The sequence below is a fragment of the Pinus tabuliformis genome, chromosome 9 (genome assembly GCF_031772625.1).
Source record: "Pinus tabuliformis cultivar Carrire ecotype Pingquan chromosome 9, CPIR1, whole genome shotgun sequence".
Taxonomy (NCBI): Eukaryota; Viridiplantae; Streptophyta; class Pinopsida; order Pinales; family Pinaceae; genus Pinus; species Pinus tabuliformis.
Window position 1 is genome coordinate 425,736,550 of NC_142307.1, and position 144,179 is coordinate 425,880,728.

General features: G+C 35.8%; 1 protein-coding gene across 6 annotated transcripts; it reads right to left on the minus strand.

Moving 5' to 3' along the window:
• Positions 1-13,075: 13,075 nt before the first annotated feature.
• LOC149148967 (protein NRT1/ PTR FAMILY 8.1-like) lies at positions 13,076-101,862 on the minus strand. Of its 6 annotated transcripts, none has more exons than XM_089438233.1 (6): positions 62,560-62,807; positions 60,740-60,927; positions 16,566-16,707; positions 16,141-16,358; positions 15,429-15,985; positions 13,076-14,262 (listed from the first exon to the last, which is right to left on the minus strand). In XM_089438233.1, exons 2-6 carry the CDS (start codon positions 60,818-60,820, stop codon positions 13,419-13,421), a joined length of 1,842 nt encoding a protein of 613 aa, XP_089294359.1. In that variant the 5' UTR covers positions 60,821-60,927; positions 62,560-62,807; the 3' UTR covers positions 13,076-13,418. The 6 variants fall into 6 exon arrangements, with proteins under 6 accessions (XP_089294359.1, XP_089294364.1, XP_089294363.1 ...); XM_089438238.1 differs by lacking the exon at positions 60,740-60,927 and adding an exon at positions 62,268-62,312; XM_089438237.1 differs by lacking the exon at positions 60,740-60,927 and adding an exon at positions 62,268-62,376.
• Between the last annotated feature and the right edge of the window lie 42,317 nt (positions 101,863-144,179).

Below are 144,179 nucleotides of genomic sequence, written 5' to 3' on the forward strand. Positions count from 1 at the left end.
CATTTGGAGCACTCTTCAACTTCAACTTCATCTTCAGGAATAGCACTTTTTGCATGTGGTTGTCAAGCATCTCGGCCTGGCTATGCACTTAATGTATCTTCTTCTTCTCATTCTCATGAGTGGCTCATTGATTCTGGAGCTTCTTATCACATGGCCAAAAACAAAGCCATGTTTTCTTCTTTAAATGATTGTAACACCAAAAATATATATGTCGGTGATGATAGATCTCTTAGTGTTGTAGGGACTGGAACTATTCATATAGACAATGGTCAATTTAATGATGTATTATGTGTTCCAACCTTATCCTACAACCTTCTATCTGTATATCAGATAACTCATTCAGGTGAAGGTAAAATCGTTGAATTTTCACCTCACGATGTTGTAATTAAGGACCTAAGAGATCCTTGACAGATTTTAGCTACTGGAATTGCTGATGATTCTACCAGGTTGTATAAGTTTCACAACTTTGGGTCATCAAATCTTCCCTCGGTATTTGTTGCTCATAACGATGAAGTGAGCAAACTTTGGCATGAGCGATTTGGTCACTTAAACTATCGCTCCCTTCAGAATCTATATAAAGAAAATATGGTGACAGGTCTTCCAATGGTATCTTGTAGAGATGGTGTTTGTTCTGGATGTGTACTCGGAAAACATCATCGGGATAGTTTTGAAAAACGTGCCTCTTGGCACGCCTCAGCCCCTTTACAGCTTGTGCATATTGATTTATGTGGTCCACTTCCAGTTGTTTCATTCTCTGGCTACAAATATTTCTTAACTTTCATTGATGATTTCTCCAAACGCACTTGGGTATACTTCTTAAAACTCAAGAGTGAAGTATTTAACATGTTCTTGGCCTTTAAGGCCTTTGTTGAAAAACAATCTGGACATCAAATTCTTAAGCTAAGATCTGATAATGGGGGAGAATATGTTAACAACAAATTCATCAACTTTTGCACTGAGAATGGAATTCGAATGCAACATACTGTTCCATATACTCCACAACAAAATGGTGTAGCTAAAAGGAAGAATCGCACCTTAAAGGAAATGGCTAATTGTATGCTTCAATCTAAAGGACTTAGTCTTAATTTTTGGGCAGAAGCAATTAACTGTGCAAATTACATAATAAATCGCACTCCTACTAAGGTTTTAAATAATATCACTCCAGAAGAAGCATGGAGCTCAATTAAACCAGATGTAAGTCACATTCGTGTTTTTGGAAGTGAAGCATGGGCCCATATTCCAGATGAGAAACATAAAGCTTTAGAACCTAAGAGTGAAAAATGTATTTTTGTTGGATATTTTGAAGATGTCAAAGGATATAGACTTATTCCACTTAAGTCCAAAATTGTTATCATTAGAAGAGATGTAAAGTTTGCTGAAAATATATCGGCCTGCGAGCCTAGTTCGGCAGATGTGTCACCTCTCTCTATCTCTTCTACTGTTGAAAATATTTCTTCTTCAGATGATGAAACCGAGGATGACAATCCTCCCCCACCTTCTCAGGATCCTTCTTTAGCTCCTCATCTTCCAAAATGGGTCCGAGCTACTCGGGATGCAGTAAGTGATCTTGCCGATGATCCTACAGATCAGCGATGTACACGTTCTCAGTTCGATAGAGCCTCTTCTTTACTGGCTCAAGCTTCAGCGAATTATGACCCTGACACCTTTGCAGAAGCTTCAGGCGATCCAGATTGGGACGCAACTATGAATGAAGAATACCGTTCATTATTGGCAAATGATACATGGGATCTTGTTCCTCTACCAAAGGGACGAAAACTTGTTAGATGCAAATGGGTTTACAGAACCAAGTATAGACCAGATGGGAAAGTTGATAAACATAAAGCTCGTCTTGTTGGTAAGGGTTTTTCAGAAGTTGAAGGCATTAATTATACTGAAACCTTCTCCCCTGTTTCCAAAATGAACTCTATCCGCCTTGTTCTTTCCCTTGCCGCCTCTTTCAAATGGGAAGTCCATCAGATGGATGTTAAATCTTCCTTCTTGCATGGGGACTTGCATGAAGAAATCTATATGGAACAACCTATTGGCTTTATACAAATAGACTCCAGCCTTGTATGTCGGCTTAAGAAATCCCTTTATGGTCTCAAGCAAGCTCTTCGGGCTTGGTATGCCAAAATGGATAGCTTTCTTTTAGAATCTGGCTTTTCTAAGTGTCATTCTGACAATACTATCTACACCAAGAAAGTGGGCAAGTCTCTTATCATTCTTGTTATTTATGTTGATGATCTTATCCTCACTAGTAGTGATCCCAACCTTATAAACCATGTGAAGTCCAGCCTTAAAAAGAATTTTGAAATGACAGACTTAGGACACTTGCATTATTTTCTTGGTCTTCAAGTCTTGCAATCCAAGGAAGGTATTTCCCTTTCCCAGTCCAAGTATGCCTGTGATCTTCTACGCCATTTTCACATGGAAGACTGTAAGCCAGCCCCTTCTCCCTTTCAGTCTGGAGCCAAACTTTCAGTCATTTGTACTTCCCCTGAAATTGATGCTACCTTATACCGTCAACTTGTAGGAAAACTTTTCTGTCTAACCCATACTCGTCCTGACATTTCCTTTGTTGTTGGCCTTGTTGCTTGGTTTATGCAAAACCCACATGAAAGTCATTGGAAAGCAGCTAAAAGAATACTTCGTTATGTTCGAGGTACAGTTCAGTTTGGGATTCATTATAGTGCCGAAGCATCTCCTCTATTGGTTGGTTTCATTGATTCCGATTGGGCTGGTGACCCTGATGATCGGAAGTCTACTGCAGGTTATGTGTTCACTCTTGGTTCAGGACCTATTACATGGGCTTGCAAGAAACAAGGTGCCATTTCTTTCTTCAGCAGAAGCAGAGTATCGTGGTGCCGTAGAAGCTAGTAAGAAATCCTTGTGGCTTCGTCAAATCCTATCAGAGTTTGGCTTTCAGCAGCAGCATCCGACTACACTTTGGTGTGATAATCAAAGTGCCATTCAACTATGCAAAGATCCAGTCCAACATCAGCGCAGCAAACACATTGAACATCACATGCACTTCATCAGAAAGCTCATTCACGACCATGTTCTTGAAGTGCAATATTTTTCAACAGATATTCAAGTTGCAGACATCTTTACAAAGGCTTTCACAGAGGCGAAGTTTACTAAACTTCGATTTATGGTTGGAGTTCAGGAAGGTGTCACTAAGGGGGGATAGGCTCCAGTGCCTCATTCCTTCTCCTATTGTGTCATATTTGTAAATCCTTCAATCCTATCACAAGTTGTTCTTAAGGGGGGATGTTAGGATATTCCGACACATAGGAAATAGTTAAGTATAACTTGGTCTATAGTGTAGAGTTAGGTAAAGTGTGTTTCTTTACTATGTACTTTTTGTAACTTACAATCCGACGGTCACGATATGTAGTGATCCACGGTTCATTCTGTCCTCAGTATTACCGACACTTGATCCGTGGCTTAACACCCGATTGGTCCATGATCTCTATTTAAAGAGCATGGAGGGTCATTTGTAGGGTAACCGTTCATGAGAGAAGCTTATGTAAATTTTCATTCTTTTATTAATAAATTGTCTGAAGTGGCCACTTTGGCTCAAGCCGTGGACTGTTTCCCTCTTTAAGGGTTTTAACCACGTCAACAATACTGGTATATTGATTTTTGATCTGTTTGTGAACAGTATCCTTTCGTGTTCTATCTGAAAAACTTACCCTGTAAATTCCTACAAAATTAAACATAATAATTAAAATATAAAACATAAATTATAAATTAAATAAACAAAATATAGTGTTAAATGAATTAAAACACATTTGGAGACTCATCCTCACTCCACAACATAACCTATCTCATGAACGTATTTTTAAAAAGGGAACATCATCTTAAGTTCATGTATTAAAATATTAAAATACACGTTAAGGCCATATCCTCCACCAATGTTAAAACCAAGTTATCATCCATACCTTATTACTCGCACAAGCCTTTTCGGACACAACAAGCAAATTAACTAACTATTAAGTTCATACTTAATCTTATTTAAAATTAGATCACGCGATATATGGGACCAAGTTTCTCTACCTAATTATTAGATCGCATCGTTAAAATTAAATTATATATTATTTATATTATAATTTCAGAAATAAATTATTTTAATTAAATAAAACTTATTTAAAAATTTATATAATTAAAATCTGCACTTTATAATTAAATTTTAAATTAAATTTAAAAGTCATATTTATTTTTATTTAAATTTAAAACTGATTTTTAAAATCAAATTTTTATTGTGAATGATTAAATAAACATTATTTTTACATATAAAATTTAATTTACGAGAAAGAGGAGAACTGAAGCGGATTTGACCTCAAATCATAATGGTCTAGATAGATACAGAATTGAGTCCAACACATTTACAAAGCTAATTTCAGATTTAATACAATTCTAAAATTCTGGCAAATGAGTTTTTAGAGCTTAAAATATTTATGTAATTGGAGTAATTCATTTTATGAAAGTATGAGAAATGATTTTCTGGGGAAAATTTCACAAAAGGGTGAGTACATATATATCAAAACTAAATTTTTATATTTCTTTTATTTCGCAGGAAATTTATGAGGGTATTTTGATAATTTGTTAATTAAATACTTGAGCGGGAATTAATGGAATGGATGGATTACATATTTTATTTAGAAAGAAATAAAATATTAATGTAATTTTATTTTATAAAAGTTATGAAAACTAAATGGAAAACTAACTCTTGGTCATATAAACGAAGATGTAAGTGCTCATTTTAGGAGCTTTTGGAGACAGATTAGAGGATGGCAGGTTGGAGATAAAGACTTATTATTTTTTACAATGATAATGTATTTGTTGTAGCGGTTCTTCTCATTGTGATTGTGAAACTTTCATTAATAATATCATGATTCATTTCTTTTTGTGATTGTGAAACTTTCATTAATAATATCATGATTCATTTCTTTTTTTTTTCTTCCTGTGCGTTCTTCTTAACTTCGGATTTATATTTTCTGGGTTAACTTAGGATTTATATTTTCTAGGTTATTATGCAAGATTGTTGGTTTAACTTGATTATACAACAATCTTGCATGCGGAAATTGATTTAAACTTTTGGATACATGATATTTAAGATTTTTAAATTAGATTTGAGTTTATTTGTTGCAGGTTGAATTCCAAATGATACATGTTATCTAGTGTTTACTTGTATATTAAACTTGAATACCATAAAAACGGGATTTCTATTTCATTTCTCTTTTAATTTTATTGTTTTTCTTCATTGTATTTATTTCACTAGCACATATGCATGATTGAGAATAATTTGATTTCATCACGTTCTTTAATCTCACACATAATATGATTTATTTCTTCTCCAATATTTATTATTTAGAAATTGTTAAATTAAATATTCTAATTGTTTTTGCAGCATAAATTAATAATGATGCTTGATGGTCAATTATTTTAACTACACATTTCAATTAAAAGCATTTAAGCTAGTTTTTGTTCTAACTTCCTTTTTATTTTAAAATTTAATTTTAATTCTTACTAAGAAATGTGATATATTAGTTAACCGCATTTTGTCATAAATTTATTTTAATAAGTTTCATATGCTATGTGCTTACCATCTTTCTTTCCTTAAAGCCTTATTTTATTTGAAAATCTTTTATCATAAATTTAGCCTTATTATTTTGCTTTTAAAGAATATTTATTTAGCTAACATTAGAATAGGGAATACCCCCGAGGTGGAGGGAGGCCGGCCCTTATCCCCTGAAGTGGGAGGATTCTTAGAATCCTCAGTGAATGTCTTCTCGGATTGCACTTAGTTACCGGGGACAATCTGGGAACCAACAAGAGGATAACTTATTAGACTTATTTATGGGAACTTTAAAGAAAAACATCCAACATGAGGTGTGTCTCTTTGAACATAAATCTTTAAAGCATGTTTTTAGTCTAGCAAGGAATATTAAAAGTAAAAATATGGCCACAAGAAAATTGGTCACTAATAACTATAGAGAAAAAAGAGTTTCTTTTCTTAAACCAACAAGGTTGAATCGTTAGAAAATAGATGAAAGAAGAACGAAGGGACTATGTTTCAACTATGACAACAAGTATAGTAAAGGGCATAAATGCAGTGAAAAAAAATTATTCTATATAGACTATGAAGATGAAGAATATCAAGAAGTGGAAACTTTTTGAGACCTAGAACTAAAAGAAAGTACTCCAACAATCTTTTGCCATTTATTAGATGGCATCAATATTCCATAGAACCTCAAGATAGAAGGATATATCAAAAAGAAAAGGGTAACATTATTAATTGATTTAGGTAGTACACATAATTTTATCAATTACAAATTGGAAAAGCTTCTTAATTTCTTTGTGTATCTAGCACCAAAGTTGCAAGTGGTGATTGCAGATAGAGGTACCATAAATTGTTCAGGGAAATGTAATAATATTAAGTTGAATATGGGGGAATATTTATTGGTTAGCCCCATTATTGCAATCCAAAAGGGAGGTACGGTGTTGTATTAGGGATCCAATGGTTACAGTCATAAGGAAATTGATCTTGGACGTATCCAAGGGAAATCCAGTAAAGTGATAACTTCTAATAGCATGACAAAATTGATAAAATAGGGACACCAAGGTGTATATGTATAATTGTGTTCACTAGATGTTCAAACATCTATATCTTCTGCTCTCGTGGATCTTCAAAAAGTTATCAACAATCATGCTAAGGTATTTAGAGAAATGCCTAAGGGTCTTCCACCTATCTGAGATCATGACCATGTTATTCATTACAGCTTGGAAGTGTACCACCTAACATTAGGCCTTACAAATATCCACATGCGCAAAAGAGTGAAATTGAGCATATAGTTCAAGAAATACTAGAGGCGGGAATCATTCATCCTAGCTATAGTGTTTTATCTTCACCATTGGTGATGGTTATAAAAAAGGATCGTTTGAGGCATATGTGTCCAGACTATAGACAGCTCAAAAAAAGGTCAATCAAAGTTAAGTTTCATATTCCTATCATTGATGAATTGTTAGATGAATTGCATGGAGCAATTTTCTTTACTAAGTTGGATATTCATTCTAGATATCATCAAATTATAATGAGGCAAGAAAAACATTCCAAAAACAACCTTTAGAACACATGAAGGTCATTATGAGTTTTTGGTTATTCCAATTGGACTTCTAAATGCACCTTCAACATTTTAAAGGTTGATGAATTTCATTTTCAAACCCTTCCTTAGAAAATTTGTGCTAATATTTTTTTATGACATGCTAATTTACAACAAATATTGGGAAGAACATGTATATGTTGGCAAGGTCTTGCCACTATTGACAGAGCTATATGCAAAGTCTTTCAAGTGTGCCTTTGGTGTTCAAAAAGTGGAATATTTGGGTCATATTGTATCACTTCATGGTATCAAGGTGGATCCTAACAAATCAAAGTTATGAGGGAATGGCCAATCCCTAATACCTTAAAGAAACTCAGAGGATTCTTAGATTGACAGGAACAAATTTGTCAAGAATTATGACCAAATAGCAACACCTCTAACAAAATTATTGAAAAAGGAAGCAATTTATTGGACTAAAGAAGTAACCAAAGCATTTGAAGAACTTAAAGAGGCTATGTGTACAACTCATGTCTTGGCGACACCTAACTTCAAAAAAATATTCATTGTGGAGTGAGATACCTCAAACCATGGCATTGGTGTAGTTTTGATGCAAGAAGGAAGGTCCCTTGCCTTTGCAAGTAGTGAACTTGAAGGAAAAAACCTACTCAAACCCATCTATGAAAAATAAATGTTGGCCATATTACATGCAGTTAAGAAATGATGTCCATACCTAATAGGAAGACACTTCAAAGTAAGAACAGGGCATGATAGTCTGAAGTACTTTTTCGAGCAAAGGTTATCTTCATAATAGAAACAAAAATTGGTCGCAAAGATGTTGGATTATGACTTTGAAATTATCTCAAAAAGGGAAAACAAAATATTGTGGGCAGATGCACTCTCAAGGAAAGAGGAAGACACAAATGGTTTACTATGTTCTATTTCCATTCCACAATTTGACTGTGTGGAAGAAGCAAGGAGAAAATGGAAGCAGCATGAGAAGATATGCAAGATCATTCAACGACTACAGGAAGACCCTGATGCAGTAGAAAAAATTACATAGAAAAATGATTTGTTATTGTATCAAGATCGTTTATACTTATGTAAGAATTCTCAACTCAAACAGAAAGTCCTATTGGAATTACACACTTCTCCTGTAGGAGGAAATTCATGGTTCTTGAATACATACCATACGATTAAGGAAGATTTTTTTGGTGAAGGTCTTAAAGCAAATGTGAAAAAAATTGTGGCGATATGTGTAATATGCCAACAAAATAAAGGAGAGACTATCATAATCCCAGGGTTCCTTCAGCGATTAGCCATACCAAGCCATCATTGGGAAGAAGCTTCAATGGATTTTATTATAGGTTTACCTAATTCTAAAGGAAAAAGTGTCATTATGGTAGTGATAGATCGAATGGCCAAGTATGCCCAATTTTGCTCTCTTTCTCATCCTATTAAAGCAAGTATTGTGGCATAAGAATTCATGGAAATAATCCAAAAGCTACATGGAATACCAAAGATTATTATAAGTGATAGAGATCCAATTTTCACTAGAATTTTTGGACTGAATTATTTTCTAGTTTGGCTACTCAATTGGCTCACAGCACATCTTACCATCCTAAATGTGATGGGCAAACTCAGAATGTGAATAAATGTTTAGAAGGATATCTATGTTTATTTGCATATGATAAACAAACAAAATGGGCCAAATTGTTGCCCTTGGAAAAATGGTGGTACAACACATCCTTCCATACTTCATCAAAAATGTCACCATTTATGACACATTATGGATATCATCTTTCATCCATCACATCACCCTTGAAAGGGTGATGTGATGGATGAAAGATGATATCCACAAGAGGTTCTCAAACTATTGAAGGGCAACTTGGCTATGGCACAAAATATGATGAAACAACAGGCAGATCAGCATGACAATGAAAGAGAATTTGAAGTGGGGGATTGCGTATTTGTAAGACTACAACCATATAAACAAATGTCCCTCAAGCAACAAAAGAAAGACAATAAATTAGCTCCAAGGTATTATGGCCCTTATAAAGTGTTAAAAAGGATTAGACGTATGGCTACAAATTGGAGTTGTCTCCATCTTCATGTGTACATCCAGTCTTCCATGTTTCTTGCTTAAAGAAGCTCATCGGTGACAAGATCCCAGTCCAAACTATTTTACCAAAGATTAATGAAGAAGGGGAAATAATATTAGAATTAGAAACGATTTTGGAAACAAAAACTAAGTCGTTGAGAAATCAAGCAATTACCAAGTACCTCATCAAATGGGAGAACCTACTAGTGGAAGATGCAACATGGGAAGATGAGTGTTTCATGCACACCCATGAGGGAATGCTAAGCCCCATGTTAGCCCAAAAACCCCTTATTAAGCCCTAGATACTGAGTGATTACAAGTATATTGTAATATTGTTATGTAGAATAGAACCCCTCATGGTCCCATTTTATTATAATTGTATCATTTGTCTCATATATATATATATATATATATATATATAGGGAGACCTAGTCTTAGAATCATCAAATATTGTCTAGTTCATTGTATTATTTTTAAAGGAGGTTTCCCCCTCGAAGTGCACTATAATTATTGGTTTCTTATTATTTTTAAGTCACAAAGATCATAACACAGAGTGACCATGAAAATCCACTGGGATGACCAAACCACAAACCCGCGGTTGAGAAAAGGCCACACACCTATGGCTCATAAACCAATTTAATTTCTAAGAAGGCCACACAATCATGGCTCAAACTTGAGCACGCAGGAATACACATGCTCTGACCTCATGTTAAACACACAAAAGTAATTGGAAAATTTAGAGAAGTTTTGTGATTCATTCTATTCACAAGATATACATATTGAAACAATTTTTTTGACCCTTGGTTTTCATCTTCCAATAGGTCTCTTGGATTTCCCATAACTGTTGGCATTCTCTTGAGGCTTTTTTCCTTTCATTCAAGTGAATAAGCCAAGTTTGAATAACCCAAGAATATTATGCTTTCAACACATTTTATGTCAAACTCCATTGTAATAGATGCACCAATTATTCATTGATAATATCATATTGTATTATTGTGAGTATCATTTTTTGAGCTCAATTATGTGACTCAGCCTTATCTAAGATTTCTTTGTTTAGTGGTTTAGCTCATTTTGTAATAAATGTAGTGTCAATTTTGCATTCTTTTATTATTCCCAAAAATTTAATTAAATTCGTTACAACATGCTCTTGCTCATTCTCTTGTTATCTTTTCTTTTGTTTTTGAACTATTGACTTCTAGTTCTTCACCGTGTTGTCTTGTTCCCAGTGCTTAAATTATTCTTCTCAACTCATGTATCTTTCAATTTCACTGGTTCCTTTGCCTCTTATCACTATTGTTACAATCCTTACCCTCCTAGTTTTCACAATTTTGGGGAATTCCACCTTTGGAGTTTCTTTCAATCACCCAAAGCTTGTCTAGTGCCAAATTTGCCAATTACTAATCCTCCTAACTTCTCCAATACGAAAAGTCTTAACTCTTTCAAGTCAGATTCTTCTTGGATACCAAAATTGGTACAATGGTAGGAAATGGTCCCAACTTGGGCCTAGCACTCCTAGATTAACCTTGGAAAACCGGCCTATAACCCCCTACAAAGTTTGTGTCATGAATGCATCAATCCCTTGCACACCATCTACTACTTTAGGCCCTCTCTTTCACCTATACAGTCCACGACTTCCTCAAATACTCAGCTTCCTCCATGATACTTTACCTTGGACATCGAATCACTCAAGTGCCAATCTTTTGTTTACAATAACCAATCTATCTTGTCCTCTTTGCAACCTATTTGTGCCATACTTCTCTTGCCAACATTGTTAGCAGTCCATTTTGCATTTTCACGTGAATCAATCCTGTTCTCCTTGAGATTGTAGCTTGGCTTTAACCTCTTAGCCTTTGTCCATGGGGAAACAACCACTTGAGTGATTGGATGCCCAAGGAGTTGCATTATTGTGCTTGACTTTTCACCTTCCTCTGCATGTACAATTTTATGTTTTGTGTTCACACTATCCAACTCTAGTCTCATCTACACTCCAACACTCTCTATGCACCTCTAAATCTCCTTGCTCACACCTCAATTCTTTTCTCAATTGCTTCAAAGAGGCATTCAACTAGATATTTCTGCATTTAAGATTTGTTCAAGGCCAACACGATTTCCTTGTAATTTGGCTTTAACTTCTAGTTCTTAGCCTTTGTGTCCATGGGGTTTTCAACCACTGCAACATCCTTCAAGTAACACTACACACTTAACCCTTGTTGTTTGTTTGCATTATTGTGCTTGACTTTTCATCTTCCTCTGCATGTACAATGTTTTGTTTTGTGCGCATGCTATCCAACACCTTTAGTTTCATCTACACTCCAACACTCTCTATGCATCTCTATATCTCCTTGCTGACACCTCAATTGTTTTCTCACTTGCTTCAAAGAGGCATTCAACTAAATATTTCTGCATCGTCTTCAATAACTAATTGAGTGCATTGATGAAGCTCCACGGACCATGTAATTTGTTGTATTATATCTATTGCATGAACACCATCATAGGTTACCAAATGAATTGTGGATCTTGGAAAAATGTATTGCTGACTTGAACCTAGCTATGTTTTTCTTATGTCCAATGGTTTTTTAATAAGAGCAAAAGCAATGGTCAAGATGACACAAAAGAGCATCCTTCTCCTTATATAAGGTGTTAATAATTAAACAGGGCTCGTTGGACTCGCAAGGAGGATAAGGCCAGCATAGCCAAAGAATTCAATAGGTTATTTAGGTCTGGCAAGTGAAAGGCCATTAATGACTAAGAGGGAGAATTTTATCTTCTCATATTATTTCATTATCATTTCATTCACTGAATCACTTCTGTTTCACAAGTGTGACATTTTCTGTGGCATATGTTATCTCAGGCCATAGTGACTTAACAATAGATAGTCACAAGCTGGAAGAGGCTATTTTCAAAAGAGATTGAAGAGGGTGAATCTTAAGGAGTTACGCAAGAGAAGAATATAAGAACTAAATGAAGGTGCATCTTATATAGTTCTTCATTACATCCAATATATACATTAAGCATCTCAACCTTATCTTGGCTATCATATAAATGAACAAAAAGAAATGTGTATTCCAAAAGATCACGTTTATTTATTATGAAAGGCTTAAACGTTGTCATAATTTCAATGCAAAAGTTTCTTTCAAATGATGAAGTTTAAACAGAAACAAGGAAAACTCCCTTCCTGGTGAAAGCCCATAGTTTTTAGATGGCTCACTCTGACAGAATCCTATGTCAGTTCATTAGGTTGATAGTTGATAGGAAAAATATTATGTGAGTTCAGAAGAGAATAATAGTAACTCAGGAAATGTAGTTTTCTAGTCTATAAACTAAAACTTTCAAGAAAACTGGTCTTTTCAGGCTGTTGGCTTGTAGTGGAGACAGCGTGCCACCATGCAAATAACCCAGATTGAAAACCCAGCAGGTGTATAGCCTAGGACATGGATGTATTGAACGAGCGTGAGGGCTCAAAATGCAGATACGGGGTTCATAGCTTGAATGAACAGTAACAAGTAGAACAGTAGTTGACATTGGTACCAAGGTGACCATAGAAGTAAATAGTTCTTTGTAAGCTATTGAAGCACTGGATATAGATGAGCTGTTTGTTGAATGTTCTCATGGAAGGTGACATATCAATGTTATCGGTTAAATTTTAGTTTTAGGAAACACGTATGTTTTTCTCACTGAACACTGGCTCTAAATAATTATGCTACATGTTTAAAATTTGCATTCACTGAAAACATCAATCAATACTGCGATGATAGAATTCCTGCTGTAAACCCTGGTACTTAACATGGATTATTGATTTGTAAAGACTAGACAACATGTTGAGAATTTCCAAGAAAACAATTATTTCTACATTAAAGTGTGCACACTAAACTAAAATAAGACAATCACCATATATTAATACAGATGATTGTGGCCATCAATCATATTTATATACAAAAATCAAAGTTGGCAGCTTGTCATCCAAAGAGAATTATGTCCTAGTTTTGTTAAGCTAGGCAACAAGTCTCTCCTCAAGAAACAGTAAAACAGAAGATCTTTTGCACATCTTATACAGTTTGTTGCCAGTGCAGACCACTACGATAGCTGCATTTGCATAGTTATAATAACAAAAAAAGGTCTCAATTTGAATTTACTTCTTTTAGCAACATCACATCTGCAGAAAATATTTGTACGAATATAGAGGGGCTGCTAGTGCACCTTCTGAATGAATAGGCTTACTTGCTTACATGGAACACTCCTGTGGCTCTCTTGTATGTGTACCAACGTGAAATTAAAAGGTAGACCAGAAAGTTCAGAGTGCTCAGGATGGCCAGAAGCCAAAAGAAGTAATCAATATGTCCGTAGTTCAAGTTATCGGGAATCCATCCTTTCTTTCCATGCCTTCTTGTAATGTCAGTTACAATGGTAACCAGCAGAGTACTCAGGTAATTGCCTAAAGCAACTGTAGTAAGTGAAAGTGCACTCATTAAGCTTCGCATAGCGTCAGGTGCTTGATCATAAAAGAACTCTAGTTGCCCTATGAAGGTGAAAATTTCAGCAGCACCTATTAAGAAATACTGGGGAACCTGCCAAAAAATACTCATGGGTATGTGTACTTTTTCATAGTAGTTATGCTCCTTGACCATGTTGAGTCTCTTGATCTCAACAATGCCTGCAATCACCATGGAAAAAATAGAAATGACCAAGCCAATCCCCATACGCTGTAGTTGGGTAAAGCCCCTTTGATGACCAGTATATTTGCGTGCAAGTGGAACAATTAGACGGTCATAAACTGGAACCCAGAATATGACACTGAGAGTATCAAATATAGATAATGATGCTGGTGGAATTTCAAAATGGGGACCAAGACTGATATTCATAGTGTCTCCTTGTTCCACAAACAATGTACTCATTTGACTATAGACAGTAGCAAAAATAATCCCGCTGGCCCAAATTGGAAGAAGACGGACAACTGCTTTTAACTCCTCCACTTGAGTCACAGTGCAAAGTCTCCATCGGTTATTGTAGCCATCTGTATTTTTATCATTTACTGTCTCTACTGCAGCTTTGTCTAGAAAGCTGCATGAAGACAGGTTCTGTTAGTTGACATCATCTTTGAAATAAAAGGTTTACACTCATGGAAAATTTACTCTGCAAGTGCATTAAGCATAAATTACTAAGAATTGTAAGATATGTATTACGAAGGAGATGAGTTACAAACATTTAGACGAGAAATTTTCAAATAGGACAAGCGGAATTTCAGAGCTTTTGGGAAATTAATTTGCTTAAAGCTAAGATTGACTTTGTAAATGAGAGGAAAACAGAAGCATCATAATTCTACTAAAATCTAGATCATCTGCCTATATAAAGAGTAAACATCATAATCAATTTTAATTGATATAGTAAACATTGAAAAACTAATGAAAAGGTCAATAGAATATGATGACTCCATCATCATGGTTCTGTGACTTCCTCTGCATGAGTTCCTTTGGTTGCTCATATGTTAAAATTATGCACTGGCATCTTGCAGGTTTTCTAAACAAATTCAGTGGCTGCTCTGATGATTTTTAACTTTTTAGTGTCTGGTTCAGTCAACAAACTTTGCATACACTGAATTTTACAGTATTTGAATATTTCAGGACAATAGTTTTCAATCATCCCCCATGCTGAAATAGTTTTTCCCCAGTTGACCTAAACGTACTTATATACGTGGTCTCATCTAAGCAGTTCTACATTATAAGAAGACAACAACAAAGACTACTTTCTCCCAAGTGGTTTGAATGTTGAAGCTGGAAAAACCTTTTAAGATAGTGCTGCATTGAATACAAGAACCGTCATCAACAGAAGGCAACATCAGCTTTCCATGGAAAAAAATTGTGATTAATCTGCAAGGTTTCTTTAATGGTGATTCATTCAATCCTGAAGATGAACCCAGTCAGGTTTGAAACGTCCATATTAAGAAATCAAACACACTACTATCAAATACTTCTTATGACGGAAGTTGGAAATCAGAAAGGTTTCTTTAATTTATGCACACTTTAACGGTACCTAATCTAGTCAAGATGTAGGCCTAGTCAGTTGAAAAGGCAGGTAAACTAGTATTAAAAGACACTAAAAGCACTTAATTAGGTTAACCATTTTTAAGCAGATGCTTGAAGTCAAACCATTCTCAATGATTCTATAAATAGGCAAATTCAGAAAGAAGTATGAAAAAAGAAAATCAGAAAGTTTGGTAGTAATCTTACTGAAATCCATCTGTATGCTCAAGCTTTCGACTTCCTTCAATGACAGACTCCTTATCTTGAACTTCATAAAGACCAGACTTATCACGTGGAATAGGGGTGTTCCATTTTCGAAATGATGCAACTAACACCTGGGCTATCCGGGTCAAGGGACTGCCCCCTGGCTTTTGATGTCGGTATAGACGGGTACCTGAAAAGAAGCTACACACAGCTATTCCCATGGCTACAGTAGGAATTCCAAAACCCCACTCCCAACCAACATTCTCTTGGACCCAAACAAGAACACTACTAGCAATAAGAGCACCAATGTTAATTGAAAAATAAAACCAATTGAAAAACGAACTTTTCTTCTTTTTTTCTATGACATCTGTCTCATCAAACTGATCTGCTCCAAACGATGATACGCATGGCTTGATACCACCAGTCCCTAGCGCAATAATGTAAAGTGACAAGAAGAAAACACCAGTTTGAGCCGTTGTTGGATGGCAATTAACATCTGAATCTTTGCAGGGAGGCTTAAGTTTAGGCACAGATGCAGATATAGTCAACAAGGTCATTCCCTGAAAATGGACAAAAATATTCTTCAACCAAAATGTGTTGCATACGATGTCAAAACATGATGACAGAAGGGTGTTGACAGAAATTGCTTCTACATATGTTACTATTCATTTTTCAATTAACAGAAAAACTTGACAGAACAGCAAATGGAACTTACAAAAAAATACACAATAGAAAACACAGCAATTGTTTTATAGCGTCCCCAGTATGCATCAGCTATAAAAGCTCCAATCAAAGGAGTTATGTAACAAGTTCCAGACCAATTTGTGACATTATTGGCTGCAGTTGCATTGCCTTCCATGAATTTTTTTCTCAAATACATCACCATATTTGTATTGATTCCATAGTATGCCAATCTTTCGCAGCACTCATTCCCTGTAAAGAAATCAGTTATGGAGACCATAATCCAATTGTGGGTATATAAAATAATAATGTTACCTTCCCCAAATTTCAAAATCAGCTCTGAAATTACTAGTTATTTTCTAGTTAGTTTGTAAATAAATATGTGAGCTAACTACTCGTTGAGAAAGATATTAGTTTGCTGAAAAGAACATTTTGATGTTGAAAGGTCATCACAGATACCCAAAATAAATGGACAAGCCTTCCAGTTCCCTGTTTTGTTCTTGACTGAAGGTTTTCCATGAATATCTACAGACCCATCTTGAGTATATTCATCATCAAGATTCACTGAAGAGTTCATATTTTTAATTGGTCGAGTGTTGACCTATAACATAGAAACAAATAAAATGTCAGCAAAGAATGAAAGAAACGGAATTATATTTATTTATAATTACTGTATAAGCAGTTTCATAAAAAACCATGACAAGTCTGTATTATACATTTCACGTAGTTACACCAGGCATACAGATTTGGCAAGCACACGCAATAGCTTAAGTCATTGTGAAAAAAACATTTCAATGAAAGGGGCTCAGCATTATGCTTCAGCTCAAGATTTGTTTACTAACTACATCTCCAATTTATAATTTAATTATTTGTGAAGAGATTACAATGAGTTAAATAGGGAACTAAATGTGGTGATGATTCGAATAAGCTCCCTAGGAATGTTCCTGGGCATAAAAAGTATCGCATGGAATTTAACACATTACATAAATTGAATACACTCTTGATCTCACAACCATATGAATGTGGATAAGCATTTGCATGAAAAAGTATAGGATGACATTAAAAAGGGTCATAGTAAAAATAATGGGAAACAACTTTGTCTAAGACCACAAAGATAATCCATTGCTAGCTCAGTGTTACCAGAATTCAGATGCAACAACATTGATGATTGATCCCTCAATAAATGACCATAGAGTGGCATTAATACAATATTTCATTCTGGCAGTTTCAACAGCAACAGCAGTCCAAGGGAAAACGTAATCCATCTATACCAGACATGTTTAGTGAGAACTTAGAAGGCAGTGTATGAAAATTTCTACCTCAGCCAAACAAAAAAGACTCAAGAATTTGTTGCTTTAGATTTTAAATTTAGAGGTAAAACATGTTTGAACAGAGGAGGATAAGTGCAGTTTTCAGCTTTGTTTGGTTAATGATGATGTCTAGACTCTTTATACTATTAGTGTCTGTGAAGCGAGGTTGCATATTCAATGGTTCATGTATAGATTTATAGAGATCATATATTCATTTGAATTAATATTAACGAACTCTTAACCCAATATTGGACCTTATACTACGACTTGTATTAGATAGGCAATATCTCTATGCTGAATGATTTCTGTGCTAAGACTTCCACCTAAGCATGATTTTTTGAGAGTAATATGTTTTATGCATTATCTGTTTATGAGGTGATAATAGGGGTTGTTACCCCTCATACTGTATGAGATCACATCCTTGACTCTTATTATGGCCAGTTGCACAGGATATACTTTGATGACATGATTGATCAGATGCAAGGAATATTTTATGGTTAAACACACCTTCCTGACTAACTACCTCAACTGTTAGGTGTGATGTTTAGAGGAAAGTGGATAGTGCAGAGTGACTTATTTATGCCCCCTAGAGGCCAGCAGGATAACCCTTGAGTAGCCAGTGGTACATTATTTGCAGAGCACCAGTAATACCTTGATGTGTTCCAGTGATATGATGATATGACTAACCTCCTTCAGCAGATGGTTCAAAGATGGTTAGTGTGGTTCAGCGTGATGCATATGATGTCTTACAAATTTCCTTCAGGGTGATTTCTCTTAGCACATAGGGTTTTATTTTCACTTGATGATAGCAGACTTTACGGTCATATAACTTTATAAGTTTATTGGAGCGTGTCTAGTTTATTGACCTCTTATATTGCTCTGCAGGTGACTTCAGGTTAATTTGATATATTTTATGTGGTCACACACTTCTAATGGGGGCAGCCTAGTCCATGGTGGTGCATTTGTTGATTATTGCATATTATTATGATGTATACCATATGTCCGGGCGAGCACTACCTTTGTGCACACATGTTTATGGTGATTTGATTATATGGGTACAGATTGACCCCACTTTCACCACATGGAGGGCTCTTTGCTTGAGCACTTGGATGTTTGAGGTGAGGTATTTGAACATGAATTTAGCTACTTTGGCAGAGTGCTCACTTGGCACACATGTTGAGGCACTCATCCAAATATTATTATTCTATGCTAGACATGGGAGCGTCCCCATCTCCTTTTCTGGGAGGTGATTGAAGTTTTGTTGACTTGGAAGTTGGCACACAGATCATGGCACTATTATATCGATGTTTGACTCTTTACTTTTTGGATTCATCCAATTGCACACATGTTAATGAGTGTGTTACACATGAGGAGGATGTCACCTTGGGATGCCACCACGTGGAGAACCTTGTTTCCACACATATTCTATCAATTGATTGAGGTGTTTCTCTTGGAAGGTACATGTGCCACCTTACCGCATCTTTGGCACAATTTTGGAAGCTTATTTGTAGTGATGTGACTTGGCCTTGGTGAAGATTGAGGGGACAGCCCTCACAATATGTGGTTTCCATACATGTGGAGACTAGGATGCTCAAACCCTAGCCATTGCACCTATTCTTGGCATGCCTATCCTCTCATCTTGCAGACCACTCCTTTCTTGGAGTATTTTATTCATATGTTCGAGTGTGTTGACTTGTCAATCACTCATTTAGAAAGACATCCCGCTACTTGAGTTCTCTCATTGCTTAAAGGTTGTACATGTGGTGCATTAGTCCACCATATTTTATCTATTGTTTGACTAGTCCTCTCTAGTTAGTTGGAGGATAATATTAATTTATGTTTTCATAGGATAGATCTACATAGACATATTATTATTTTATTGTGGAGATTGTTGAGCCCAAAACTCTTTGTATTGAAGTCTCCTCCACTTGTAATTGTTGTTAGGTGCTAGTAACTTTGGAGATCATTTTGCTCTATATTTTTGTCAAAGCTTTATGGAATGAATGGTGCTATTTTGCTAATGTGAGACTTGTTCGTGGAGCTATATTGTTGAAGATTGTAGTGGATGTTTGTTTGATGATGTTTGTCTTTGCGGCCAAAGGAGGACACATTTGCCACATTCGAAGTAAAACAAGTGTGAATGTCCCATTTTCTCCTTGTAATATCCCTTAGGGTAAAATTTCCTAGGAATTGTATTTTGCTAGTATCATAGTACTATTTTCAATTCTTGCAGATAGAAATAATATTGATTTCAGTAAATAGTGTAACCAATGATTTAATTCCACCAACAGTTCATGCATATGCTACCATTTCACAAAATACATATTGGGTCTCTAAGATGTAGATCCACAACAATTGTTAACAACCCTACTGCCCTAGTGCTATTGGTCTAACCTTAAATTATCCCTAGTATCAACCAAACTTTGCTACCTCTTGCTCCCTTTCGTCTATCGCAATTGAATCTGTCAGGCTTGTTTGCCACGGATCATGCCACAAAGACGCCTCACAAATGTCCTACTATCACAGACTCACCCTAGAATCAAAGCATTTCCACATAATTGCCTTAGAAAAGGTTACTGCTGCTTCAACCAACCCCCCAAGGATAGCCAATGTCACATTAGGGTTTATTGCAACCCTTCGTCGTCGCAATGGGGATCATCAAGGTGACTTCTTGTCCAATTGAGCCTTCAAGGTTTTCTTGCTACCACAGATCTAGTTTAGGGGGGCTTTCTATCAAGGGTTTAGCCCAAAACTAAAGTGTTGCCACCAAAATTAACCCTTCAAATGTTTTCATTGTCTCATAAATGTCTCACACTTGTATGCTGCCACAAAATACTATTTCTTTGGTATGCGCAGTTATAAGGAGATGCCTTTTAAATGGGTCGAAACCTCAAATTAAAGGCACATGACCCTCATTGTCCCAAATAATATTTTTTGCCTCAAATGAAGTATGGTTGATATTCCTTGCTCCACAGAAAATGTCGCAAGCCCACGGAACTTTAGCCTTTTAGAACCCTTGACTTCCACAAATAAGCTAGATGTTTCCTCATAAGGTATGTTAAATAGATTGAGAGAAGGGATTGGCTAGAGTGGGATCTTTCACCACTGAAACCAATCAGAAATAAAGGGGACTTAAAATCCTCAAGAGCCTCGGCTCACAAAACAAAAGTATCATACAACCATGATAAGAAAAATGATTCTCCTCTCTCTTATTTGTAGATTCCCTTTGGGGTCTTCTTTCCTAAATTAATTTGAGGGGCAACAAGTTTCCCTCCACTTAGCCTAATTTTAGCTTCTTCCACAAGTTTCCCCCCTGTTGCACACATTTTTTCAAAGTTTCAAGGAAGCAGAAGTACCAAATTTTTTCGACAAAATCGGATCATCTATCAGCAGTCCACATGTCATTGTAAACCCATTCTACAAGTTATGTAATGTAAATGATGCTAGTAAGGTCGTGAATGTATGTAACAACCTAGGTAAACCTATTATTTTGGCAAGAGTTTCATCCTAGGAGGTTTTTCGTCTCACTAATTCATTTGTGTTTCTAAACATGGATGGTCGGCAGAGTTTTTCCCTCCAGCCTCACCCCAAAGCTAGGGTGTAATTCTTCGTCAAAGTCTTAGGTGAGTCCTAGTGTTTTAGTCAAGTCTTATGTAAAAGTGATTTGGGAATAATTTAAGCTAATTGGCTAAATTATTTTATTACAAATCACTTGGTCTACTAGCTCATATTGTGTCGCAGATTGGGTATGTTTTTTGGGGGTCTAAGCCGAACAGGGATCCCCCTACGAGGGTTGAAATTGTAAATCTAATATAAAAATATTTTAATGCATGGTCCCTCATACTTAGACACCATAGTTAAAATTTTAGAGGGTGGAAAAAATAATTAATCCCCTCGTGTGTCAATTAATTAAATTTTCTGGAAAAATTTAATTAAAATCCCAAGCTAGAAATTTAATTAATTAGAGTCAAAATTAAAATGTCTTAGGAAAATTAAATTCTCCAAGCGAAAATTTCGTGGGTCTTAAAAGAATTAATTTTTGGAAGTCCTCCACCAAGGGAATATTGGATATTTCAAGAAAAATTGGACTCTTGGTGGTTAAGTCAAAGTCAAATTTTTGAGGAAATTAGCTCAAAATAGTTAATTTTGAGCTAATTAAAATGGAATTAAATGATAAATTTGAAAATTCCTCAAAAATAAAATTTCAATAGCTAGGATTAAAAGATGATCAAGTATTTTTCGACGGCCAAGATTATTTTAACAAGGATCAAGGAAACTAGCCGTTATTTTTCACTTGGAAAATTTATCTATAAATTAGAGAGTCATTTGAGTCTCTAGCAATCTGATTTCTGGCTAAGAAATTGCTACTGAAGCATTTGTGTAAACTATTGTCCTGTTGGGAAATATTTTTTCTATCATAATAAATACTTTGGAGTACAACTCGAGGTGTACTTGTTCGTTGATTTGTGGTATGTATTAACTACGAGATTCCTATATATGATTATTTTGAGATAAATACATAGTGTATGCAGGTACTTTAGTCATTGGCCTCCAAGTTCACAAATTGTGGGCAAGGATCATTTTGCTTGGATCCTAAATATTTATATGGTGGATTAAATATTCACCAAGGCTATGCTGTGCATGGGGTTTTTGAAGCGTTTTTAGCCATTTATCAAAGAAAAATGCCATAAATTATTTTTCTCAAAAAAATATAATTTTCAAAACCCTTGTATATTTTGTAATTTTGTGAATAATTTTGTAAATATAATTTGTAAATTATTTTTGCTAACTTGGGCTTTGTGGTTTTAAATCATTTTGTATATATCTAGGGTGTGGGTGTTTTATTTTCATTTTTACAGGTTGAATCAAGAGATCAAGCTGAAGTAGAGCTAGATCTAGGCCCTTGAGGGTAAGATCTAGTCTCTAGAAAATTTTGCAGGGCTACCCACTGAAGATTTTGCAATAAAATTTAGATCTGGAACGAAAATATTTTTCTAAAGCAGGGGTTTCACTTTTCAACCCTCCTAGCCCGGATCCAGCGCTCCTAAAGCAAGTGTTGTCCTCTCTCCTCCCTGCATCAGGCCACAAAAAGCCAATGTCACCCTTTTCGGCCCTTTAGGGTAGGTCGTGAACCCTAGAAGCCTCAACCTCCCTTCCTAGCCCTTGCGCAGAGGGTTTAAGCCTTAAGGCCTTAAGTGGGTTGATCTTGGGCCATGGGCTTGAGGAGCCTCGGCCTCCCTTTGAGACCCTAGATGGCTGCTGCCCTAGGGCTAGTCGTGGGCTCTTTAGCCCCTAAACCCTAGACGATTGCCTCGTTTGCCCCAGCGTCAAGCCTTCTAAGCCTCTCTCCCTCTAACGTTGCCTCTTTTTGGCCTCCACTTGCCGCTTTGACCCCCGATCTACCCTCCTAGCCTCCTCGACCCTCAACGCTAGCCTTGGTAGGCCTAGTGTTGGCCTTCCTTTGCCTTTTTTTTGTCTTAGCTTACCCTTGTTCCATCTCTGAAATTTTCAATATTGATTCTTTGGTGGTTTTACAAGAGAAATTTGCTCAAAAACTTGTATTTTCAGGTGCAAGATCATTGGAGAAATTTTGGGCTACTTGGGCAAGTTGATCTTCAAGGCCTTGGGCCTAGGGTTGCTCTCTAAACCCTTATTTTGTCTCTAATTTATTACAGCAGTGATAGCAGTGATAATTAGGCCCTAAAATCACATATAACTTGGTCAAAATAACTCTAAATTGCAAAATCTAAATTTTCATGAATTTTGGCCACTTCGGCATCTTAGATCTAGCCTAGATCTGATTTTCTGTTTGCTGGAATTTACTGCATAAATTACTGAATCAAATCTGCAATTTCTGTATCACACATCTAAAGAAAGCTCAAAAAAATGATTTTTTCAGGTTTGGTTAATTTTTCCTATTTTTGGGCATTTAGGGCATTGATTGTAACATCATTAGCTTGTTGATTTGTTAGTTTATTTATTGCTCTAATAAATTCTTTCAGATTTGATATATCACTGAATACATCATCATAAAGTGGGTTAAACACATAAATTTACATTTGCTGGCCATTGGAAAATTTCATGCTTCATATGTTGGGCAAATTTCATGGTTTAAATTGATTTTCTTACTGTTGTCATAGAACTAATAAGTGCTGAAATATTTTTGTTGATTTTTGAATCTAACATTTGTTGACTTGGCACTTAACACACTCAAGACTCTCTAATCTTATTAATGGTCTAAGTTGTTTAAGCATTGAGATCTAATTGGCATCATTGTGTTTGACATCTAATTGTGGCATTGTTAAGAAATCATTGGATAATTGCTCTAAAGTTAAAGATCATAATCTTAAGAGGCTTTGATATCTTGGTTGCTTACCTTAAGCATTTGGCATCTTCAGTTTCATTGGTCATTTGGCATTTTTCTGAACATTTTGTGGAATATTGTTGAATATTGGCACTCGTATCTTTAAGCATTAATCTTGTTTAAGATTGTCATCTCATCATTGTTAAGTACTCTTAATATAAGATAATTCACACTAAGTACTTAAACAACATAAACCAATCTTAAATAAGTTAACTCAATCTATCTTGTATAAGCACTCTAGGATCTAGCTTGCATTAAGAACTTACCTCCTAGCATAAGCTAGGTTGATATACTCTTAGGGCACCCCTTTCCAATTAGTTTGAAGGATTCAACTCTTCTTGGTGGTTAACACAGTGACCTTGCAGTCGTCAGAGCCACAGTCTTTGCAGTGCTGGAGGCACTAGGTGGGTGGAACACAAGAGGAGGTATCGTTAATCAGGTCACTGTCTACTTCTCGTTGGCTTCCATTTCACAACTTACTCTGAGTATTGTTTCTCAAAATAGTTAAAGAAGAGGTTCTACTTAGGCTAGGCATATATTTAAAAAAAAACCAAGATCATTGCATCACACATAGATTCTAAGATTTGCACATCATATAGGATAGTCAATCACTTAAGCAGCGAGTGTCCATCCAGTTACTTGGCTTCAATTTATAATAAGCAAGAATTGTGACTCCATAAGGCACTGGTCTCATACTTGAAATCTAATCTAACCATTATTCTTGCTAAAATTCTACCAAGCAGCTAGGCCACTCATTTGTGTCTCCCAAGCGAGTTGGTTTCCAACTCGTTTTCCTTCACCTCATTCCATAGGGACTACCCCCCATAGCATCTTGTTGGGAGACAACTAGAACGGAGTGGGCAGAGATCAAAGTGGTAGCCCCCGCCCTGAGTGATTGTCATGGTCCCTGTACAATCCGGGCGACAACACCTCCAATTACACCAATTTACCCAATGTTGCCCCAAAACATTGAATAATGGGTTTCCACCTTTATAATTGACTATAGACTATGGGTTTGGATAGGCTACTTCATTCTTCCTTGGGAAATTAATTAGAAGAGGCATTACAATCCCCCCTTCCTGACATTGCTTTCCCTCAACCAATTACAAGTTCAGGTGTTGCAAAATTTGTCCTATTTTCCATAATGTAGACCTCCCAAATGTTCCATATTCCTTCCTATAAACACTTCCAATCCATCCATCTTCATTCAAAAAAGTGATGTAACAGTCCCTGACTCTTCTCCATATTCACCACCACCCCGAATATTTGCAACTGCAAAAACTGCCCATAAATGCCTTGAAAGGATCAAGCGATCAATACTAAAGTATGGGGAGATGTTGATGTTAAAGCCCCCATAACCATATAATAGAGCCAAATGATGACCATATTGCTTACTGAGCCTTGCTATCTGAGTTCCATCCTTGCTAGTAATGAAAACCTATTTAGCCTCCAACTCTGTCCGCTCAAGGTCTAGAACAATAGTCCTTTTAAAAACTACTAACTTTGGTTTATCCACATCTAGGTTGCATCAATAGATAATGCCAAGGGTCAAGAAGTTGCTAAAACCAATAACTATCGCCCTGTCTTTATGCCTCCAAAATATTTCGGAAGCTAACCCAATATCCATTGGAAAATTATGAAGCAATTCTCTAGATTTCCATTCTCGTATTTGCAAATAATAGCTTAATAGGAATTGGTTTCCATTGACAAAATAAGTTGATTCAAGCACACCCTTCTCAAATGTTCCAATAATATCATTCAATTTAGAAATATTTGTATCTATCTGGTTGCTTCGCTTATCTATAACAATATTTATTGTACGTTCAACTTGGCTTGTGATGAGTAGCCACAAGATCCTCCTCTTCTATTGCATCCCCAAATTTTAATCTTGTATGGATTGCACTAGAAATATCTCTCTGTGTCCCATTAGTAGCTATATTATTATTCATCTTTATTGCTTCTTCTCTCAGATTTTGATTGCAATGCCTATCAGTTTTTCCCTTCCTCCCAAATTGGAAAGGAACTTGTTTGTCTTTCTCTCGTGATCATTCAGCAATGCCAAATTTAAACATAGTACCATTATTATTACTCATTCTTTGGTCTGCATAGGCTAAATATGGGTGGCTTTCATCTCGACCGCTTGGAGGACCATGATCCATTGTAAATGTTGGTAAGTCTCGCCATCTAGTTGTTTATGTCAGCCAATTATGTTGCAATCACTTTACAAATCCAAGCTATTGGTTTTAGAAGTGTACTATGAAAGCAATGACAATGGTAGATTCAATGAAGCAGTAGATGACTCTTTCAATTTCCCTCCTGTTTGCAATAGGAATTCAGTTAAGGAAACTTGTTTCTCCATAAAATCCTTGACCTCCTTTGCACTTGTGTCTTCCAGTCATCTGTAAAAATCATTTGCAAGCACCTCGTGATAGTTGTCGACTGCAAACACTTTTCCTCACTCCTGGGTAATCCAAGCGTTGCCTTCTCCCTTTTGTATCCTCATCATGTTGTAGCAGTCTTATAGGAGTGCGCTTCGGCTTGTTCCATTGACAAATTATGCATATCCCTTTGCATGCCTCAACACATCACCCTTGAGCGCCCAACAAAACTTTTCTTTGACTTACCTGTATGTCTCGAAGAGTCCTTGGTGTCTTGCTAGTTGTGGGTCATGTATGATATTCAAAAATTCCTTCTTGAGTGTAGAATCAAGAATCAAATATATCCTATACAAAATAACCTCATCCTCTATTTTGTACCTATTGTCATGGATAAGACCATCGATCAATTTGCAAGCAAACTTGTTTTTGGAATATTCTACCAAAAGGTTGGCTTTTCAATCTCTGGTAATATCCCTGAGTGAACATGGGGCTGGTCTCCCGGAAAGAGCATCAGCCCCAACATTTTCTTAGACTCAGTACCAAAATATTGTTGGTTGCTACCTGCCGATTTTTGATTTGTAATTAAATATTATGCTACACAAGCTACATCTCTATGCTTATATAATGCCTCCATTTGCTTAGCTGACATACTTCAAGGACCACCATTGGACATAATTCTCAACACTACCTTACTGCCATTCACGGCCTAGAATTCCATCTCCATCACCTGGTAGTTCATTGAGAATTTTCCGATTGAGTACAACCATTGTACTCCTAACACAATATTGATATCTGTGAGTTCTATTACATAAAAGTCATATGTGAATGTGTAATTACCCAGTGACATGCTCAAATGTGGGACCACCTGTGTGCATGTCATATTGTACCCATCAATTGCCCTCATGTCGATGCCATCAGATTCTTTTGTCGCAATACCACTTCTTGTCACCACGACTGCATCAATGAAACTGTGTGTAGCTCCACCATCAACCAAAGTTGTGATATGTTGCCCATGTATGACACCCTTGATCCTAAATGTGTAGTATTTAGGTTCTTCATAAAGAGAGGCGATGGTACCACCTTTGATTCTTGTATGAAGCTTCTCATCTCCATTAGCCTCCTTAAGGGACTAATCTTCTTTGATACTACTAGGCTCCTTGCTTGGAGTCAGCGTGTATCACCTCGATCGTTATTGTTGGACACTACTTCAATATAGTGGATCTTCCCCTTTGCCAAACACTATGACCAAGTTTCCATGGTTCCTTGCAATTGAAACAAAGTTTCTTCCTCCTCAACTCACTCCAAGTCTCCTCATCCAATCTATCTTTCCCGATCCCATCTTTCTAAAATGGCTTCTTATCTTTGTTCTTCAGAGGGATTAGTGGTTTGGATGGAGATTTCACCTTTGGTGCTACATCTCCCATATCTCATGTCTTGGTGATGGCATCATGCAATGCAGTAGGTTTGAAAGCCTTGACCTAACCATGCAGTGGTTCGGTTAAACCTTCTATGAAGAGCATGACCAACCTCTACTCAGATACATCTATCACCATGACCACTAACTACTAGAATTCTAAAATGTGGGACACCAGTGTCCCGATGTACTTGATTTGTGCTAGCTCTTTGAAGTGTATATCAAGATCTTTTCAGTCCAAACAATCTATTAATCTTTGAATGAATTCCACATATGAGGTTATGCTAGATGGCCCCAAGGTGACCAATCCATGGTATCACCAATCATGTGCTTCCCCTTCAAAATGAAACATGAAATATTTTATAGCATTTGCTTCCATCATGGGATTAAGTTTGAAGTAGGTGTCCAGCTTTTGTACCAAAGCCATTTTTGAGCACTTGGATGATCCATCAAAAGAGGGAATGGGTAGTTTTCCCACCTTGCACATTAGATCATGATTTTGTTGTGCCTTGGGCCTATTTTTGTACTTGATCATACTATATTCATGTAAAGTCATGGCTGCCCATACATCTTCCTCTAGTGTTGCATACTCTCGAAAGTATTCAGTAAAGTTTTCATTATGTTATATTGCTCCTTGGGTTGCTACTCCTTGACCATCTAGAAATTGGGGAAGTAGAGGTCTATGGTTCCTTCTACTAGTTTCCATTGTGTTAGCTTGTGCAAAGACATCGAAAGAGCCAGGATTATCATCGTTGCTCCCTTATACAGAATTCTTGTTAACAACATTAGGTCCATTAGCAACATTGGTACCTGTGATGTTTAGATTTCCCACAACTTGGGCAAAACACTGAGCCATTTTCTATTGTCCTTGGGCTATATCTATTGTTGTTGTTGTCGCACAGATTGACACGACAACGCTCAGACCGGGGGCTGTCACTCTGATCCCCGATCTCTCCATTTAAGCCTGTCTCCCGCGGCTAAGGGGGGTAGACCCTATGAGGTGATGAAGACCAGTTGTCGACCAATTGGGTTGGGAGACACGAAGAAACGAGCACTAAATTGATTTTGTTAAGTAAATAGACCAGTGCCTTATGAAGTTAATGCTTAAATGATTACTTACTAAATGTTGCAGAATTGTAAACCATGTAGAGCAATCATTTATGATCAAATATCCCGAGCGAAGATGCAAGAAAATGCTTAACGGCTTAATGATACTCCAGCAATTTAAAATTTCGAAAAAGATACAATTTCGATACACAACCATGTAATTTTAAACGCTAACCAGATATCCATTCATGATCATTCAAACATGCTAAATCATTAATTCCACATCAAAATTTTAGCCTCAGCAGAAGAGATAAAAAGTGATAAATCCCTGAGCTAATACTGAATCTGGCAAAATTTTCCAGAATATTTTTTATATTTTTTCAAACAAAAAACAAAATTAAAACTAAATGAAACTTAAAAAATCTATACTTTAAAAAAAAAAGAAAATAATTTTAAAAAAAAAAAAAATTTAAACAAAACTTAAAACTTAAACCTAAACTAAAGATTTAGCTCAAAAAAAACTAACTAAAGGGAACTTTATATTTTATATTTTTTATAACTTTTATGATTTTAAAGTTTAAACCCTTTTTTTTAAATTAATTTAAACAAAACTAAAAAAAAAAAGAGTTTCCCTTTTTTTATTTTTGTTAGGTTTTATTTTAATTCAAGCATTTTAATTTTTTATTGCTTTAACATTTTTAGGTTCAGTTAGATTTTAGTTTAATTATTTATTTATCTTTTTATTAAAAAATAAATAAAAATAAAAAAATAAAAATTCTCTTTTAAATAGATTTTAATCTAATTATTTTCTAGTTCTAGATTTAATAAATTTTTATTTTAGTTCTAGATTTAATTTTAATTTTACTTTCTCTATAGTTTAAAAAAAAAAAAATTAAAATTTTCTTTTGTTTAGTTTAGTTTAGAATAAATTTGAGTTTAAGTTTAGAATAAACTTGAGTTTCATTTTCTTTTAAGTTTAGCTTTATTTTGTTTTTACTTTAAAAATAAAAAATAAAAAATAAAAAAAATTCATAAAATATAAAAACATAAAAAAATATAAAAAAGGCAGTTTTGGGTTATTTTTTAATTTAGATTTTAGTTTAGTTTTATAAAAAAAAAAATTAAAATTTTGAAAAAGCTTAACAAAAAAATTGAAAAAATCATTTTGTTGTCTTTTTATGATATTTTTCTATAGCTAAGTGCATTTAATGTTTATTTATAAGTTGGCTATGTGAAAGTGGTGGCGGCCAGCATTTAAATTTTATGATTTTTTAAAGCATTTAATTTTTCTTGAAGTTTAATTGCTGGATCATCGTTAAGGCGTTGTGCATTTGTGGAAAATCTTACATCGCTTAGGTTTTTGCTTATAAATGATTGTTAATCATGGAATTATAAAGTTCATATTTCTGCAGCTTTCGATAAACAATCGTTTAATCATTAACTCCATAAGGCACTGGTCTATTTACTTAATAAAATCATTTTAGTGCTTGTTTCTTCGTGTCTCCCAACCCAACTGATTCACAGTTGGTCAATCATTTTCCCATAGGGTCTACCCCCCTTAGCCGCGGGAGACAGGCTTAAACGGAGAGATCGGGGATCAGAGTGACAGCCCCTGGTCTGAGCGTTGTCGTGACAATCTGTGCGACAACAGTTGCCCTTGCTAACAATTGGGCTATTTGTTGTTGCCCTCAGATTATCGGATGGTGTCCCCTATTTAGCTCTTTCAAAATGCCAAAGGTGTTCTCTTGTTCTTCCCTATCCTCCATGGCTAAAATGTGGGTGACCCTTTTCCTCCTGATTGTAATGTTTTCTCTATCTTCTAGTAACATACAAAGCTTGTACTCCCGGATGCGGGTGTTGACATGGCGCGATAGGCAGGTGTCGGAAGGGGCTCGTCACGTGGGCAGATGTAAGCCCGGACGAGCCACGACACACCAGAGCGCAGAGGCATTAAATGTGATGGGAGGCTCCGCAAACTTGGCTTCAATGCTGGTTTTATGGCTGGTTCAGAGGGCATTCATTGTGCAGCTGAGTTCGAGGCAAATGGCGCTCGTTATCTACGCTCCCCCGGTCGCCTGGATTCATTCCTGCAAGAATTCCGAGCAGACGTTGGCAGAGGAGGAACATTCCCTGGTTCAGAGCACAAATTCTCAGTGGGATTCTGGTCCGAAGGTTAATTTGACAATGCAAAGGGAGAGGCTCAGGATGAGCAGTCGCAGGGGAGGTTCTAGGGGCCGCTCTGCCACCCAGCGCCCAGTCAATTCGCCCTCCTCCTCGGCGGAAATTGCTTATGAGCATATCAGAGGCTCAAACAGACCTGTTGGACGCGGCACTGTGCGTGGGTGGGGAGAAATTCCAGAATGCGGGCATTTGGAGCACCCGGCTGTTCGTTATCGAATTCCTTGCACGCTGGAGAATAACACTCTTATCGTTTCAGTCATGGTGGAACACTGTAATAATCACAGAGGGCCTCTGGACAATTTGGGCGTGCCAGTGGTTGATATGCAGGTTCCCGCGGTCGATATGCGGAGGCCTACCAAAGCTGACTCACCCCCAGCAACTCAAGCTGAGGAAGCTGGCCCTAGTGAGCCGGTTCAGCGGACGCTGCGCTCGGAAATGGGGGTCTCGCAAAAGCTCAAAGGGCAGGCGAAGGATATGGAGGTCTCGCAGAAGCTCAAAGGACCGGCGAAGGAGGAGCCCCATACAACCGATGAGGACTAATTCCGCTGTCAATCTGTCTACCGTTGCCAGGAAAGCAACTCTCTGTTTGCCTCTCAAGCTCTCTGTCGATTTACTGCTCTCTTTGTCAATCTGTCTATGTGTCATCCATGTCGGATTATGTGTCCACCGTGTCAGTCAATGTGTCCATTGTGTCGGTTTGTCAATCCACCGTGTCAGTTCACATGTCCATTGTGGCGGTTTACAAGCTTACTGTGTCGATTCAATTTTGTAATGATGCTACTCAGAAGGGTCTTTCATGGAGACAATCTTGCTGGAGATGCAGGGCCACGGCCCTGGTGTAATTTTGCTGTAATTTTTGTTTTTTGTAATATAAATTAGCCTAGTCTTACAGAGAAAAAAAAAAAAAAACATACAAAGCTTGTATTCTTACAATTTGGCAGGATGCACAACTCTGATACCATTTAATATCCCTTGGGGTAAAACTGCCCTACAGTTTGATAGAGTACATGAAAAAATTTGTATTATGCTAGTATCACAAGACTATTTTCAATTCTTAAAAATAGAAATAATATCGATTTCATTAAACAGTGTAACCAATGATTTAATTGCACCAACAATTCATGCATATGCTACCAGTTCACAAAACATGTACTAGGTTATAAACTCCCAGTCCTACCAAGATTTTGATCCACAAGAATTATTAACAACCCTATTGTCATAGTGTTATTGGTTTGACCTTCAATCAACCCTAGTATCAACCAAAGGTTGCAACCTCTTGCTCCCTTGCTTTTTTGCCACAAATCATACCACATAGATGCCTCACAAACATCATGTTGCCACAGACAAGCCTTGGACTCAAAGTATTGCCACATAATTGACTTAGAGAAGGTTACTGTTGCTTCAACCAGCCCTCCAAGAATAGCTATTGTCACATAGGGTTTATTGTAACCCTTCACTGCAACAATGGGGATCATCAAGGTGATCCACTGTCAAATTGAGCATTAAAGGCTTTCTCACTACCACAAATCTAGTCCAAGGGGCTTGTTGTCAAGAATTTAGCCCAGAACTAATATGTTGCCACCAAAATTAACCCTACAAATGTGTTCATTGCCTTAGGAATATCTCGGACTCGTATGTTGACACAGAATATTATTTCCTTGGCCTGCGTAGCTACAAGGAGATGCCCTTCAAATGGGCCAAAACCTCATGATTAAAGGCACAAGACCCTTGTTATCCCAAGTAATACTTCACTGCCTCAGATGAAGTCGGGGTTATAATTCGCTACTCCACAAAGAATGTCACAAGCCGTAGCTGCCACATAACTTTAGCCTTCCAAAACCCTTGACTTCCACAAATAAGCTAGATGTTGCCTCAAAAGGCATGCTAAACAGATTAAGAGAAGGTATTGGCTAAGGTAGGATCTTTCACCACCGAAACCAAATAGAAATAAAGGGGTCTAAGTCTAAGTCAACATATTCTAGACCCTTCTTGGGCTATTCAAGTCAAGAAAGAAATTTATTATTGAGTCATAAATGTCATTCTTGCCTTCTCCACTAAGTCGGCCCCAAAGAGATATCAAGCCAGCTTCATGAAGAAATACGACCAACTTAAGAAGACTATATATGTATACCCTTGCATTCGACCTATTGAGGAGAACATACATACATTTGATCTGCTATTGAAGAATCAAGAAGAAGGATGTGAAGATGAAGAGAAGGATGAAGACATTTCAAGAAAAAGATCAAAGAAGAAGTTTGGACAAAATTCTGTATGTTTTCTGCCACACGTGTGAATTTGAAGCTAGTTGCAGGGAGTTGAAGACGAAAGACGAATTGCAAAAGTTGCATAAAGGAGGAACCAAAATTTTGATAGTTTCAATGATTTTATTGAGGGCTGACTTGGTGGAGTAAAGGAGGTCATTTATCTTGGTCCTAGGTCTTGGAGTGTCTCAATTTGATTTTCTAGTGGAAGAGTTTGACTAGGTTTTCCCCTTCCTAGGGGTTTTTCCCTGGTTGAGTTTCTATCTTTGGTGTCAATGTGATCTTCTTCTTTGGCATTTGTCTTCATGGTGAAAAGAACATAATAACAATAATGGAGAACAAAATATAAGAATCACAAGAATTTGTCAAAGTATAAGAGAAATCGAACTAAAGATCCTAGTATATATGTTGCTTTAGATTTCTCAACAGAGGTTGCTCATCACACCAATCAAATTCAAAAGGGCAGATCAATGCTAGTTCATCATGTTCAAAATTTATGTGACCTCAATATGACTGGGGGGCACCAACAGGAAGATCCAAGGATGGCTCAAATACATCAACAATCATATCTTCCTGATTATATGGAGTGCAAGGAAATACAAGGTTATTGTTAACATCATCATCAAATCATAGATTGGATCGTTGTCAAAATGATAACTACTCATATCCCACTTCCCTTCTATATGCAAAAAATCACAAATGTTAACTTCCTAGGAATTAATGGGATCACCCTTTTCAAGGTCTTCATAAAATGCATCATCAAACTCAACATCTATGAAAAGGGTGGAGCTCGCCTCAACTTCACTTTCCAAAGTGTCTTCTTCATCATGATCCTCACCACGCTCCCTTCCTGGATTATCTTCAAGTTCACTTTCAATGAGTTCATCTTGATAATTCAGAAAGTCTTTTTCTTTTTGTTCATGACATTCTTTCTCATCACAAACCCGATCTCTTTGTTTAACAAAAGGATTAAAATAATCAGGGGTGATATTTTCTCTAGGATGGTAATGATCTTCTTCAACTTCCTCAAGATAATTGAGGAGATGCTCTTCTTGGAGAGCTATGGTCGAATTTTGAGAAAAAAAAAAATCAAAATGATACATCGGTCCCCAATATTTAAGAAATTCTTCAGTGAATACCCTAATGGAAGGGATTCTCTTAGGTCTACAAGAACTTCCAATCCAATCTCTTTGATCAACCCCCAAGAAATTAATGAAAAACTCATGAGATCATCCTCATGAACCATGTTGATCTTTGAAGTATACTTGATAGATTTGACAACCTGATCCATAGTTGAAGAAGGATCGCAATTGAATTTTGGGACATTTGTCATAGAACTTGTATCCCATCGATTTGCTATCAGGGCGCGGACCCGATAAGGTTATGGACGCGATTTCATAATATTTGAAATTCGGATATGCGGATTTTCTGTGTATTTTTCGTGTATTGGGTTTTTTGGCCATACGCATGTGCGATCACGATTTGCGATGACAAGACGGACCTGAGAGGGATATAGATGCGATTGAAGGCCATTTGAAGTCCGGGCTTAAAGCCCATGATGTGTTTTCACGTATATCTCTGTGTATTGGAATTTTGTTCTGTTTTCAAGAATTTGCCCGAAGGAAGACCGCCTGTGTATTTTCTTTGTAACGGCTCCCATTCTCCTTACCACGTTGTAAGCGAGCATTTGTAACAGGAATGTGTTATAGAACACGTAGAGCCAGAAGGCCAGGCACAGAGACGCAAAGCCGCAGAGCCAGATGGCCAGACGCAGAGCCACAGAGTTAGAGGGGCCAGACGTAGAGCCACAGGGAGCAAAAGAAGCCGCAGAGGAATGATGGCACAAAGAGGAACGGATTCTTCGGGAAAACGATCGGTCTTCCATGTTTTTGGAAGGTCGCTAATGTGTTATAACAACGCAGATAACACAGAGAGCGGGATAGCTGGGAGGCACAGGCAAAGTAATGTGCAGAGGCAACCCAGAGAAGCCCAGAGATGTTTGAATGCTGAAGAATCCATTGGAAAGCTCAGTATATGCCAGAGGAGGCAGTCTGCGGAGTTGGGGTGACTCAGAAGCAGAGGGTCACTTGGAGGTCAAGCAAAACCAGAAGCTCATGAGCACGCAGAGCTGAGAGCCAGAGCCAAGAGCCAGAGCCAGAGCCAAAGCCAAGAGCCAGAGCTAAGAGCCAGAGCTAGAGCCAGAGCCAAAGCCAAAGCCAGAGGCGAGAGCCAGAGCCAGAGCCGAGAGCCAGAGCCAAGAGCCGAGAGCCAAAGAGCCAAACGGCCAGGGATAAAAATGGTATTCTAAACCCATAGGTTCAGTTGTAAACCAATGGAGTTGAGTGTGGAACTCGTAAAAGAAAGATTACCATAATCCCAGAGAGCCTAGTTGAGTTGACTAAAGCTCATGGAGACGTAGCCCAAGAGGTTTGGGTGAACTCCTAATTATATTGTTGTCTTATGTGTTTGCTTATTTGCTGTTTTATTTACTGTTATATGCATTTTATAACAATTTAAGCAAATGAACATAAGCACTTAACAGTTAAAGGCAAACAAAAGCATACACCTATTTCAAGTTATTTATTCCGCAAATTATCAATCATAAGAATAGATCTGGGAATATATAAGCTTTGGAGTGGGAAAGGTTCTTGTAAGCTTGACAAGAAGCCTTTAGGTCCCCATTTCAGATCAGGTGGTATCAGAGCATTAGGTTGATTAACCCGACCTTCAAAGAACATTATATCAGAGCTGGATATATCAGAGTAAGTTATACCAGAGCAAGTTGTATCATGATGCAAGTGGTATCAAATCATAATGCTTGATTGACAGAGCAATCTATATGCTTGTTTGACTTGAAAGGTGTTCAAACAGTAGAAAGAATTTAGTTGTTTGATTGTTTGTAAACTGGTTGTTGTTTGAGTTGCAAAGGTTCAAGGAAAGCTACTGTTAGCTAAGTCCAAGTGAGGACAAAAAGGAAGAAGAGTTGAAGGCATTCTTCTTATCCCAAAGGACCTCAGAGCAATCCTTGAAGCACAAGAGGTTTGTTGCAAAAGGTTGCTTGAATAATCTCTTTGTTAATCTTTTTTGAAGTTCTTTTGTTCATTTTGATAATGACTACTTCTAAAAGTGAGTCCTCAAATTCTTCTTTCTTCACAAGAGTCTTTGATGAAGACAAGAAGCAAGACTTATTCACCATGATGGATATGATGAGAGAAATGTATGAGGATGGAAGGAAGAGCATCATACTTAGAAAGCAGTTGAATTCCATGAAGGAAGAGAAGCAGTTGTTTTCTGACAAATTGCACGAAATGGAGAGGCAACTTCATATTGCAAATATGAACCTGAAAAGGATGCATGGGTTGGAGACATAGCTCCTTGTTGCCAAAGAAGCCTTGGTCAAGTATCAGCTTGAAGAAGAGGTAAACAATTCCTGTTTGTCTTCAAATTCTTCTAAGAATGTTTATATTGGTTCTTTTGAAAAACATACTAGAGGCATAGGTTCCAAGTTAATGTCCAAGATGGACTATGAAGGAAAAGGTTTGGGCAAACATGCACAGGGTATTGTTGAGCCAATAATGGTTGAGGAAAAGCCTAAGTATTTGGGTCTTGGCTATGGACAATCTTGTGGAGAAAGTTCCAAAGCTGCCATGAAGACTACTGAAACAGTTCCAAGAAGGAGTTTCATTTCAGGTCTTCTACCTCAAGAGTGTGAAGATTGTATTCTTGGGGGATGCAATAGTGTGAAGCATACTTTGCAGAAAGGTGTATATCAGCATGCACTTGAACCAGAGAGTTGTGGAAACTCTGAAAGCAGTGAAGAGATTGATGGTATTCCAAAGGGAACCACTTCTTCATTTGATTCACCTCCTCATGAAGGCAATAAAGGTGAAAGAGAAAGGTATAAATCTGGTTCTAACTATATTCCTTTTGATTATGTAAAGCATGATAAATTTCCATATAAGTATGGGAAAGGAATTGCATGTTCCTTTTGTGGTTTGGATAACCATAATGTTTCTAGATGTTGGAAGAGAATGGCCACATACAAGAAACTTTTGAAGGAAAAGAAGCAAGAAGCCAAAGGTCCATTGGACAAGGAAAAGCATGCTGTCAAGAGGATGCACATGTGTTGCACTTACTGCCATAAGCAAGGACACATTGTTGAAAAGTGTTGGACTTTGAATCCAACAATGCTTCCACGAAACTTGAAGAAGGTGGAAAGAGAAAATGGCAGGAATGGAAAGAAAGATTCTATGATTGATGTGTTTCAGGATGATTCACATGTTGATGCTAATGTGCAGACAAAGGTAGCACCTTTGAAATGGATTGGTAAGAAATGGTTAGAATTCTTATCCAATTAAGATTGCATGTCTATTGATATAATGCATCTATTTTCATTTCTTTGTTAATGAGATACAAGTTGTAGGATTTTACCAAGAAGGTGAATGGAAAAGTTGAGTAGGAGACTCACTTTATTGCTGCAACATTATATTTCATTTCAGCTTCAAAAGTACAATGTACTTAAGCGAAAGTTGAAGGATGAAATGCATGCATGAGAATGATGTGCATGAACACAGGGATGCTGATGAATTCCTTGTATTTAAACATGTATGTGTGATTAACTTGAAGGGTTGATTACTTTGTTGTAAACATGCATGTAATGCGATATTGACTTGAGAAAAGTTGATTTGGTCGCCAAGATGGAGATGTTGATGAAGTGTTTCATCTTTGAAAAATAACTATAGAATTCTTTTTCTACATGTTTGACTTGAAGGGTCAATTGTTTTAAAGGCATGTTTTGTTGGCTTGTTATCTAGTTAATCATTTGTATGCAGATGTAAAGACATGGAGGTATTCACAAGATGTGAAATTTGTTTCTTTTGATGAAGCAAGAGTTTAGGCCATCCAGTTGTTGTCTGTAATCCTGTTGTTGTTGACAGTATGTCAAACAGGTACAAATGAAAATTTTGTGAAGCAAATGTAACTTCACATTGGTTTGAGCCACCTTGGATCAATGATCAAGGCAGAGAAGTTCCAACTACCTTATGTAACCTTCTTAGCAAGAGTTCTGCAGGAAGCCAAGGAGGAAGACAGTTCTTCCCAAGAGGACAAGCACATCCAGGAAGGGAGTGTTCAAAGGCTTTGATTCAAAAGCACTATGCAAGGCAAGTGTATGGAGAGGGTGAAGTACTCTCATTTACTGTTCAGATCAGTAATCAGTCTTTTGGAGTCCAAAAGATTTTTAGTGGGAAGGCGTGATCCAAAATGGATCTTGGATAAACCTCTAAGTCTAAGAGACCTCATATAAGAGGTAAAAGGTGCTAAATGGCACAAATCCTTTGAAAATCCGAGTCGGATAAAGAAAAGGGTCAAAGGCGGAGTTCTATGTAAATGTCACATCGGAAAAGGATCAAAGGGAGGACTTAAATGAAGGTGGAAGGACTCCCCGATAGCGATCTCCAATATATCGCATTGGAGGAAGGCCTTCGTGCGACATCGGAACCTTGGGTAAGCCGAATTGCAATGTGTCGATATTGTGATGTGCGATAAAGCGATCAGCGATGGAGCGATATGGAAGCGGCCCTGAAATACTATATTCTACAGCCTAAAACCCTTATCAGACCTGTAAGACATATCGGATCGGAGCTTTGAAGGGATAAAGGCCTGGCGGGAGGACATTGTTGCAATATGCGATAGCACCGACGCGAGGGGGGTCGATAGCGATACGCCGATGCGATGGGGCCAATAGCGATATGTGATGCGCCGATATCGACGATCAACGATCAGTGGATCCCCAATATAAAGGGTCGTTGACATATGCGATTGCGATTTGCGATCAGGGCGCGGACCCGATAAGGTTATGGACACTATTTCATAATATTTGAAATCAGGATATGCAGATTTTCTGTGTAATTTCCGTGTATTAGGTTTTTTGGCCATACGTCTGTGCGATCGCGATTTGCGATGACAGAACGGACCCGAGAGGGATATAGATGAGATTGAAGGCCATTTGAAGTCCAGGCTTAAAGCCCATGATGTGTTTTCGCGTATATCTCTGTGTATTGGAATTTTGTTCCCTTTTCGGGAATTTGCCCAAAGAAACACCATCTATGTATTTTCTTTGTAACGGCTCCCATTCTCCTTGCCACACTGTAAGTGAGCGTTTGTAACAGGAATGCGTTATAGAACACGCAGAGCTGGAGGGCCAGGCGCAGAAACGCAGAGCCACAAAGCCAGATGGCCAGACGCAGAGCCATAGAGCCAGAGGGGCCAAACGCAAAGCCACAGGGAGCAGAAGAAGCTACAGAGCCACAGAGGAATGATGGCACAGAAAGGAATGGATTCTTCGGGAAAATGATCAGTCTTCCATGTTTTTGGAAAGTCGCGAATGTGTTATAACAACGCAGATAACACAGAGAGCGGGATAGCTGGGAGGCGCAGGCGGAGTAATGCGCAGATCCAACCCGAAGAAGCCCAAAGATGTTTGAATGCTGAGGAATCCATTGGAAAGCTCAGTATATGCCAGCGGAGGTAGCCTACAAAGTCGAGGTGACTCAGAAGCAGAGGGTCGCTTAGAGGTCAAGCAAAACCAGAAGCTCGTGGGCACGCAAAGCTGAGAGCCAGAGAGCCAGAGAGCCAGAGCCAGAGCCAGAGCCAGAGCCAGAGCCAGAGCCAGAGCCAGAGCCAGCCAGAGCCAAGAGCTGAGAGCCAGAGAGCCAAACGGCCAAGGATAAAAATGGTATTCTAAACCCATAGGTTCAATTGTAAACCAATGGAGTTGAGTGTGGAACTTGTAAAAGAAAGATTACCATAATCCTAGAGAGCCTAGTTGAGTTGACTAGAGCTCATGGAGACGTAGCCCAAGAGGTTTGGGTGAACTCCTAATTATATTGTTGTCTTATGTGTTTGCTTATTTGCTGCTTTATTTACTGTTATATGCATTTCATAACAGTTTAGGCAAATGAACATAAGCACTTAACAGTTAAAGGAAAATTAAAGCATACACCTATTTCAAGTTATTCATTCCGCAAATTATCAATCATAAGCATAGATCTGGGAATATATAAGCTTTGGAGTGGGAGAGGTTCTTGTAAGCTTGACAAGAAGCCTTTAGGTCCCCATTTCAAATCAAATATGGTAGAGAAAGCTTAACAAGCCTGATCAATGATTTTGACTTGAGAAAAGGGTACATTTTTACTAAGGCCATGGCAAAGGAGTTCAAAAATCAACACCACCAACATTGGGGTACATATAGGGCTTGGTGCTCTTGATTAAATGCCAATCACATACCCTCATACATGATATAATCTAATGAAAAGCCACAATCCCACTGATCCTGAAATCCTGAATATTGTTGATTCTGTTGAATTTTGAATGGGATATTAAATTCTATTTTCTCCATATGAAGTTTGATGAGGTTGGAGCCCACTCTCAAACATCATGAGTCATTTCATGAGAATGTTAAAAATTTAAGTAAAATGATGAAAATGAAAGATAGAGAATGTCACTTTAAGAATTAACATTACCATTAGGGAGCATCTAGGAAGCGTCTAGCGAGCATCAAGGTGCACCTTCGTAGTAGTATTTGAGAAGCATAGTTCCCCACATAAAAGTTTGAAACTTTCAAAAAACAAAAAAAACCCAGTGGAATTGTCTGATCGGTTTTTGGAACCGTGGAACCGTGTCAGAACTATGGTCCAAGCCTATAGAACGGCGGTTATGGCCCATCATGGTTCCAAAAGCCTAGGAACCATGAAATTTTGGCAAAACCACAATTCCGTTTGGCAGATTTGTCTAGGACGTGAATCCGCCTCTAGATACATGGGGGGCATAGTTCCCACAACATTAGTCGTTGAGTAAGCCAAGTAGAGGTAAGTTTGGTAAGTCGGATGAGTGGGTTAGGGATTGCAAATTAATTTAGGTTTTGATATTTGTTATTTATTTTTCTTTTTAGTTTTAATTTTTTTTCTTATAATTTCTTTTAAATCTTTTTAAATTTCAATGGTTATTAGACAAAATTGAGGACGCTTCACCCCTCAAAAAGGGTGCTTTTAGACTTGGTGCTTTTGATTAAATTCTAGTTTCAGACCCTTATACATTATAGAATTCAATGGAAACATTGCAATCCCCCGAATCCTGGACACTGTTAAGTCTGATGGATTTTGAGTGGGATCTAAAATTCTACTTTCTCCATATGAAATCCAATGAGGTTAGAACCACTCTCAAACACCCTGAGCCAATTAATGGTAATGTTAAAAATTTAAGTAAAAAAATGAAAATGAAAGATAAAGGAGAATGTCACTTTAACTTTGAGACTTTAACATTAACATTAACTATATAGCATTACTAGGGCCTTAGGGCTGAATATTAAGCTTCCCCACTCATAAATTATTGTTTTCAAGCAAAATTAAGAGGGGGCACCTAGCCTTTTGTGAGTAAAAACACTAGGGGCAAAGAGCTTGTTAGGCCTGCAATTACGAGATTTGCAACTCACTTCCTCACGTTGCAATGTCTCAATTCTCAACAAAAAAACTTGCAGAAAATGTTTTCTTCTAATGATTGGACTTCATCTCAATGGGCTCACAGACAAGATGGGAAAGACACCAAAAAGAAAGTTTTTGATAATTGTTTTTGGAAAAGGTCTACAGAGCTTGTGAAAATTACCGAGCCCCTTGTTAAGGTGCGACGGAGGGTGGATGGGGAAAAATTCGCCATGGGCTACATTTATGAGGCTATGGATAGGGCAAAGGAGCAAATACGGGCAACTTACAAGGATAAGTTAGCTAAATATGGGCCTATATGGGAGATCATTGATAACAAATGGAACAATCAACTCCATCGTCCTATACATGTAGCTAGGTATTTTTTGAACCCAAAGTATCATTATAAAGCTCGGCTAGGGGATCTGCAAATTGGGGAGGTTAGAGATGGATGATTACTTGGAGCGCATGGTCCCTAACCATGAAAACTAGTTGGAAATACATAGACAACTTACTCTTTTCAGTATGGCAACAAGTACCTATGGCAAAAACTTGGCAAAGATCGCAAGAGATGTGGATGAGCAAGGTAAGAAATTCCAATTAGTTTTTCTTTTAAAGTTCAATTGTTTACAAATTTTCAATTCAAATTGTTTGTAAATACTTGTAAATAAGTAATGAAATGAACTAAGTTACTAATTAATGTTTGTTTCTTTGCAACACCTTAGTGGGATTCATTTGGCGGCCAATTCCCTCAATTGTAAAAGTTTGCAATTAGAGTCCTCAGCCAAACTTGTAGTGCTTTGGGTTGTGAGCACAATTGCTCTGTTTTTGAGCGCATACACACGAAGAAGAGAAACTATTTGGAACAAAAACAATTAAATGATCTTGTCTTTGTGCAATACAACCTTCGGCTAAGGTGCAACCAAATGATGAAAAGAAGACCTGATCTAGATCCCATTGTGTTGGACGTTATTGATCCATCAGAATAGGGGAGGAGACTAAAGATCCTGAGTTTGATGTTGATTTTGATACCGACATGGTGTTAGGGGAGATGAAGCAGATTTGATAGCGACAGCGCCATCGGAACCAGAATTAGTAGCCGCATCAAGCAAAGGCAAACAACCAATGGAAGGCACTAGTCATGCAGCTCAACCAACTTGTGCTTCCATTAGGTCCACTACTATTGTTATTAGTGGCAATGCTACTATTGAGGTTGTAGATGAGGTTGATGTTGAGAAATCTAAGGGCTTGAGATGTTAATGATTTCTCTATTATGATAACTGCTTGTGAAGTAATTTCAAGCTTTAAATAATTCAAAACCATGAACTTTTATATGTTAGTGAATATTTACTTCATCAACTAGCTACCATGCATAATAAACAAAAGAACAATAACATAAGATATAGGCAACAGCTAGGGAAAAACCTCTCCAAACTTGAGAGGAAAACCCACGATAATTCTTCTTATAGTTTCTTCTCTTGACAAAATTTCAAGACCAATACAAAGACCCTTGAGACCAAGTGACTCCAGGATCAAGGCTAGAATCCCTTCTTACTGCTATCCTCTTCACTTGCTACAATACGGATCAGATCTGCTACTACACATGGATGATCTAGCTACCTTCTCCCTTCTCTTCCTCCTCCAAGCTTTCCCTTACTCAAGATAGTCCACTAGCCTAGAGAATCTTCTTTAACGCTGCCCTTAAACAAGATGATTTGTCCTTTTGAAATGACTGTTCAGAAACCTTAACTGTAGGTCTGAAATTGATACCTTTCTTCATGTGTAAGTGATCTCTTAGCCTAGAAGTCTTCTCCTTCCTTCACTAGGCTAGTAGCCTTCTTCTTGGCATCCAACTGAATTCTTTAGACTTCACATTAGCCCTAATCATGAGGACTTCACGGATTGCAGCACAATCCTAGTTATGCACAGCACCTTCGCATATACAAAGGGTTTGGGGCTCTCCTAACCCTCCCAAGCCTTCACTTTACCAGCCAGATTTCCTCGCATAAATTTGCCTTCAAAATAGACCCAAAATCGAATTGTTTCCTTGGTGATGAGGGCAGATTGAATGATGCCCTAGCTTCGCACGTGTGCCAGACTTCTGCGGCTATGGAAAGGCTTCTCTGCAGTCATGAACAGACTTCTACTGCGGTTGCGTTTCCTCGATCTCTTGGACAGACTTCTTCGCTTGGAATGAGACCCAATAGACTTCGTGATATAGGAGATGAACCCAAGTCAAGTTGTGTGTCCGAATTGGTATGAGGGGAGGCCTATTTATAGTGTATGAGGCCTTCTTATCAAGCCGACATGACCTGTTCCTTAGCCGACTTGAAGCTGACATGATCATCTATTATAAATATAATATATATGCTGAAAATATATTATTTCTTTTGCATTCGTTTGGAGGGATCATTTAGTAGCTCTTTTGATCTTGCCTTTGAAGGAGTTTTTGCCACATGATTCTAACCTTGATCTTGGAGTCATACTTGTACATTTCAAGTGTAAACATTAATGACACGACCTATCACCTAGAGCTCATAATGAAAGCTACAAAGATAAATACATTTTGATCATGAAACCCACGATTCAAGTTTACACAATATTTTGCTAAATACTATTTACATCATTGACTTGTGCCATTATGAAGACCGAACCTAGTTACACTTTCTCCAACACTCCCTCTTAACTAGGGGGTATTCATACATACATGAACATTGGGCAATTTTTCAAGTTCACAAAAGAGTTCTTATAAGAAGATCGGATTTGCAATCCATCTGTTATAGCATCATTTCAACCAACATTGTTTCCATATAGCAAGGCCTTGACTAACAGCTCTATCTCTTACTTAGATCAGAACAAACAATGTTGGCGAGACCAATAACTGATAGACACACATCATCATTGTCTCTCTTAGGGTCATACCCACCCAAGTGTTCTCCGAGTATGCCCTACTAGCACTATTCTCATCTTGGGTTCCCAGCCCTCAAGAATATCGGTCCTCTTGCCCACTCTTGTCTTGGATGCCCTACCACATCCTCAAAGAGTGTCAAAAGCCAGATGATTACACAATCCTCATAGGAACTTCCCAGAGCTCCCTCTTACTCAGGGACTCTATCATCGGTGCTTTATAGGGTCTTCTTGTTGACTGACGATTCAAGACTTTGATGTCATCAATTTATTCACATGTAGGGTTCAGCCATCCATCACTTTCCTTCATCATGTCATTCCTTCTTTTCCCGGAAAGTATCCTCCTTGGCTTTATATCTAGGACTTCCTTCATAAGGCCATCTGTCTTTCCTTCAACGGTGATTGCTATCAATCACAACGTACATAGTTGTGACATCCTTCACAACTCTTCTTAAAATGGCCCAGCACACATACCCAGACTTAACCAAAAAGTCAAAAACCAAAAATAAATCACATATTACCTTTTTGGTGATGGCCTTTTCTAGTGACATCTCCTTGTATATATCAACATCTTGCATACATGTTGACACATCTCCGTAGATATCTGTAGTCAAGGGTCTTCAACTTTTCAAACTTATATCCAAGTCTCCATATCTTTCTAGGAGAGTTCCTCTTCAAATCTTCTCTAGATGTTGATTGCTTCCATCATGTTTGCATATCTCACGATCTCTATCATCCTTACACCTTTCATTCCCAGGGGCTTCCAATCAAAGTTTCTTAATTGTAGTTAACTACCTCATACTCCATATGAGGACATATTATGTTGATTTCATCTTTAAACTTTTCAGAGGAGGAGATCCTTTATTCTATTGATCATGCATGATTCATGCTACCTGCAACCATGTGACATGATATTATAATATCAAACAAAATACACATACCTCATTTGTCTTGAATCATATCATGACTCTTGTAGTAGACTTCTTGAGGGATCTTTGACCTGCAGTGTAGTTGATAAGTACCATCGACCTAGATTCTTTACAGAGGATATTTGCTTGTAGAGATTCTTCAAAGATTCGAAGAACCAAGATGTTCTCATCTAAGAATTTCCTACACGACAATTTCATTTCTACCTAGAGTCCTTGGATAAAGAAATACAATGTACACTAATCATAACCATTAATAGTATTTCTAGAGGATTTAACATATCATCATTCATCAATAGTTCATCAATGGATGTTACCAAATCCATAATCAGTTCATTCACTAAAAGAGTTCCTTAAACAACAAATAAGAATGAATTGCTACGCTAACTAAGACTTATGAAAGAAAAAACAGGAGGTGATCTTTTAATCACAGTAAAGATCCTCAGGCTCCTCCTTCGACTTCTTTTCATTGTCTTTTGTTTCCTGAGCGACAGAAGTTGCTTCAAACTTGCTCTTGCCATTCTTCTTTCGTTTGGGACAATCTCTTTGGTAATGTCCATATCCGTGACATTCAAAGCATTAGATCTTTGACATGTCTTTCTTGGGATGTTGCTGGTGGCTAGATCTTTCAAACTTTCCAAACTTCCCTTTTATTTTAAACCTGGCAGCAAATGCTTGATCTTTGGATCCAACTACAATATCTTCCTTGGCCTTTAATCATGCTTCTTCCACTTTGCATATTGCCCATAGATCATTGAGTGAGGATGCCTCCTTCTTGGCCCATATGCTTGCTGTAAAGTTTCCCCACTCCTCAAGTAATGCATTCAGCACTATCATAGTCATCTCTTGATCAGACATTATTTCTCCTCGTTCCTGCAACTGATCTTTTATTTCAGAGATCCTCATGAAATATGAAGTTATACCTTCTTCTTTGTTGATCTTCGTATAATTCATTCCTCAGAGAGATCCCTTCTCCTGCGGTGCTGACCGAGAATAAATCTATCAGTTTGTCATAGATATCTTTGGTTGTTTCAAGCTTGGCTACATAAGGAATCAAAGAGTCCTTGATAGATTCTATAGGAATCTTTTGAGCTCTCACTTCGTTCTTGTTATGCTTATAGCTAGTTCTTGACTATCAAAAGGAGCAACAATTTTCTTTTGTCCATAGTCAATAACTTCTTGTTCTTTCAAAGTGAGATCAATCCTCTTCTTCCAAGCAAGGAATTTGGCAACCCCAACTAACTTATTACTTTCCTTGTAAGAAGACATCCTTTTCAAGATTAGATTTTCTCAAATCAATAAGATACTTACTTGATGTAGTGATCCTTGAAGTTTGACTGTAGATGGTTGCCTTGAAGGAGCTTGAGGAAGCTTGATTACACTTGACTGCTAGGGAACCTGAGATTTACTTGCCTTATCCTTGAGGATCTGTTGTTTAACTGAAGTAAGAGGATTATAGATCCCTCACTTTGATAGATCTTGGAGTTTCAGAATGTGGATCTGAATTCTAAATCTTGCTTTGCCTTCAACTTCAGTTGCGTTACCTCTTCCTAAATGTTCTATATCTATTATCAGCCCTTTCTTGATCTACTACCAATCCTCTGATACCATGTTGAGAAATCTAAGGGCTTGAGATGTTAATGGTTTCTCTATTATGATAATTGCTTGTGAAGTAATTTCAAGCTTTAAATAATTCAAAACCATGAACTTTTATATGTTAGTGATTATTAACTTCATCAACCAGCGACCATGCATAATAAACAAAAGAACAATAACACAAGATGTTGAAATTTGGTACCGGAGGACAAGTGGTTCCCTTAGGCTTTGATCTTTGGCCTAGGGAAAAGTGTCCAAAAGAATTTAATTTTTCTCCTAAAGTGACTTTATAATTTTATAAAGTTAAATCTAATTTAAAAGTGACTTTAAGTGATAAAGTTACTAAGTCTAATTTTAAAGTGACTTTTATAAAGTCAATGAAAAATTAGAAAGGAAAAGTGACTTTGGAAATAAATGACTAAGTGGGTCTTTATTAAAGTGGGGTGAATTAAAAAATAAAAAGTGAGATTTAAATGAACATTTAATCTCAGCCTTAGATCTCAATCTATTTCAGCCATTGGATTTAGGGATCACCCAAAAGTCACTTGGGGTTAGATTAAAGGAGGAAAAGGAGGAAAAGGTCATTCATTCTTTCATGAGCAGATTGAGAGAAGGAGAGCAAGAGAGCAAGGGAGATTTCTGGACAGTGAGCTGCGGAGTTTCAGCAAAGCGGAGTTCCAGTAGCGGAGTTTCAGTAGGGCGGAGTTTCAACAAGTCTATACAGCGGAGTTTCAGTAGGGCGAAGTTTCAGCAAGGCTGAGATAAGTTGTAAAAGTTTGCTTGCTGATTTTTGCTGAATATTTCTCTTACTGTAAAAAGGCATTTTCCAGAAATAAAGAAGAGCTCTCAAACTGGTTTTCCCCAAGAGTTGTAAAGGGTTTTTCTAGGGTCACATTAACCAAAAATCTCAGTGTTTAAATGTGTTTTAATGGTTGTTTATTACTGTTGATTTTTATTTCTGCAATTTCCAGCATTCTGTAAAATTTCCAGAATTTGTGTTTTCAGCAAATTTATTTTTTCCAGCTTGTTAAATGTATGGTTATGGGAAAGGGCATTTAACTATATGGGAGAAATAAAGAGAAACTGAAAACCGGGGTGGGAAATGAGAAATTTCTACACAAGATATAGGCAGCAGCCAGGGAAAAACCTCTCCAAACCTGAGAGGAAAACCCACGGTAATTCTTCTTATAGTTTCTTCTCTTGACAAAATTTCCAAGACCAATACAAAGACCCTTGAGACCAAGTGACTCCAAGATCAAGGCTAGAATCCCTTCTTACTGTTGTCCTCTTCACTTGCTGCAATACGGATCAGATCTGCTACTACACATGGATGATCTGGCTACCTTCTCCCTTCTCTTCCTCCTCCAAGATTTCCCTTACTCAAGATAGTCCACTAGCCTAGTGGATCTTCTTTAACACTGCCCTTAACCAAGATGATTTGTCCTTTTGAGATGACTGCTTGAAATAGGTCTGAAACTGATACCTGTCTTCACGTGTGAGTGATCTCTTGGCCTAGAAGTCTTCTCCTTCCTTCGCTAGGCTAGTAGCCTTCTTCTTGGCATCCAACCGAATTCTTTAGACTTCACATTAGCCCTAATCATGAGGACTTCATGGACTACAACTCAGTCCTAGTTATGCACAGCACCTTCGCACGTATGGAGGGTTTGGGGCTCTCCTAGCCCTCCCAAGCCTTCGCTTTACCAGCCAGACTTCCTTGCATAAATCTGCCTTCAAAATAGACCCAAAACCAAAATGTTTCCTTGGTGATGAGGGCAAATTGAATGATGCCCTAACTTTGCACGTGTGCCAGAATTCTATGGCTATGGAAAGGCTTCTCTGCGGTCATGAACAGACTTCTACTGTGGCTGCGTTTCCTCACTCTCTTGGACAGAGTTCTTCGCTTGGAATGAGACCCAATAGACTTCGTGATATAGGAGACGAACCCAAGTCAAGTTTTGTCTCTGAATTGGTATGAGGGGAGGCCTATTTATAGTGTATGAGGCCTTCTTATCAAGCCGACGTGACCTATTCCTTAGCCAACTTGAAGCCAACATGGTCATCTATTATAAATATAATATATATGCCAAAAATATATTATTTCTTTTGCATTCGTTTGGAGGGATCATTTAGTAGCTCTTTTGATCTTATCTTTGAAGGAGTTTTTGCCACATGATTCTAACCTTGATATTGGAGTCATACTTGTACATTTCAAGTGTAAACATTAATGACACAGCCTATCACCTAGAGCTCATAATGAGAGCTACAAAGATAAATACATTTTGATCATGAAACCCATGATTCAAGTTTACACAATATTTTGCTAGATATTATTTACATCATTGACTTATGTCATTATAAAGACCGAACCTAGCTACACTTTCTTCGACAGTTGAGGCATCCTAAGACTTTGATCGAGATGATGTTTATGCAGCTCCTGTTGATGATCCTATGTCTAGTGGTGGTGATGAATTTGATCATGATGAGGAATGATCATGTTGATCACTAATATGTACCAATAGACTTGTAATATTCTACTAGGCCAATGTTATCATAGCTTGTAGCATTGTTTCTGGACTTTACAGACCATTTAGATTCTCATTGCTTATGTATTTTGTTGATGATATGTATTGCATTTGGTGCCATTTTGATATATTTGCCTTTACATGGTATATAGATGAGCAAACTTTGCATATTTTGTCTCTATTGGTTTGAATTCATTGTTTTAAGTCTTAAAGATAGCTTTTTCATTAAAAAATAATTATTTCATGTATTTTTTTAAAAACCAATTCATTGAGATCTAACCAGTCCCAATTTGACCGATACTTGTTAGAAACCCAGTTTATTAGATGGACTAGAACTTGGTTTATTAGGTGGACCATTCCGGTCAGTGATTCCGGTTTTTAAAACTATGGTTGGGACATGGAAGGGTTCCTTTTTAAGATGTAATGGACCAACATGTGCTCAGGAACCAGGTGATGGCCATATGAGTGAGGTAGAGCTCATGCTAGGCTTTTACCCACATGTTAATTTGTATGTCCCTGGCCATCTTTTGCATCATGATATTCTTTATTTTGATTTAGTTGTGGCCATGATATGCTTTTTCCTTTTCTTTTAGTTGCATTGACCTCCCAGGGCAAAGTTTCCCGACCCTACACAGGTATGAGGATGTATGGGTGCCAAATTCCAAAGAACCAATGGTTAGTTGGACCAGAAGAATGGATGTGTGTTAAAATTGGCAACTCAGGCCAAACTCCATGTGCATCATCTTATTAATGGAAGCTGATATTTTTCTTGGATCCCTCTCATCCAAAGGTGTAGGATTGATCTAAAGATCGATTTCGATAAGTATTCATGGAGATATGAATTTATTTGTGTTATGGGACAATTCGTCAAGGTCGGCCAACAACCAAATAAACCCCACTTGTGCTCAACGTTTTAGTATAAATAGAGGTGGCCTTCAAGTCATTTCAACACACTTGGGATCTCTTCCTCTCTACTTGTCTTTGGGTTTTAGTAGGAGGAGAGATCCTAAGGGATAGCGCTGCCCTAGTCTAGAGGGCAGAAGCCGGAACTGCCGAATTACCAGGAATAGCCGGAACTGCCAGAAAAAGCCATAACTGCCAGGAATAACCGAAACTGCCAGGAAAATTCGGAACTGCCGGGAATAGCCGAAATTGTTGGAATTGTCAGAACTGTCGGGAACAGTTGGAACTGTTGGGAACAACTAGAATTGTCGAAACTGTCGAAACAGCTGAAATTGTTGGAACTGCAGGAACAGCCGGAACTACCGGGAACTGCTGGAACAGCCAAAGCATTTGTCTCTAAAGGAGAGCAGCATGCAAGGGACAACTAACTAACATTGGGACAGTTGTATGGTACTTAGCAGCAAATACACCAAGCATGCAATGGTATAGCTAGCATGCAAGGGACAGCTAGCATGCAACAACAAGCATGCTAAAGACAACAAGCATGCTAGGGACAACAAGCAAGGTGCAGCCAGAGCATAGGTCAGTACAGCAACATGGTGTAGCAATGGCACATAATGCAGTACAGTGATGGGTACAGTCATGAGTAAGAAAGCGTGATGAGATGCAGCATAGTGATGATGGGTGCAGCGCGGTGAGGTGCAACATGATGATGAAATGCAGCACAACGGTAGGTGAAGGAGTCACCTTGGAGAACCAGTTGAAGCAACATGTCTTCAACTGATCTCATGTATCATCTTCTTAGAGATGATCTATGCTCTTATCTATATAAGTCAAAGTGTTGAATTCTGTTGTAAACATACTATCTCTCTCTCTCTGCTGAACTATTGAAGAACATATAAGAAGAATTGATCAAGGGTTTCCCCACATTGGGGTTTGTCCCTGGCTAGCGCCACATCTTGTGTCCTCTTGTCTTCGCTTGTCTTCTACGATTTATGTTTATGTTCTATCTGCAGTTTACTTTAATGCTGATGTGACTGCTAATCTAGAAAAGAAATTGAGCTAATTGTGAAAATTGAAATAAATTGCTCTAACCATAGAACATACCTAAAATTTAACATGGTATCAAAGCTGAGGTGAAGACAATGCCCAAGCAAGAGTGAAAGAGCAATCACCGAAGACAGTTGGGAAAGGACAAAAGGATCAGTGGATTCCTCATCCCTCTTCAAATTCACCGAGGGTCAAGTCGAAGCAGAGAATATTATCAGAATGGCGCAGCGGAAGTTTCTGATGGCCTACCTAAAGATCACTTCACTGGGAAGTCCATATCTAAGGGTGGAAGGAAAGGCAGATGCCTTGGTTGCAATAAGTTCGGCCATTATGCAAAGGAGTGTCCTAATGGCAGAGACACACCTCTTGATGAAGATAACAATCATTCCAGGGACATCTTCAATGATCAAAGGAATGACAGGTAATGCAGGTCATCAAGGAAATGGCAAACTCTTCAAAGAGAGCAAGGAACCTCAGATTCTTTGGGAATCTGGCTTATTGATTGTAGTGCTTCAAGGCACTTCATCGAATAGAAGGGTGCACTCTCTAATTTGGTAGAGATGGAAACAATCTTGGGATTATACTTGGAATCGATGCCACCTATCCCGAAAAGGGTGTAGGGAATGTTGCCCCTCAATTGAATGAGGGTAACTCAATTCATTTACAGAATCTCTTTTATGTACCTGATTGCAAGAAGAACCTGGTGTCCATTTCGGCAATGGAAGTCAAAGGTTACAGGGTGGCACTCATCGATGGAAAGGTACATGTTTGAAAATAGAATTTTCAAAGATGTTTTTGAGTTCAGGGTTGTATCAAGCTGCAGGAAGTCCACTAGGGACCATGTCCATTGACACAGCACCGGAGGTCTATGAGTCAGATGGTGACAGGGATGCCTGAATTAAAAAAAAAGCATGAAAGTACATGTCTGAGATGTACCGAAGGAAAATCTTACAAGGGGGCCATTCCCCTCATGTAGCAGGTCCACAGGTTCAGAACAACCCGAGGGGTTTGAGATTGATGATCAGGAATTTCACGTATGCAGGTGGAAGAAAGCCCTCTATGGCTTGAAGAAAAACTCCCCGGGCATAGTATGAGAGGATTGATAGTTGTCAGATGAAGCTGAGATTCACTAAGAGTGAAGCCGATCCAAACCATTGTTTGAAGGTTGTGGATGATAGACCTCTCATACCAGCACCTTATGAGGACGACCTATTTCTGACAGGTGCAGACCCTCTCATTTGCAGAAGTAAGAGGGAGTTGGATTTCGGATGTGGAATGATAAACTGCAAGCCTGTGACTACCTCGAGGATATTAACTTTCAGAAGTTATATGGTAGTGATGTCGAACCGGATTTGGGAAATGCCTCTAAGTTTCATAAACTCATTCGCATTGATGTTCTTGGTGAACTTCCATCCATATATATGTTTTGCAGTTAGCATGGTGAGCTCATATTTGGTTGAGCCTCACTGGATTGGTGCCAAGAATCTTCTAAGATATCTTCGAGGCACAATCTTGATTGAGATACACTGCCGGAAATATGAAACTGCACGATTATTCGAATGTTGACTGGGCAGGCAGTGTGGAGGATCACTAGATCACTTCTCAGTGCTGGTTCTCTTTGGATTCTGCTTCGATATCATGGATGAGCAGGAAGCAGAAGTCGGTTGCTATAAGCACCGCCGACACTGAATACATAGCTACAAGTATGATCTCGTGTGAAGCTGCATGGTTGCAGAAGCTCTTAAGTGAGTTGTTTGTACACATGATGAATACCACTGTGATTCTCTGTGACAACCAGAGGGGGGATTTGATTATTGAGGAATCCCGTATTCGATGATTGCTCCAGCAGATAGACATCAGATACTGCCTTATCTGGGATATGGTAAGTCGATGAGCGAGGAGGCTCCATCGCATTGAGGCTGATGTATAGGTCGCAGACATTTTGTCAAAGCCCCGAGGAAAAGTCAAATCTGTGACTTTCCCGAACGACTTGGAGTTGTTGAGAGACCTTATAAGGGTCCTGCATTTTGCATGCATTGAGCTTTGGGAGCTGTGGGGGGCTTGGGGTACTTACTGGAGCAACATACGACCACGGGGTGACTCACCCTCCCCTAGTGGTGCGTTATGTAAAGGATGACAAGTTCAACCTTCCCCTATGATACCCCGTGGCGACTGTGGAACAGGATGATTAGTTCTCCTGTGGGCAGAGATGATTAGTTCTCCAGTGGCAACTATGGAACAGGATGACTAGTTCTCCTGTGCGTCAGGATGATTAGATCTCCCGTGGCAACTATGAAACAAGATGATTAGTTCTCTTGTGGGCCGGGATGATTAGTTCTCCCGTGGCAACTGTGAAACAGGATGATTAGTTCTCCTGTGGGCCGGGATGATTAGTTCTCCCATGGCAACTTTGGGGCAGGATGATTCGTTCTCCTGTGGACAAGATGATTAGTTCTTCTGTCGAGGCATCCTACCCATGCAGTCTGGGACTCATGGGAAGTACCTCTCATCTGATCAATGAGCAAGGAAATGGGGTTAGGGACCATAGTAGTACTATCGATGGACGCATCAATGTATCTACCATACTCCCTATGTTAGGATGACCTCCATTGATCTGAGATCAATGAAACCGATCTGGGATCAGTGTGACTGGTTTGAGACACTCTCTTGTCATATTTATCTGGGATCAATAAAACTGACTTCGGGCCAATAAGAGTGATGTGACACACTCTCTTCAGATGAACTAACTTTGGGTCAGTAGAGAATGGTATGAGACATTCTCGATCAATTCTTCTTCTTCATGGTTCAGCAGAGCTAAGTAGAGCTCAGCAGAGCATAGCAGAGCAGGGCACTAATGGCAGAGATAGTACAGTCGGACATATGGATCAGCGAATGGAGTTCTCCCTAGTTGAGAGGGAGTGTTAAAATTGGCAACTAGGGCCAAACTCCATATGGGTCATCTTATTAATGGAAGCTGATATTTTTCTTGGATCCCTCTCATCCAGAGGTGGAGGATTGATCTAAAGATCATCCGATTCCGATAAGTATTCATGGAGATATGAATTTATTTGTGTTATGGGACAATTCGTCAAGGTCAGCCAACAACCAAATAAACCCCACTTGTGCTCAACGTTTTAGTATAAATAGAGGTGGCCTTCAAGTCATTTCAACACACTTGGAATCTCTTCCTCTCTACTTGTCTTTGGGTTTTAGTAGGAGGGATCCTAAGGGATAACATTGCCCTAATCCAGAGGGCAAAAGCCAGAACTGTCGGGAATAGTTGAAACTGCCGAGAAAAGCCGGATCTACCAGGAATAACTGAAACTGTCGGAAAAGCCGAAACTGCCGGAACTATCAAGAATAGCAGAAACTGTCGGGAATAGCCAGAATTGCTAGAGCTGCCGGAACTGCCGGGAACAGCTAGAATTGTCGAAACAACCAGAACTGCCGGAACAGCCGAAATTGTTGGAACTGTTGGAACTGCCAGGAACTGCCGAAACTACCGGGAACTGCCGGAACAGCCAAAGCATTTGTCTCTGAAGGAGAGCACATGCAAGGGACAACTAACTAACATTGGGACAGTTGTATGGTACTTAGCAGCAAATACACCAAGCATGCAATGTTACAACTAGCATGCAACAGCAAACATGCTAAGGACAACTAGCATGCTACGGACAACAAGCAAGCAAGGTGCAACCAAAGCATAGGTCAGTACGGCAACATGGTGTAGCAATGGCACATAATGCAGTACAGTGATGGGTATAATCATGATTAATGAAGCGTGATGAGATGCAGCATAGTGATGATGGGTGTAGCATGGTGCAGCACGGTGAGGTGCAACATGATGACGAAATGCAGCACAACGATAGGTGAAGGAGTCACCTTGGAGAATCAGTTGAAGCAACATGTCTTCAAGTGATCTCATGTATCATCTTCTTAGAGATGATCTATGCTCTTATCTATATAAGTCGAAGTGTTGACTTCTGTTGTAAATGTATTCTCTATCTCTCTCTGCTGAACTAATGAAGAACATATAAGAAGAATTGATCAAGGGTTTCCCCACATTAGGGTTTGTCCCTGGCTAGCGCCACATCTTGTGTCCTCTTGTCTTGGCTTGTCTTCTGCGATTTATGTTTATGTTCTATCTGCAGTTTACTTTAATGCTGATGTGATTGCTAGTCTAGAAAAGAAATTGAGCTAACTGTGAAAATTGAAATAAATTGCTCTAAGCATAGAACATACCTAAAATTTAACAATGTGGGATAAGGACCTATAATTTATGATGGAAAGTGTTAAGTATGATATAGGGATAGATGGAACTATGCTATCTCAATCAGGGCTTTCCAAGTAGTGCCCCTCCTATACCCTTTGCGCCATTAGGGGAGGTCCAATTGAACTAGAATCGAAATTGAAGATTAACCGCCCATTTAAGGTGAGAGAACAAGACTATGGTCAAAACCCCTCCTTCCAGGTCACCCCATCATCCATATTGATGTTGCACGACTCATACACGTATAAGACTCGTTTGGCTTTTGACTTAGCGACCCATATAAGACTCGTATAAGACGCAAAATACAAAAGAACTTAAAATATGGTAAATTTTAAGCACAAAAGAAACTAATGACATTTCCAATCCTTATAAGTTATAAAACCACAATATATGTAATAATTCATAACATCATCTCATAGCTATGATAGTACAACATAACATATTCGATTTTTGTAAGCAAAAAAATTAAATAGTGAATAAGAAACATAATCATGATTTCATAATCAAAATAAAAAATGGCAGCAAGTTCAAAATTCCAATACATATGTCATAAATGATAAGTCATAGTCTCATAACAATCTTGAGTCTCATGCAGGACTACGCCTAGAATAAGCCCTCGAGGAGCTAATGCCAACATCGGAAGGTTGAAGCAACTATGAGGCAAGTGTATTTGGAGTTTCCATTTGAGATGTAAAAGTTAAAACCCCTCAGTCTCTTCATCAAGCCAACTCAAATAAGGGGGCTCCTCCTCCACAACCCAATCAGACTTTAAATCAATACTATCAAATAAAATTGGATCTTGATCCTTTGGTTGCAATTGTTTTGTGAGCATTGGAAGGCTGTAGCAGATGAAAACCAACTTCTGCAACCTCTTATGCTCTAACCTATTTCTCTTTTTGTTGTGGAGTCACTCGGCTCCTTCAGTTAAGACTCAACACTCAGTTATTGAGAATTAGAAATGAGTCAAATGGCAAATGAATGAGAAATTAAAGGGAGGGAGGTGCTTATAAAGCATTTCCTTCCCTCCATTTTCCCTTTCCCTCCACCAAATCTCAAAAAAAAAAAGGAAAAAAATTTGAAATTTGTTGAAGGAAGTCTGCACCGAATCCAGGAATGGGTTTGATACAGGTCCGTGCAAGTCCAATACGAGTCTTATGCAAGTCCACACGTCAACACAGGTAAGGGTCTTATGCACGGGTTTTATGCTTCAGACCCATTTCGGCATATGCTTGTCAAGAACCGCAGGTCTTGAAGCGTCTTATAAGGGTCGTGCTTCATTGATCCATAAGCAAAATGATTAAAGTACCTTTTGATCGGAAGCCCACCTTCATCCATGTGCTCTTATCAAATGGGTGGGAAGCACATGGATGATGTTGATGGCAGAGATATAATGGCACGTCATCAGATAGTGGTGGCTGTCATGGGCTGCTGGTTGGCCAGTTGTCTATCTGGAATAGGAGAAAAGTTTTCTCCTAGGGGTTACTCATTTTGGTGGGTAACAAGGATCATTTCTTTTCATACTATACCATAAATATTGGACCTCAATGTTGCATAATTCTCATTCTAGATTGTGCAATATCATAGGACTTGGATGATTGCAAGAACCATAACTTATGTCCAATTCTGGCAGGGTGACTTCTTACCTAAGAACAATATTGTGCATGCATTGATAAATATGTGAAACTTTTTAGATGATTGTTGATTAGTGACAACACAATATAAATGAGACCAAATGCTTCAATATGTGTTGAAACAATCTCACCTGAAATCTACCCTACGAAATTTGTCTAGAATTGCCATGGTGGGCACATGTTCAAGAGATTTATCTAAATCTTTGTAATGTTTGTTTCACTTGGTTCTTTCCTAGCCATTTGATTGAAGATTTCCCGCTGAAGAAGGTGGAGTTAATAGATAGCCCACAAAGTGTTACCACCTAAAAAGAAAGGAGTGAGCAGCCAATGAGTTCTTATGATGGTTTTGTGACAAGAATGGAAAGGGTGGTTGGGACTATGGTAGGAAAAAGGAAGGGAAAGTTGGAAACTAAAATGACCTGTAAAACTAGAACTCAAGAGGCAAATAAAGGGTGGACTCCAATTCATTCTTCTTCCAATATGGACCTGCTACCTACAATTCAGTGATGCCAAAGCCTACAAAAGTCTCCTTGTTGGTGCAGGAATCCTACTAGATGCCTTCAGAGAGAACTTTGTCGTCCTTGAGAAGGAAATCATTGAAGTGTACCCATGAAGTCATCTTGTATAATTTGTGAGCCACCTTAGGGGATGGAAAGCATGCAATTTTTCACAAGATTAACTTCACTATCAAACGGAAACCTAGTATTCTGATTAAGAAGTCAAAGTTCTTGCCTGTTGTTTTAGGTCATTGGGCCGTGTCTATTGGAAAGGCGAATATTGATATACTACAAACGAGGAAGGGAGGGTCAGTTCATGCACGAGCATCTTGGATGGTTTCATCTACCATTGACAACGGATAGGATCCATTTTCTCAATGTCATTGGATGACCTTTGTGCTTATTGGAACTGTCTGAGGTTTTTGTTTTGTGTTCTCCAAATGCTCTTACTAGCATAATACAATTGTGGGACTCGATACCAAGAACCAGACATTAGTTGAACCAGTTGATCCCAAAAACCAAAACTGGACTATAACCAATAAAACAGAAAACATAAACTGGTTGACCAAAAAATACATCATATATATAGAAACGGACACATAGATGTGAATCCAAAACCATTGGATGCAAATATGCTAAGCTTTCTCATGCATATAGCAAGTGTGCATATAACCAAAATAACATCAAATGCAATCCATGTCTAAGCCAAAATAGATAGACAAAAATGATATTATGGGGGGTTTCAACTTCCAAGGATGGTTGCAGGTTGAAGGCAGAGCCCTCCTCTTTTTTGTAAATTCTAAAAGTCCATTTCCTGCAAATTCCACTGATATAACCCATGGTATCAATGAGTGTGGTAATGAAAATACATTTTTTTTTTCTTTAAGGGGAGGGGAGGGGGGTGCTAGGGGAGTTGGGGCATTGTGGCCCCATGCACTCGTTGTACGGTGTAATATGGAACTAGTTGATTTAGGTAAATAAGGCCAACTCCATACCAAACCATCCATTTTCAATTTGAGGGCTTGATTTGGACCAGTACTACCGAAGAACCAATCGAACCAACCAGCTTTTTGCAAAACTAGTTCAGTTTTGATAACAATCAAAAAGACTTGAGTCATATCAAGTGCTTCAGGTGCAACAAACACAGTAACTGTGCCTCTTAATGTCTAAGAAGAAGAAAGGAAAGGGAACGCAACAATAGTTTGCAAGGAGTCTAGATGTTTCCAATTAATCTGATTACCAAGCTAGATACCCACTTTGCCATGGTGTCTAGTCTTTCTACGTACATAGTTTAAAGGGTTGGATGGTATGTGGAAAATGGAGCTTCAAGACGTATGGAGTTGGGTGTGGTGCCATGTATCCTAAGAAAGGATTGGGCTCCATATCTTTCGAAATGCTTTCAAGCGATGTTATTGAATTAGATTCTATCTTGTAAGTTCCCGATTTAATGAAGAGTCTACTTTTAGTGTCTTGCATGACATATTTACAGTGTTTGGCTGAATTTGATGGTGATCAAATCACCATCACAGAGAACAGCCATGGCTCTAGTGAAGTTTTGGCAACAGCAGAGTCAGAAGGTGGCCTTGACATGCTATTTGTAGATCCAGTTGAGCAGGTATGGCAAGACGCCATGATGGAGGAGAGTTGCTCTAGCATTGAGAAGGTTGTTACACAAAGATCCTCTCAGCAACAGATAGGCAACCTTGATGAGTCTCTTGCTCCAAGTATCAGAGGATTCTCCCGGGAAGAGGGTGTTGCCCTAAATGAACTAATTGATGCACTACCAGTTTTGGATTTCAGTTTCAATGAGATTGTACTCATGTTCTGTTACTCTGGGTTTAGTGCAGATTTCCATTCATTAAATATAGATCCGATAGGCTTGCCTTGGCCTTCTTGGCCCTCTGCCTGTTTGGGCTGCAGTAAATGGACCTTCATCACTGCAAGAAGACACCATTTCAACCACTCCAAGAGCACCAAAATCCGTAGCAAGCATCTACCTAGAACCTTAACTCTTTGGATTTTACAATGTTGGGCAGTACACCTGCAAACTTTTGAGCAGGAACATCTGGTTTGTAATGCTAATCTGTACCCAGTTCAAGTATTTGGGTGTACTCCGTGACACCAGACTTCAAATGACCAGATTTGTACCTCAACAAAAGGCTCCAAGCTGTTGTCACTTTTAAAATAGTAACCGTTCCATTTAAACAAAATGAAATATAATGTACTTTCAACAAATGAGGAGAACTTGTGATTTTTCCAACTACCCATCGCTATCGTTATAATGTGAAACTTCTTCAGCCTTGTATATGTTTCATTCTTTATTCTTGATACCAAGTTTGAACAGATAACAGAGAGATTTTGAATTTTTATAGATAGTTTTTTTGTGACATGTCATTTTTCTCAAATTTTGTTACATCTTTTATAGCATTACAAGTTAAAAAATAATTTTCATGCAAAAGATGAAAAATAGGATCATAGACGACCAACATGATTGAAGCCGTAAGAAGCATCCTTACTTTCAAGTTTTACAATATAGAAAGAAAGAATCACCTTGAACATAAAAATTAGCTAAAATATTAACAGTTAGTATAGTACAAATTGTTGTGCCCTAACATAACACCTTGTCCAGCAATGTGACATCTTTTGTATAAACGAAAAAATTTCAATTGTATGCAAGTCACCTAGGGATCTCTCAACTTTGGCCATATTTCGTTAAACCTGCATATCAGTCCATGTGCACAATAATAACCTTCTTCGACCTTGACCACGGTGACACAGAGAATGGTTTTTCACTGCAGAGGGATGGGATAGCAGGTTTCATCGTATTCAGAAACAAGTAATTAAAAAAAAAAGCATTTACTAGGTACAAGTTACAGCCCTCCATTGTGTATTCCCTTACCGAAGAGCCTCCTTCCTTTTGGGGAGGAGCCAAGCCATTGTTTGATGGAGTGGTTCTGTTGGCTATCGTGGATGGTTCCATGGAAGCCACAACCCTTGCTGCAGTCAAGCTTTATAGTAGATGCAAAGGAGGCAGAACGAAATATAGGGAATCAGCCAAGACAAAGCCTTGATAGCACACCGACTCAGCTTCACCATCCCGATGCAAAAGAAAACACCCACCAGACTGAATCAATTCAAAGGCAGCGCATAAAAAATAGGATAATGTACTGTGTACTTAGCATAACTCTGACGACAAAGATCTTACACTCTTCCCCCACACACCAAAGCACATCTTCTCAATCAAATTCCCCAATTGAAGACAATTAACTTTAGGTTATAATCATCAGATGTTCCCTGTAACTTAATGTTAGAATCCACTGAAAATAACCAAAAAGTCCTTCTAGTCCAAACAAACCTCTATATTATTAACAATGCTACAGTTAGGGGCTGATTTCTGTCGAAAAATGCAGCTTGCTTACCTTATATTTTGGCCAATCAGAAGCTCCAAATCATCTGATTAATTCAGATTTTGAAAGCTTTACTTTAGATTGTTAGAACCTTTCAGTGAGATTCATGCAGACAGAAAAAGACTTGGTTCAGGCTTTAGACTTGAGACAGATTCAAGACCTGCGAAGGTGAACTGATAGTACATAGTACATAGACTGGTTTCTTTATTTTGAGCTCGGAAAGCTCAAAGGCTCTCAAACATAACACCATGCTTATGAGGAAGCAACGTTCTCAACGTGGATTGGGAGATCTGCAACCCCTCAGCGTTCCCTGAAGAAAGAGCATACCCTACCCAACCAAGAAATGACTATGGGGGAACTAAGTAAGCTTGTCCGTAGATTTCTGTATGGAAGCAATTCCCCGATCAAGAATCGAATCCCACAATAACAGCTGTAAAATTTCGCCTAATCTAAAAATCAAAAGACTTGAATTAAGAACATCTTAATTTTTACAATACACACCCGGATGCAGCTCAGAGCAGCCTGCAAATCTTCATAAATCTCATGAATTAGCCTGATGGGAACATTTTCATTGGTTACCTCTGAAACTAATATGTGTACCTGATACTAACATAATACGATGCTACTCAAGTGGGTTGTTATCAAGTGGTTCAGACCTGGATTCATGACCCCCTGAAGACATGTTGCAGCACTTATACCTTCGGTAACCAAAGTAGAGCCCACTTCCTTAACAAAGGGCCATTTACCATCCACAAAAAAGAAATTGATCCTGTAGTGCATCGTCTAAAGCTAGAAGAAATAAATAATGCTTCTAGAGTTAGAATTTCAGTTCAATTATATAGCAAATAGCACATGTGTTAGGTTTCTTCTCACGAATTCGCGGGCTATGAATGCATTGGAATGAGAAATTTTGAAATATGCATCTTCATATCAAGCATCCCAACATGAAGTGGCTAAGAACAGAGAAGAGCCCATTTTGAAAACAAAGATCAGGAAATGCTAAACAATATACGCACTTACAGATATGTATGAATTGTCCGCCTTTGCATGCAGAATCTAAAAGCTCTGTTCAAGAGTGCCCAAAAAACACCAGACAAGTATCACAAGCTTCGACTGACACCCTCAAAGACTTTTAACAAAAATTCCAGACATAAGATTTTAAAAATTACTCTCTATCAATCAAGTACCATCTTTCCACCACAGATTCTCAAGCTCAATCTTTATATATCCACATCCAGTGACAGAAAGCTAGTACCTGGAATGCATGAACAGTTTTTAATTTTCAAAACTACCTACAGAGGGCTATCTTTACCTGAGACATATTCTAAGCAAGCACGGTTTCCATTGGATTGTCGTCTTGCATTGAGAGTTCGAAGGGTGTCTTCTCGCAGCAGTGTGAATGAAAAGTCAAGAGAGGTGAATATCTTGTTATAAGATTCATTGAGAATCCCGAAAAATAAGAAGACGAAAAACAAGTATGTGCTAGGCTGTCCAGTAACGGGCAAAACGCGCTCTCATCCCACATGCATGAGAAGGGAGGGTTGGATACATTACGGATTTGAATGAATCTGACAACATGTTTTGCTGAGCTTCTAATTATGAAGGACATTTATGGGATATTAGCGTTAAAGTAATAGTTGTGATTTTTTTTTTTAAATAGTAATAGTTTACCAACTATCTTGTAACAGGGACAGTGCTTCCTTATTAATATTTTTCATATGTTAATTTATGCGTAAAATCATCCTATAATTTATGTTAATTTATGCTTAAAATCATCCTATAATTTTATAGTAGTTATTATGAATATTTCTCATATGGAAAAAAAATGAAACGTAGTGTATAAGATTTTGGATGGTGGGGATATAAACTACTTTTAAATTTATTTAATTATTATTAAAAAATTTAAATATAAATTAGTGATTTGTAAATTAAATTTATAATTACATAGAATAAAAGATAAATTGATTTTTTTTTAATTTATGAAATTTTAAAAACTAAATATTAATATTATAAAATTTAATTGCAATAAAAATAAGATGATATTAAATTTATTTAAAAATACAATTTTTAATAATTAGATTTTAATAATAGGTAAACGGGTTTTTGTTAAAAAAATAGTTAATTAAGATCTTAAATCTTAAAACCTTTAATTATTTTTTTAATGTATTGCTAAATTTACAATGGTTGATATTAATAAGCTAAGTTGTAATTAAGTGTTATGTAATATTAACCGTTAAGAAGAGTTTTTTTTTTTTTTTACAATTTAGTAAATTATTACTATATGCCCCTTATATCTGGGGACGCTAACTCCATAGGGCCTTCTGTATGGAATAAGATTTAGTCGTTGCTCCTCGATCTGCATGTTGCACTACAGATTTAGTCATTGCTCCTCTATCTGCATGTTGCACTACAATTGCTCTTCTGCATGGAGGACTTAGTGCCATGAGATATCTCGATGGTAGGGGACTTGGTGGAGTTTTAGCGCTTATAGACGGATGTTGCCTAGTTGACGGTTTGGGATTTTGATAGCATGATGGTAGAGAGAAGCTCAATCAATTCTCTGCAAATGAATGGTGTGTAGTTATTCTTCCACCACAAGCCAATGAATCATTTGAAGAGTCTCTATGATGGTTACCTATCAATCATCTCTTTGAAAGCTTTGGGCAACTACCATTTTGGTTCTAAGTGTATTTTCTATTTCTAGTTAATTATGTAGTTCCCATTAGCAACGGCTCCACCCTTGGGGCAGTGTGGAAAAGCTCCACTGACCAAACTAAAGTGAAGCTAGCAGTTAGAAATGCAACCAAAACTTTTCACCACTTTTGTCCGCCTAACATGAAGCAGCATTTTTGCATTCTCATTGAAGAGATCAAGCAGCAGCAACACTGTTACTCGAATGAGGAGGTGGAGTTCATGTTTTATAATCATGTTCAAAACCTAGGCATTAGCAAAGCCTGTGAAGCTAGGTTTCATCACACTTTAGAGCTTTTATTGGCATACGTCGCATATTTGTAGCTCGCACCCTCCAAGCCCATGACGTAGACCACCTAGAGCTCCACTAGCATCTAATTCATTTGGAGAAGCAATCATATCTTCTAGTCACTCATTGTACCTTGTTAGCTGAGGAGCATGGGGGAGTTCTCATCTCTATTGCAACTGGTAGCTCAAAGAATAAGAGGTGTCGACAATCCCATTTGCATAGTATTTGTGTTCTATCTTTGGTTCTAGTTATCAAGATTCTAGTTTTATATTTGTGATAAATATGTTTTTCCATAAATTTATGACCTACTCTAATTACTCTTTCAATTTGAAAGCAAGACCACTCTAGTTTTCTAGCAAGTTGGCCATAGACAATATTTAAAACTTTGCATACATCGTGTGGTTTCCATCAGGCAAATTCCAAGTACTTTATTTTTTTAGTTTGTTATTTATTTACCATTGATAACTCTTCTAGCTTTACAAAGTTATATTTTACAAAGTTATTGTGTCTCCCCAAATCATGTTGAAGCTCCACAATTTCTTCCATCATGAGAGAAAAAAGAAAAAAGAAAAAATATAACTAGCATGTCCAATATAATAATGTCCAAATATCTAATAAGAATAACCACTTGTCCTGACGATGAGCCACACTTGCTGGCTCGAAACGCGTCGACAAAGATCTCTTTCTATATGTGATTTACGCCGAAGCTCTTCTTACAACTGTTATGGATCACAGAAGGCTCAATTTAACAAAAGAATAACCACAATAGAATATATAATAAAATTTCTTCCAAATTATACATTGTGTCGAGAGAGGCTAGAGGTTGTAATGTAATGCCTTGTAAACATTTTAACTAGGTGAAAAAAACTATGTTAAAATAAAAATAACTTCAAAATAAAATAATAAAAATAAAAATTCTAAGTTATTATTATTATTTTTATTAAAATTTGTTTGGTAGTTAAAGTGAATTTGACTTGGTCAAGTTACAAGTGGTTTTTGAGCTCCATGTTTATGAGTCATGTGGAATATAACTATTTAAAGGAGGAATTAACGGGCGATCTCAAGAGATTTGATCCCTCTCAAGGCTTAGTAGATCTCAAGTTAAGATGGATTCAACCTAATTTATTTAATTTTTAACACCCACCTAATAATCAACCTCATAAGATGATATCCTCACAAACAAACATGTTACTTAATTATAGCAATATCTTTTATGTTTTAAGAGGGGAAAATATAAAATTAAATATAAGAAGACCAAACCTCTCAAATTTCCATTAATATAAATCTATACACTAAATACACACCACCTAGAATATTGAAGAATGTTTACTATTTTCTCTAAATATTTCCTATAAAATGATATATTTTTTGAAACATTTTGTAGATGTAAATTAAATTAGTAATAAAGTGTATTATTAAGATATTTTTTCAAATATAGATGGTTCTGATTTTTAATTAACTTTGTAGTGAGACTTTGAATTTATATGCTTAGAAGATAGAGTGATAGTTGTCATAATCAACCGCATGGTAAAGAATACAAACACAATTCAAGTATCCATTATACTAATAATATATAGTTCAAAAAAATATTCAATATCTAATACATACCAACAAAAAATTATTGTTATATATATATATATATATTTCAAATATTTCTCTTTAATTATAAAATTTATAATTAAAAAATCTAATAAATTTCTAAAATTAAAATAAAGTGAATCAAAAAAATTTAATAAATTTTAAAATTATTATACAAAATCTTTATATATATAACACTTTAAAATAAATAAATACATATAACAAAATTACAAAACAAAGAGTTTCAAAACATAAGATTAAGATTGAAGTACAAGGTTTCTAAATACAAAGAAACGAAGATATAGGAAGTACAAAGAAACCAAGATGTAGGAAGTACAAGATTTTTGCATAAAGATAAAAGTGGTTTTAAATTAAAATGAAGATGTTGATAAATCATATTATTAAAATAAATTGAAATTTTCATAATTTTAAATAAAATATATGTATATAATTTAATAAAATTTAAAATAATTTATTTTAATTATATTTAAAAGATATTTATAATTTTATTGAATAAATAACAAAGAAAATAAACTTTATCACACAATTTTAATAAGATATATTAAAATAACTTAATATCTATAATTTTAAATTTATTATTTAATAATTAATTATTTTTATTATATATAAAATTGAAATGGAAGAAAATTATATATTATATTAATATTAAAATAAAATATTAATAAATTTATTTATTTTTTTAAATATAATAATATCAATTTGTCTTTTTCCAAAAAAAAACCAGATATGTATGATAATTAAAATATATATTTTTTAACAAAAAAAATCATATAAAAAAATTAGAGGTCATAATTCATATTAATTAGAAAGTAATTAGTTAAAGGATATTTAATTTAATTTATAAATATAATGATAGGTTTAATTTCTTATATATAATTTTATTATTAAAAATATATATGTGAAAATTGTAATTACACCAATGAAATAAATTGGTTTAAATAAATTTTCAATATTTTCATAAATATATTCTCTAAAACAATCTTATTTTTTCATATAATTCTTTCCACAAAATCATAGAAGTGGCCCCATTTTCACCCATAATATCATTTGATAATTTACCAAAATGGATCAAGAATCATACCATTCATTTCTTGTAGGGGCAATAATCATATGGCCACTAATTTTTTTCAACAACCTCAACCACTTTTGCTTTAAGGAATAGAAAAAGGGCATAACAAAGAGGCACTTAACACTTTTTGATGTACATAATTTCCATAAAAATATTCAATGATATATGGAATTTTTTTCTTTCGTAAAACAATTTCAAGAAAACTAACCAACATTGAAAAGTACTTCTTTTTCTAATTTGCCACTAGGATTAATTGAGATATGGAATTATTGCTTACTCCTTTCCTACAGTGGCCTCTAGAAAATCAACACTTGAATAGTCAAAGTTCCATAACGATTGTCATTAAATTTGTTTCTCACTAAATTTGATTCCCACATTTGGAAGATCACAGTGAAATTATTAGTCTTAAAGAGTTCACACAATCAATGGGTTAAGATAAATATAGATGTAATGTATTATGAAAATGTTTAAGTTGTCTGAAGTATTATAATAAAGTTAGTTAGATAAATATAGTCGTAATATACTATGAAAAATGTTTAGGTGGTATGAAGTATTATAGTAAAGTTATAATATATATAATTGAAAAAATAATAATCAGAAATTTGGGATTATTTTAAGTAGTTAAGAGAAATGATTATTATTATTTTTTTATCTAAATTTATTTTTTTTGTTGTTGTTGTTACTTCAAATTAAGATTATATAAACTAAAAAAATTGAAATTGGTATGTCCAAAAAGAAACCAAACTAATAACACAAGTTCAAAATGTTAAGGTTGTTGAGGCTTCTTCTAACTAGAACATCTTGTAAATAGAAACTTATAAAAATAGGTCAGTTATGCCAAAGGTTGACATACACAAAAGAGGCTATTAGTGTTGCAAGCAAAGCAATTAGTGAGGTATAACAATTATTGGGCAAAATCTCGAGGCATCCATGTTGGCTAGTCATGACCCTCATCGGAAGAGAAAGAGAAGTTGGTTGATTTACAAGTGAAACTCTTGTTACAATGAAAATAAATTCTATTTTGAAAAAACTTTATCCAAGTTCAATTTTGACAAATGACATGTTGAAATTTTAATGAATATATTGTTATAATAACCATAATTCTTGTTAAAAAACCTTTCTTTTTTAATAAAAATGATGAAAAATAATGTATAATTCTTAAAATATGAAAAGGTATTTATTTACAAATTAATTCACTCTTCTCCATGAGTAAATTGAATATAAGCTTAAAAAATGTTTTATTGTAAAAATATATTTTCATAAGACCTTGGGGGCAGTTCAATTGGTAATGGTTGTGAAAATGAAGTGTCATGTATATGTTGCACCTAGCAGTTATAGTGGTAGCGGTCAAAATCGTCATAGTCAAGCTAGTACGAACTGGCCAGTTGTCAATCCCTCTAAACACCAAAAAAACACACAAAAAGTTTCATATATATTCATATATAAGAACTATGTTGGAACTCTATAAACAAATTTAGATCCATCTTAATTCACAATTCACCAAACAAGGAGAGAGATCAAATATATTTTCATTCTAAAAGAGCTTTGCATCTCAAGAGATTTGATCCTCTTGGCATTTGGTAGATCTAAAATTAAAATGGATCTAGACTGGGTTAATTATTATTATAGTTATAAATATAATTACTAATTTTATGGTTTTTTAGTTTTATATATTATTAATTATAGTTATAAATATATTTACTAATTTTATGTTTTTTTAATTTTATGTAATTGGATCGAGTCAAAATGTTTTATTAAAAATTATAATTATTAATTATTATGTTTTGTTTTTTTATATTATTTTGTTTTTATTTTTATTTTATTTTGATCAAATCAAAATGTTTACTAAACATTACAACATCTCTATTATTTTAAACTAAATAACTTCTCAGTTTTTTTAAATAGAGTAAATAAGATGTATGTTCGTGCTCTTGGTGTTTACTGATATCCACCCAAAGAGATTACATTAAATTGATTGATTGAACATTTTTGAAAAATTTCATCAGAACAAACATAATTGGTCAAATTTGTAAAAAAAAAAAAAAAAAAATAATAATAATAATAATAAAATAAAAAAAAAAAAAATTTAAAAAAAAAAAAATGATGCAGGTATGATGGCAATGGGCTCAAAATTGAAGTTTTTCGTTGGAATTGCAACCGGGTTCATTATGGTTCTATAAGTTCTGGAATGGTCAACAAAGAGAATCTATGGAATCTTCCCTTTAATTTAAATAGTATTCATATGAATTATTATATGATTTATTAAGAAATGGGCTGTTAACTTTTTTCAATAATTTTTTAAATAGTTATGTGAATATGGAGATTCCGTTAGTTCTTAATGATTGATTAAATTTCGGTATTTTGTATCTCTAAAATAAAGATATTCTTGTATTCATTCTGACCAGAATATTGAAAACAGAGTCATAAAATTCTATATGTTACTCTTATAATTGAATAAATTTATTTTAAATAATAATATATATATTAATATATATAGATAAAAATATAAATATCTATTTTTTAAATTATAAAATATTATAAATTTTGATTAAGGAAATAATTTTTTTATAATATGTTGACCGAGGTATTTTTATAATATGCATTCCCCTATACCACACAGCCCCTGGACAAGGGACTAAAATATCTGGGTTACTGGCTAAAGCCCACCACACAGATGGTGGCGGATTGGACCTGGCTGATTACCAAAGTGGAGAAAAGGATCACTTGCTGGAGCTTCAGATATCTATCTAGAGCGGGTAGACTCACCTTGATCAAATCTGTTCTAGAAGCCACCCCAGTTTTTTGGATGGCCCTTGCCTGGATCCCCAGGAACATCCTATCAAAACTCAAACAGCTCTGCTCCAGATACCTCTGGGCTGGTAACAAAGAAAAATGCACATTTGCCTGGATAGGATGGAAAGCGATTGCACTGCCCAAGAAATGGGGAGGCTGGGGTCTGAAGGACCTACCTTCCTTCGCTAGTGTGTTGGCGGCCAAGATGGGATGGGCATTGCTCACCTCGCAAAGCTTATGGACTAACATGTCATATCATAAGTACATTTGGCCTCTCAACATCCTGGATTGGGCGAGGCTCCCAGCTTGGAATAAGACAGGCATTTCCTCAATCTGGAAAGCCCTCCTTCATTCTCTCCCACTGATCAGGAATAACATGGCATGGAGAATTAGGAATGGATGCAGTGTCCGCATTGGATTAGATCCATGGAGCGGATGTGGTGGGAGACACAGGCTCCCACAAGAACTGGTGCTATATCTATCTGCCCAAGGAACCAAATTCATCTCACAAATCGCGGACCAAGAACAAACAGACCTTTTCCATCAGGCATGGAAAAATGCCGCACAACTCAACCTCCCACAGAGATGGCACGATGCTTGGAGTGAATTCTGTGAGGCCCTGATGGAATCACATGTCAGAATAACTGAGGGACCGGACGAAATCATTTGGCACCTGGCGGATAGTGGGAGGTATACACCAAAAGAAGGTTATGTTCACATCATATGGCAGAAAAAACCCGAAGTTCTTGAACGCTGGTGGCACAACTTATGGAAGCTATCTGCTTCCCCACGCTCAAAGTTGTTCACCTGGTGCGTTCTCAGAAACAGAGTACCCACGGGTGAGCACCTCATGCGAAGGGCCCATTTCGGACCAACGAGATGCGTACTGTGCAAGAATGCCAGCGAATCCACAGAGCATCTATTCCTGAGCTGTAACGCGGTCCTTCAATTATGGATCAATTTAAAACAGGATATGAAATTCGCGGGTGAATGGAGAGGAATCGACCTCGTTAATGCATGGATCGATTGGGGGAACAGACATAAAGGCACCAAATTTGTAAATCTGCCCATTATCATAAATTGGTCCATTTGGAAAGCTAGAAACCAACTGATTTTCGAAGAGAAGGCCATTCAATGGCCACTTATTGAAGCCCGGATCATATGTGCATATAATGAATTACCTGATCCTCCTCCTCCAAAATCTCGCATTCCATCCCATCCCCCCGCCATTGACAGGGGGACTCCTTGGGCATACTTTGACGGGGCAGCAAATGCCCAAAGTAGCGGGGGTGGGTTCATACTGCACAAATCTGGAAATCACTCCTATCGCATCAAAGCTGGTTTGGGGGCCGGGACCAACAATTTCGCTAAACTAATATCTCTTCGACATCTGCTTCATTTTGCTTTAAGCCACCAATGTAACAGCATCAACATCTACGGAGATTCACAGATCATTATTAATTGGTTCAACAACACCACTACATGTCACATTCACACACTCAATAACATACTTGATGAAGTGCTACAGTTCAAGACAACTTTTAATCACATCTGCGTTTCTCATATATACAGGGAACACAACCAGGATGCTGATAAACTTTCCAAGGAGGCCACGCTGATGGAGAAAGGACATTGGGAGATAACCGAGATTTTGGAACAACAGGAGAAAAAGTTTTACCATCGCCCATATATAGACCCACAATATCCTACTGTGGGTCTGCATGAGAACTGATCTCAAATTAGTAGAAGGACAGCAGCAGTACACAGAACTGCGATTATTGTAATTTTTTGTAAACTGATGGATGCCATAAGGCATCAACTCATTGAACTATACTGACCATACAGCAATATTTTGCAACAGCAGATATATGTATTTATTTTTTTGGTAAATGTACAGAGATACCAATGACAAATTGGGCATATGCGGCACACATCTACATATGTAACCTTTCATCATTAATGAAATGTTTACGGATTTTTCCAGTGGAAAAAAAAAAAAAAAAAAAAAAATTATAATATGTTAATTTTTAAGATTATAAATTTAAATGGTTTAATTTGTAAAGTTTGAGTTTGTATTGGATTTTTCACGGTGTTAAAATCATTTATGTATTTAAAAATGTATTTTAAATAATAAGAAATAATAATTTTACTAGAAATTGTATTTTCTGATTTAGATTTTTACTCATCGATGTCTAGTTATCTTTCATGCAGAAATTACTCTCAAGAAGTAAATATGTTTATTTCAGTGAAACCCGAACCCAAGTAGAGAAGATAATACCACTCATCCATACCACTTAAACCACACTTACTAAACAGTATTATGTGATTTAGATTAAAAAAAACCATTCTATCTATTAATTAAATTACACTAATATTATTTAAAAAATTATTAATATCTATATTTAACCTATTATATTAAATATTTTCAAAAAATAATATAATTATGTATTAAATATTTGTGTATCAATACATTATATGGATATGGAATATTAATATAAATATTATGTATGGGAGGATTAAATAAATATATATTAATGATTAAATTTAATATATCAGATATAAATAATATAATTTATGTAAAATTTGTTAGAATAAATAATATATAAAAATAATAGATTTTATAATTGAGTGAAAATAATTTTTTGTTTTTAAATTAACAATATATATATATATATGAATTTATTTGAGTAATAAATAACTAATTATAAGATAAGTTTGTTTAAATCACTGTGGTTTATTTTTTAAATGAATTGTTTTTTGATAAAGTTGATTAATATTTAATTTAAGGTCTTAAATTTATATAAATTTAATATGTGCAGATATTTAAAATTATATATAGATATATTTGGTAAAAAATAAAAATAAAATATTATTAAAATTATATTGCTTGATAAAAAAAATTGCTTTACTTAATTAAAAATTAAAATTAAACTTCACAAATTAAATTTGGCATCTATGGTCAATTTTTGGAAAACTCAAAGCCACCCAATTTTTGGAAAACTCAAACTCAAAGCTGACTCAAATTCTAGTCAATTTTTGGAAAACTCAATTCAAATCAGAATAGCAAGTTTGTTGAACGAAAACCTACCTAACCCATCAAGAGTTGAATCCAGCTGGATCTAGTTGTCATTCCCAGTGAGGTCCCCAGGATGAACCGTGGGCGCAGCCATGGATGAGTTTTGTTTTTAATTAAAGGTAATTAGTCTAGGCTAGGTTGAGGTTGGGTTAAGTTGGTATTATTATAATATTTTTTAATGTTTTAAATTTGTTTAGAAAATGGGAAATTTTGAGTTATTTGTGTTATAGTTTTTAAATTGCAATACTTTAAATGTTTCGAAATTTTTAATAGTGTTGAATCTATTTTCACCATATAAAATTTATTCAATTTTACTATTCAATTAAAAAACATGATAAATTATATTTCCGATAAACCACCTCTAATTTGTATATGGATCCATTCTTAACTATCCGATGTCCGTTTTCAGTTTACGACCGGCCAAATTAGGGTTCAAATTACCCGGCGGCGCCATGCAGTTTTGACCCTAATTTGTATATGGATCCATTCTTAACTATCCGATGTCCGTTTTCAGTTTACGACCGGCCAAATTAGGGTTCAAATTACCCGGCGGCGCCATGCAGTTTTGACCCGCAACCTCATTTTTAGCCAACCGATGTTGACACGTGGCGATTTTAAACTTGGACTGTAGATCCTTGAAATCGCCAGGAATCTCAGAATTGTAGTTTGAATTTTAATGGTTTTGATTCTCTAAAAAAGCGGCTAGCCATTCAGAATCGCCACGTCATCATGTCGTGGTATGTGAAGATTTGTTTTTAATTATATTTTCAGGTTACGACCGCCCAAATTAGGGTTCAAACTACCCAGCGCAGTTCGCCATGCAGTTTTGACTCGCAGGCTCATTTTAATGTTGACACGTGGCGATTTTAAACTCGGGTTGTAGATTCTTGAAATCGCCAGGGATCTCAGACTTGTGGTTTGACTTTAAATGGTTTTGATTCTCTATAAAACGGCTAGCCATTCAGAACCGCCACGTCAGCATAGCGTGGTATATGAAGATTTGGTTTTAATTATATTTTAATGGGCAGTGGTGACCAATAACGGCCACACAATGTGCGGGTATAATATACAATGAGCGTAGTCTAAGCATAATCAAAACATAAATCGTTTGCTGAGGTGGTATAGTTGAGAAAGACATGAAAAACTCAAGTGGTCTGGTTAGGTGTAAGGTTCGGGGTGCAATCATTTCTTTTTTAATAATAAATTATTATGCTATGTGGGTAAGAGTTTGAATAAAGTGGGAGGGTAATTCAACTCAAATTCTTTATATATATTATTATAAATTAGTTTAACTTTAATTTTGTTTTAATTTTGAATGGATTAAGCATGAATAATGATTAAATTTTGTTTTACTTTATAAGAATTTTGTATCTCAAAAGATTTGATTTTTTGACTTTTGATAAATTCATGTATCTAGTTTTTGACTTTTGATAAATTCATGTATCTAGTTTGATTGGCTAGTTTTATATATATATATATATATATTTCTTACATAAAATATCATTAGTAAAATCATGGATTATCAAAACTTGGAGTCCAAAAACCATTAATGGTAAATTAACTATTTAACCTCAATTTTATTTAATTATTTATTTTATTTTAATATCAAAATGTTTACCAGATAAGACATGACAAGGCATAACAACATCTCTTCCATATTGGGTTGGAGATCAGTGAACTTTAGCCTAGTTTAATTAATAGATGAAATGGTCTTTTTCTAGGCATTCATTTAAGAACCATAAATTTATGTTGATTAATTGTTTAGTTTGAATACCTGGAGGGTTTTTTAAGGAGTTGAATCAATATTTTTTTTTCCATAAATTCTTAAGTATATAATTTGATTATGAGATTATTTGAAATATAGTTTATCAAACACTTCCCAAAAGTATAAGGTAGTTAGTTTGAAGCGTGGTGATTGAGTGATGGAGGAGGAGAATTAAATTGGTGAATATCCAAGGTTTTTTTATTGGCTTATCGAAATAAAGGAAAACATCTCCACAATCATTTCAATTGGTAAGGATCTATCTCTCAAAGGACTAGAATCTTGATTATGTGGACTATAAGTAGGTACTCTAGCAAGAAGAACCTTCCAATGTAAAGATGGTTTCATTGATTGCATATTCATTGTCTAAAGGTTGCAAATGGTAAGTTGAGGATATCTCCTTTTCACCATGGATATTTGTCTTTCATGTTTGAAAACATGTAGGACAAAGATGTAGTTCCAAAGGAAAGTCAATGGTTATCCAACTCCTATAGATTAAGACTTCTATCCTATAGTGATTCTTTCAACTCTAGATCATCTTGGAAAGATAATGTTTATCTATAGGTGAGGCTTCTAGGATTGTTGCTCCATTTTTGCGATTAGGGGGTTTCAAAACAAATTGGGGATAAGCTTGATTGTTTCCAATAGATGACCCCCGAAATCCCAACAATTGAGAAACTCTTGAAGATTTTGGTTATGTCTATTACTGGTAGTTTTTGTGAAAATATTGTCCTAAAATGGAAAGGCAACAAGTGGATACAAATTATTCATTATGAAATTATACCTTTCATATGTCAATTTTGCCACAAGCATGGACACATTCTTCATGATTGACATCTTAAAAGTGACACACAAAGGAAGCAAAAGAAGGTGAAAGAATCTTGTAACTTGTTAGGAGATCAAAGAATGTAGGTTTATGAAAGGCACATAGGGCATTAATGTAGGTGAAGGTGATAAGAGTCAATGTGAGGTAGATTTTATTATTAGATCAAGTCTTCTATTAGTGGATTTGATGGATGAAAATTTAGTTGAAGCTTAAGTAGATTCTTAGGGATGCATGAAGTATTAATCTCATAAAAAGGGAGATTCAATCTTTTAGTGTTAAGAATCAATTCTCTAAAAATAAACATTTTAAGCAACTTCTCCCATAAAATCATGGATGTGAGCTCATTTTTAACAGTAAATTGACTTACATATGACATCTTGTTTCTTGAACTTTCGAATAAAAATTTCACCTCAAATACCCCTTAAACTTTCAAATAAAAATTTCACCTCAAATACCCACTAATACACTAATACCCTACACCGAAAAATCTCACAATTTATTACTTTTATTTTTTCACAATTTTAAAATACATTTTACCAAAAAAAACGATACAATTAGTAAAACCCCTCATACTTTAGGTTTGGATAATAAAGCAACAAGGTTGTTTTCATTATTATGAGTGTCACCTTCATTTTTCCTTAATGGACTTCATATCTATCTCCTTGAAATCTAATAATTCTCAAATAAATAATAAATTTTTCATTATTATGAGTGTCACCTTCATTTTTCCTTAATGGACTTCATATCTATCTCCTTAAGATCTAATAATTCTCAAATAAATAATAAATATTATATCGAGGCAGAAAGATAAATTTTCTTATTATAATCCTTTACCCTCATGGCCACCTATATTACCCTCATCTCCACCTAGCACTAAATATTATATCGAGGCAGAAAGATAAATATTAAATATCATCCACCTATATTACCCTCATCTCCACCTAGCACTAGCACCAAGGAGTGAGAAAAATAAAATATCTCCACCTAGCACTAAGATTGAGAAAAATAAAATGAATTTTAATTATAAATACTTACAACCCAATGATATATTATTAACAATCATGTGTAGGTTGAGTTGGGCATAGCACTATAATACTCATTAATAGATTATTTTGTGAATCATATTTTTATATGAACTTTCTTTGATTCTAATGATTGTTAATTAGAGAATCTTCTTTTCCGACCTATTTAATTTTTATACATTTGGAATCTTATTAATTGAATGAGTATTAATGATGATTTTAAAAATAAGTGTTATGTTAACATTCAATGCATTGTTTACATTGGAAGCCCAACCTTGTCCAAATTCACTATAAACACAAAGCTCAGAGTGAAATTTTTTCATTTGCAAAAGAGGATATATATTACTTTAGAATAAATATATATTACTTTAGAATAAAATCGTAATATAAAGATATGGTATGGTGGTTAAAGTTCGATGTCAACATTGTAACACTATTTAAATCAAAATCCACCCTTATTCAAATGCGCCCTGGATGTAAAGCTTTGAATGGAATTTTATATTATAATAATAATAATGAGATACTTGTAAAGTTTTGAATGGAATTTTATATTATAATAATAATAATAATGATAATGATAATGATAATGATAATGATAATGATGAGATACTTGTAAAGTTTTGAATGGAATTTTATACTATTATAATAATAATAAGATACTTATGGATATTACAGATCATTGGTTGTTATGATCGTGGAAAAGGTAAATTTATCTAAAAAGATTGCTAATTTATTAATAAATTCTAGTCCTTAAAAGTATTAAGTAAAATTGATTCAATAATTTTCTATTAACAATATATTTTTAAACATGAAATTTGATTAATTAAACTAATTTTTTTTACAGTGGGAAAACCTATCATAATTTAGTTGTCAAACTAGTGGTGAGAATAATTATCTCTAGCTACTAACCGCCAATGCAAACTGACTCATCACCATTATTCAACAAAAACCATGTCGTTGGTGATTTGTAAAGGGGCAGGCTTTCGCTCCTACCAGATGTCTCTGAATCTTAGATCATTAACCTGTTTTCTTATATAAGAGAAAAACAAAATCTTAACTAAATAAAATTAGTTTCAAAACATACTCCAAACTTTAAATTAAAATAACCCTTAAAACTTTTAATAATTATAATATTATATAAATATATAATATATAATACTCATCACATAAACATTTCCCAAAGAATGATTACATTACTTATCTTTATGAAGGACGGAAGGAAAATGCTTAGGCAATTGCCCATCCCTATCAACAATGGGAGTAGTTGGATGACAACGAATTTGGGATTTTACACTGGAGTGTTTTGACAAACAAAATCAAGGACATGGCCCCCAATGGATATTTTATTTTTAAAGTTGGATGACAACGAATTTGGGATTTTACAGTTGAGTGTTTTGATAAACGAAATCAAGGACATGGGCTCCAGTGGATCCTTGTCAAACAAAGGAGATTCTTCCACAAATTGCACTAATCTAAAGTTGAATTTAAAAATGGAATATGTTCATATGATTAATTTACACTGCATTATGATTAGATTCTTACATAATAATAGAGTAATAAGAGCAATTATTATAATTTAAAATTGATAATAATAATTAATTTTATTAATATAGGATTATAAAAGTTGAAATTAAAAATGGAATATGATTAATTTACACTGCATTATGATTAGATTCTTACATAATAATAGAGTAATAATAAGAGCAATTATTATAATTTAAAATTGATAATAATAATTAATTTTATTAATATAGGATTATAAGATCAAAAATTTGTATGATGTATATGATGTGAGGTAAAGGAGATATTTATTTAAAGTTAAATTAAAAGTGCAAGTAAAAGTTATTAAAATTTGGTATAGTATTATTATTTTTTTTTCTTATTTTGAGTTTATATAGTTGTATATTAACTAATTGATTGGTTATGTGGCTACTTTATAGGTTTATTTTTTTGGTCTTGATCTTTGACCGCTACCTCTATCTCCTAGATTGTCTTTATTAGGGTTTTGTATTTTCAATCCACAAAATCTATATTGTCTTGGATTGCTTACTACTAGTGCCTTTCTCTTCAACTACTTAAGCAATAATGAATTTGTTATGCTAGTATAGATCTACCATCTTGAAATATTTGTTGTCCCCAGTTATGGAGAATCTCATGTTTCGAAGCTAGTTTAGTAACTCCTCATCCACCTTCCCAGTGAATGTATTTCCTTTCTTCTCCTTAACCCTATTCTTGACTCTCTCAACTTCATCCTTGATTGAGGATGAAAACATTTTTTGGTAACATTTTGCTGCTTTCATGGCTTTCCTTTTGGCTCAAGTTTCCCCATGTTGCTTACTCCTCTCAATTTGACTTCGATGGGATCAAGGTCTACCTCTTCTAGTAATATCTATCTTCCTTGTCATAATTGTCCCTTTAGGCTAATTGTCATTCATATCCATGGAGAGATTCCCTTTTATTTGGTTGTTAAAGGCATCACTTGACTGAGTGTTGATGGAAAGTTTTCAAGCCCACTGTAAATGATGATCCAACTCTCCCCACATTGAAGTAAACAAAAAAAAAATGGAAATGTGCCTTGATGAAGTCGAGAATAGGGAAACAAGAAGGATATGCAAAACCTTCCTAGGCCCTTCTAAAAAGTATATAGTTTCGCTCAAGGGGAACTAGTCCCCCACTAGATAGTGCTCGATGAAATCTAAGATTAGCCATAGGGTGCATAAAAAACACAAATAAAACATAAAATTGCTAAAATAATTAACCTATCTTGCTTTCTTAGAGATTACCAGGCTTCCCCTTAGGCTTCTAAACTACTTGCATGGTGTTTTCTAGACCTCAACCATTCATCTTCATTGTTTGTTCACATGCTTCTTCTTCATTTTTTTGCTATGACATCCTCGTCACTTTGCATGCTATGTTCATGGCAATTATATTATGTTGGTTCTCATGTCCCCCCATCCTGCTTGTTGAGGCCACCCACTTATCCTTCAAACTCAAGTTGAATATGCAACTAGGGATGTTGCTCAAACCTTCCATCCAACGATCTCCCCTTCAGCCTCCAAAAAAAGTGAAGTTGTTAGAGATTTAAGTTAAATTTGAGCATTACTTGATCTTTGCTAAGGAGCTTGAGGCCATGATTATCGAGTTTCTTCCTAATTGCGATACTAGTCACACTTGGGACACAAAATATTTCATAACTCTAGAACTATATTGGCATACAACATATGTTCTCATTGGACAAGAGGTAGAACAAATGAGATACACACGTGCCTGGATTGTGTTAAAAGACAGGATTGGAATCTTCTTTCCCTATGCAAATGGCATGCAAAAAAAGGAGGTGGGGTTCTAGCTTCCAAGTTTGGTGCTAACACTCGAGACTACTCGTTGGCATGCCCAGTAGCTCTATTCTTCCACAAGTTTAATCCAAGTTTTTACGACTGGTTTGCACTAGCTTCCCTCTTTTTATTGCTATAGTTTTTATAAGTTCACTAGGTTGAGAGGTACAATTGGTCTTGTTTTCCACTCCAACATGATCAACCTTTATGTCAACCATATACATTTTCAATTTTTGGACAAACTAATCTCCAAATGGATAGGCTTTTGAGACTTTAGTTGCTCAATTTGATTATAGTGTTATTGAAGGTAAACTTGTTCATAAAGTCTATATGGTTTCTTGACTAAAGAATATAATATTATAACTAACCATACTTTATATTGTTTAAATTTATAGTAATAGAACATGTTTTTTCTTGACCAAAAAATATTGGATAAAAATTAATTAACATGGTTTTACAAATTACAATTGTTAGAACACACACACAAATGCAAGAGAAATTGATAAGCGTGAGATACAATATTCAATGATATGATATATATAAATACAACATTTTATGACCTTTGGTTTTATCTTCCAATAGGTCTCTTAGGACTTCATGACTCTTCATGTTCACTTGTAGCATTTCACCTTCCATACAAGTGAATATTCCAAATTTACTTAATTCTTAAGGATTATGTTTCCAACATTCTCCCCCCCGCCACCCCCCCGCCACCCCCACCCCGCCCCCCGCCACCCCTTGATCTCAAGGGTTTCATGTGAGTCCAAGAAGAGAGCTGAAATATGGAAGTGGATAGCACCCAATGGCTAAATGTACTCTTTAAATTTGGTGGTTTAACGAGGACCGCAAACCAAATGGATAGCATAAGTCAAAATTTTCTAGTGGTGGTGGTTTAAGGCTGACTACCATCTCTATCCCACTTTGCTCAAAGTAGTTCCTATAACAACTTTGAATCTAGCTAGAAAAATATATCTTTTATGAAATGGAAATGCTTTCTAATGATGGTTTAAATATGACCACAAACTATTGAAATGGTGATTTGAAGATGACAATAAATTGTTGTCTAACATAAGCTATAAGTCTTCTGCTAAGTGATGGTTTAAGGAGGACTAGAAACCAAATAGTGGTTTTGGGATGACCACAAACCAAATGGTGTTCATGGTACATGAATCCGTCTCTAGCTATAGTTCTTGTTAATTTTTCTTAGGGCTATATTGTTCTTTGCTTTGATAATTGCATTTCTCCATTAACACATTACATTCACCCCATAACATCATAACATTATTCAGATTTATATCATTGTTTAGCGACATATGAAATTATATAGAAAGAACAATATCATCATCATCAATGCAGTGGAACATCAAGTAACAATAGAAGAAAACATTCACACATAGAGACACCAGGATTGGTCAGAGACCAGGGAAAAACCCACTATGGGGAAAACCCTTGCAAATTCTTCTCTTAGATTGTCATCAAATGATTCAACAAAAAGGAGTACAATCATCCATATCTTCATCTATGCAGTTAGCCAGCAAAAAAAGCTACAACATCCATATATGAATCCAACAAATCTTATACTCAAAAATTTAATTATGAGGTTTGTAATGAAGTATCATTGTCTATAGTCAACAGCCAAACCCTGCGGTCACTGAGTGAAATCTTTAGAAGACTGAGATTTCATCTTTTAGTTTCTAGTGGCATGGAGGAGGAGATATGCAGGCGACTATGGCTTCCCATTCGCTCCCTTAAGCTTGGCAAGCAAGCGACTGGGGTTAGATATGGACTGCGGAAACCCTAAACCCCCAATCGCATGGATGGAGAGTTGTATGTGTGATTGGAAGGCTCCAGTCGCACAGGTGAGCTTCTGTGTGAGCGATTTAAGTCAGCTTCATCTTGTGTTGTGCATGCGACTGAGGCCCAAAGCCCTAAATCAGATATGCGAGCTTCAGACCCTGCAATTTCACCTCAGAGCGAACCTGTTCCTCTACAGACGAGCCTCAAACCTATGCGACCCAAAGACCAAGATAGAAGAGTGTCTCATGATTGTGTCTAAATGAGGTAGAGGACAATTTTATTTATAGCCTTTTAAGGTGGTCCACTTTGATTTAGGGTTGAACTTATCAAATATGCACATGCGGGCTTTTCTTCATAAGTACACTTTCCCTTATCCGATTTGAGTGATCTTTAGGTCGATTTTGGTCCTCTCGAAAAGAGGAATTCAATGCGATCATTATCTCCATCAGGTGAGCTGTCCAAAGTGGAATTTGACCGCATATGCATATTTTTAAGAGTTCTGACTCTAGATCTAGGCCCTTGGTTCTCATTCTAGCTATATGGCTTCGAAACTAGTAATTAATTATCAATCCCCCTTATCAAATACAAGGTGTGAAAATGAAAACCTCTCTACTACAAGATGTGTTAATACTTGAGAATGGATTCTACTAATATGTACACTATTGTGGATATTCACAGGACGATTTGTCACAACAGATCTACTAAATATATAATCAAAATCCAAAATTTACATTGAGTTATATTTTCCTTATATTTATGGATTCGTTAATTACCATGTTATGCTTATGCATGCATTATATGAAATATGGATAATAGAGAACATAAATAAATACAATCACTTACAACCATAATAACACAAGGTATGACTTGAGGGAGAGAACTTGGTTGGAATGTGAGGTTTCTTTGCTCTCTCTTTTCCTAAATGTAAATGGATGCAAGTAAAAAGAAGTGAAACTTGTGGCCCATCAGTTGCAACAATACACAAGCTCTCTCCATTTTCTCTTTGTCTATGCACTCTCAACCAGTCTTTGTATTTATGGAACAAGTGCACTCTAATAGAATGAAACCTATTTTTCTCTTAGTGACTCAGTTAACAATAGCCAACTAGGGGCTAAATTTAACCTATTCAACCCTCAATATGAGTTACAACTCAACCCTTCTAAAGTCATCTTCAAATTTCCCATGTGGCTAGCCCCTTTTTCACGAGTAACAGTAACTATCGTGCTATCCTCTCGAATTATGGTGATCAATTCAATAGGTCAACTTCTAAAAGGAAAAAATTTCTCAACGCACTCCAATTGAGACAATTCTTGTGCTGTTAGAAAGCTATTTTTGCATATATTATGGAATCTAGGTCTGTAATAAGGTTAGGACCACAAAATGTGGTATCTAATGCCTCAAAAATGGCACTTAAAGTTTTTCACCTAAAATTTTCCAAAATGGGACCAATGGTAAATATGACCCTGCAAGTTGAATCCTCCGAATTTCCCACTCTAAAAGAATTTAAATGGATGACAAATAATATATCGATCCAATCTAAATCATCTAGGATATGACTGATATATCTGCTTGGCTATTGAGTACAATTGCTACGAAGTGATCCATCCACAGTGAATCTTTATTCTTGTAGGGTTCTTGTGACTCGAACATCTATCTCAATATGAGTGTGTTTTCCAAAATGCTCACGTGTGAAGATCAAAAAATTAATCTTCCATGTGGTCAACTGAATGACAATGTTGGCATTTTAGAATATGTTGTGGATATGGAGCAAGTGAAGATGAAATTTCTTGAAGAAATTGAACACTCTCAAAATAAATTGGTTTGTTGCAGTTTGGAATGTGAAAGATCACCTTTTTTTCATATCCAAGACCGATTTTATGCTTGTTATTGATGACTTCTTCCAAATGTATGATATTGGGTTTGGGAAGAGCAAGTTGAACGTTTTCATCTTCATTTGAATATGTTCCTAAAGTGGCATCATTGATATGATCATGTGCTAGCTACTAACAAGAATCAAACTTAAACAAAGAATTGTTCTAAACAAGAACTAGTTCAAAATGTTGATTTTTTCGTGTAGCTCATCTCATTGGAGCTATGATTCGAGTTGGAGAAACTCGATCTTTTCCTATGAATCTTGTAAATAGGTTAGAGTGACTTTACCAATTTTAATCATCATCAATAGTAGAGTATAAGAGTATTCAACAACTCTAATACTCCATCAATTCGAGTCATTTTACAACAATTCAGGCTCAACAAATTAAAGGTTAGACTTCCACCGAAAATGCACCCATTTACAATGCTTTCTAAAAAATATAAATAAGACTACAATAACTCTGTCTATTTAGGAACAAGATACTGATTTTTCTTGTCATATCAGCATTACCCTCGATGTGTAATAATGCAATTAATACTTCCATAGGTTTGGTTGGTTTACCTTTCAATGTATCATATCGAAACTTTTCATTTGAATTTGAACATTACGAGTTGCACGATGTCAAAAGTCACAACTATAGCTTTATGTATCATGGAATGCCCAACATATGACAAATGCTTATGCCTAGATGCGTTCAAGAAAGTTGTAGCCTTTCACAGAGCAATTTAGAGGCAAGAGTTAAACCAGCTCACAAAATAGAAGAAAAGATAGATCAACAACTTCAAAATCAACCTCTTTGAGGGGGCAACCTCCTTTATATTACACAAATGAACAATTCTTGGATGATACAAATGACAAGACCTCCTTTCTATATATATGAGTCTAAGGGGTCACAATATAATCAGAGCCAACATAACAATAATAATGTAAGGGCACAACAATAACAATAGTGGGCTTTTGTGGGGCACAATAATAACAATATAGGGACAACATGGGCACAACAATAACAATAAGGGGCTACAATGACAATCATAATAAGGGAATACACTAGTATTATAGGGACCTAACATTTCACTTACATGATGTAGGCCTTCTATAGAATGTAAAAATATTCCCACAAGCATACACCTTCCAAAGTAGAGGTACAAGAAAACTAATTTATCAATTACCCATCAACAATATATCTCAGGATTTTGGTTTGGAATGAATCATACACAAAACACTAGGTCATGACTCCATTGACAATACCAAAAAGCTGAGTAATTTCTGATCCTATGGGGCATTTTGATTTGTGTGGCTAGAAGTTCATCTAGTGCATCTCTATGTTCTTTGTCATGTTAATGATTAATGCCTTGATAGTTTCATGATCCGAATTTAAACAGGAACGCAACAACTTACAGATATAATCATAAACACAGAGATGCAACAAAAAAAGTTCATTTCATTAATAGAAAAATATTGAACTATGCTTACAAACAGAATGTAAATAAGATAGCTCAGGCGATGGTAGCTTATCTCTGAGAAGAGATGTGGCAGCTACATGCCTCTCAAATTGTGTTACATTGAGGCTCAAGGACCTATTTATTATTGGAAAACATGAGAAAACCCTAACCCCAAGAGACGTAACACCAAGAGTTTGTGGGCCCTATTGGGGTTAGTTGGGCAACCAACTTCCCACGGTCGTAACTTGGTCATATTATCTCCGTTTGGCACGTACGATACCTTGTTGGAAAGGTCTCTCTGAGTACTACAGGTTTTGTTCTAGGCCCCTACTTAACATTTTGGGCCTACTGCGGACCCCAAAAAAATGTCGTTTATGGGGTCAAAACTGCTCTGGAAGTTCAGGACCAGAAAAACTGCTAAAAATAGTAAATGCTAAAATGAACATGGAAACAAATGAAACTGACTAGGGCGTCTAGGTGGAATAGGCAAGTGGCCACCAATATCCACCTAGATCATTCTTCCACCCTTAGGAAGCAATGGTCCCCATTGCATGCAGAGCCTCCATGAAGTGAGGAAATTTTTGTTGAACTTAGTCCTTGGTGAACCACTTGCCCTAGTGAAGGAGTTGGCCTGCTTTGACAAATCGATATAGTTGTATCCTCTGTTGGCGAGTGCTATTGATCTGTGTGTCCATGATCTGCTCAGTTGTGGCATGTTCCATGCAGCCCAAGTTGAGCTTTGTTTGTGTGAGCTGTTCTACAATTCAGATGTATCCAACAATGGTGGAAAGTATGGCCGAAGGGGATCTAAATTGAACACTAGGTGTAGACCAAGGAATGGTGGGATGCTGAGCTCGAAGGCATTGTCACCAACGACCTTGGTGATGGTGTATGGCCCATATTAGAGCGAGCGAAGCTTGCTGTGGGGTCTAGCAAAGCGCTCCTTCTGCAAATGTAGCCAAACTTCACCCACATGGAACTTGTGCGGCACTCAATGTTGATCATGTTGCTTCTTGTACTTAGCATTGGCTTTGTCCAATATATCATGGACCTGTTGGCGAATGTGTTGGATGCGCACAATGAAGTTGTTAGCCCTTTCAGCTTTAGACTGAATGTGAGCCAAATCTACCTGAGTGGCTACAAATGGTATGACCACATCAATGGGGAATAATGGTTGAAATCCCAACCCTACTTGAAAGGGGTTGTGGCCTATTGAGATGTGGAGAACTCTGTTGTAGCTGTGTTGGACATAGGGGAGACTTTCATCCCACGTGCGTGGATGCTTCGAGTTGTACATGCGCAGAATATGTACGATCATCATGTTGACAACCTCTGTTTGGCCATCAGTTTGGGGATGGAAAGTCGTGGACTTAGTAAGTTTTGTATCCAGCATCGACCAGAGACTTGACTAAAATGCACTCAGGAATTTGTTGTCCCAATCTAAGAAAATGGACTGTGGGATCCCAAAATGTACCCATACTCGCTCAAAGAAGAGCTTAGTAGTGGCCTTTGTTGTGATACTCTTCTTGCAGGCCGCTATGATGGCCATCTTAGAGAATCTGTCGATAACCATGAAAATGCAATCGTTGTCATGCTTAGTAGAAGGAAGGCCCGACTTGTAATCCATAGAGATAGATTCCCAAGGCCGGCTGGGAGTAGGTAGAGGAGTATACATGCCTTGCTTCTTGATGGTTGGTTTGGCAAAGGCGCAGGCGGTGCAATATCTAATATACTTCCCAACATCTTGAAGAAGTTTCGGCCAATAAAAATACCTCTACAATACCGAAATTGTTTTCTCTACTCCGAAATGTCCAACGGCCCAACTATAATGTGCCTCCCAAATCATCTTGGCACGCTCACTTGGAGGAACACAAATGTGTCCCGTGTGGCATAACAGTGCATCCCGAAGATGAAAATTTGGAACTTGCTTCCCTTCAAGTAGTGTTTAGTATATGCTGTCGAATTCTGGATTGCTCTTGTAAAGATGCGGCCACCCCGATGTTTCGTGTCCACAGGAGTCGAGCACAGTGATGAGCGCCATGACTAGTGGTCGGCTAAGGCAATCAACGAAATTATTGGTGTTTCCCATCTTATATTTAATGTTCAAATGGAACTGTTGCAAATAGGTGGACCATTTCTAATGGCGATCGTTCTGCAACTTCCCTTGTGTCTGTATGAACTGTAGAGGTTGGTGGTCTGTGTGGATGACCATTTCCTTCCCCAGAATGTAATGCTTCCATTGACGACAGGCCTACACAATAGAATACATTTCTTTGTCGTAAGTGGGGTACTTTCGGACTATGTCTGAAAGTGTCTCACTATGGTAAGCCATTGGATGCCCATGTTGAGTAAGAACCGCACCAATAGCATAGTCAGAGGCATCTGTCTCAATCTCAAATGGTTGTTGTAGGTCTGGTAATGTGATCACTGGTGCAGAACATAGGTGATTATTTAACTCAGAGAACACTTATTGTTGGGCTTCCAACCAAAAAAAAATTGCTTTCACTCTGCCCTTGGTGACTTGACTTAAAGCCCAAGTGATATGAGAGAACCCCAACATGAACCTACGGTAGAAATTGGCAAGACCCAGAAAGTTGTGGAGCTCTGTTAGAGTGGTTGGGGTTGGCCAATCCCGAATGACTTGTATCTTGGATGGGTCCATGTGTACACCCTGGTCATCAATGATGTACCCTAGATATTAAACCTGGATCAAGCCAAAGGTGCATTTCTCCAAGTTAGCACACAACTTGTGTTGGCACAGGGTTTGAAGGACTTGTCGAATATGGTGGAGGTGCTCTTCCTAACTCTGGCTGAAGATCAAGATGTCATCTAAATACACCACCACAAATGCATTGGTGAAGGGTCGCAAGATGTCATCCATCAGTCTCGTGAAAGTTGCACGGGCGTTCGTCAATCTGAACGGCATGACCAACCATTCGAAAAGGCTATACTTGGATTTGAAGGTGGTCTTCCACACATCGGAGGGTTCGATAGGCAACTGGTGATAATCTGACTTCAAGTCAATCTTGATTATATATTTGGCCCTCTTGAGCTGGTCCAGAAGGTCATCAATTCGCAGGATTGGATACCTATTCCAGATAGTGATCTTGTTCAACGCCCAATATTCAATACAGAGCCTCCAGGTCGCATCCTTCTTTTGTACCAATACAATCGGGCTCCCATAAGGTGTGAGCGTAGCTTGATGTGCTCTTTCTGCAATAGTTCCAGAATCTGCCTCTTGATCTCATCGTTCTCCAGAACATAGTGTTGATAGATCGGTCCATTGGGGAACGACGTGCCCAGGGTCAGATCGATGGAGGGCTTGACCTGACAGTGCAGAGGTACCCCTGTGGGCGAGGTGAAAATATCCCTGTACTCCTCCATGACCTTGTCCATCTGTTGCTGCTATGTAGAGGAGCCCTACCTGGAAGTCGTGGCCACTACTTTCTTCTTGCTCTAGGGGCGAATCATAAGGAAAACAAATTTCCTGGTCTGGGAAATGATCTTACTGCATTTCTTTGCAATGATTAAAGAGATGGCGGTAGGTGGGGCTACCTTTGGGATCCTGTACAACTTATTAGCCAAAGTAATAATCATCAAGCGAGGTCTAGACTCATATACAGCATGTCGCTTCCACAAGTATGGTTATCCTAACAATACATCATAAACTTCAAGAGGAGCAACGTCACACAATACCTCATCTGTGAAGGGTTTGATGTTGTAGGGAAGGCGACACTGCTGGGTCACGTGAAGATCTCGTCCTTGGTGAAGCCACCCGATGGTGTACGACTATGGATGTGTTGTAAACTTTAGGCCCAGTCGCTTCACAACCTCTGCTAAAATGAGGTTCTTTTGGCTCCTGCTGTCAACAATGAACTGCAACAGAGAACCCTTCAACCACATTTGTGAGTGGAAGAGGCATTCCCCCTCCTCTAGATCTTTAGGCTCAATCTTATATCTTAGTGGTGGCCACGGTGGCACCGGGCTCCGCATCAATGATTTGCTTCCCTTTGTCAATTCCCTTATCGGGTTCTGATTCGGCGTCGGAACCTGCGTCTGATTCGAAATCCTTTAGCTTGGCCACGAGTGACTGCTTGGCTTGACACTCACTTGTATTGTGAGTGGAGCTCTTGTGGAACTCACACCATTTTCCTGTGTCCTTCTTGGTCTTCAGGGTGTTGTTCTTTGCTTGCAGCTTCAGCGGGTTGTCTTGGGTAGCCCTGCCTTGGATTGGTCCTTTGTTCTATGGTTTGGGGGCGCTTTTTCCTTGCCTTGGATTCATAGATCCAAAGTCCCACTTCTTCTGTTTAAACTTCTGCTTAATCTTGACAGCGTACCGATATGTCGTGCCAAGCGAGGAAATGTCTAGGAACTCCATCTCATCCTGGATGTACTTGTGTAGACAGCCACAGTACTTGAGCACCAAATTCCGCTTAGTATCCTTGATACCCAGCTTCGTGCAAAGGGTATGGAAAGTATTTGTGAACTCTGGCACATCTTGGTCCCTTCCCTGCCATAGCATGGTCCACTTTATGTATTTGTCTTCATAGCTCCTGACAGGGTAATATTGTTCCTTGATGGCATCTCAAAAAGAATTCCAAGTGGGTGCGGCTAAAAACAACAAGGGTTCACTCTCGTCCTTTTGTTCACAGTGGGTTTTCCACCAGTCCTTGACGTGTGGGGTGGCTTTAAGAAGTTCAAAATAATATTTTCCCAATTGGAAAAGTCATGAACTGAAAAATATCATTCCAATAGATTTAACCATTTATCTACGATGCCTACATCTATCAGGGCTTCGAATATGGGAATATTCGAAGTTAAATTGTACCTTAAAAGGAGTGACACCTCCAGAATGGCTGCTAGATGAAGATGCATCACTTGTGGGTAGCTGTCGAAGGTTCTGGGCAAAGTTATCCATCATTACATCCCTTTGTTGCTCGAGGGCTTCCTCGAGAAACATGTTGAAAGGATCTCCTGCCCCCTTGTCTTTCTTTTCTTCTGCCATGGGAGTTCGTCAGGTTTTGCGAGGTTGTCTTGCAATGGTTCAACCAGAGCAAACCCTAACTCCTTATACCCTAACCTCATTGGGGACATGCAAAGAAAAGAAGAGAAAGAGCAGACTACTCTGATACCACTGATCCAAACTTAAACAGGAATGCAACAACTTACAAATATAATCATAAACACAGAGATGCAACAAAAAAACACTTCATTTCATTAATAGAAAAATATTGAACTATGCTTACAAAAAGAATGGAAATAAGATAGCTCAGGTGATGGTAGCTTATCTCTGAGAAGAGATGTGGCGGCTACATGCCTCTAAACTTGTGTTACAATGAGGCTCAAGGGCCTATTTATTATTGGAAAACATGAGAAAACCCTAAACAACCAAAACCCTAACCCCGGGAGATGTAATACCAAGAGTTTGTGGGCCCCATTGGGGTTCGTTGAGTAGCCAACTTCCCGGGGTCATAACTTGGTCATATTATCTTCTTTTGGCGCGTATGATACCTTGTTGGAAATGTATCTCTGAGTACTATAAGTTTTGCTACAGGCCCCTGCCTATGGTTACGGGCCTGCCACAGACCCTTAAAAAATGCCGTTTAGAGAGTCAAAACTACTCCAGAAGTTCAAGACCCGAAAAATTGCTAAAACTAGTAAATGCTGAAATGAACAAGGATACATATGAAATTGACTGGAGGTCTAGGTGGAATAGGCGGGTGGCCACCAATATCCACCTGGATCATTTCAAGAATCTCTTCTCCAAGTTTTATTGAGTGTTGGTTCAAATCTTTAGTTTGCAATGTTGATTGAAGTCTAAAACCAAGAGATGATGAGTGAATGGTGAAAGAAGAGTAAAACATGTTTCTCTTCAAATAAGTGATAACTCAAACCTTAGAATAGCTTGAACTTTAAGCAAAACAACTTTTATCAATTTTTATATATGCGAATAGTTGACTTCGTAGTGAATATGTAATGGTTCACTAGCCTAGCCATTTCAAGAATTATTCAAAAGAAGAAATCTTAAGCTAACAACAACTGGTATTTATGTCAGCCTGAGAATTATTTTGGATTTCTTCTCTTCATATGATGCTTCAATAAACCTATGTTCTTCAATGTTCAAATTTCTTCTCATGCTTCAAGAATTTTTATGACAGATGGAGGCCGATGCCAATATATTTGTTACCCAATTTCTCGAATTATTCTTAGTGGTGGGAAGCTTGGTGGAAGGAGCAATGGTAGGACGAGAAAGATTGAGAAGCTAAAGGATGTGAAATTTTATGCAACATATCGAGTGGTCGATAAAAATAAATACAATGTTGATTGATCAATCTGATTCAAACAGTAGCAGTCGTCGATGCAGAGGATTTCCCAGGGTTATACATATACCACACCAAAAAAGTAATCCACATATACTCTCATCTGTAGTTTTGTTTGAGGGTAAAAAAACTTGTTGTGGAAAATATGTTTATGCAAATTGTAGATTTTGAGAATATTGTAAAATTTGATAATTAGGGATGGGTCAAACAATTGATAATTAACTTCTCTCATTCAAGAAATATTCCGAAATATACAATCTACATAAATTCAACAGCTTAGCCCTGTAAAAATCAGTGAAATAGCTTAACAACCTCACAAAAGCCTCAGTTTGAATCCCTAGGTCGAAAAGGAAGAATCAAAAGATGGAAGATAATTTCTCCTTCTCCCAACTTCGATACAAAGTTCTATCCGTGTGGACAAGCAATGAGGAAGAAATGGAAGCTAGTTATAATTACGAGGTAAGTAGCAAATACCCAGGCTATACATTGAGTTTAAACTATTAGCTCTTAGTTGAGGCCAATTCAAGTGTGGTTGACATATTCTCCAAGGAGTTTTCAAAAGAGATAGAGTTGAGAATGTAAAGAGTCGAGGCTTATTTACAATCTCACTAAATTGTGTATTAGAGATGCTTGATTTGCATCTGTGTAAAGTGGGAAAACGCTATACACATATGGAAATACATAACAAATGACATGTCTAGATAAAATGAATATGAATACACATGAAGATCACCTAGGCTACAAAAGAAGAAACGCAGAGTCAGATAAATGACCGTGGTTATTAAGAATGACAACAATTAAAAGTATTGTTAAAATATAATTATTTTAGTAAATATAGTTTTACCGTTTAGGGAGTTGTGTAACTATAGGGAACTATGTAACGGAGTCTTTGTATTTAAATGTTGATTTCCCGAGAGGCTTGATGTAACATTGGAGGGTCATTCTTGACTTTGGAGTAATTAGAATTCTAATCCTTTGCCCTGTGGAGGTTTATTTGACACACTGTCATGGTTTTACCACTTAAATTCCTGTTTTAATTTGTATGATTCAGTTTCTATTATTTATAGATTTCTTCCTCAATTAAATGGGCTCAAAATACCAACAGTGATGATTGTTCATAGAGCGGACACATAGTATTAAGTGCTAGGGTTTTGGATTTCCTGATTCAGATTCTATTCTTTATGTATTTCTTCCTCAATTAAATGTTAATGGGCTCAAAATACCAATAGTGATGACCGTTCATAGAGCAGACACATAGTATCAAGTGCTAGGGTTTTGGATTGCAAAGAAACAACAGGAAAAGTGTTGAATACAACTTAAAAGTTTAGAATGGTATACAACTTAAAACTTTAGAATAGTATCAAGTGCTAGGGTTTTGGATTGCAAAGAAACAACCAAAAAAGTGTTGAATACAACTTAAAAGTTCATAATGGTATACAGTTAAAAGTTCATAATAGTATCAAGTGCTAGGGTTTTGGATTGCAAAAAAACAACCTGAAAAGTGTTGAATACAACTTAAAAATTTAAAATAATCTACAACTTAAAAATTCAAAATGAGAAAACGCCTAAATGTAATAGAACTAATAAACTTTACCACTATTAAAACACACAAAAATTTAAAAGAAATTTCATATTCTAATAAGTATCTTGAATTGCCCACGGGGCTTTGGATTGACGGTGAATGGGTGCATTGTTAAGGCACTCCTTATGATAGGTCACTGGTTCAAATCCCCCGTTAGTGCTTACTTACCAGAAAATTTTTATCGTAAATTCACTTGTGAATATTTCAAATTTACATAATCACCCAAAATTACTTTACCCAAAACAATTTTAAAAGCATAATTCTTGTCTGATCTTATAAATTGGTTTGGAATATCTCCTCAAAAAACCAAAATCTTACAATATTCATAAATAATTGTTCGTCAAATTTCCAAACCAGTTATGAATATCTCATATAATACGCTAAGTAAATGTGAATTGAGTAGCTTTAGTAAAGGTTTGAGATTTTATATTAAGAATTCATAGTTGTGTTGAGTATGAGTAACCAATGTTATGGAAGTCACTATTAGAGTGACAACAATGATAGCCTTCTTGACAAGCAATTAAAGAAGCGATGGGGCACGGGCATGGTGTGTCAGGCAGGTAAAGTGCCAAACAAGCGAAAAAGCAGTGGAGTGGTTGAAAAGTTTTTAAGCTTATGTTATAGGACATCATTCCGTTTTCTAAAAAAATATGAATGAAATATATACTTTTTAACCTAACAAAATAAAAGAACAATGTTGAGGAGTTGTATCTAAAAAACACCAAATAAGAACTCAAGTGTAAAATGTGAATCAAATCATAAAAAAATAAATTAAAATAACTTTAAATACAAAATTTTAAGAAAACATTAATTAAATTGGCCATATGGAAAAAGGGTAAAGGGATAAATACCCAGTTAAAGTGATATGGATCCCTATATACCTGTGTGTTGGGCAAGTATAATGATCATATTCAAGTATTAAAATCTGTATCCAATGGATAATAGGGTAAGAATTTGAATAGTTGTTAATATACATTATATACATATATAATTTTGGATGTGAAAAATATGTTAGATAATATTATGTTAAATACATTTTATATATGAGCTTAGAGTGTTAGTTGAATTGGGAAAAACTAGTAATTTAAGTTAACAAAAAAATATATATTTGATATATTGATCCAATTTTGTTAGTATCAATTCAAGGTTCAAAATTCACGGTAATCTAGAGGAGATATTAAAAATTTTGGCCATGTGAAGAGTTGGTGTGAGGTGATATTCCCAATGATTTTGATAGTTTAGATATCCATCGAGTAAGGTCCCCAAATGATTTTGATGGTTTAGATACCCACTAATCTCGGAAATGAAAAACACACTAAAAAAATCATATAATATGATAATAATATAATAATAAATATAATATTGCGCTAAAAAATTAAAGAGACAAAGTGTCCATTCTCAACATATGAAACTTATTTATACCATAAAAATAATAATAAAAGTTGTTGGGAATATTTATATTTAATATGTATCCAATGCATTGTACATAAAGAGATTATACAAATATCATTAATAATCATATTCAATATATTTGATAGGTGATCACATTCATTGTATTTAATGATGTATACATCAATTATTATATATATATGAAGTTTAAGATTACTTCTTGAAAACCATATTATGTTAACCATATACCATATAGAAATTTTCAATGTGTACTTTACATACACTATGTCACATTGACAGATAAAATAAGGATAAGTTGGTGCCAATGCTTATATTTTATAAAAATGTACTCTACATTATATTGAATGTCTCTGATATATGTCATTGATGAGAAATGGATCGAGGTTGTAAGCTTTATTATCTAAAGTAATTTGGTAATTAAGGAATAATAGCAATTATACAAAAAAAGAAGGTTAATAATTATACAAAATATGTAGTAGTTTAGAAGATTCATTATCTAAGGTAATTTGGCGGTAAGGAAGGTTAATTATTATATAAAAAAAACACCTTAGTGGCAACTCAGTTGGCAATGGTAGTGTAAACAAAGTATTATGTGCGAGGAGGTCTAGTGTTCAAATCCCCCGACTTACATATGCCTAGAAGGGGCATATGTACTCACCTAGAGTTTATAGTGGTGGTGGTTGGAATCAACCCCATATCAGGCGAGTATGAGATTGGCCCAGTCGTCGATTCCTCTAATATAATAATAATAACACAAAAAAAGGAAGAATATTAATTATACAAAAACAGAAAGTGGTGGTTGTAAGATCCATTATCTAAGGTAATTTGGCAATTGTGAGTGAATAGTGGGAGTGTAAATGAGAAGGATATATAATCAAACTTACGGATTCACTGCAAATATTAGTTTTCTTTGTCTAAAAGAGAGTATAATAACTCTATTACTACCACTGCGTGATGCATTTCTAAGCCCAAAGATCAATAGTTGTCACCTTGGAGCCACTGCACTTTTATATGAGGTTTCTAAATTAATTTATTTGAGTTTGATAGATAGTTGGATGTTTTTCTCTTTACCCAAGTTGTAGCCCTCTCATTTGAGCATTGCTTTTACATGTTGGGTAGATTTGAGGTCAACGTTGGCTTTCCAAGAGGTCATACACATCCTCTAAGCTATTTACATCCCATGCACAAAGATCATACAATCACAATATGGGTTGTACATAGTTGAGGGAGGGTGTCTCTTACCTAGCAGAGCTAATCCAAAAAGTTAGTTGTGACATTTTGTTCTTCCATTATGTGTTGTTTGTCTAGCTAGATATGGTCATTGAATGGATTAATAAATGATTAAAATTAGATATGGCCATTGAATGGCTTAATAAATGATTAAAATCACTAACGCTTTCTTTCAATTTGGTTGCCACCTCTTTGTCGTATGTGAATTTCATATAGCCACATGTTAGATCAACATGTTATATCACTTAGCAATATTATTGCACACTCTTATATTTATTCACCCACAACTCAATTATCAGCATTGGCCATGCTTGCATGGTGAACATAATATGATTTATCCATGATTAAATCATTGGTTTATTTAACTAGTGGCTACAATGATAACAAATCTTGAATTGCTTGAGTTATTAGTGTCAAGCTTAGCCATAACTAAGTTTTTGCTTGTAATTCCATATTCCCCTATCCACATGCAATGCTACAAGCAACAAACACATTATAATCATTGGGCATTCTTCCTCATAAACACAATAGTCCTTTACTCGCTACAATGCTAGAGCCCCTTTGTTAATTAAATAATTCATTTGCATTGGGTTTACAACTATGTATTTGATTTTATTGAAGCTATGTACTTGCGCTGGAAGTTATAGTCATACCATAGTCATATAGAGGGGATTTCTATTATTAATATATATCTACATACACTCGCAGATATTAATGTCTGTGAAGACATTATTATAAGGTTATAATTATTAGGGAAAGCATTATTACGAAGTTATAGTCATAAGGGAAAGACACTATATGCATGAGCATTGTTAGTATTAAAATTTGAGTTGAAGTCTCAATATATGTGTATGTTTTCAGAATGCATTCTTCTGTGATTCATAATGTTATGAGAGAATGCTTCTGGTAAATCATATTGTAATTTTTGTTGTCAACGCCTTTAGAACCACTAAGCCGATTCATCATCCAGACTTAATGGTTCGAAAGGTGTCAACAACAAAAATTTCAATGTAATTTACAGAAAATATTCTCCCATAATATATTTATGTTATTTGTAATTAAAAAATCATTGAATTAACTTACTAGTTGTATCTAAATTTACATAATAAAACCATCTTAAAAGAAGTAACAAAAATATATATATATATGAGACTGGACAATACATATGGACAGACAAGTTCAGAATTGGAATTATGTGTGTAAATATGAAATATAAAACACTATCAAAAACATAATAAGCATTATGTCAATATAGCTATCCTTATTCAGAAAATATTTCAGGATTTGAAGGACGAGATAGGTCAGCTTTTTCGCTTCATAATTCTGGTACAATTTTAGAATATTCTCAGAATTCTTAGTTCACCATATTGGTATAAGTGAAAACAAATTTGGTAAAATTCTAGAATATTCTCAGAATTCTTAATTAAAATTAGTTCACCATATTGGTATAAGTGAAAACAAATTGGTCTTTCGTTAAGTGTTGAGGAATGCCCTTTCAAATTGTGCATTGTTATCTTAAAAGCTTATTCAATTAGTAAAAGCTTATTGTGCTTGTTATATAAATTTTCAAAGATTGAACTTTTAGGGGTAATTGAATAGAGTTTATTTGGGATTTCTCAACTATCATTGGCCTGGCCTCTATCATCACAATAGATAAGCCAGAGAAGTACCTAAGTCTTGAATCCACAGAGCCAAAAAACTACTATAACAACTTAATCCCTGTTTTGACATAGCAAGACCAGAGAACCTAAGTCTTGAATCCACAGAGCCAAAAAACTACTATAAAAACTTAATCCCTGTTTTGACAGAGCAAGACCAGAGACCAAATTGTTAAATTCCCAAAAACAAAATCCATATTGGTGAAACAACTGAACTATAATACCCTGATACCCGCTCAAAAGCCGTGTTGGTGAAACGACTGGACTACATTACCCTAATACCCTTTATAGTTGTATTATTAATTTAAAAACTTAATTATATTGTTATCACAATTTATGACAGGAAATCTGATTACATGAAAAATATGATGGGGGTAGAACTGTATCTCTACAAAGCCAATTTAACAAAAATATAGACACACAGAACGTTTCTTCACACACATCTGCTTTCAACATTCAGTCATGCTCATATAATATATTGGTTTAATTATTATTATAAAACAGACCAGCATGGCATCAAAATCTGTTCCAAAGGAAAGTGAAGAAAAAACCCAGAGAATGCAATGGAATTACAGAGAATTAATTGCTTGCGAACAATGCAGGCAAATTGGTTAGAAGGAAATGTACCTGGGCAGCCTGCGCGGTATTCATAATCTGGATTCGGTACTCATTTACTGTATCTTCCCAATTGATAAGTCGAGGTTGAATCTTGGGAGTAGACATGGGTTCGATTGAATTGGATCCAACCCCAACCACTGCGCTACTCCCTCAATCACTTTTATTCTCAGGCCGCATTTGTTTTATATATATCACCCGATCGTGTCGCAGCTATTTGTGCAATGCCGCTCAAATTCAGGTTTAGTTCGTCTTAATTGAACGCCAAAGCCAGCTCAGCACGCCATACGGTTTTGACCCGCCAGCGCACTCACCTGCCACGCTGTCCACACGTGGCGTGTCTTAAACTAGGAATTCTTGAAGGAGGAGGGCAGACTGCCAGCCCAGCAATGGCGAGGAACCTTAGATTTTGGGGTTTATGGGTTTGTCACGTTGGAAAAGAAACGGGTGGTGGTGCGGACAAATAGGCGGATTTCTTTGGTAGATCCCGCTGTTATGGCTAATTTTATTGGGTGGAGGGCTTAAAAAAAAAGGTTGAATTTGGAGTAAATTTCCGTATGATAAAAGTTAATGGGAAAAGGCTTCGCAAATTTAGTATTTTTTTATTTATGTGTAAAGTTGTTTTGAAGTGTGTTTTATGACTTTAGGAGTAGTGATTCAAGGGTATCTAAGTCATCAAAATTACCACGTATTACACTTTCCCTTAGTCACACCCATTTTAAGTTGACTCAATTTTTTAGCATGACAGAATCACCTTGTGAGGTTTGATCTTGGGTCTTAATAATCAAAACATTTAATTTTAAAAGCTTGAAAATAAATAAAAATAAGAAATGGTCAAACTTAAATAAAAATATTTAGATCAAACCTAAATAATCATGTTAGTGTTTTGATTATTTCGGTTTGATCTAAATATTTTTGTTGAATTGAGGCTTTTGTGATCCATATCAATTTTATGAGAGATTTTTCGGCGTAAATCACATGAAATTTCATTTGTCGACACGTTTAGAACCCACCAGTGTGGTTCATCGTCAGGACAAGTTGAAGAATCAGATCCATTTCATGTGATTTACGCCGAAGAATCTCTAAATATTTTTATTTTCCATTTCTTATTTTTATTATATTATATTATATTATTATATTGATTGTTTTATTGTTTTGATTATTTAAGCTTGACCTAAATATTATTTTTATTTTTATATATTTATTTTAGTAATTTTTTTGATTAATTATTTTCTTTAATTCAATATTCACAACTATATTCTAACAATAAATTTTTTTTATAAAAATATTAGACAAAATTCTGATGATGTAATTTTTATCAATTTTATTTTTATTTTTTATTTTTCATATAAATAGTTATTTAAATAGATTTTATATAAATACTTATTTATTTTTGTATATAAATAATTATTTAAAACTTATTAATCTTTTAAATATGTTAATTTCTTTCTCTAGTTTAAATTAGTTAAAAGATAAAGTGTACTAATCCTATGTGCCATCTTGACTAGCTCTATGTGTCACATGTGAGACAATGTATCACTCAAAGATAAGCTTGATATAGTTATTTCAGTGAAATTTTCCTTTTGATTAATTATTTTCCTTAATTCAATATTAACAACTATATTCTAACAATTACTTTTTTTATATTAAAATATCAAATAAAACTCTAATAATGTAAATTTTAACCCAAAAAAATAAAATCTTACTTTTCATATAAATAGTTGTTTAAATAAATTTTATATAAATACTTATTTATTTATATAAAAATAAATAATTGTTTAAAAATTATTATTATTTTAAATAATTATTTAAATAAATTTTATATAAATACTTATTTATTTTTATATATAAATAATTATTTAAAATTTATTAGTATTTTAAAGATATTAATTTCCTTTTTCATATTTCTTTGAATTTAAATTAGTTAAAGATAAAGTATACTAATCCTGTGTCATCTCAATTAGTCAATCTTTCCCAACTCTGTGTGCCACATGAGGCAATAGTAATGGTATCACTATAAGATAAACTTGACATAGATATCTATCCACCCATTAAAAAAACAAAAAATATATTAATTTCAATAACAATATGATTGAATCACATAATATGAGTAACATAAATTTTAATAACTAATTATTTAAAATAATAAAAAAAATATTATAACAACTAATTTTAAAAATAATAATTATTTATTAAATAATAATTATTTTTATTTTTATAAATATTAAGTACTAATTATATTAGTTAATTTTATTTTTATAAAAATTAAAAATTTATTTAATATTAAAAATAATTAACACGGAATTGAAAGGAGACATTATCAGTTAGCTAATTTACTCAGGAAAATTGGAAATGAGATTTATGTGGAATATTTTTAAAATTACAAAAATATAAGTTATTTTATTTAATTAAAAATTATTTGTAATATAACTTATTTTAATGAATATATTATAAAAATAGAGTTAAATTTTAATATTAAATCTGAATATAAATATAAATGTGATATTAAAATATTATATATTATATTTATTTTCTAAAACTAATTTATGTATTATAATTTATTTAATACTAAAAAATATGAGATTTTTTTGAAAGTGGGTGATCGAAGGAGGGAGAAGATGAAAGCACGACACCAAAAATATTGGGTTATTTGATTATCCCGATTTTTTTTTAATATAATATATTAAGAAATAATATAGACACTTCACATCTAATGAATTATAGATTGAAAAATGTAATAGACATTAATTGGTGTTTACATTCAATGTATCTTGTATATATATATTGAGAATCATACGAACATTCATTAATGACCATATTCAATACATCTTACTTAATATACATTAAGTTTCCAAAAGCATTATATTAAAAATAATATAGGTATTTCTCATTTATCCATTATATATTGAAAAATGTAATGAGTTAGTGTTCATATTCAATATATCTTGTATAGAAACAATGAAGAATCACATGAACATTTATTAATGACCATATTCAATGTATCTAACACATTATTATACATTAAAAAGTTTTATTAATTATTAATGACCATATTCAATGTATCTAACACATTATTATACATTAAAAAGTTTTATGAGAATTAATAAATGTCCATATTCAATATATCCAATGTATTATACATTAAGATATGATATTATCTTGCAAAAGATGCACACTAACTCTATTAATGTCTGCATTATACCCCTCATGGGGATGAAGGCTTTCACCCTATCCCGTCATGCACACATAAAAATTCATTAAAAAAAATTAACATAAAACTTGAAATATATGCAAAAGAATCATTTTCAATTTATAAGCACAAAACTATTATAACAATATTGAGATAATCTTAATAATTAATACAATAATATTCATAAACACACAACCATTACATCAATATTTCTCATATAAAAATTAAAACTAGATATGAAAAATAACTAACACTTTATCTAACCACCCATAACAATTCCAATTTTATACTCATAAAAACCCTAATAATGAAACCTTAGATGGTTCAAATTACGGATACTTAACAAGAAAGAAGAAAAAAAACAGTTCAGATGGTTTTGAACTAACTAAAAAAATCATACATCAGGAAATTAAAAAAAACAGGAGGATAAGGGATGAAATTTGAGTCAGGAAAGAAGTAAAAATGATCAAACACTCTCTCCATTTTTTAATCACTCCAGTTTTAGCTTTAATGGAAACAAAACATTTGCCATTCCTGTTAAAAAAAAACTTTGAGTATGAAAAGTCCAGAGCATATCGATTTGTTCAGAACTTATAAAAATCGCCATGGGAGAACCATTTTCTCAAAAAATATGAACCAGCAGAGCGGTTTGCTTACATTTATGTGCTTTCAAAGTTAAAAATTCATTCATGCTCATATATATAAAGTTCATAATGAAAAAGTATGAACCAGCAGAGTGCTTTGCTTTCAACATTCATTCATTGTCATATATATAACTCACTGTCATAACAACCAGCATAACATATAACCAGAAAAATACCCATATTCATCAGAATTACAGAGAGTTAATTCCAGGGAATGCAAGCAAATTCATTGAACAGAAACCTACCTGGTCATCAAGCGCTATATCCTCCATTGGGTTGCCATTCCCTGCATCTTTCGAGATGAGGCCTGTACGTTGAGTTGCAGAGGCAGCCATGGATTCAATTCTGCGCAACTCGCTAAACTGCCCTTTGAATCTCTCAGTCTCAATCTCTGTTTATATATAAAGGTGGGCAGCTAAGCTGTGTGCGTGAGGTGGGCCAATTGAGGTTTAGTTCATCCTCCTTGAAAACCCACTCAGTACGCCATGAGTTTTGACCCGCCACCGCAATCATCTGCCATGATGTTGACACGCGCCGTGCTTGAAGCTTTGGCAGTAGATTCTTGAAAGGGGAGCGGATCGCCAGCTCAGCAATCGCGAGGCATCTTTGGGGTTTGACTTCAGTTGTTTCGTTCCTTTGGGAAAAATGTGGGCGGTGATGTTGACAAATAGGCGGGACCTTTTTGGTAAACTTTGCCACGTCAATTCAATGATATTGAACTGAAATTAAATTATATATTAATAGAAGTGGCAATTAAAGGTCAATTACACTCGAAAAATAGTAACACGATAAAATGTTTTATGAAATATCAAAAATATAGGTTTGAAAACTTCTTTTGGAAGTATCATATAATAATTATTTTATTTGGTTTCAATGTGTGGAATTCACTATTGGGGTTCATCATAAGGATACGTGGATTTAGATTTATGGTGAATGTTAAGGTATTTTTCAGGTGGTATTTTTCAGGTTATATGTTTAATTTTTTTTGTGGGTGATTGTGTTATGTGATTATTGCAAAAGAAAATTTTAATCATTATAAATCACATAAGCTTGATTTCACAAAAGAAAAATAGGTATTAAATGTTAAATGAAATATATATACTTGTGGGGTCTAGATTGAAGTTAGGTTAGGGTTAGTCTTTATGTTGGATGGAAGAAGTACTTATCAATACATAGTGGTTTTTATTCTTAACTCCTCTCCATGTGATTTGAACCTGTAAATAGATGGGAACTAAACCCTAAACAAACCAACTAATGTGTAATTCATGGATTAATTAGTATATATATTTTTATTTTGAAGTGTATAAGTATGATTTTTTTTTTGGTTTGTTAGTTTATATGAGTGCTAAGATGACTACATGACTAACTTGTGGCTTGAATAGCCCCCACCCATGGGGTATCTAAGCCGTTGGGATTAACATGACTGGATTTGTGCCTAGGGAGTCTCCAAGTAGTGACCTTCACATCAAGAAGTGTTCTAACAGAACACCCTCTCACCATCTACTCGAAACCCCATAAACAATATAAAACAAAATTAAAAATAAAAAAGTATTATTATTTAAAATTTTAACTATAAATCATTTTTAGCCTGAAATTTATTATTGTTTCTGAATTCAAGCTTCTCTGATCCATATTGAATTAAGAAAAAACTTTCGGTAGAAATCACATAGGAGAATTTTTGTCGACGTGTTTAGAACCATCGAGTGTGGTTCATCGTCAAGACAAGATGAAGAGGCGGATCACGGCACCAACTTAAACAGAGAGCAATATAGAGACCCTTAGTTTGAACAAGGGACAAATCTCTATCACTTTAGAAATGCCAGATCCGTATTCAACTTGGAAACCCTTAAGTGGGACCTTTCAAAATGATGAACTTTAACAGCAGTGGCCCTTCCATGCAGGGTAGTAATTTCTAAATTTAGGCTTATATGATCCATATTGAATTAAGAATAAACTTTCGGTAGAAATCACATAGGAGAATTTTTTCTGACGCGTTTTGAACCATCCAATATGGTTTATCGTCAGGACAAGACGAAGAGGTAGATCATGGCACCAACTTAAATAGAGAGCAATGTAGAGACCCTTAGTTTGAACAAGGGATGAATCTTTACATCGCTTTAAAAATGCCAGATTTGTCTTCAACTTGGAAACCCTTAAGCGAGATCGTTCAAAATGATGAACTTTAATAACAGTGGCCCTTCCGTGTAGGGTAGTAATTTTTGAATTCAGGCTTCTATAATCCATATTGAATTAAGGAAAAACTTTTGGTAGAAATCACATAGGAGAATTTTCGTTGACGCATTTCGAACCATCAAGTGTGGTTCATCATTAGGACATTATGAAGAGGGAGATCATGGCACTAACGTAAATAGAGAGCAATGTAGAGACCCTTAGTTCGAACAAGGGACGAATCTCTACATTGCATTAGAAATGCCAGATTTGTCTTTAACTTGGAAACCCTTTAGTGAGATCGTTCAAAATGATGAACTTTAATAACAATGGCCCATCCGTTTAGGGTAGTAATTTCTAAATTGAGGATTTTGTGATCCATACTGAATTAAGAAAAATCTTTTAGTAGAAATCACATAGGAAAATTTTTGTCAACGTGTTTCGAACCATCCAGTGTGGTTCAACGTCAGGACAAGATGAAGAAGCAGATCATCGCACCAACTTAAATAGAGAGCAATGTAGAAACCCTTAGTTCAAACAAGGAACAAATCTCTACATCACTTTAGAAATGCCAAATTTGTCTTCAACTTGGAAACGCTTAAGCGAGATGGTTCAAAATGATGAACTTTAACAGCAGTGGCCCTTCTATGTAGGGTTGTAATTTTTGAATTCAGATTTCTGTGATCCATATTGAATTAAGAAAAAAAATTTGGAAGAAACAACATAGGAGAATTTTTGTCGACGTGTTTCAAACCATCCAATGTGGTTCATCGTCAAGACAAGATGAAGGGGCAGATCATGGCACCAACTTAAATAGAGAGTAATGTAGAGACCCTTAGTTTGAACAATGGGACAAATCTCTACATTGCTTTAGAAATTCCAAATTTGTCTTCAACTTGGAAACCCTTAAGCGAGATTGTTCAAAACGATGAACTTTAACAGCAGTGACCCTTCCGTGTAGGGTAGTAATTTCTAAATTCAGGCTTCTATGATACATATTGAATTAAGAAAAAACTTTGGGTAGAAATCACATAGGAGAATTTCGAACCATCGAGTGTGGTTCATCGTCAAGACAAGATGAAGAGGCAGATCATGGCACCAGCTTAAATATAGAACAATGTAGATACCCTTAGTTTGAACAAGAGACGAATCTCTACATCGCTTTAGAAATGCTAAATCTGCCTTCAATTTGGAAACTCTTAAGTGAGATTGTTCAAAATGATGAATTTTAACAATAGTGGCCCTTCCATGTAGGGTAGTAATTTCTGAATTCAGGCTTCTGTGATCCATATTGAATTAAGAAAAAAACTTTCGGTAGAAATCACATAGGAGAATTTTTTGCCGACGCGTTTCAAACCATCCAGTGTGGTTCATCGTCAGGACAAGATGAAGAGGAAAATCATGGCACCATATTAAATATCGAGCAATGTACAAACCCTTAGTTTGAACAAGGGATGAATCTCTACATCGCTTTAGAAATGCTATATATGTCTTCAACTTGGAAACCCTTAAGTGAGACCGTTCAAAATGATGAACTTTAACAACAGCGGCCCTTCCATGTACAGTAGTAATTGTTGAATTCAGGCTTCTATGATCCATATTGAATTAAGAAAAAACTTTCGGTAGAAATCATATAGGATGATTTTTGCCAATGCGTTTCGAACCATCTAGTGTGGTTCATCGTAGGATAAGATGAAGAGGCAGATCATGGAACCAACTTAAATAAAGAGCAATGTAGAGACCTTTAGTTCGAACAAGGGACTAATCTCTACATCGCTTTAGAAATTCCAGATATGTCTTCAACTTGGAAACCCTTAAGCGAGATTGTTCAAAATTATGAACTTTAACAGCAATGGCCCTTCCATGTAGGGTAGTAATTTCTGAATTCAAGCTTCTCTAATCCATATTGAATTAATTAAAAACTTTTGGTAGAAATCACATAGGAGAACTTTTGTCGACGCGTTTCGAACCATCGAGTGTGGTTCATCGTCAGGACAAGATGAAGAAGCAGATCATGGCACCAACTTAAATAGAGAGCAATGTAGAGACCCTTAATTTGAACAAGGGACAAATCTCTACATCGCTTTAGAAATGCCAGATCTATCTTCAACTTGAAAACCTTTAAGTGAGACCTTTCAAAATGATGAAATTTAACAGCAGTGGCCCTTCCTTGTAGGGTAGTAATTTATGAATTCAGGATTATATGATCCATATTGAATTAAGAAAAAAACTTTCTATAAAAATCACATAGGAAAATTTTTTCCGACACGTTTCAAACCATTCGGTGTGCTTCATCGTCAAGACAATATGAAGAGGTAGATCATGACACCAGCTTAAATATAGAGCAATGTAGAGACCCTTAGTTCGAACAAGGGACGAATCTCTACATCTCTTTAGAAATGTCAGATCTATCTTCAACTTGAAAACCCTTAATCGAGACTGTTCAAAATGATGAAATTTAACAGCAGTGGCCCTTCCATGTAGGGTAGTAATTTCTAGTTTCAGGATTTTGTGATCCATATTGAATTAAGAAAAAACTTTCGGTGGAAATCACATAGGAGAATTTTAACCAACGTGTTGCGAACCATCCAGTGTGGTTCATTTTCAGAACAAGATGAAGAGGCAGATCATAGCACTAGCTTAAATAGAGAGCAATGTAGAGACCCTTAGTTCGAACAAGGGACGAAGCTCTACATCACTTTAGAAATGCCAGATATGTCTTCAACTTGGAAACCCCTAAGCAAGATTGTTCAAAATGATGAACTTTAACAGTAGTAGCCCTTCTGTGTAGGGTAGTAATTTCTAAATTCACGCTTCTGTATATTGAATTAAGAAAAAACTTTTGGTAGAAATCACATAGGAGAATTTTTGTCGACGCGTTTCAAACCATCTAGTGTGGTTCATCGTTAGGACAAGATGAAGAGGCATATCATGGCACCAACTTAAATAGATAGCAATGCAGAGGCCCTTAGTTCGAAGAAGGGATGAATATGTACATCGCTTTATAAATACCAAATTTATCTTCAACTTGGAAACCCTTAAGCGAGACCGTTCAAAATGATGAACTTTAACAGCAGTGGCCCTTCCGTGTAGCATAGTAATTTCTGAATTCAGGATTTTGTGATCCACATTGAATTAAGAAAAAACTTTCAGTAGAAATCACATAGGAGAATTTATTATTGTTATTACGATTAGTTATTATTTCTAGTTATTTTAAATTTTGGTAAATTAATGTTAGAAATTCAAGTCTATTTAGCTATGCAGATTGTAATTTCTCTCGAATTAAGATAAGAGAAGAAAAGTCAAAACAAAGTTAATAATCTTGTGATAATTTTGTTTTCTATATTAAAATAATTTATTTAAAATATTAAAATATAACATATTATTTAATTTTATCTAAAATGAATCTATATAAAAAATCTTGACCTGTTAAGTTAGCAAAACCAAAGTTTTTTTCTCTTCTTTTTTTAATCATAGAAATAAAATATTAAAGAGTTTCAATTAATCTCTTACTTTCTTAGGGTCCAATAGACCACATTTGTTTGAGTGGACATTAATCATCATCACCGTCACCAAAAGATTATTATGTTAAAACAATGTTTTTATAAGTTAATATGTTTAATATGGAATCGATACGTAGTAATTAAAAAATATTAATGACAAAAATATTTTAATGTTGATTATAAATAAAATATTTTAATGTCCACCGCTCTACAACCTAGTATGTGGGAGATGTTGCCACGTAACGTTACATTTAATCTAATAAAATATTACTTAAGTTAACAAATAAAAAAAACACTAAACATAGTATTTTAAAAATATTAATGACAAAAAATATATTAATGTCGATTATAAATAAAATATTTTATGTCCACCGCTCTACAACCTAGTATGAGAGAGTTGTTGTCACGTAATGTTACATTTAAAAATAATAAAATAATACTTATGTTAACAAATTAAAAAATTAGTCTAACTTATAGACAAAATGACCTTTTTCACGACACCTTTTCTGGTTATTTTTTACCAAAATCGAGTAGCATTGCTTTTAAACTTGAGATTAAGTTGTTTAATTTGTAGAAGTCGAGTGCCCCATGGGTTTTTTAGGGTGTTAGGTTCATTTGTGCATTCAAAAATATATTTTAAACAACAAAAAATCACATTTTTGCTTAAAATTGTATAGTTGGATTCCCGTGAAAAAAGTTTTTTCATCTATAAGTTAGACTTCGCCATTAAAAAAATGAGTAGGCTAACCTATAGACGAAATGACATTTTTCACGACACTTTTTCTAGTTAATTTTAACCAAAATCAGGCATAGATTTAAAAAAAAGAATGAGTTTAAGTTGTTTAATCTATAGAATCTGAGTGCCCCATGGATTTTTAAGGTGTTGAATCCATTTATGCTCAAAAATGTATTTTAAACAACTTAAAATCACATTCTTACTTGAAATTATATTGTCAGATTCTGTGAAAAGAGTTATTTCGTTTATAAGTTAGACTACGCCATTAAAAAAATGAATAGTCTAACTTATAGATGAAATGGCATTTTCTCGCGACATTTTTTCTAGTTAATTTAAACCAAAATTCAACAAAGATTTTTAAAAACTTGAGTTTAAGTTGTTTAATTTGTAGAATTCGAGTGCCCCATGAGTTTTTTAGTGTCTTGAATCCATTTATGCATTTAAAAATGTATTCTAAACACCAACAAAAACACATTCTTGCTTGAAATTGTATTATTAGATTCTTGTGAAAAAAAATTATTTCTTCTATAAGTTAGACTATGACATTAAAAAAAGTAGTCTAACTTATAGATGAAATTGTTTTTTTTTTTCACAACATTTTTTTCGTTAATTTTAACCAAAATCTGGTAGAGATTTTTAAAAACTTGGGTCGAAGTTGTTTAATTTATAGAATTTGGGTGCCCCATGGGTTTTTTAGGGTGTTGAATCCGTTTATGCACTCAAAAATGTATTTTAAACAAAAAAACCACATTCTTGCTTGAAATTGTATTGCCAGATTCCTATGCAAAAAGTTTTTTCATCTATAAGTTAGAAAAAGCCATTAAAAAAAGAGTATTTTAACTTATAGACGAAATGACATTTTTCACGACATTTTTTCTTGTTAATTTTAACCAAAAGCCAACAAGGATTTTTAAAAACTTGAGTTTAAGTTATTTAATCTGTAGAATTCGAGTGCCCCGTGGGTTTTGTAGGGTGTTGAACCCATTTATGCACTCAAAAATGTATTTTAAACAACAACAAAAATACAATCTTGCTTGAAATTGTATTGTCGTATTCCTGTGAAAAAAATATTTTTGTATATAATTTAGGCTACGCCATTAAAAAAAGAATAGTCTAACTTATGGACGAAATGACCTTTTTCACGACATTTTTCTGCTTAATTTTAACCAAAATCTAACATAAATTTTTAAAAACTTGAGTTCTTGAGTTTAAGTTGTTTAATTTGTAGAATTTGAGTTTAATAAGTTGGCTATAAATAAATACTTCAATTTTCCCGTTAATTTTACATCAAACTTTATATAATGAAATAAAGTAATTGATACTGAACAAATTTTAATTTAATTTTTAGTTTAAGTGATATATGTAATTCCTTCACTCCTTAACATGGAGTTGACAAATGACATGTAAAAATAATATGTTGATACTACATGATGTGTAATTCATTTTATGTTCAGTGGATATGTAACATTTAAAACAAAAATATATTAATAACAAAAAAATATTTTATTATTTATAAAATAACATAATTTTATATCAACATTTATAGAAAATATATATATATATATATTCTTATATTTTCACTTTCCATTGTGAGGGAGATGTGTAATTTATTCAATATTAATATGAAATTCAGATATAATATTTAAAAATTAATGATATATATATATATATATATATATATATATATATATATATATATACTAACTGGAAATCGCTGAGAGCTCTGATAAGAATTTCGGCATGGCGATGGCGAAAACGAGTTTGAAGAAGTCTGTGTTCGTCAAGGTGAACGAGCTACAACCGAGGACCACGGGGCATACACTGGTCGTAAAAGTAGTGATTTCGAAACTGATGTTGCAGAGAGCACGACCTAATGGTTCCCAGTTTCGCCAAATCCGCATTGCAGAGGGCGTTGTGGGTGAGGATACTAGGGTCCTCACTTTGACTGCCAAAAATGAACAAGATAAGATCTCAATTTCGGAATCACGGGTCTCAACAGGAGTTTTCCACGGGACTACCCAGACCGGCCTAATGGTCTTGGTTAGAATATTAATGAAGATCTCTTCTCATAGACCAAAGAGTGAAATCTGAGCTCATGCACAAATTTTGGTTCTAGTTGGATCCGAAAAGATCTCTATCTCACTGAAACACACGTTCATTTACATATATGACAAAAATCTAACCGATCTACTCCCCAAAAGGCAAATCTACCCTCTTCTCAACCAGATCTGAAAATTCGCTTATGTCTCGGCCCTTACTCTGGATCGAGCCCTATCAATGTTTCCCACAATGGATTTAGCAACTGGTACAGAGTGGATGAAGAAGGAAAGAGATCTGTAGAGGAGAAACTTTCTGTTGCTGTCATAGTTTCCAAAGATCTGCCTGGGGATTTAGCCAGCCTAATCCCTAACCCACAAGACCATGCACTTGGAAGTAATGAGAGTCATTTTGGATCTGTTGATAGGAGTTTGTATCCACGCTCCCACCAGATCGAAAACAAGCAACAATATACAACAATAGCAGAAAACGCTTGGATTTCTTTTGATGAGGGCCTTTCTGGATCGAGCAATGAGAAACCTCCACTGCCTATCACACAAGAAGGCTATGTCGGCCCAGATCTGAAGACACAAGCAATAGAGGGGGGTCCATTTCGACCAGATCTAATAGAACTTGAGTACCTTTCAGCAAATCGAGCTCCGTCAAGGACAGATCCACCCAACACAACGTCAGATCTGATACAAATTTTCATCAAAACACTACAAGGTTGGATTGTCTACAAGCAAATCTAGAAGGGAAGGCGGATACAAGAATTAAAGGGTGAAATCCAAAATTAGCTAGGCATATTAGTAATTCTACAAAGTTTGATTTATTCAAGACAAATCCTGCAGGATAATCACACACTACAGGACTATGGCATTCCTTCATAATTGACCATCATCCTCTACATCTAGGCGGGGGATGCTCTAGAACCAACTCAAAGGGCACAAGATCTTTCAAAGATGCAGTCAAAGGGAAGGAAGCCCAAACTAAACCAGCACCACCTATAGAACTACGTGGACCCTATATCGTGGGGAAAAGATCCTAGATACCGGTCATGACAGTCTCTATGCCTGAGGTAAATGAACTTTATGTAGACTTTCATACCAAAGCATTCATATGTAGATTTAATGGTTTTTGGCCTAAATCAGACGCTTTACACCAATGGATATTCTCTACATGGACAACAAATTATGATATTCATCTATGTTCCAAGGGGTATTTTATTGTTAAATTCGACACAGTCCAAGACAGGGATTATGCCCTTAATGAGGGACCATGGTTCTAGGGCAATGCAAGACTTTTCATGATCCCTTGGTTCCCAGTTTTTGATGCCACCACTATGGTGGTATCTAAAATGCCTGTATGGGTCAGGATACACAATCTTCCACTACACTTCTGGCATCACAAAGTATTAGAAGGAATAGGGAATTCACTGGGAAAATTTCTCAAGATTGATGCAGATAGAGTTTCAAGAGGCATAGTTACCTTTTCCAGAATATGTGTCGAAGTAGATCTGAGTCAAGGTTTACCTAACCGCATAATATTGGTCCATAACAATATACAGTGGACTCAACCACTTGATTATGAAAATATGGCATTTCGTTGTCGTAGTTGTCAACAAACATGTCACCTTCATAGTGCATGCCCACAAGCTAAAAAAGACCCCAAAAGAAATAAGAAGCAATCCCAAAAGCCAAAAGGCTGGAAATGCACTGAGATCAGAGAAGAAGCAACATATGAAGAAGAGACAACAAAAAACAATACAGACAATAATGTACAGATAGTACAAAACAACCCACAAAAGGACAAGATAGATCACAACTCGACATTAACACAGAGGCCCAACAACTCTTTGCAACAGTATGAGCAACACACATCAGGGAAAGAAATAAGTGGTAGCAAACGAATTCATGGATATGAGGGATCTGATTCTAACAAATAATTTCAAACTAATACCAATGAGAATCAAATGTCTATTATAATATCCACTCCCAACACTAGAGGTTGGTGAAAAGTGGAAAAGAAGAAAGGTAGAAAAGAATAGTTAGCCTTTTATGGTTTCTGAGAAATCAGAACCTACTATTATTGCAAATGTTCATTAGCATCTACAACATGTAATTTTGATCATTTTTAATGAATAAAATTATAAATTTTCTAAGAAAAAAAAAAAAAAAAAAAAAATATATATATATATATATATATATATATATAAAGAGGGACCCCGATGGGGGTGGGTGAATAGGATGTACAAGACCTAGCTTCTGGAAGGTGAAATTACAACAAATGACAGGTGCTACAAGGTGGGATGGAGGCCAAGCCAAGTTGCACAGCCTGGATAGAAACATGGAGAAGGTGATGGTTTCCTTTATATTCAAGTAAGCCAACAAATTCAACATTATTTGGTTACTTGGTTTGGGAGGAGGGTGAGCAGTTTCACTTCGACTAAGGGTGCAAAGCTTTTCACCTGTGCCTACCCGTTGGTCGAGGTAACTTGAATTCGAATTGGTTTGGCTGTGGGAGGTATGTGTACATTGCAAGTCTTGTTCAAGTGAATTTCAGGGCAGTGTGGGATCCAAGAGAGTGGATTTGGGGCTGCACACAAAGTGTGCCCATAACGATAACAAAATGTTTGCAGTGAGAAATCAAGTGGAATTTCTCGGCCTCAGACGTAGTTTTCGAGCCATCGATGCAAATTTAGTAAGTGAAGGATCCTCCTTCGTTGTCAATTACTCCTTGTCTTATGATTTTGGTTAATATCTGGTTGTCATAGTCCAGTTTTTGTCTTGGGAGGGTGCCACTCTGCACCAAAATTTGGTTTTGGGGGTTTGGAAAGGTAGAATTGGGTGACCCTCTTATACTGGAGACTTTGTAAAAGACCCCTATTCGAGGGTTTGTGGCAATTTTATTTACAACTGTTGTGTTGATAGTGCATGTGGTCATTGCATTTACTGGGTGAGTGTGCTCTCTCAAGCGAGTTGGAATAACCCGAAGTGTGGGAATGGTTTGGGTGCTTTTTCCTCTTTGAAGATCTGGTGTCTTGACAATTTGATGGGTATGTTACACCAATGAGAGAGCACTCACCAAGGAACAGGGACTAGGGGCCACCAGGGGAGCAGGTCGACCGAGCAGAGGAGATAAATGATGATGTGGTGGGGGACACAAGCATGGAGGGAGAAGTGGCTCATGTTCATTCCAAGTCTCTAGGTTGAGTGGAACAATCATCGTCTATGACATCTGTTGCAGAATAATTGCGCGACATCTTGGCCAGGCTCATGGTAATTCCCCAACAAAGGTACAAGGATAGGAAAGATATTATTGCATACATCTTAATGACATCCAATTCAACCACGGTGACATTGTGGACCATCTAATTTCTATGTGTCGAAGTCAGCATCACATTGATGAGCGGTTGGATGAAATTGAAACATGGCTTACTCATATTGATTTTCATGTTCATGAAGGCCATGACTAACCTGGGGCCTCGAGTGTTGGCCATGCAACAACTCCTCCCCCTTGAAATGTTATCTGTTGGTTTCTTTTTGGTTTTGCAGGCATTTTGGGCTATCTGGTTAGTTTTCCTTTGGAAATCATATAAGAAATGACATTATATTCTCTTTTTTTGCGTCGTTCTCCTGGATAATGAATCTGGTCGGAGTGAATCCGAGAGAGTAGGGGGTCTCTAGATTAGATGTTGTACTTTTTGAAGAATTGATAAAAAAATTGGTTGACACACACACACACACACACATATAAAGAGAGAGAAAGATTGAAAAATATTAATATGTTAAAACATTTTATTTGTATGTTGTTGAAAATCGGCATAGATCCATATTAACCTCAGATCTACCAAGAGGGGAGGAATCAAATCTCTCGAGGTGTAAACCTTTCCTAAAGTTTTGTACTAAAAAATAAGTTTGTGTATTGAGAGATGTGATCCCTCTCGGGGTTTAGTAAATGCATTGTTAAAATGGATATATTTTTTTATAATATTATATCAACTTTACATGTAAAAGAGAAGAAGTAATTGAAAGTATTTTTTTTAATTATAATGTTTAAAAAATGTTTATGACAATTTTTTCAATATGGACCATAAATAACATATTTTTATATTCATGTTTTTTTCCAAAATTAGAATATACGTATTATACTCATACAAAACCAAAAGCATAAAGATGATAGCCTATACCACTTCAACTCATAACAAAAACCAGACCATCATTTCTAATTCGTTCCAACAAATCTAACCTTAAGACTAAAGAAAAATCTAAACATGCTAAAAACCAATAGATTCTTTAAAAAAAATGAGATTAAACAAAAGACCTCAAAGCAACTTTACCCATATTGGACCAAACTTAAGCCTTAATACATAAATTCCAGGCTTTTAGATTCTTGGTCATCAAAAAATTCATATACAACAAAAGAGCAATCCCAACATTCCAACACCTTCTTGGAAAACTTATTTGATAGCTAATTGATCTTATGGTAAATATGGGTAAAGAATGCCCATTCTAGCTTCAGAATGCGATGTTGAATTGGAGACAACAAGGATAGAAGCTACACATTCTCCATAGAAGACTTACCATTAGCCTAGTCAATAATTATTTGATAATTCCCCATCACTTGTATCCTCTTCAAACCATGAGCATTTGCAAAATAAAATAAAAACAAACACTGGCGAGAACTTGGCCTTTGAATTTGAACTAGAAGCTAAAGCATATCTAATATGAAAGAAATGAAGTGCATTTACATGCAAAACAACTCCAAACCCACACCTAGGTGAATGCTCTTGGTTAGCCCCATCAAAGAAACCCCATGAGGTATCAAATTCTAGAGTAGCATAATTGACACATGATTTTTTTCAATTTAGGATCGTACTTGAATGCCCTCATGAGATTAACTATCAAACCAATCACCACTTTTGTTGGAACTTTCTTATCATAAAATACATTGATATTGCAATCCCAACATAAAAAATAAACAAAATGAAAAGGCATTGAATCATAGCCAGAGTGATTTCATCCATAAACCAACCTTAGACACAAAGCTCTAAGCTCTCCTTATTCCTAGATACCTTCAAATGATTTTTTTTCCACCAGACTCTAAACCTAGTTCAAAAGATGCACACTACACAAATGTGGTAGATTGATTCTGCCTCTTCGTGACACAAAGTACACAAGCTAGGACCCATCCAACCAAATTTGAGTATGACGTCCCATGTAAGTAACTTGTGACTAAGAGAAAGCCACTAAATAAATTTGGCTTTTCCAGAGGTCCACACATCTTTCAAACATGATCCCACCGCTAAAGTGTACATTCAAAGAACTTTGCCTCCATATGAGCTAGATATCCAAGCTTGACATTATAGACACCTAATCGAGGCCTCTTGGACCAAACCAAACCATCTTCTTCCTCCTTTCTCAACTTAACATGCGAAGAACACTACTTACCCTGAATGTTCTGCCATTCTAATGCAAGCTTCCCATCCAAGACCAGTTCTACTTTAGATTTCCAACTATTTCTTCCAATCTGGCATGTTCCAACGACTTGACATCCCAAAGATAAAAAAATGTCCCTAACATGTAATGCATCCAAGAGATTATTAAAGATCCTGAAGCCAATTTCCGCCCCCACCCATGGGTCCTAACCTATTTTCACTCTCTTGTCATTACCAATCCTCAAAACATATCATTTACCAACCAAAGGACAGGGATCCACAAGGGCTTTCCACATGATCAAGATATTTTTAAGTATGTTTAGTTTGACTTAAAATTCCATTATTATTTTAATAAAAATTATGATATATATATGAAAATTGATGATGATGACGATAATGATAAACATGCAGGATATAATGATGATAGTGATAATGATGATGACAATGATGATGATTAGCGTCCAATTAAACTAAATTTGACCTATCAAATTTAAGACAAAGAAATGATAATGACCTAACAAACTTTGATCTTATGAAAATGAAAAATTAGTTCATTTGTTTTAAAATTTCATTTTAAAAAATTATTCCCAAATCACCATAACTTTATTTAATTAAAAATATATATATATATATATCAATTTAAAAATAAAATTTTATACATAACAAAATATATATATATATATATATATATATATAGTAACACTACAAAGATAAAAATCATATTTAATACGCACATGAAATAGAAAACAAAATATTATTTAAATTAACATCTCTAACCTTACTTAAATACAACCTATATGTATATGTAACCCATGAAAAGGGATGCCATTTATTGATTCATAAATTCAAAGAGAATAAGGGATGATTCAATAATATATGGAGAATAAGGTTGGAGGATTATTAATTTATAAATATTATTGTAGCTTCTAGAGACAACCTTGGATTGCTTACAAGACCAGTGCCTAGGCACATCTAGATTCTGTGTGTCTCATATGGTTTTCTAGAAATGGGGACATCACACACACACACACACATACACATATATATATTGGGTTGGTTCATTCACCTAAAGGAGTAAGAGATGAATTTTGGGTACTTCTTCACATGTACAAATCTCAAAAATATGCATAAAATAGTGGAGGTCGAGTAGTTCAAGGACTTACAGTTTAATAAGATTTTGTAGAGTAGATGAGAGAGGATAAGGAAAAAGAGCAACTCATCACATAAAGCATAAGAATTCAAGAATTCTACACTTAACACATAGAACTTGAGGCATTACGAATTTTGATACTTATTTGAGTTACAAGTAGACATAATGGATAAAGGAGGGAGTGAATGCTATGATTCATGTAGCGCATATTTAAAGATATAATTTCAATAATCCATATAGGCACATGCATTAACACTATTGATACAAACAAATCTGTGTTATAATTACAGGCACTTACATTAACATATCGATACAAATGAATCTATGAGGAAGCTTGAAATATTTGTGGTTCACAGACACCCTAGTCAACAGGTGGCGCTACATCCATGGAAAAATATGGACTGATCGACCCCGAAGGGAATCTAACCCCGCATCCCACTAGCAAGGCCTGACCCCAAGGGCTTCAGGGAGATTGGACCCTGTGACCTCCCGATGGTGAGGCGCTGATTTTGACCAACTGAGCTAACCCTTGGGGCTTCTGAAAGATCTGTATTACAAAGCCATACCGTCTAAAAATAAACATGTAGTGTTTTCTTTAGAATTTATTATCCTTTGTTAAGTGTTGCTTCCCCCTATTTATCTAGTGAGAGAAGCATGAACATTCATTACAACAACAATATCTTTGGTCGAGTCTCAGCTGTCAGTTGACTAGCTGTCTCGGGTGGGGATGGCTTTGTGGCCCAAAAACATTACATAATTAATTGCCTCATTGAAGGGAGGCACATTACAGGACAACAAACAAGTCAAAATCAAATGAACATGATAAGAAGATATCTTGCGCACCCATCCCTGTGATCGTCGCTGCTTCAGGTTGGATTATGCTTGTGGTCTGGCCTCCTATGTTACTCAGCTGACTCACATCACCTCAGCCTTTACTTCTTGAACTATTTGCCTTTTAAAGCTAGGAGTGGGCCGCCATTAGTTCTATGTAGCAGTACTAAAACATGAGACCCTTGAGTTGTACTTCATCTTCCATCTGTGTGGGACACCATGCATGATAATTAAATCCTCCCGAGCTACTAATTCCCTTTTTACTCCTGTCAGCATCGAACCTAATTCCGTGTCACAATGGGCTTTTCTAGATCAACCCATGTCGGGTTTGAATGCACCACCTATTTTCTTAGAATCCACAGCTATCGACCCATCACGCCTTTAAAGTCTTGTCCTACACTATCGACTCCCTGATATGCATGGTGATGAGCTCATGGTGTAATATGGGGGAGTTTCCAATGCTGGCCTTTATCACTTAAAAAGTTGTGAAACATGCGAGTTTCGAGCCCCTTCAGCCCCCTTTACTTCGACCCCTTTCTGTAACTTTCTTCATATGACTGGGGGCTTGAACCAGGTGCTTAGACCCGAAGGTGCTAGAGCCTTTAAAAGCTTGTCTAAGGGCCTTTTTTCTTTAATACGGAAATCCCACACTTCGACGATTTCTGATGTTTGCCCTTTATATTTCCTCTTGACCCCTGTGATCGCCAATCTGCAGGGTCAGGCCCACCGAGGGTGTCACAATCGCAATGCGAGCTAGATAGACCCCTTCACCTCTTTTCATAGCACAAGGCGACTATCCGGATGTGAAGTCTTCATAAGATGTGACAAATAAAATATCGCATCTGGGAGGATCCCCCATATATTGTAGTCGCAAGCCGAGAGGGACTTCGGTTGAGGAGGAAACTTTGCTTTGTGCAATTTATGATTGCAGGATTGATGATGTCATTAGTGCCATGTGGCACTTCCTAAGTGGTGACACATGTGACCCGGAAATGCCCCCATAGGACCCCTGAAAAAGTTGAATCTTCATGCCACATGTCCTCTGTACTGCTGCATCATCTTCGTGTTGCCACGTCATGTTGACGTCAGCGACCCTGTGGATTCTTAGGAACAATAGGATTCTACCACGTGGCCCCCAGGAGGAGAGGAAAAAGGGCCCATACGCCCTTGGTTTTTTTGTGAATTCCTTTGTTAAATAGAATCAATCCCTCCTAGTGCTTTAACACTAAAGCCCAATTCTTGGCGATTTTGCACTATCGGCTTGTTTCGCCCCCACAATTCCTTAAGAATGTTCCTTTGGGATTGTCGATCGCCGATTTTTTGGTATCGTAGGACTGCGAGCTGCGACACTATGATATCACGGGAATGTGGGACCTGTGGGATGCGGGACTTGCCCACCACCGATCATCGATTTGTGAGAAGTCTGATATGCGGGACCAACCATATTCTGCCACGTGCCCCCCTGGGAGGAGAGAGAAATGGGCCACTTGCCCTTGGTTTTTCATTGCTTTTATTTGTTAATATTTTTCTCGGCCCTTTTGATGTTTTACATTATTGTCGCAAAATCGCGATATTGCAAGGTTTTTAGAGTGGTACCCCCACTGATCCGCTGATTGCGATGAAATCCCAGGGCCCACCTATTGCTGATAAGTCTAGTCCCGCCGATATGCGATTTGCGGTATTGGCAATTGACTGATCGAAATTTTGATATCTTCCTCTTTGGCGCTGCTTCAATAAGCCCCGATTTGTGATTTGCGATGAGCTTGACCCTTAGCCATTTCTCCCTTGTTTTGTGGCCTTGAAAAGGGTATCTTTAATCTGCTCTAAATTTTGATCCAAGAGTCCATTTTCGGACTTCTAAATACTGTTGGAAAGCTCGTTCAAAGAACTATGCAATGGAGAGGGTCTGATTCGACGTTGAGTGCTTTTTTGGCCCGGAAAATGGCTTCAAAATTCACTGCTCTTTGGCAATTTTGATCAACTGAAAACTCATAATGCAGCGAGTGACAACAATTACGTCAAGAATTGTTTCTAAATTTTATTTATGATGCTTGAAGAATGTTAATGTAAAATAAAATTTCAATTTACAATATTTTGTTTTAATGATAATATATTTATTATAATATATTATAAAATTAAATAAAATTTTTATAATAAAATTTAAGGAGATTATTAAATATTATGATAATAATGATGATGATTAGTGTTCACAGAAATCGATATGGTTTATTGTTCCTAGGTAAGAGATTACTTGAAATTCTTTAACATTTTATTTCTATGCTCAAAAAATATTAAAAGAAGCATTCCAAGATCACCATAGTTTTTGCTTACTTAAAACATCAAGAAGGTTGGTATTGTGACAAATATTTTGATAATTAGATTGAATTTGAGTATAAGATGGACAATCTATGAAGCCACACATTGTCCATATAAGACTCACCATTAACCCAATCATTAACTATTTGAGACTCTCCCATCACTTCTCTTCAAACCATGAGCATTTTTAAAATAAGTAAAAGTAAACATGTTGGAAACCTAACCTTTGAATTTGAACCAAAACCTAGAGCATATATGATATAAAAGAGATGAAGTGCATTTACACACAAAATAACACCAACCCCACACATTTGATGATTCTCTAGGTTGGCCCCATCAAAGAAACCCCATGGGGTATCAAAGTTTAGAGCAAGAACAATCAACACATTGTATTTCTTCGATTTAGGATCGCACTTGAATTCTCTCATGAGCTTAACTATCAGACTAGTCACCACTTATGTTGGAACCTACTTATCCTAAAGTCAATTAATATTGCGAGCCCACCCACAAAATAAACACAATGATAAGGAATTGAATCATAGTTAGAGTGATTGCATCCATAAACCAACCTTGGACACAAAGTTATAAGGTCTCCTTATTTCAGGATACCTTTGGGTGATTTTTTTCCACATACTTTAGACTTGGTTTAAAAGAGGCATTTTACACTGAGGTGGTAGATTGTTTCTCTCTCCTAGAAACAAAGTACACCATCTAGGACCAATCCACCCACATTGGAGTCTAATGTCCCATCAAAGTAACTTGTTGCTAATTATGAATTGATATTGTAGAAAAGGTTTATTTATTGTCCTACTTAACCCATAGTTTTTGTACATGATCAATTCAAAATTTGAGTAAATCTCTTCTTTAACATATACATCCAAAATTATTTTCGTAGAGTTAGTTATAACATAAATCAAACCCCTTTTGACAAATGACTTTATACTTATTAATCACTTGCATTCATTCCTTTTTCATACATAGAAACATATGAATTCTTGAAAGTCAATTCTCAACAAATCATAAACAAAAAACCTAGTTACTTATTTGTATTTCTGTAAATATAATAGGAACAACCACACTCCTCCCAACCGATGAACCACTGTTTGAGCAGTTCACCCCGAGCTTCATGAACCTTTTATGTTAGGAAGCAAACCAATTACTTTAATAACTTTCTCCTCTTGAAGCCCTAGCAACATCCTACTAAATCTGGGCTGAGAAACCCTTTATTATGTGTAGGTCCAGTCTTTCTCTACCATTGAAACCTCACTATTCAGATTTCCTTTCTCTCCTACAATATTTTCTTTCTTTTTTAACTCATCTTCATCCATCCATGACCTTTATCTCCTGTCATGATAATTCTGGTGGTAGGGTCGCTCCCCTGGAAGATGGAGGATTTTTTTTTTTTTTGTCAACTGTCCTTTCTTGGACTACACCTGATTTTTAATTGTTTCCTAGACAGTTGGGAGACTAAATCCTCACGTGGGGGCTCCTCTTGTATTTTCAATATAACAATAAGTAATAATAACAATATTTCATTAATAGAAATAAAAATTTACATATCTCATTAAAATGTTCAACTTTATTTTTTTAGCCTCATGGCCATTATCCATACTCATGAAAATAAATTCATAAAAGTCTGATAGTAATTAATTTCACTAGGGGCACTACAAACATGGAAGACACAGACTCCGAATATTGCTTCAAACTCTAGTTGAAACCACATGCAATTCAAGCAGATGTTAAATATCGATGTCAAGTTGCTAAATCATTAGGAATTAAATAAAAAAGTTAATATGTAGGATAACAATAATATTACAAATATTTTTAAATCTAAATTTAAGGAGAAATTACAATGCAATAAAGAATGAGAAGATAAAAGAAAACTAAGAAACTACAAGGTCTAATAAAACCTAATCTAGAAAATCCAAATTATCTCTTTATTTGGATTAGTGTGAAGAAGAAAATCTACATTGCTAAAATAAGAAAAAAAATCTCACTAGCTCTAAAGTGAAACTGTGAAACAATGAATTAGAGAATTCCTAAAATGTCATGGGTTGAAAGAGCTGGTCATCTTTGTGGCACTAAGAGGATGGAAGATGAAAAACACTTTCTCTTAGAATGTCTTACATAAGCCCACATTAAATCACAGTGTCAAAATATTTGTCACAATAAAAAAAAAATCATAACATTTTAATTCATCAAAATTATGGTAACTTAATTATTATTTTAATAAATTTGTATTTAATATTTTTTGAAAATTGATGTGGATAATGATAATGTCGAAAATGAGGGTGATAGTGATGATGACAACAACAACAACAATGATGATGGTGATGATGGATGTCCACTCAAATTAACTTTGGCTTATTAAATATTAAGACAAAGCAATCATGATAATGATACCAACTTTGATATAAATCTTATGAAAAAGTAAAATTTAATTAATTTATTTTATAATTTTGTTTCAGGGAATATTTCTAAATCATCATAATTTTAATGTAATAAAATACTTTAAAAAAATTAATATTACTCTAAATATTTTAGAATTTAAATTTAATATAACCATATGTATGATAATTAAAAAACACATCTTTTATTTTTAAATATTTTAATATCACAAAAATAAAAATATATTTAACACTTATATGCAATAAAAAGTAATTATACTATTTAAAAGACGATTTGAGATAAAAATCAATTATAGTACTTAGATTACGGTCTCAACCTTACCGAAATACAACCTATAGTTAAATGTGACCCAGGGAAAGGGATGCCGCTTATTGGTTCATAAATACATAGAGATAAGGTAGGAGGATTATTCAATTATAAATATATAAAGATTTGTTTCCTCAATTTTATTTATGATGTAGAAAGAGTGTCGGTGTAAAACAAAATTTTAATTTATATAATTTTGTTTTAAGGTTAAGAAATTCATAATAATATGTTATAAATAAAAGATCATTTATAAAATAAAATTTAGAGAGAGTATTATATATTATAATAATGATGAGAAGATAATTTATAAAATAATATTTAGGGAAATTATTAAATATTATAATGATGATTAATATCAATTAAATTTAATATGGTTTATTGAATTTTAAGAAAACAAATGATTATTTGGAATTTTTTAACATTTTATTTTTATGTTTGAAAAGTATTGAGAGAAGCATTTCAAGATCATATTAGTTTTGCTAACTTAAAATATCAAGAAGGTTGGTATCGTGACAAATATTTTGAAAATTAGATTGAATGTGAGTATAGGATCAACAATCTAAGAGAAAATACTATTAATCTTCAACCCTTTTACTATCACAAATGTGACCAACTCTTTCATCCCAAGGTGTTTTGGGAATTGACCAAAACCTAATTTCACTATGAAGATCATGAGAATTTGTTCTTATTAATCAAGACAAACAAATATTTTTTACTTTTGATATTGAGGTTCATGAACTCCTTATATATCTTGGTTTCCTTTTTCTCTCTAACTCTATATCACCTCACAATTTCTCCCTCAATTTTGACGTAATACTACCTTTAATATTATCCTTATTCTACAAACTAATCTCATTCTTTATCCTCCAATGGTCTAGCCAAGATTGGACCTCTTTATACCATCCTCGCTTAAGTTGAAGGTGGGGGTCTAATTGAAGGTGGGGATCTTGGCTAGAGTTAGAAGCAATTTTAAGAAAATTCTGGCTTCCATGTTGTTTGACTTCTTCTTATACATAAATACCCAATCACAGTCATGCTTTCAATGAGGGGAAATGTTTGCTTTAATCAGGAGGATTGGATAAGGCATATTTCCTTCAATCTTGAGATTGTAGGTTATAAATTACTTTTAGATAGGATTATCTTCCAACTCGACTCTTTGGAGATACTGTAACCATAAACCTCACATCCATATAAAATAATAGTAGTGAGGAGAACCACGAAGAGGAGTTTTTCTTTTATCCCATATTTAGAGATATACTAACTTACAATTTTTTCAATTGCATAGTAAGTCTTCCATCCTCATTTATCCTTTTCTCAATGTTATAATTCTAATTGAGCTTCTAATGGATATTGATTCCAATATATTTTATGAAAGAACTTCCTCTATGTAGTTGTTGTCATATATGAAAATATCATATGCAATCTTTTTGGATTTAATTATCATGAATTTAGTTTTGTTAGTATTAAAAACCATACCCATCTTGGAGTAGAAAACTTGGAGGACTATTAGTTGCTTGCCAAGATAGTCTTGTCACAACATCTCTCAACTTGAGAGAAACCATTATCTCTTCCATCCTCTTCCACAATTTTGTCTTAGGAATGATGTCAAAAGATTTTCTAAAGTCAACGAAATAATAAAAAAAAGTCAATATTGTTATTGTGACATTCCTTTGCAATGATCCTGAGAGTAACAAAGTGGTCCATAGTTAAATCACATCTACTAAACCCAACTTGGCCTTTATCTCTTTTACCATAGCTTTCAAGCCATATGGTACTCTTCTTTTCCAAAAAAAATCCATACAACTTGGCTATTGATAACGGTCCTATAATTATAGGGAATTATTTGAACCCCACTTTTAAAGATAGGCATAATGAGGCTCTATGTCCAAGGCTTAGGGAAGGCTTACTTCATTGCCAAATTAAAGAACTTGTGTATGTGCGGGATGATGATAATTCTTCCTATTTTAAAAAATTCAATTAGGTAGCCTTTAATATCCTTATCTTTCCCATTAGTTAGCGCTTAAATCCAAACTCAATGCCATATAAAGAAAATATAGCATCCTCAAAATAGGCATTCAAAATGGCATCCATGGCATTAAGAGATTCATAAGGTTTTTTAAAGTAAAAAATCTAGATTTCCAAGGATATATTCTAGTAACAATATATTATATTTATTATGACTATATATATATATATATATATATATTGTTTTTTTTCAATACAAGTGGGAAAACCTATCATAACTAAGTTGTCAAACCAACAATGAGGACAACCATCTCTAGCTGCTAACTGCGAATGCACGCTGACTCGTCATCGTTATTCAAGGAAAACCATGCCACCTGGAATAACCCACTGGTGGTCCATAAGGGGGTAGGCTTTCACTCCTTTCAAATGCCATGGGGTCTTGGGTCGTTAATCTGTTTCTTTACGTTCGAGGAAAACGAGCTCTTAACCAAGCAAAAACAATTATAAGGCATACTCTAGGCCTTTTTTAATTGCTATAATATATTATATTTTATTTTATATAATAATTTGTAATAATGATAAAAATGAAGTAATGGATTTTAAAGTTCAATTATTTCAAAGAAGTAATTATGTTATAAAAATTTGTAATTTTTTTTTTTTAATGAGAAGAATAATATAATCTAAAGTCAAATTCTATTTGGATGTCAAGTTAATATTTAAAACCCCTTGTTTATAAGAAAGAGAGGGGTAGTCTAATTGAATGGAGTGCATTACTTACGTATTTAATGAAATTCATTGAATGTTTTCAAGTTAATTCAATGACCACTTCCACTATGAATGTCATGAGCGAGTATTAGATCATCATTCTCACTCGCCCCACTATTTTGAAATGGTAAATAACTATTAATGCATATCTCTACTCATTGGACCAAAACATTTTATAACCAAGAATTAAAATGTACATTGATTTTTGAAGTAGTAAGAGATAAAAAAATGTATTTATTTACACATATTTTTTCACAACCCCATAATCTAATGGAAGTCAAAAGTGAAAATGTGTAATATTAATTTTAATTTCAATAACATTTTTTTTATATTTTTTTTCCATTTTTAATAAGGGGAAAGTCATTTTGATAAATTATATCATAATTAATAACAAAATTATAAATTATAATTTTTTTAGACAGGGGAAAAAGTGAAAACAATTATTACTGATTATTGTTTGCAAAGGCAAGTTCACTCATCACTATTATAAGTGATTGTAACTTTATTTTTAAAATTTCTCTATAATATATATATTTTTAAAGAAATAGTTATGTATTGCATTAAAAAAAAACTGTGTGAAGGCCAAGGCCTTTTACAACATAATCCCGAGTTTCATCTTCAACTGTCTACAAGCTCCATATAAAACTAACACATTTAACTCTTGAGCTACATATTGCTAGTCTAAACTGGTTTTCTCCATAAATTCTCCAAAAAACACCTAGAAAAACTGCATACTTGCAAACCATAAGAAGAGAGGGTATCCTGATCATCAACAAGGATAAACTCGCTCTCCTCTTGTTGTTCTTAGTTCCCATGTTGCTCCATGTTACCCTCAGTTCCTCCAACACGAACCACTTCAACATCACCAACCTCAACTTGTACCAAATTTCCAATGCGAAATTCCAACATTTCGTAGCTTGGCCAACTGCAAGCAATCCATCTTAACCTCTAGTATGGAAATTCATTGATTTAGAAGTTCAGGATGAGCATGTGATTCTGTCATAATTATCTGTGTGTGTCGTGAAATCAAGGTGATGACAAAGTCCAAAGCCCCAACCATACTTGTAAGCGTGATGCCAAGCACTTCCTCTACATTTTTCTTTTCGCGCTCCAAAGCCCCAACCATACTTGTAAGCGTGATGCCAAGCACTTCCTCTCCATTTTTCTTTGCGCAAAACCCTAAATACCATTAATTTCATCTCGAGCCACATAGTCCAATCGATCAGAAGCCATAAAGGAAAGATTACAAACAGGGATAGATTCCAAAATGAGTGTGAAGAACACACATGCAAATTTCTTCTCGTATGCAGGGATAAGGACCTCACACACTGGAAGATCATTATTTTCATTGTTGCCTCCCTCCATTTGTCCTTTTCCCAACTTAATATGACGCTCACTACCCAGGTTTCCCCATAAGCACATTTTTCCAAAACATCCAAGAGTCGCTACATTACTTCAATCTTTAATTCTGCTTTGAAATAATACAAGACAAATTTATATGATAAGAATCGGTTCCCTATTCCAAAGTAAATTCTTATGCATGAAAAAAGCAACATAAGATTAATTTGGTTCATCATGGAATTGGTTTGGAGAGCAAAACCTCTTCATCAGTCATTAGCATGCCTTGTTCTAATAGGGTCCCTTGGTTAGCCAATGAGTCTTTTACCGTATTGAGATTTCTTTTGACATGGAAAAATTTAATTAGGTCAAATTTCACCAATATTAACTTGCTTTGATGCAGAATAGATGTTGAGATCTGGTCGTAATTTTATTTAACTTTATTCACTTGCTGGATAACAATTTTTGAATCACTGAAAACCATCAACTGATGAAGACCTCCGAAGTAAGCTAATTCCAATCCTTGCCATAGAGCTATGTATTATTCCTAGTTATTTATTGAGATCCCTAACCCCCTGGCGAATTATATTTCCCTTTCTTTCTTGGGGCAAAAGATAACCCCTCCCACCCCTGCCTCCTCAAGGTTTTCTTTCGATGCACCATCAAAGAATAATACATAATATCCAATATTATTTTTCTATATGTGAAATTCATTAGGATCTAATCTGTCTAAGTGCATTTGGGGATCCAAACGCTTGCAACTGAAGCTGCCAACATGATGATAAGGATGTCCTAATTTTATCCATTCCCTATCAGAATGTGAAAGGTCACCGAGCTCTGAAATATCGTAACATCTAATTGAGATTGTCTCAAAAAAGCATTGATAATGCTTTAGAGGAGAAAGAGATTGCGTTTGGCCTTTATTCCTTGAAAATTGCATGGTTTCGAGTGATCCATATTGCTCAGCAAAGGTACTTTGGAAGGGCCATCCAACAACACATAACCATTGTATTCATCTTTTGGCAATTTTCGCCTCCAAGTATCAAACATGTCTTCCCAATTCTCCATAATGTTGTGGAGATCTATAGTCCGTGCCAAAGCTAATTTCCATACCTCCAATGCAAAAGGACACTAACGAAATAGGTGGGGGATATCCTCCTTTGCACTTTGGCATAACACACATCATGAGGGACCATGAATATTTCTTTTGTTGAAAATGTTGCAAGAAAAGTCTTCATTTGACTTGTGCATTAGTCAAATGGAGAAATTCGATTTTCCACATCAGCAGGATAACTTGGATTACAGTTAGCTAGAGTGACATGGCCTTGTCTACTAGTTACCTCAGTAAATTCGAGTTTGTAGGCTAAGAGTAGATTTGTGCATGTATTGATTGGTAATATTTCGCAATCTAGTTGAGTTATTGTTAGTTGAACTCAATTAATTGAGCATTAGTCTTTAGTTGACTAAGTCGAAGGTCAGTTGAGTAGTAGAACTGTTGTTAACTCAGTGACCTCTTAGTTAACTAGTCAATCAGCTAAAAATAGACACAATCGTGCATGGAATTCAAATTTCCTAGTTGAGGTGGAGGAAAAGGCATGTTTATATTTATATTTGTATACTTTTTAGTGTACAATGATTTTGCATTGAGCAAGTGATCGATTCCTCAAGTTATTGTGCAAGGAAATAGGAAATTTCTCCTATTTGTAAGGGGTTAATTCCTCTAGGATTGTGCTAGGAAATAAGAGGTTGGTTGAGGCTTGAATTGGCTAAGTGTTGGCCAGAGCAAGTCATGAAGCAGGAGAACAATTTTGCAATGTAGGGTGTTCTTCAGAGTTGAAGTAAGACTTTGTAATTGTTCCTCTTTTCATCTGAATTAATGCAAAGTGGCGGAGGGGTTTTTCCCACTTGGGTTCCCCTATAAATCACTGTGTTCTTGTGGTTTTGATGGTTGCATGTCATTGCATGTGTTTCTAAATTGTGATTTCCATTCTTCATAATAGCAGAGGAAATTTGTAATCTCTTGATTTCAATTCAATTTCATCAGTAGTAGCAAATTTTTATTAATTTCTACATGGTATTAGAGCAGAAATCACACTAAAAACCATTCAATAGATCTTCTCCTTCAAAGATTTTGATTTGCAGATTTAGTGAAGCAATTTTTATTCCGTGCGGGAAAATGCCTTTCAACGGGTTGAGATTGGAGTATGCTTTGGAGGGAACCTCAAATTTCATAGCTTGGAATGACAATATGGAAGTTGTACTTGATGACAATGGAATGTTGAAGTACACCAAAACTAACATTCCAAAACTAGTAGTATCAAATGCACAATAGTTAGCCCAATGGAAGAAGGATACTACAAAAGTCAATAGGATCATCCTCGAGGGTGTGAGAGATCACATAGTCTCGAATTTACATGGCAAGGAGACTCCATTTTCTATGTGGAAGACCCTCACTAAGTTATTCAAAAATGGTAGTGATGCCAGAAAATTGACATTGAGGGACAAGCTCAAAAATATCCGCATGCAGGAAAATGAGACCATTCCATATCGTCTCTCCAGATTCACTCAGTTTCGAGACAAGCTTGGAGGAGTTCGAGAAAATATACCCTTGTGAGAGCTAGTGAGCCTAGCTCTCCTAGGCCTTCCAAAATCTTGGCACAACTACCAGGACTCTATAAATGGAAGGGACAAATTGCCAAATTGGGAGAGACTTTGGTTTGATTTGGTGCAGGAAGAAATTCGAAGGAACACTAGAGATGGAGTAACATCCAAAGCTGAGGAGGAAGAGGAATTTTCTTTAGTTGGAAAAGGAAATAATGCTAAGGGAAATAAGGCCCAAGGTGAGGTTGAGTCTATCCAAAACAAAGGCAAGAAGAAGGACCTCAACAAAATAAAATGTTTTCACTGCCATGAATATGGACACTATGCAACCAAGTGTCTGCAAAAGAAATAATATAGCAAGGAGCATGAACCAGGAATTGGAGGAGATGCCTTGGCATGTCAATTTGAGCTAGATTTTACCCTCTTTGCTTGCATAGAAATCATAGTAAGAGGGAGTGAGTGGTACCTAGATTTTGGTGCCTCATTCCATATGACAGGATGTAAAGAATTCTTCAGTAGCCTAAAGGAGAAGGATCTCCAACTACATATATAATTTGGAGATAATGGGAGGTATAGTGCCAAAGGAATTGGTACTATCACCTTTAAGAGGGAATCAGACTCCCATCTTCATCTATAAAATGTTATGTATGTACCTGGGTTGACGAAAAAATTGATTTCTGTAGTTGTACTGGAGGACATAGGCTATGATGTTGTTTTCAGTAAGGGAAAGCCCTTCTGAAACATGTAGTTGCCAGGCAAGTGAAACATATTGGATTTAGAGTTAAAAATCTCTACAAGTTAGAGGTAGATTTCGCCATGCATGCAACTATACCTTTGGGGGTGAGGTGGGGCGATGCATATCCTTAGTACCATAGTTGCAAAGATTTGGGCAAGGAACATAGGAGAGCAGTAGCAGTTGCAATATACTATTCTCATGGATCATTACCCTTGCTACAGGGGCCCACAATATTTAGTAACAAAAGGATCAGTGTCAGTTGATGTAGTTAGATCTTGAGCGATAATTGCAAACTAGTTGCAATCAGATTTTGAGGAGCACAAAGCAGTATTGATAACAATGTATGAGGCATAGTGAAAAATCAACAACAATGCAATTTTCCCAGTAGATAGTGCAGAGACTAGTAGCAGTTAGATGTGTAGGAGACAGTTGCAGCTCAGAGACAGTTGATTTAGTATTTCAAATACTTCTCAGTTGTAGTTGTTGTAGTAGCAACAACAACAATGAGAGGGAGTTGTGTTATAGTACATTGCTATAGGAGCAGGATTGAGATTGTGCAAAATCCTTTTCTTGCTAAGAGGGAGTGTTGAAAATGTAGCAAGAAAAGTCTTCGTTTGAGTTGTGCCTTAGTCAAATGGAGAAATTAGACTTTCCGCATCAACAGGATGACTTGGATTGCAGTTAGCTAGAGTGACATCGCCTTGTCTTCTATATAGCTTAGTAAATTCGAGTTTGTAGGCTAAGAGTAGAGTTGTGCATGTATTGATTGCTAAGAATTAGCAATTTAGTTGAGTTATTGTTAGTTGAACTCAATTAACTAATCTCTAGTCATTATTTGACTCAGTTGAAGGTCAATTGAGTAGTAGAACTGTTGTTAACTCCGTGATCTCTCAGTTAACTAGTCGATCAACTAAAAATAAACAGAATCATGCATGAAATTCAAATTTCCTAGTTGAGGTGGAGGAAAAGGCATGCTTGTATTTATATTTGTATACTGTTGAGTGTATAGTTCTTTCGCACCGAGTAGGTGATTAATTCCTCAAGTTCTTGCGCAAGGAAATAGGGAATTATCCTATTTTTTAGGGGCTAGTTCCTCCAAGATTGCACAAGGAAATAGGAGGTTGGATGAGGCTTGAATTGGCTAATTGTTGGCCATAGCAGGCCAGGAAGTAGGAGAAAATTTTTACAGTTCAGGGTGTGCTTGAGATTGGAAGCAAGACATTGTAATTACTTCTCTTTTCATCTAAATTAATGCAAAGCAACAAAGGGGTTTTTCCGAGTTGGGTTCCCTTGTAAATCATTGTGTTCTTGTGGTTTTGATGGTTGCATGCCATTGCATGTGTTTCTAAATTGTGATTTCCATTCCGCAAAATAGTAGAGGAAATTTGTAATCTCTTGATTTCGGTTCGATTTCATCGGTACTAGCAATTTCTATTAATTTCTACATATTTTCATTAAATTTTCAGTAGTTAAGACTTTCAATTTCTCTAATTCCCAACAAAAAATATTTATTTTTGGCATCCCTTAGTGTTCCATATTCTTCCCTATATACAATCAACTTGAGGATGAGGTAACCTTTGAATGAGAGAATTATATCCTTCTTTGACTGAATTAATATCTGTTTTACCACTAGTCCATATCCTTCTTTCCAATCTCGAAATTGTAACAAGTGTATATCTTTTTAGAGTCATTATCAACAACTCCCACGATTGTTATAGATTGGGAGGTATATTATCATAATACCATCCAACCCAATGACCTTGTTGATCCCATTGGGAAACATCCACAAGCTTCCTAATTCCCTTGTCCTCCAACCCTATTGCCAATTCCATGATCTAATCATTAATGCTCACCATTTATGCAGCTGGACGATGGTCCTTCCACAAATGGATATGCACTCCATTCCCTGATCTCCATCCAATTTTATCTATGATAATGGGGTGACTTCTCTGCACAAATTCAATATTTTTGATCCCTGTTCCTACCAAGTCTCTTGCTTTGGCCTTAACAACCTGCTTTTATGGAATTCTTTCTGTAAGAAAGCTCGCTTCCACCATTCAGTGGATTCTGATAGAAGCAACCATACTATTTTTGCTCCTAAGGCCAAATTCATTAGCCCATGCTCCTAAATTGATAATCCTCCAAATGCTTTAGGTAGTCAAATGATGTTCCAATTCACAAGATGGAATCAACACTCATTATGTTTCCCTCCTTACCACAAGAATTTTCACAAAATGTCACTTATTTGGTGGATGATGCTTTTTGGGGCTAGCAACCCTGATCCCATATATATTGGGAGGGAAGACAAAACTAATTTAATTAAAACCACCTTCCCAGCTACATTGAGCTATTGCGCTCCCCAAGAGAGAATGCGCTTTTTCAACTTTTGCAGAACTTCCTCCCACTCTTCTGAATTAGAAGCACTGAAAGAGACTGGGATACCCAAATATTTGAAGGCCCTCTAGTCCGAAATTGTAGGGAAATAAAAAATTCTTGCAATCTCTAGAATTGTTGATTCTGCATAGTTCCAACCATATACTTGACACTTTGTTTTGTTAACCAGACCACTTGACAAAGAGAAATAAGAGTCCAAATTTTTCTTGATCTCATTGTGACTATCTTCGATGCTTCTAGCAAAAGGGTATCATTTGTAAACTGAGAGTGGTTCATCTCCTTTACATTGCGTGTTATTCTTAATCCCATAAACTTCCCATCCTATCTAGCTAGTTCCAAATTTTGGCTTAAGCTTTCTGCGAGATGATATAGAGAAGAGGGGACAACAAACATCCCTGTCTGAGCCCTCTTTATGCCTTAAAGAATGGAGTTGGTCGACCATTAACCAATGGAGCTATCTAAAGAGAGCCAATGCAAGCTTTGATCCATTTAATGAAATCCTTACTAAATCCTAGTTTCTCAAGCATTAAGAAAAGGAAGGAGTCCCTATCTCGACCAAAGGAATTTTCCATGTCCAGTTTGATCACCATTCCCTGTTCCCCAACTTCCTTACTTGAATGTATCACCTCCTAGACTAATATGATGTCCAAAATTTGCCTTTGTTACAAGAAGCCCCCTTGGTTATCAGAGATAAACTCATGAAGCAACCTCTTCAATCTGGATGCAATGACTTTAGTTAGATTTATGTAAGTTGAGTTACAAATAGATATAGGGTGAAAACTTGAGAAATTCACAAGATTTGATTCTTTAGACATGAGAGCAAAAAATGATGAGTTAGTAGATCCACCCAATTCTTCTTTTATTTTTGTGCTATTCAACATCATTAACAATTTTATTTTTTAATCAAAACCAAGAATTCTTTGGAGAAACTAATAAAGAAACTATGTGAATCCAGGGGCCGGTCAAGATCCAACCCCCAAATACCCTCATAACTTTAGCTCTATCAATCTCCTTTACGAAAGTCATATTCATTGAGTCTGAAACAACAGTGAGAACACATTGAAGGAATTTTTGATCCATTACCAAGTCAACTTCAAATTTCCCTATAATATCATTAAAAAAATCCAAAATAAAATATCTAGTTGAAGACCAATAATCAAAATAAAATATTAGGTGCATAAGAAATATGGAATTGCGAAGATATATTCCAAATAGAATTTTATAAGAATCTTTGTTGACAGGGAATATAAAATATCTGGTTGAACACAAATAATCACAAATAAAATATTTGGTGCATAAGAAATATGGAATTACAAATATATAATTTCAAATAAAATATTGTAGGAATCTTGTTGACAGGAAATATGGGATTTGGAGGTTGAAAATTAAGCATTAGGTGGAATCTCCATAATAGCCCCGCGAGCCATTATTATACAACAATAAGATTCCTGCCCGAATTACAATACTTTTAAATTCTAGGTTTTCAACACGACACGCACCGTAAGCTAAGGTTATTACGTGCGTATGTTTACTTATATTTATGTGGTGCTTACTAATATTCTTATTCGTTCAAGGAGATTTCATTAATATGACTATTACATCAATTTTTTAATAAGCAACCTTGAAAGAAATACACTCTTGTGACTAAAATAGTAAAATATTATCCCTAATGAATAAATATGTAGGAGGTTTAAATGCTATGATAGGGATGGTGTTGGTGGTATACCACCTGTGGATATTGTATACAATAATTTTAGTATAAGTTATATACCCTAAATCTATTGAGAGTCATGACATGAGGTTGTAAAATGGTTGATGTCACCTATCTAAGTAGAATATATGATAATATCAATTATTAAATTGTACTTGTTAGGTTTAATATATTTTAAATTTTATTTGGTTAGGTTTGGAAAGTGATTATTTTTAATTATTATTTTAGATGAATAATTATGCCTTCATGTTTGAATGTAGTTTTTTTCTATTGTATTTCAATGAGAGTTTACATGGTTGATTATTGAATTCAACCTTATGTCTCTTTTTTAGATTTATTTTCAATTTATTTTGACTTTCTCTTATCATATCATTGTGTTTTGTTTTTATTTTCTTTTTTAAATGGAAATTAGAGAAAACCTTATTATAAAGATTGTAGTAGAGCTAAGCAACAATATTATACAATATTGTTCGGATAAGTTTCTAAACAAAATAGTTAGATCTTTATATACTAAAAAGTAAAGCTTGAAAATATGTATAGTTAAAATATCCTAATTTTTTTTTACAGTTATACAACTTTAAGAAAACCCCTACTATATCAATTGCTTTACAAGACATACATATTAACAAAAAAACATGATTATTGTTGGCTTATTTGAGCCCAATGAAGGGGAGTCCTTATTTCTAAGATCCATGTCTTTCATCATTTGATTAATTGCATCCTTGAAATCCACTTGAACCACATTTTTCAACATCCTATGGTTGGAAGTCAGAGTGAGATCCTTTGCTAGGATTGATGACTATATTTCTCAATACATTGCATTTTTCCTCCATGCATTGATTTGTTGATTTTGCTATATGAGAGTGTTTATAATTGTTGCATTTTGAGAGGTGCATTGATGTTCATTTTCATGAACTTTGGTACTCACAAAAGAGAGAGGTACATTGAATGGGATTTCTTTGTTATGCAACCAACTCACAAAATAGAAGAAAGAGATAGATCAACGACTTCAAAAGTAGCCTCTTCGAGGGGGCAACCTCCTTTACATTACATAAATGAACAATTATTGGATGATACAAATGACAAGACCTCTTTTCTATATATAGGAGTCTAAGGGGTCACAATATAATCAAAGCCGACATAACAATAATAATGTAAGAGAACAACAATACCAATAGTGGGCTTCTATGGGGCACAATAATAACAATATGGGGACAACATGGGCACAACAATAACAACAAGGGACTACAATGACAATAATAATAAGGGAATACATTAGTATTATAGGGACCTAACATGCCCCTCTCCTTCAAAAAAGTGTTTCCTCAACGCTTGAGTAGTTTTGGATGCTTATGTATAAAATTCTCATCCTCCCATGTGGAATCTTCAGCAAGTAAGTTCTTCCACTTTATGAGATACTCTGAAATTGATCAATTTCGTAGCTATCAAGTTCTTATTTCTGTGACTGCTTCAGGTTCCAATATGATTTTTCCTTCCTCGTCAAGTTCTGGCAATATTGTTTGAACTGGGAGCTTGTCACCTATAACCTTCTTTAAGCATGAAACATGGAAAACTGGGTGCACTCGGGAAGATGCAGGAAGTTCCAATTTGTATGCCATAGTACCAATCTTTTGCAACACCTTGTACGAACCATAATACTTTGGTGATAATTTATTATCCTTCTTAGCTTGCTTGAGGAATGTTTGTTTGTATGGTTGTAGTCGTAGAAATAACCAATCACCTACATCAAAAGTTCTTTTGTTGCGATGTTGATCTTCCCATTGTTTCATTCTATTCTGCGCCAAAGTGAGGTTATCCTTTAAGAGTTGGAGAACTTTTTGTTGATGCTCGATGTGATCTTCCATTGCTTGAACCTTAGAATTTTCTCTTAAATAGGATGTGATGGACGATGGATGATATCCATAAAGTGCCATAAATGGGGTCATTTTTGCTGCAGTATGGAAGGAAGTGTTATACCACCATTCAATGAGAGGCAACTATTTGAACCATTGTGTTTGTTTATCAGATACAAAGAAATGAAGATATCCTTCCAAACATTTGTTCACTATCTCAGTTTTCCCATCAGATTGAGGATGATAAGATGAGCTATGAGCTAATTGAGTACCCAGACAAGAAAATAATTCTGTCAAAAAATTTCTAGTGAAAATAGGATCTCTGTCACTTACAATAATCTTTGGGTTTCCATGTAGCTTTTGAATTGTTTCCATAAATGCAGTAGCAACTGTAATGGATTTAAATGGATGAGATAATGCACAAAAGTGTGCATACTTGGTAAGCCTATCAACTACCACCATGATGACACTCTTTCCTTCAGACTTGGGTAAACCTGTGATAAAATCCATTGAAACCTCCTCCCAACATTGACTTGGAATGGATAAAGGTTGTAATAGACCTTGGGAAAATTTTAAGAACCGCCATAAATTTATATGTATAATAAATGGGCAAATCCCCATGATACATAGGAAAAATGAAAAGCAAATGTGGTAGACCCTATTCAGTGGGAGATCTACAAGATTGATTATGGTGGTGAAAGAATATGGCGAGCAATGGAAAGATAGAGATCGAGAAATTTAATGGTCAGAGTTTTGAGTTGTGGAAACTCAAGATGGAGGATCTGTTGGTGGATAAAGATCAGTGGATCGCAGTAGATCTGGGTACTAAACCAACGGGAGTGTCCGATGAAGAATGGAAGAAGTTGGATCAAAAGGCAAAGAGCACAATATGATTGTGTGTCTCAGATTCAGTATTGTTGAATGTATTAAGGGAAGCTACGGCGAAGGCTTTGTGGGACAAGTTAGGGACTTTGTACCAATCTAAGTCTCTGGTGAATAAACTGTTCCTGTGGAAAAAGTTGTATAACCCGAGGATGAAAGATGGAGACTCGATGACAAAACATCTGAACGCATTTAATACTATGGTAAGTCAGTTAGCATCTGTTGATATTAAAATTTCAAATAAAGATAAGTGCATTAGTTTGTTGTGTTCTCTACCAGATTCGTGGGATAGTCTGGTTATTGCAATAGGTAGCAATGCAACTGCCTTGAAATTTGATGAAATAGTCTCATCCTTATTGACGAAGGAGATGAGACGGAAAAATATGGAGAGCCAGAATGGTGATTCCTTGTCTATACGAGAATGGTCCCAGAACAGAAACAAAAATAAGTCATCGAGTGGGAGATCTAAATCTCCAGGAAAAACTGTAAAGGTGGTGTGCTGGAAATGCGGAAAGGAAGGGCACTACAAAAGGGATTGTAAATCTAAAGCTCCTTATAAAGGAAAGGGATCTGATGATGCTCCTTCTGCAGATGCGAAAACCACCTCAGATGAAGGTGGGAATGTGTACTTGGCTTCTTCAAGTACACATGTAGATCATGAGGCATGGTTGATTGACTCAGGTGCATCCTTTCACTTCACTCCCCATAGAGAGTGGTTCTACGAGTATGAGAAATATGATGGTGGTGATGTCTTCTTAGGGGATGATAGGAAGGCTAGAATCGTTGGTCGCGGAAAAGTAAAGTTGAATTTGCAAGGTGGAAGGGTTAGAACACTTCCGGGTGTTTTGCATATTCCTACATTGGCCAAAATTCTTATTTTTGTAAGCAAGTTGGATGATGCAGGTGTAAAAATAGTGTTCAAGAAGGATACTTGCAAGATGGTTCGCGAAGCACTGGTATTGATGCGGAGAGTTCAGATTAGAAATCTCTACAAGCTGCAAGGTAGCATGATTGTTGATGGGTGCAACAGTTCTGTGGTTCCTAAAAGTGGAGCAGAAAATCTAGTGGTCTCTGGAGAGAAGACCATGTTGTGGAATCAAAGGCTTGGACATATTGGAGAGAAGGACCTTCGAATACTTCATGGTAAAGGTATGGTAGAAGGTATGAGTAATAGCTCTCTGGATTTTGATTTCTGTGAAAATTGTGTACATGGGAAGCAGAATCGAGTGAGTTTCCCCTCTGGTGGTAAGAGGGCGAAACATATATTAGAGCTTGTGCATAGTGATGTGTTTGGACCTCTGAAGGTTCCATCACTGGGTAAGTCTATGTACTATCTATCATTTATAGATGACTTCTCAAGGAATACATGGATATATTTCCTTAAGAAGAAATCTGAAGTCTTTGACGAGTTTAAAGAATTCAAGGTTCTGGTGGAAAACCAGACAGAGAAGAAGATAAAGGTGTTGAGGACAGATAACGGTGGAGAGTTTTGCAATAAGAAATTTGAAGAATTTTGTAAGAAGTGTGGTATAGCACGACAAAATACTACTCCATATACACCTCATCAAAATGGAGCTGCAGAAAGAAAGAACAAGACGTTGATGGAAAGGGAAAGAAGCATGCTCAATGGTGCCGGTTAGGACAGGAATTCTAGGAAGAGGCGGTGGAGACAGCATGTTACCTGGTCAACATATCACCTTCATTAGCGTTGGAGGATAAAACTCCATAAGAGGTATGGACTGGTAAGAAACCCTCTCTTTCACATCTGAGGGTTTTTGGATGTGATGCATATGTACATGTTCTAAAGGAGAAATGAACCAAGTTGGATAGTAAATCTGAAAAGTGCATCTTTATTGGGTATAAGGATGGTTTAAAGGGTTATAAGCTTTGGACCCAGTAACAAGGAAGGTTGTGTACAGTCAATATGTGGTGTTCAGAGAGGTTAAAGATGTTATTAAACATGAAGCCCAACCAAAGGAACCTGAGAAGATAGAGTTTGAGCTAAAGGAGGAAGAATCAGACTCTACAGCAGAGGAGGAATCAGAAGATGAAGAGCCACAAACTCTGGGTGTGAGAAGATCAGTTCGAGGAAGAAGGCAGCCATAAAGGTATAGTCCATCTGCTTTCTGTTCAAATTTTTCTTTATCTATTACTGGTGATGACCCAGAACTGTGAAGGAAGCAGTAGATTCAGGGGATGGAAAACTATGGAAAGAGGCCATGGTTGATGAAATGGCATATTTGCACAAAAATGAGGCTTGGGATCTCGTGGATTTTCCGGCTAGAAGAAAACCCAGTGTTCAAGAAGAAGACAAATGCAGAAGGAAAGGTGGAGAAATACAAAGCTCGATTGGTAGCAAAAGGTTATTCCCAGGTGCCGGGAATTGATTTTGGTGATATTTTTTCTCCTGTTGCCAAGGTAACTTCTATTAGATTACTTTTATATGTTGCTACTGCTTTTGATTTTGAGGTAGAACAAATAGATGTGAAGACATCATTTCTTCACGGGGATCTAGAAGAGGAAATCTACATGAAGCAACCCGAAGGCTTTGCGGTGAAGGGTAAGAAAGAACTGGTATGCAAGTTAAAGAAGTCTCTGTATGGGTTAAAACACTCACCAAGGATGTGGTATAAAAAATTTGATACATTTATACGGGGACTTGGCTTCACCAGAAGCAAAGCAGATCATTGTGTGTATTTCAAATTAATTGGTGACCATGTTATTTATTTGGTCTTGTATGTGGATGATATGTTGCTAGTTGGAAATGACAAAGAAATTATCCAGGATTTGAAGACCCAATTGTCCTACAAATTCGACATGAAAGATCTTGGTGCTGAAAACTATATTTTGGGCATGGAAATTAAAAGAGATTGGGCAAAGAGGAAGCTCTGGTTAAACCAGAGGAAGTATGTCGAGACAATATTGTAGATATTTAATATGCAGGATAGTAAACCAGTGAAGGTTCCTATTCCTGTAGGTGTAAAGTTATCTATTGAACAGTGTCCCAAGACACAAGAAGAGGAAGAGGACATGTCCCGTGTTCCATATGCAAGTGCAGTTGGTAGCCTAATGTATGCAATGGTCTGTACTAGACCAGAAATTGCACATGCAATGGGATTATTGAGCAAGTTTATGTCAAAACCAGGAAAGGATCATTGGACAACAGTGAAGCGGGTTTTTAGGTATTTGCGTGGCACTAGTGATTATGGTTTGTGCTACCAAGGAAGACCAGGATTGGACAGAGTGTTGGATATTCGTGGCTTTGTTGATGCATACTGGGTTGGAGATCTGGATTAGAGAAGATCTACAAGTGGGTATGTGTTTAACCTATTTGGAGGTGTAGTCAGTTGGATGAGTAAGAAACAATCTGTAGTGGCACTATCAACTACAGAGGCAGAATACATGGCAGCCACTCATGCAAGCAAGGAAGCAGTTTGGTTGCAGAGATTGTGTTCAAGTATGGGGTTAGTATAGGGAGCTATAAGGATAGACTGTGACAGCCAAAGTGCAATTTTCTTGGCAAAGAACCCTGCATATCATTCAAAGACAAAGCACATTGATGTTCAGTATCACTTTGTGAGGGATATTATAGAAGACAAAAAGGTGTTGCTGGTAAAGGTGGACACTTTGAAGAATACTGCAGATGCATTGACAAAATTTGTGAGCTCTGAGAAGTTCTCTTGGTGTAGAGAAACAATGGGCATTGCAGGGCTAGATAAATGACTAAGCTCTCTTGTGGCCCCATGTGGAAAGAAAACAACAAGTGGGAGAATGTTGGGTTGTGTTATATTCTTTCCATGACTAGCCCACATAGTTAACCGGGGAGTTAGAGGGGGTGCAGAGCCCCCCCTTCATTGCGTTGATTGCGTATCGGGAGGGGAGGTCACAGGGGGTTTGAGGGGTGCAGGTAACCCCACTCTATGGGGTCTAGGGTAGCACCCCAGAAAATTTTGGTTTTGGACCCTATGTTAGGTTGGGCGGACCTACCTATGGTTTTGTGCATGATTTTCGCACATGGTTTTGGACACGATGGTTTTCTGTCCATGATTTTTGACGCGATGGTTTTTGGTCCATGGTATTGGATGCTTTGGCATGTATAAATATGTATTGTAACATTGAAAGGAACATAATGAAAAATCGAGCTGGTAGTCCCAGTTTTGGGATCCAGGGGAAAATCTCTGTGTATATGTGTTTTATGTGTTATGCTCTCACATCATTTATTTTATGTGTTTTAGAATTCTTATGCAGGTAATTTATGTATGGGGTTAAAACCTACACTTCTTCCCAGCTACAATAGAATTGAAACTTGTGTGTGATAATAGTGCTCCAAATGAATTCGATGAGCTTGTATTTATAGGCTCCATGTGAGGTCTTATAGGATCCTTAGGCTGACTTGATCTTCTTCTAGGTCGACATGGTGCGCGTTGAGAAATCTAGGGCATTAGTATTAGTTGATATCTATTCTATTAGTGACTACTTGAAAATGATTTTTACTTGTTTAGATTAGGATCTTCTTTATGTTAGATTCATAGTGTTCTTCCTTATCAAATAGTAACCAATGCATGAACATAAATAGACAGGAGACACGACATGTAGGCTATGATCCAACGCCAAAACCACCCACTCTTTGAAAGGAAAACCTGCACAAATTCTTCTTCTAGAGATTCCAATTGAAAGATACCAAGACCAAGACCCTTGACCTAGTAGTCTTTCCAAGACCAAGACACACGTCCTTTTCCATCTTCTCTTCTTCTCTTCCTCTCTTCCACTTCGATCTTCTTCATAGCATAAATTGAGATCATTTCTTCTCATGAAAACGAACTTCCATGTCATCAAAGATACCTTACTGTATTTGAGGTAAAATCGAGACAAAGGTACTATAGGGTAGTATCTATGTTGTGATTATACCCACTTCAAAGATCTGAACTTCTTAACTGGGATTACTACCTCTGCGATCCTAGCTTTAGTGTTGTTGCCTCTGTGATATGAACTTTTGTAGTATCCAATTTCCCTTCAACACCTTACCATTCCAAACTATTATCTCATGTTTCACTACCCATCCGAAGTATAGAGAGAGAGATCTGAGTTCCCTTTTCTGTGATCATATTCAAATTTCAAGAAGGTCTAAACTATGGCCTTTTATTCAAAATGTATGACTATGTTTAGGGCACTGAAACAGTCATACCCATCTGAACTTCACTCTACCATCATCAAACTTCTCTCTGCCTTTTTCTACCGTAAAACTCAGAGATGTATTGAACTAAATCATTGTACTAGTGCGAAGATCCTTCACTCTATTTATAGTGGTTGGTTCATATATTAAGCTACCATGACGTCTTAAATAGATGTGACTCCATATAGTTGAGTCGACATGAGTTATTATTTCATCTTGTAGGCCGACATAGGAAGAGGAGGACCGTGCTTGTCTTTGGAGGGCTATTTGCTAAGGCTCTTAATGGGGGCCATATAAAACTAAACTTCTTGCTCATGAAACCCATGAAGTAAAGTATTAAAAAATTAATTTATTTCCTTCTTTACAACATTTACAAAATCATAATTACAATGTCATAATGAAGATCGATCCTAGTTACATTTTACAACACTCCCTCTTAACTAGGGAGGTATTCATAATGGTACGTGGTTATTCTCAAACAGAAGAATTTCTCATAAGAAGAATCAGATTAGTAACCCATTTGTTTAGCATCATATCAACCAACATTGTTACATTACAAGGCCTTGACTAACAAATCTATCTCTCCACAAGATCTAATCTCAATGCTAGCAAGACCAGTGATTTATAGGCACTCTCATAATTGTCTCTCTTGGAGCATATCCTACCCAGGTACTCAGGATATGTTCCATGAGGACTATTCTTGTCTTGGGCTCCCTAGTAATCAAAGAATATCAACCTCTATGACTACTCTTATATTGGATGCCCTATCTCATCCTCGAAGAGTATCAGATGCCAAATGATTACCCAATCCTCTCATTTTGTCTTCCCGGGCAAAGACCAGAATGATGTGTCTATATCTCCCTCTCAGTTAGGGAGGAAATATCTATTCCGTTAAAGGAATTTACTCATTCCTACATAAGGAATGTACCTAATATCCCTATTGGATTAGGAATTTCCAAGTTTCTTCCATGTAAGAAACTTTCCAAGCTCCCTCTCAGAAAAGGGACCTTTAGTAGCTTCTTAGGTGGAGATGATGGGAAAACCAACTGCTTGAAGAAATCCTTTCTTTTGATGCCATGAATTTCTTCTTTGTTGAGGAGTATTCATATTTTGGGGACTTCTTCATAGGGCACATACCATTCATCACTTTCATCCATCAATCATGTCATCATTCCTTTCATCGGAAAGTGATCCTATCAGTCTTCATCTAGAATTTCTTCATGTTATGCTACCTTCATCAGGATTTCTTTTCCAAAAGGTTTTTGCATCCTTCTACATGGTTCTTCATGGAATAAATTCATAGTTATTCCCTTCAGTAGCCTTGCATAAGATTCTCCAGGTACTTGTTCAAAAATAAGAAATGAACTCTTAAATCAGTATTACCTTTGTGATGGTCTTTCATCATGACATCTTCATGTATGTATGATCATCCTGCATACATGTTGACACATCTCCCAAAGATATCCATTGACAAGCATCTCCATATTTTTTTTTAGACTTCCATCATAGTCTTCATATCTTTCCGAGAGAGTTCTAAGTCAAATATTCTTGGTTTTCTAGATGTTGATTTCCTTTACCATGGTTGCATATCTCATGATCTCTCCCTTCCTTTCTTCACACATTTCATTTCATTCCCAAGAGCTTCCAATCAGAGTTCCTCAATTGTGTCAACCACCTCATACTTCATATGAGGAAATATTATGTTGACTTCATCTAGTGTGACCCATGCCTTACGACATATTTTAATAGGAGGATATTCCTAACCTTTGATCATGCTTCTCAAGATAGATTCATGATCGATGTTACCTGCAACCATACAACATGACTTTATAATAATTAATACAAGCATACATACCTCATTTACCTTTAGGTCATCTAGTCTTATTTCAATAGTTTCCTTGATTGGAAATATCTTCAACCCCTTGATCTACTTCATATTTTATGCCATCGTACCATCACCCCATGAATATCACAAGTTGGCATTGTTGGACCTCATAATTACTCTCTCTTTGAAAACTTTTCTCACTTCTTTCTCTTGTTTTCCATAAAAGACAGATCCCCATCACTGATAAATGATAGATTTTGTCTCAAGGAAGACATTAAATGATTGACATGTTATACTTTTGTGTCTTTGCTATTTGAAATAAGTTCTTGCAAATTATCTACAGAACACAACCTATTCTGTAGCTAACCATGTGTTCCGTAGCTACTTCCATGGTTGAACAGGTTACAGGTGTCAAATGAAGAAACCGGCCACATGGGCATCTCTGGAATCATCTTGACATGGATCCTATCCTAGTCACCCAGCCCAGATCAACAAAAAAGCCAGCTCAAGACCACAGTCAAAGGTGGAGTCAAACGTATGAAACCCAGAAGAAATAAGACTCTTTGTCTACCCTT

Bases quoted from the DNA above. Each gene is read 5' to 3' on its own strand.
- LOC149148967 (XM_089438232.1), bottom strand. From the start codon at position 101,802: ATGGCTGCCTCTGCAACTCAACGTACAGGCCTCATCTCGAAAGATGCA. The intron at 16,708-101,712 runs GTAGGTTTCTGT...TCTATGTTATAG, and splicing joins ATATAGCGCTTGATGACCAG to GTCAACACTCGACCAATTAA. The intron at 16,359-16,565 runs GTATCTGTGATG...ATTTCTTTACAG, and splicing joins GGCTTGTCCATTTATTTTGG to GGAATGAGTGCTGCGAAAGA.